Source organism: Asterias rubens, chromosome 18 (assembly GCF_902459465.1).
Source record: "Asterias rubens chromosome 18, eAstRub1.3, whole genome shotgun sequence".
Classification (NCBI taxonomy): Eukaryota; Metazoa; Echinodermata; class Asteroidea; order Forcipulatida; family Asteriidae; genus Asterias; species Asterias rubens.
This window is the reverse complement of record NC_047079.1, coordinates 11,043,397-11,152,132: the sequence shown is the minus strand read 5'-3', so window position 1 is coordinate 11,152,132 and position 108,736 is coordinate 11,043,397. Positions and strand designations below refer to the sequence as shown.

At 38.8% G+C, this 108,736-nt stretch overlaps 8 protein-coding genes and 1 non-coding gene across 12 annotated transcripts; 3 read left to right on the top strand and 6 right to left on the bottom strand.

Moving 5' to 3' along the window:
• Window positions 1-427: 427 nt before the first annotated feature.
• LOC117302770 (trichohyalin-like) lies at window positions 428-16,853 on the bottom strand. 3 transcript variants are annotated; one of them, XM_033786794.1, is made up of 13 exons: window positions 16,299-16,853; window positions 11,811-11,873; window positions 9,892-10,030; window positions 8,743-8,835; window positions 8,044-8,146; window positions 7,163-7,343; window positions 6,058-6,120; window positions 5,457-5,644; window positions 4,128-4,223; window positions 3,489-3,590; window positions 2,781-2,873; window positions 1,556-1,694; window positions 428-1,096 (listed from the first exon to the last, which is right to left on the bottom strand). In XM_033786794.1, exons 1-13 carry the CDS (start codon window positions 16,366-16,368, stop codon window positions 993-995), a joined length of 1,434 nt encoding a protein of 477 aa, XP_033642685.1. In that variant the 5' UTR covers window positions 16,369-16,853; the 3' UTR covers window positions 428-992. The 3 variants fall into 3 exon arrangements, with proteins under 3 accessions (XP_033642685.1, XP_033642686.1, XP_033642687.1); XM_033786795.1 differs by lacking the exon at window positions 6,058-6,120 and having other exon boundaries at window positions 16,299-16,852; XM_033786796.1 differs by lacking the exon at window positions 8,743-8,835 and having other exon boundaries at window positions 16,299-16,852.
• Window positions 16,854-18,131: 1,278 nt separating this feature from the next.
• Window positions 18,132-22,568, top strand: LOC117302666 (alpha-N-acetylneuraminide alpha-2,8-sialyltransferase-like). The gene is made up of 8 exons (XM_033786648.1): window positions 18,132-18,191; window positions 18,576-18,643; window positions 18,751-18,876; window positions 19,478-19,628; window positions 20,299-20,414; window positions 20,824-20,913; window positions 21,133-21,377; window positions 21,801-22,568. The coding sequence occupies exons 1-8, from the start codon at window positions 18,132-18,134 to the stop codon at window positions 22,019-22,021; spliced, it is 1,077 nt and encodes a 358-aa protein (XP_033642539.1). The 3' UTR covers window positions 22,022-22,568.
• LOC117302772 (serine--pyruvate aminotransferase-like) lies at window positions 20,425-52,304 on the bottom strand. 2 transcript variants are annotated; one of them, XM_033786798.1, is made up of 11 exons: window positions 52,075-52,304; window positions 50,487-50,679; window positions 49,924-49,988; window positions 49,528-49,628; window positions 48,836-48,906; window positions 47,580-47,664; window positions 45,960-46,055; window positions 44,755-45,003; window positions 43,865-43,910; window positions 42,963-43,105; window positions 20,425-20,442 (listed from the first exon to the last, which is right to left on the bottom strand). In XM_033786798.1, exons 1-10 carry the CDS (start codon window positions 52,255-52,257, stop codon window positions 42,986-42,988), a joined length of 1,209 nt encoding a protein of 402 aa, XP_033642689.1. In that variant the 5' UTR covers window positions 52,258-52,304; the 3' UTR covers window positions 20,425-20,442; window positions 42,963-42,985. The 2 variants fall into 2 exon arrangements, with proteins under 2 accessions (XP_033642689.1, XP_033642688.1); XM_033786797.1 differs by lacking the exon at window positions 20,425-20,442 and having other exon boundaries at window positions 42,836-43,105.
• On the bottom strand, window positions 24,523-37,881 carry LOC117302769 (E3 ubiquitin-protein ligase MIB2-like). The gene is made up of 15 exons (XM_033786793.1): window positions 37,365-37,881; window positions 35,643-35,741; window positions 34,930-35,101; window positions 33,710-33,816; window positions 32,771-32,962; window positions 32,347-32,468; window positions 31,735-31,879; window positions 30,688-30,854; window positions 30,322-30,473; window positions 29,412-29,577; window positions 28,572-28,726; window positions 27,180-27,306; window positions 26,594-26,800; window positions 25,483-25,679; window positions 24,523-25,292 (listed from the first exon to the last, which is right to left on the bottom strand). The coding sequence occupies exons 1-15, from the start codon at window positions 37,471-37,473 to the stop codon at window positions 25,244-25,246; spliced, it is 2,166 nt and encodes a 721-aa protein (XP_033642684.1). The 5' UTR covers window positions 37,474-37,881; the 3' UTR covers window positions 24,523-25,243.
• A 709-nt stretch (window positions 52,305-53,013) lies between the features above and the next one.
• On the top strand, window positions 53,014-76,616 carry LOC117302233 (phosphatidylinositol 4,5-bisphosphate 3-kinase catalytic subunit beta isoform-like). The gene is made up of 18 exons (XM_033786076.1): window positions 53,014-53,200; window positions 60,154-60,372; window positions 61,448-61,676; window positions 62,535-62,770; window positions 63,474-63,644; window positions 64,419-64,658; window positions 65,824-66,057; window positions 66,782-67,078; window positions 67,397-67,573; window positions 67,985-68,106; window positions 69,698-69,841; window positions 71,410-71,509; window positions 72,017-72,198; window positions 72,793-72,902; window positions 73,303-73,381; window positions 73,903-74,082; window positions 74,976-75,242; window positions 76,032-76,616. Exons 2-18 carry the CDS (start codon window positions 60,238-60,240, stop codon window positions 76,294-76,296), a joined length of 3,168 nt encoding a protein of 1,055 aa, XP_033641967.1. The 5' UTR covers window positions 53,014-53,200; window positions 60,154-60,237; the 3' UTR covers window positions 76,297-76,616.
• Trnas-gga lies at window positions 58,510-58,582 on the bottom strand. The gene has a single exon. It is a non-coding gene; the product is annotated as a tRNA-Ser (tRNA).
• Window positions 76,617-87,605: 10,989 nt separating the features above from the next.
• LOC117302082 (gastrin/cholecystokinin type B receptor-like) lies at window positions 87,606-89,165 on the top strand. Its single transcript, XM_033785879.1, has one exon. It carries the CDS (start codon window positions 87,707-87,709, stop codon window positions 88,991-88,993), a length of 1,287 nt encoding a protein of 428 aa, XP_033641770.1. The 5' UTR covers window positions 87,606-87,706; the 3' UTR covers window positions 88,994-89,165.
• Window positions 89,166-98,050: 8,885 nt separating this feature from the next.
• Window positions 98,051-100,704, bottom strand: LOC117302665 (spore wall protein 2-like). Its single transcript, XM_033786647.1, has 4 exons — window positions 100,530-100,704; window positions 99,659-99,823; window positions 99,128-99,352; window positions 98,051-98,637 (listed from the first exon to the last, which is right to left on the bottom strand). The coding sequence occupies exons 2-4, from the start codon at window positions 99,792-99,794 to the stop codon at window positions 98,051-98,053; spliced, it is 948 nt and encodes a 315-aa protein (XP_033642538.1). The 5' UTR covers window positions 99,795-99,823; window positions 100,530-100,704.
• Window positions 100,705-102,572: 1,868 nt separating this feature from the next.
• Window positions 102,573-105,795, bottom strand: LOC117302526. The gene is made up of 4 exons (XM_033786501.1): window positions 105,605-105,795; window positions 104,916-105,037; window positions 104,087-104,347; window positions 102,573-103,453 (listed from the first exon to the last, which is right to left on the bottom strand). The coding sequence occupies exons 2-4, from the start codon at window positions 105,010-105,012 to the stop codon at window positions 103,437-103,439; spliced, it is 375 nt and encodes a 124-aa protein (XP_033642392.1). The 5' UTR covers window positions 105,013-105,037; window positions 105,605-105,795; the 3' UTR covers window positions 102,573-103,436.
• Window positions 105,796-108,736: the final 2,941 nt, after the last annotated feature.

Genomic DNA, 108,736 nt, shown 5'->3' with positions numbered 1-108,736 from the left:
TGAGTATACAGTACTAACACACATCGGTGTATGGGTAAAAACCAAAATTAATATACATTAAAGAGAATTATGTACTCTTTCCAATGGTGTACAGTTTGTTAGGTATGTTTATATGCAAGGCAGTAAATGTTTTTAAAAAATGCAGTAGAGAATGTTTATAGTAATGCACAAAAATTACTGCTAAATGGGCTTAGGAAGGAAGATGAGACAAGTAGATAGGGGTTCAAGGTTGAACCTGTTATGCTTTCATGTTTACAAGATTGCTAAGCATGGAGAATTCTTGCTGAGCTTAAGCTTCGCATAAACAGCTAAACAGCCAAAATGCAATTTGACGTGCACTGACTCTGGGGTCGATTTCACAAAGAGCTAAGATTGATCGTTGTTGCAAATCAATCGTAGTTGCTTTTAGTAAAGTGTGATGTCACTGGTAATACTGACAATTTGTCTTGCGATAGATTTTATTGCTTTGTGAAATCAGCCCCTGGCTTCCCACTAACTTTTGTTGAGCAGATTTTGAAAATATAAATTCCTGCCGCGTTGAAGAGCTTGTCTATGCTGCAACACACTACAGCAAACTAATATATTTGAAAGTACATCTTTACATTTAATATTGCTTCAAATATCTAATAAAAAATTGCAAAGAATATAAGAATATTAATATAAATTTATCTACAAAATATAACTGAATAATAATATTGTCCTTTAAAGGGAATACATGGTCATTAGTGTTTTCTTATTTATTTTTTACAGTGAAGCAATTTTCATCGCCATCCTCTAGTTTCAATAAACCCATCGTACACAGTGTTAACGCTGGACCAAAATTTTGCTGTCCAAATGTGAGTGAAAAAAACAAGAATGTTTTTATGTCACAAATATTCCTACAAAACCAGTGTACTGTTTTAGATAATAGCAGATATATTTTTCTTGTCATTTGGGTGATAGCAGAGATATATGTATTTATAAGGAGCTATAATATTTTTTCTAGTCACTTATCATTTTTTCTTAAGCTTTGAGAAGAAGCTGCTCCTTTTCTTGCTGTTGTCTTTGGAATCTTTACGTCTCGTTCCTTGGACCGGAGCGAAGCTACCATCAGCATCTGTAATATACAAAGAAAGAAAATGAAAGCAACCGATCATGACACTTGTTTCCTTCAGCAAGGCGCTTACCCATAATTGCTTCCTAAAAAGTTTGGTGCCTTCTCTACCAGCCAGCAGCCGATTTCACGAAACTGTACGCATCTGCGTTAGTCCACTTGCGCAACGTTTATGGTCAATAAACCTTGAGCAAGTGGACTTGCGCAGTTGCGTAAATGTTCGTGAAATCGGCTGCAGGCTCCTAGTGGGTGATACCATGCCTTCATCCTTACGGACTGTGTAGGGGGTAACCCTGTTTCAGCCCCAGGAGTAGATGGCAAGTTGTCCCTGGTGACAGTTGATTTGGGTTTGTAGCCCTTATCGATTAAGCGTAGCTCTCACCTTGAAATGGCCATCCAATACATCCCCCTCCCCCCTTCGATCCCAACTCCCCCTCCCTCTCTTCCTGCCTATGAACTTACTCATTATTGGCTCCTCCGTCAGCGACGTCTTCTTAAGTAGTACAACATTCCCCGCGTCTCCTCTGAACGTCGGATCGAGACTCGCTGCAATATTCCCTGGTTGCCCGCTGGCACTGGTACGCCTATGTTGTGCTCCTTCCTGTATAAAAATAATAATAATAATAATAATAATAATAATAATCAAGACTTGTAATAATAATAATAATAATAATAACAGACCGTTTTTATATAGCGCTTTTCACACCCGAGGGGTGTCTCAAAGCGCCTCCGACATTATTACCCCTGGTCACTGGGCCTTAAATCATTCCTTGAACCATCTCAGCTCCCTGGGGAGTATACAGCCTGTGCGCAATAAATGCGCTGTTCGGCTAAACCAATCACAAGAACCATCTCTGCCCTCACAGGCGCATACACACACGCTGCTGGGCATTCAAGGCGCAGTAAAACCAAAAACAAAACAAAAGAAAACAGACACAGTGATGTAAGAAAAGTTTTGAGAAGAGATTTGAAATTTTGTGGTACAAAGACAAGATCTAAGACGAAGTGGTAGAGAGTTCCAGAAGTGTGGCGCAGCTGAATAAAGACCTGTAAAACCAGGAGTGTTTGAGACTTGGGTCCAATGTTTTGGAAGAAGTATGAGGTGACAAAAAAAACTATTCCCATAGACCCCTTAGGCAATGCTAAATGTTACACAGACGCTGAGGTCACGCCCACCGTTTCTATGCACACAGAACAGCTATCGCCCAATAGTGTACCTGTAGGCAGACCATCTATAGCTGCGCTGGGTAGGCCTCCCTGTCTCATCCACGGTTTTTATGCACACCGAACAGCTATCGCCCAATAGTGTGGCCTCACTAATGACTCTTTTGGGTCTTAGTGTGGGCGCTTTTTGACAGTGTGACCAAATATGCAAGGGGTCTTTTAGTTAGGGTACACACGTAGCTTGAACAATGATAGCATGGCTGGAATTTCATCTTTGAGGGGGCAAGGCCATTTCAATTTACAGAAGGCACTTCGACTGGCAACAGTAATAAGCAACGACGATCAAAGGTGTCTCTGCGTATTTTCTCGACTTCGACTATCATTCTCGGCATAATATATGTGGGAGACTTTTGAAAGGGCACCAAGGACAAGACCAGGGCAATGGAGGTTATTGCCTCTGTGGCTTTACAAGCCCTATGGATGAATGAATGAATGGCCCTAGGTCATCACTGTCGGTACTTACCCCTGCTGTGTAGTCCGTTAACTGTACATTATCAGAGAACTTGGCATCCACGGGTACAGCTACCTGGTTCTGACGACTGAGGAGGACCATGGGCTGAAAAACAGAGAAGGGGCACAACAGATACTCAGCAATACAGATGCCACACAATAATGATCGCTCACAGATAAATGGGTAAAATTTTACAATGCGGAAGTACAATAGATACATTTAATGCGTACTACAAAAATGTATGCGTACTACAATAGTAAACACATTGTATTTGCCACTTAATGGCCATTCGCAATTGGCGGAGATTTAAAACAATTTGCTTTATGAGATATCGTGTAACATGACAAGGCCATGGACGGCCACTTCAACCTGAGGGCTACACTGAACTGATTTGGGCTGTGGACCCACATCATCTGTCACCATTGCCACCTACTCCTGGGGCTGAAACAAGTTACCCCCTTCACAGTCCGTAAGGATGAAGGGCATGGGTATCATCCACTAGGAGCTCGGCTGGTAGAGCAGAATTCACCACTTTCCCAACTTTTAAGGACGCAATTGTGGTCAAGTGCCTTGCTCAAGGGCACAAGTGTGATGACCGGGATACAAACACACACTCTGCTGCTGACAACACCAGAGATTGGGTCCAGTGACGTAGCCCGTTTGGTCACGACACGCCAGACTTTTCCATGCCTGCACAACAAACAAAGCAGAAAATCTTACCTCTGGGTCGGCGATTTCATCGCGAACCTTCCCCATGTAATTGTCGTAATTTTTCTTCTTTGAAAACATGACCTCCTCATGTTGCATCTTGATTGCAATTTTCTATCATCGGAACAAAGACATACAAAGAAAAATAGAACATTTGTTTAACATCTTAGGCACAGGGACTTACAGTTTTCTTTTTGAGGAAACTAGATCGACAGCCTTTTCTCTTTTAGCATCACACAACCATAGCTGTAAGCCACCATCGATTAAGCCTGGTCGACTAGTGAAATTTACTACTCAACTAGTCGCGCCTTAAATAGTTGCGACGTCCACACTAGTCGCCACTCATTTTTAATTACCAGGATGCAATGTGCTGAAGGGATTGAAGGATTGTGCCACTGATGTCTGATTGTGTTTCGTAAGTAAATTATGTTTTTGAAAATAGTCGTGAATAGCATGATAGGTTCACCAAGCAGGAAGTTGCGACTATCTTTGTAGTAGACTTGTCTCCAAGATTAAATGAGTAGTTAAACAACGAAAGTTGTGGCTCGACTAAGCAATCAACAAATGCGAATACGGCATTAGTTACCAATAATGGCCCATGACACACTTAAATCTTTGTTTGTTTGGGATAATTTTTCGATGTTGACTGACCTGGTCATGAATAAGTTGCTGCCGTTGTTTCTCGCTGAGCTGAGGAGGAGCTCTTGATTTTTGAACTTCTTCTCTCTGCAACCTTCGAGCGAGCTCCTACCAAATATTCACAAACACAAATATAAGTTTGAAGAAATTTCAGTTGAATATAAACGTCAACCAATTTTTGATTACCAGAAGGAGGGAACCGGGCAAAATACTATTCCACATGTTTCACCTGTGACTGGTATTCTGCTTGTTTGTGCTGAACAAAGAAATATTCAGCAATATTTGCTGTTTAAGCAGCTCTACGAGTGAGGGCCTAAATTTTTCCTCTGCATTCATAATCATGGGAAGTTTTTTTAATAGGACAAAATACCATTATAAAAACAAAAGTAGCAAGAAATGACTTGACCAAGAAAAAGACATTTTCAAGAGATTGCTTAAGCCAATATTTTAAGAAAAAGAAATCATGGACGGGTGTAGATATTTGGAGAAGAATCAATGTAGTGTATCACCCAACACCATAGCAACTCCAGCAACATTTTAAGCTACGCTGATTTTTTTTTTATTACCTAAAATAGAAAATAGGGACGGGAATAGAGGTAGGAATATTCACACAAAACTACTGGCTGTTGCTAACACTAGGTATTTTTCAGATGTGGGAGGAAAACCCGAAAGCATTTGAAAAACCAAAGCACTGAAAACCCAATCCACATGCAAGGTTCTGGTCAGAGGTGGAATTCAAACCGTTTCGTTTGATTAATTTTATTTGCCAGCAAACATGAAAAAAACACATTTAAAAAATTGCAAATCCACAGATCTACACAAACAAGCAATACAATAGTTTTAAGAAGGGACAACCAGGGTCCACTGGGGCGAAAGGCAAGGAAGAGACCACTGAGTCAACCTGAACCCCAATTATACCTTTTGTTGTTGTTTATTCAATCTAGGTTGAACAGTTCGCTGAGAAGCAGTGTTAGGCAATAACAGAAACTCATTAAGTTTATAAACAACAATGCTCCAAATAAGTAAATCAAACTAAAAAGAGATCTAGTTAACACTTTGGGAAAACTCTCAAAGAAAAATTGCATAGGAATCTTGCCCTACAAATATTTGGAATCAAATTATTCAAAAGCCTCAGCTATGGCCTGAATGATAATTTTGATAATTTTGCCATACGCCGCGTCCACTGATGACACAGAGGGTGGCCGAGCTCAGCGTACTCCGGGCTCTACCTCTATGAACTGTGGCCATCTCAATGAACAGTGCCCTCTATAGTTGTTATCCAAATCACAGAGTTCAGAAGACTAATTATAAAAGTGTATGAGTTTCAAAGTGTTTTCAAACCTCATCATCTTGGATCTTGGCGATGATATCCGTCTCCTCGTCACTGTCGTCGTGAGCAATATTTGAGAACCCTTGCTGGCTGTGAGCCGACGAGCGTGACGCTTGTTTTGGTTGGTGTTTCCCTCCTCGAGAAGGCGCCTCCTGGCTGTCTGTAACCTTTAACCCCTTGACGTCTGGAACCATATAATCTGAAGAAAAGACAAAAGCAGCTCCAGTAACAATCGTTTCTTCTTGAGTGGCCATGCATTCCATTCAAGGTACAATACTAATGTCTAAGATGAAACAAAAATTTTGTTCCTAGTTCCTGAAACAAATATTTCTTCTAAAGTGGCTACTACTTCATTTAAAGGTATAGTGATAAAATAAAAATAAAACAATATGGAAACAAAGTTGTTGACTTCTTGTCAGCCCCTGTAAAAAGTGTTTCTTCTTAAGTGGCCACAAATTCCAATTTCCAAGGTACAGTGCTAAAATCTGAAGAAAACCAGATTTTGATTACTAGCCAGCCCCTCTAACAAAAAATTATACTTAAGTGGCCACATGTCTCACATTGAAGAAACACTGGGAGGGGGGGGGGCCCAAACTGTTTTACTGATCGTACCTTTTTGTCTGTGCTGGTCTCTATGATGTGAATCTTGTTTATGTCTGTTTCTATGGCGATACTCTGTTATCGTTAGCGAAGCGTTAAACACAGCAAGGAGAGAGAGAGTTCCACGGCAGCAATGGGGAAACAGAGCATGGTGGTTAGTGAGTTAGAATCAAAAATAGAAGTATATTTAGTTTCAAGTTATTGTAGCATAAGATTCTAAATGCACAAGCAATATTTTATAAAACTCCAGTATGGAAACAGGTTTAGATTAGCAAACATTATTGTTTTTTAAAACCTGGGCCTTATTTCATAGAGCTGCTTAACCAGAGTACCATGCTTAGCAACTTTCTGCTAAGCAAAAAATAAGCAGGATACCAGTCACAGAAACACAACATGATACTGTACTTTGGCTGGTAACCTTATTCTGGTGAGCATAATAGTGTTATGAATGTTTTTTTCTCCTTTTCTTTAGCAGCTCTTTGAAATTTAGCCTTGGCCCACAATGACACTTTACCGGTGAAGTCCTCAGGTTGACAAGAACGAAACAAAACATGGAGCTGGACTTTTGAAGGGTTTGGGTTGTTCGGGCTTTGATAGTTAAATAGTTAAGAAAGCTTATTTTTTAGTTAAAAAGTCAGGGGCAAAAGGTTCAACTTTGGTTATTAATTGAAGCAGAAGAAAGTGAGTACACTTCTGTCATCATCATCTTCAATTGCTGGAGGTGGCTAAAATTGAGCCAAGCCTCTGTTGTTAGACGACTCATAAAGTAAGTAGTGAGTGTTAGTGAGAAACAAGTGTGAGTAGTCAGTGAGTAATGAATACACTTACTATCATCATCTTCCTGAAGGCCATGAGGTGACTGAAATCAAGCCCAGGCTCATGTTAGACTACTCAGTTTGAGTAGATGAGTAGTGAGTAGATGAGTTGTGAGTTGGAACGAGTGTGAGTAGTTAGTGAGTAATGAGTAGACTTACTTTCATCATCTTCTTGAATGCCATGAGGTGACTGAAATCAATCAAGCCCAGGCTCTTGTTTAACTCCTCAGTTTGAGTAGATGAGTAGTGATTAGTGAGTGAGAAATGAGTGTGAGTAGTCAGTGAGTAATGAATACACTTACTATCATCATCTTCTTGAATGCCATGAGGTGACTGAGGAGTACTCTTATATCTCATCTGCTCTTCCTTAGCGAGTTGCCGCGCCAACCTCTCATCATCCTCTTCATACTCGATAGATTGTTGTCGTTTACTCAAAATCTGTCGTTTCTTCTCCTCATGAGCGTGGAGACGCATTGCAAGCTCCTGCGAGAACAAAAACTCATAGGGTTACTCAGTTGTCTGACTGCAAGTTCGAATCCAAATTGCGCTGTTCAGGGATTGTGTTACCTAGTGCCACAGTTGACCGATCCATTAGGCGCCGCCCACGACGCACGTGTGAGCAAGAACACGTGAGCCTCTACAATGCCTTTCTGCACCACTCTGCCGCGTGCGCCAAGCATACGCGCACGCATGTCCTTATGCGACCTTACTTGTCGGACCTTCGTTGCGTTGTGATTGGTCAATACGCAATGGGGCGGAGCTTAATGGATCGGTCTATTCACCACAATGAGCAGGTCGAAACACTGGGAGCAAGTTCAAGTGGACACATTTTGTCAACCCTGTATATACTACTGACCAGCAATGTATTATGCGCTGTGACGAACTCCACCGAACGACTCACCAAAACGACTCATTCAGAAGTCTAGTCAACCTTCTGCCTTTTTGCTATAGTGTCATTTGGTTCCCCTCTGTGCGTTACACATGTAAGAATTGAACATGCTGTTGGGACCAGTGAAGAAACCATGGGCTTGAGGCTGGCTACAAACGATCGACCACTGAAGTCAACCAATGGTCGACCAGCCTGGGTTCAAGTCAAAATAGTCAACACACTCAAACTTTCTCTAGGTTGCAATAGACATAACAAGTAAATTTGCAAAATGAAAACCAAGTAAAATATATTTACAGCATCAGTTTCTTCAAAGCTTTTCTGCTTCTGTGTTTTCTTCTTCTCATCTGCCATCATCTTCAAGTAGAGCTGTTTGGCCGCCTCCCGATCCGCCTCCTCACTGAAAGGTCAAAGGTTAGATGAGTTAAACGTCAAACAAGGTCAAAGCTTCCACTTCTTAAGACACTTTTGGGCAGCTCACAGGAAGTTACCAAAACCACTTAAGACAAAGGACAAAGCAAAGACAAGAATCCATGACAAAGTATCTTGCTCAAGGACATAAGCTTTACGTCCCATCTGAAGGACGGAGCAATTATTGTCAAGACCGGGACTGGAACCCACACTCTGCTGATCAGGAACACAAGAGCTTGAGTCTTGTGCTCTTATCCGCTTAGGGAGCCACGACGTGCATGGCCATTTGAAGAGAATAATAATAGTAAATAATATGAATATTTATAATGCGCTGGTATCCATCATCAAGATGCTCATGGCTCAAAACCGGAAAATTACTTTATGACATTCTTTAGTCAGCTGATATTAACTACTTGATGAGCTACCATCGTTTTTCTGACTCTTTTTTTGACTCTATCAAAATCACTGAATCCAACGTGAGGCTGGAAGCAAAATTAGTCTGGCCCCTTTCAATATAATGAGAAACCGCAGTCAATGACTGTTGGTGAATACAGGGAACCACACCAAAGATGTGGGGACTTATACTTTTCTTTTTGTCGGAGCTCCCGCAACTTTCGTTTCTCCTCCTCCATCATTTCTTGGAGGAGTTTCTTGGCCGCCTCCTCGTCTTCCAACTCTCTAGTGGGTGAAAAGGGAGGATGAGAATGGGTGGAGTCATGCAAATGAGGGGTCAGGGGTCATGTGTAAGGGGGTCAGGATATGCCAAGTGGACATAAGGCTGTGACAGAATATCCTTCTTGAGAGTTAGATTTTAATAATGTTTGGTACAATGACTTCATCACAAGTTCCCACTTCAATTGAGTTTCAGCCTATTGAAATCATGGCAGCCCTGATACTTCACGGAGGCATTTGAGACGCCTGCCTTCATGCCTCCGAGTCATAACCTTGGTGCCCTTGAAATCGCTCCAGTAGAAATGCACAGTTTCCTCATAGTGTGCCCCTTAGTTGTTACCAAGGAGAAAATGCCTTGGTGCCTTTGCCATTTCAAAAACGAGACAAACAGGCATGTCATCGTGATAGTTGCAATATCACATGATTCAGGGCAAGCGAAGGCAGACACCATACACACTTCTGAATGAAAGTGAATGGCTAAATGGTACCAGGGTTTGCTCATCTGGGGTTTGCTATACAAAAGCTTGTCTCGAACCACTCTTTATAGTCTGTGGAATTGTACTAGACGTTATTCAAATTAAACTCGCATTAACGGATGCGAGTGATCACCGCGTTAGTTACACGCTTAGCAAAAACTGCAGCAGCATGTTTCGTCAAATCGAACGCAGCTTAAAAATGGGTTTACTAAAAGTGCATGTTACAAATGTATGGAAACTTAAAGTGACCATGCAGGCTTAAAATAAATACAATCATGTAGATGGTGATAGATATTATTGTAATGCACACTACACCTTTAGATGAAGCATCAACTATGTGTGCATAATGGTTAAAAGGACTGTGTAAAAATGGTGTATTTGTCCAACAGTTGACATGTAAAATAAAACATGTAGACGGTGCTATTGACTATTCATGCAATACATGCCTTTTTAATGAAACATCAACTACTGTGTTCAATCATTAGATAATACAAACTCCACTTAAAAAATAAGGGTAGATGGTGATACACAGATTTGCCATGCGCCATGCTTTTATCAGATTGACATCAACTGTTTGTTTTCTTACATTTTTCTGTTCTTTTCAACAATCTCATGTTCCTCTTTGAAAGCGCTGATAGCCTCTTCGTCAGCCGCTGATTTGGCTGTCTTGATATCCGATCTGACTGTACGGCGTCTGCTGATGTTACCAGAGTAATGGTTGACATCTGTGAGAGAAAAGAACAGACTTGAGAAAAGACTAACACTGACACTAAAAAGGCCAACTCTTTCAGTGTTTGTGGGATTTGAGGCATTGGATTGCAAAGTATTAATGGTTTGCAGTAACACCATGAGTGTATTTGGGCAGAATAGGAAATAAAAGGGTTCGGGTGGTATGCAGCTTAGATGAAATGGGATTCCGAAGGATATGGGCTGTTAAGGGTGATAATGAAGCCTGTGGAGGATCGAAAAGGCATTCTACAAAATCTACAAATATTTTACAACCTGACCCATACATTGTGCCATGACGTGAATAGGTCTAGTTAGTACCTAAAAAGAAAATGAGGGTTTCAATTCAATATTCAAAAGTTTGTTTCACCACAGCTCAATTTTGTAATCAGAAAACACCATAGTTGTTTTTAATCAGCATACCACCATAACTAACACAAACCTGTAGTTAGTTAACGTTCATATCCACTTGTAGGCTCCAAAGCAGACATGCAACTCTGCCAAAAGTTACGACAACATGTGCAATGGAGTTTTTACGTACTCAACACGATCTGAAAATCGCTGTCCCATGTCCAACTTCAACCCCAGTGATTGTATTCCGATAATAGTTGTTCAGCGAAGTGTGACACACGCAGCACACAGCAGACACCTAAACCAAACTGCGAGCCAGTGCATAATTACAATACCCTTCTTTCAGCGTGTGGTGGGTTTTGAACAATTCCATGCAATGAAGCAGGAGTTTTTCACTGTAGTCTGAACCATTCGGAACTCAGTAATTCACTTTACTTGGGTGTGGGATTATTTTTTCAATGGAATTCAATGTTATGGTATTAGACAGTTTTTATAAAAAAAAATTATATTGAACATGGTGGACAAAGGCCTGACATTTCATGTGGGCATATAAGGCCCAGTAAACAAAGAAACATATCGTCTGGGTTTCTCAGAAAAAGGAAGGAGGAGGGGCTTTTTATTTTTTAATTTTTATTTTTTTCAAGATGGCCGCCCTACTTTTTAAAATGTAAAATAACCATTGTTTTTTTGTACTGCTCAAACACACAATACATTTATGAAACATTTTGGACAAGACATTCAGACAAGACATTCAGACTGTTTTAGCTGAGATTGTTCAAACAACCCTTTTTTCATTACACAAATAAATAAAATAAAAAAAGAATAAAAAAAAGAATGTGCATCAAAAAAAGAAAAAAAAAGGAGGCGCCCTCTAAAAAGGAAGCGGGCGGGGACGCTAAACATGTTTTGTTTTTTTACTCGGCCTAAGAAGAAAATAGCTTACTCCTTGGTTGTTGCCTTGATGCCCCATCAAAATATTCCAGTAGAAATTTAAACTTCCCGCGTACACACTGGTGCCCTTACTTCTGTGTACCAAGTATGCCATGGTTGCATAAGAAAATTATAAAGCCTGGCTGCATACACTAGAGTACAATACACACGCATCTGTACCTTTGCCTAAAAATGAAACCACGGGACCCTAAAAAGTAACAAGTGCAGTGACTCATGAACGAAGAAAGGAAAAAATGCCATTTTTACTTTTAGATGTGGGTGGAAAACCCCCCAATATGGAAAAACCCACTCAGTCAGGTAGGGACTGAAAACCCAATCCACATGCAAAGCTTCTGTCTGAGCTAACCTGAAACGCCCTTATGATGTAATAATATGTGTGGGAATATTTTCTTTTTTACATGGTGAATTTTAAACTCTGAGAACAACAAATTTATTGTAGAAAAAAAAAAAAAAAAAAAAACGGTTTGTTGTACTTACTTTCTTCTTCTTGAAGTCGATGAGCGAGGGCGCCATCTTCAATAACGCTCCATTCTTTCTTGACTGTACATGAAAATAAGTGGGAAAAAAAGAATGGCACAAATAGATGTTAACAACTTACTCAATCCTTCAAAACAAACTGCTCAAATTCTTCAGAAATTAACCAAAGTGAGTTTATGTGTGCGTACAATCCCTACTGCAGTACTGCCTCAATCCCCCAAGTGACCCAACGATTTTGTGATCTCTACTGCCTAAGCTTGGGCGATATCGATTTATTTTATTCACGATATATCGCCGACAATATATCGCGATATTCGATATAATTGCGACTAATGAAATTTGACATCATCAGTCTTCAAACTCCAAGTGAAAGCTGTAGAAGAGACAGTCATAGCTTAAGAGAGGTGTTCTAATGGCCTATTCTTCTGGTTTTACTCCAAACCTATGGGGTGCAAGATGTCTCAGCTAGCAAATACATCGCGATATTTAATCGATATTGCGATACATCGCGATATATCGATATTTCGATTAAAGCCAAATCCATCCGATATCGAAATCGTTTCCAAATTAATATATCGCGATATTCGATAATATCGCGATATCGCCCATGCTTACTACTGCCTCAACTCCTTAAAACAAACCAATAGAAATTTGTAGGTTGGTGCTGTATCGTCTCAATCCTTCAATAAAATAAAAATAATGTCAACGTTTTCCTGTAGTTAGTTTACACCTAGACGTAGTTTTGGTTTCAGTTCCTTTATTCAAAACAAACATGCACAACATAAGTATTAAAAAAATTACAGAATATAATAGGGCCTATGTACGCAATTCAAGTGTATAAAGCAAGATCACTACATATGTACAAGCAATCAACAAACACGGTGTACAGGTACAAACTGTAATGTATAGCATCCTCCTGAAGATGATGGTCGATTTCACAAAGAGTTAGGACACGTCCTAACTTAGGACTAGTCCTAGGAGATATACAAATTGCATGGATAGTCCTAAGTTAGGATGAGTAACTGGTCCTAACATGGGATAAGACTAGTCCTAACCCTTTGTGAAATCCACCCCAGAGCATACTGAGCGAAACGTTGAGTTGTCAACCAGTTCTTTTCAAAACCAAACACTAGTCTAAAGAGATTAACATGTACTCATTGGTGCTACCACAAACCTCACCCAATTGAAGTCTAGCTGTTCAAGACCACTTAACTTCACTTACTAGACTGGATTGTGGTGGAGGACCTGTTAATGCATTTTTGTAACCAGAGGGCACTTTTCTTGACAAATAAACAATGCCTTTTACTTTAGTTTCTAAAAAAAACAGAAAATGTTTGTATTCAAGACTTCCCAATCGTTTTCTATTATTTTGTAAAGTATTTAAGTGGAAAATGGACAATAACAATATCACAGTTTTGCAGAGCATGTTTTCTGCACTGTTAAGTGGCAGATGATGATTTTAACAACTGAGTACGCAACCCTCGTTTAACACAGAGCACTGCTATTTATGGAGAAGATCTGCTTATAAAGAATACAATGTAGATTCTGAAGTCCAGAATCTCATTCCCGCTTTGAGCTTCTTTGTTTTGTAACATCATTACTGATAAAGAATTTTTTTTGGCATCCTTGTTACATAAAAATGAAAGTGGACTATGGCATACTACGTGAACACTACATGTAGGTGTGTTTTATTTTGTCTATGCTGTACAAGGAAAATTGGTCACCGACTTTTAAGGCAGTGGACACTATTGGTAATTACTCAAAATAATTATTAGCATAAAACCTTACTTGGTGACGAGTAATGGGGAGAGGTTGATAGTATAAAACATTGTGAGAAACGGCTCCCTCTGAAGTGCCATAGTTTTTGAGAATGAAGTAATTTTCCACAAATTTGATTTAGAGACCTCAGATTTAGAACTTGAGGTCTCGAAATCAACCATCTAAACGCACACAACTTTGTGTGACAAGGGTGTTTTTTCTTTCATTATTATCTCGCAAGTCCGATGACCGATTGAGCTCAAATTTTCACAGGTTTGTTATTTTATGCATGTTGAGATACACCAACTGTGAAGACTAGTCTTTGACAATTACCAATAGTGTCCAGTGTCTTTAATACTCCAGGGACTATCATGTGTTTCCTTGGCCCTATTCAACAACAACCATACTATCATGTGACTGAACAGCCCCTGTTTACATCCTTGTCACAGTGTGCTGGTTTAATTCGACCTTGGTACAGAGACAAAAACCTGCACCAATAAAGTCCTTGTTGATTGTAGTTCTACTGTGGGGGATTTACACAATATGTGGGTAGCCTTCAAAGCTTTAGTCACTGTCAACATAGCACAGCATTACTTCATGGTTTAATTTTGAGTTCATAATGTAGGTTGATGAACAGAAAAATTGTTTGGTGAACGCAATTTTCTGTACAATACAATTATGCACCCACTTGTGTGTTGGTGCAACAAGAAAGAATATTATTTTATACTCGCATTCGGGCTGTTCACTGACAATCGATAAAATCAATTCAGACCATACGGTACACATGACATCTACTACATAGTATGTAGGTTATCACACACATAAGCGTGCAACCCAAAAAGGATATGAACATGATGTTTAATACATGTACAGCACTGTACATGTAATAGCCTACATTGGTACACATGTACATCTCATATTGGAAAATTGTGCAGTCAAAAGTCAAGTCTTTTTTACTAAGTTTCTCCAACACTGCTTAGCATATTTAAATATGCTTTAGCCTGTTAAAGGGAAGGTACACATTTGGTAATTACTTTATTCAAAACAAATATTATCATAAAAACTTACTTAACGAGTATTATGGAGAGCTGTTGAAAGTATAAAACAATGTGAGAAACGGCTCCCTCTGAAGTAGCTTCGATTTAGAGAAAGGGGTAATTTCTCACTCAAATAATAAGGACTTAATAAAATTCTAGCCAGAAGTATTTTATTCCTATCTGAAAGCACACACATTCGTTCAACAAGGGTGTTTTTTTCCCCCATCATTTTCTCGCAACTTCGATGACCAATTGAGTTCAAATTTTCACAGGCTTGTTATTTAATGCTTATGTTGGGATACACCAAGTGAGAAGACTGGTCTTTGACAATTACCAAATGCTTAATAACACTTTGGTAACAGTGTTACCAAAGTGTTACTCTGTACATGTAGGTGTGTGCTGTGTTTTCAGTTGTGCATACATCAGTCATCATGATGAGCTACATGTACATATATGGTTGAAATGTGACCCGGAAAAGTTTCCGTATGGCGCCACCACTTTTTCATTCGATATGAAATAATATAGTATCTAATTTACCTCAATGAGATATCACTTTTTGTAAAAATGAGTGAAAAAGTGGTGGCGCCATACGGAAAGTTATCCTGTGACCCTTTATTTTAAAACAAAATCCTCAATCATAATTCAAAGGAATGGAGCTTCTTGTTTTTGTGGTTTTCTTAAATATTTATATGAAATGTGAATTTTATTGAGTTTTCAGCGCTTTCTAATTTCTTCGTTATCGTTTCATGATCCCTAAAGACCCTAAAATGTCCTTAAAATTACAGTGTTTGTGCTCACACCCTATTGGCCAACAGAAGTGGTTGGTGATGTCACCGTGATCATTTTAATTTCGACGAACAATATATAAGACATACATAAAAACATAGGGGTGATTGGGGTAAAAGTAGTGCTGTGGGTTGGCAAATATTAGAAAACTGGCAAATCAAACAGCTTGTTTGACTTAGATACTGGTTAGAATAGGTTCCAATGCTGTGATTAAAGCTATCAACAACTCTGTGAGTGACGCCATGCTAGCTGGGAAATGCTGCCAAAGCCATGCGTGACAAAAACTTATGACTTATTTAATGAGAAGATAGAATTTACACAGGTATTTCAGGCATTTATTTAACTTTACTAGTTTAGCATGTCAAGGACTTTGGAAAAGTTTCCGTATGGCGCCACCACTTTTTCATTCGAAATAAAATAATATAGTATCTAATTTACCTGATTGATATATCCCTTTTTGTAAAAATGAGTGAAAAAGTGGTGGCGCCATACGGAAAGTTATCCAGGACTTTTAATCACTACCTATATTCATCAAGCTTGACATTGATACAAATTACATATTAGAACAATACTGAAATCATAATATTTACAGTCCCACCCCCCCCCCCCGCCCCCACCACCTAAATGAGGAGTCCAAACCCCAAACGAGGAGTCCAAACTCCAAAGTGAGGACCAAGAACTCCCGATTTAAGTCTTGAAGAAGCAGAGTTACAGTTACGTTAGTATTGTTGATTGACCTCCATAATTTGTATGATCATGATGTCCGGCTAGTCTGCTGTCCAGAGTTCTAGACATACAACTATGACATTTGAATCAATTTGTTTGTTGACTTGGTACTTGCAGTGACTTGTGGTGTGAGTAAAAGAAGTGTCGAAATTGAAAATACAGCACAATCCGATTCACTTACTTTCGGTAACGTTTCCTTTTACGTCAGCAGTGGCCACACCATTTTCTGCAATCCCAACCTTTGCCGCCATTGTGATGGGTTTCACCTACTCTGTCCTTCAAAGACTGAACGCCTAGAAAAGTGAACTGAAAGTACATCAGAACACCAAGGACAATATGCACACTTTCAGTGGTAACTGTAGTTTTGCATGGAAAAACCACACACACATACGCAAAGCATTACTCACTGTTTTTAGTTTTTTAACAAGTAGTTCGTGTTTACGGTGCCCCTGAAGGGAGCCCTCTGTTGTTTAATTAATTAAAACTAGCCGCGGTGTTTAGTCATGTGCTTATCGTCAATCCATCTTTCATCAAGTTTTATAATTCGGTGTCATCTACCATTGACAGTATCAATAAAAAGAAGACGTTTGAAGAAAATGGTGTTTGAAGAAAATGATGTTGAAATACGGCGGCTTTTATAAGGATTTTTTTTAGAAATGCTGCCTTCTGGCTCATGGTGTTCCTTTTTCAAGTATCAAATTAAATTGTATGTTCTTAAATGTAGAACATGCTGAATAAGTAACTTAAAAAAATAGTAAAAAAATAGTAAAATAAACATGCCAACCACATTCATAAACAAATTCACATGTAATATGTAACAATGAATAGATGAAGCTTTACAAATTATGATTTCATTCACCAAGATCTGAACATAAAATTTAAAGCAAACGAAGCTTACCAAAATAACGTGGTTCAGCAAAAATGGTAGTTAAAGAGACTGGACACTATTGGTAATTGTCAAAGAGCAGTCTTCACAGTTGGTGCATTTCAACATAATATGCATAAAATAACAAACCTGTGAAAATTTGAGCTCAATATTGGTCGTCGAAGTTGCGAGACATTGATGAAAGAAAAAACACCCTTGTCACACGAAGTTGTGTGCATTAAGATGGTTGATTTCGATACTTCAAATTCTAAATCTGAGGTCTCGAAATCAAATTTTGTGGAAAATTACTTCTTTCTCCAAAACTTTATGTCACTTCAGAGGGAGCCGTTTATCACAATGTTTTATACCATCAACCTCTCCCCATTACTTGTCACCAAGTAAGGTTTTATGCTAATAATCTTTTTGAGTAACTACCAATAGTGTCCACTGCCTTAAGACAAAATGGTAATTAAAATAATGTCACGTGCTGAGAGCGGCCCTCTCAGTGCATGGAAAACACATCAATTTTAAAAGAGCTAAATCATACTGAAAATGATATTCGTCATTGAAATCCCATGCATGTGGTAAGGTTTATACGGTCGTTGGTTCCGCCTTACACAATACAAATCAATCAATACGTTCGCCGATCGCACATCTGCTGACGTGTCCCCCCGATAAAAGACAATAAAAACTGCGATCGAACAGTGTTGAAAAGTGTCACAATTTCTGAACGCGCCGTTATAGAACACACATTATACACAGCTAGACAAAATATAACAACATTATGAAACACAATAGTATTCTGTTGGTTTTTCTCTCCGTATTTTGTATCGCTAGTTTGTTTTACGGATGGAGCCTTTGGCCCGCCGTAAGTTGGAAAAATACGAACCGTTACACGAGGTAAGTTTATCTGCCATGTTCGAACATTATCTGGCTCAAATTTCATGAAAAAAATCCCACAATAATTACTGCGTATAATGTGATCTGAGTGACAATAATACATAACCAGTCTGATTTTAAATGCAACCTCTTTCTGCCGAAGCAACAATTGTTTGTGCTTAGCTGATTTTTGTGCTGAATGAAGCAGCTCCATGAAATTGGGTCTAATTCTGAGTTATTTTGATTAAACCCATCAGCATCGAGTCGAAGATGACAGCGATTCTAAATATAACCAGGGAGCAACACACAACGCTCAAGCCACTGGCAAAGGTATTCTTCATCATTGTCTAAAAAATAGCTGCAGAACATCCATTATTAATGGTGGCCCTGAAGAGACATTACACATCGCAGATCGTTGCAAATCCTTTGCAAATACTTATCATAATAAAACACAAATAATAGATAATAATAACTAGATGTTACTAATGTACCAAAATATACTTCCAAAATTATTTGCGACACCGCAAGTTATCTTAATTGCAATTGCGATAATTATTGGGACATCTGTTTGTTTTATGCAGATATAATTTTGCGATGCCCCTCAGAGCCACAAGACGTCATATCCAAGTGTTTGGATTTAAGAAATATTCAATGAGTTTAGTTTGGGGACGATGACAATGAACAAATAATTTTCTCTGACTTCGTTTTACACAGACACGACTATTCACAACAGAGGGACCATCCACGAGAACCGTGACGAAAACATTTGAGGAATACGTTCGGTAAAAAACCCAATGATTTTCAACTAATTTAATGTTATTAAACCATGCAGAAGTTCACGTTAAACTTTTACATTTGCTAACTTTGACATTTCCCTCTTTATTCGCAGGCACTTTGTCAAGGAATACACCAACCCTTACCCGAGAGGAACCAAACATGAAAAAGTTTTCGAAATTGTTCGTGGTATCGCCAATCAGACATGGCGCCAAAGCGTAATCAACACAAATGCTTTTAGGTATGTTACGTAATAATTTCTCAAAAACCATGATAATAATGTCTAGTCTAATAAGAACCGGTGGTGCAACAACACGACGTTTCGATAAGTATGCTCCGATTGTCTTCATGAAAAAGTTTTTTTTTTGAGAAATTTGCCACGTAGGACCTACTTAAAGGCAGTGGACACTTTTGGTAACTCAAAATCTGTGTTAGCATAAAACATAACTTTGTAACGAGTAATGGGGAGCTGTTGACAGTATAAAACAATGTGAGAAACAGCTCCCTCTGAAGTAAAGTAGTTTTCGCGAAAGAAGTAGTTTTACACGAATTTGAGTTCGAGACCTCAGAATTAGGTTTGGAGGTATCGAAATCAAGCATCACAGTTGTCTCGCAACTTCGATGACTGGTTGAGCTCAAATTTTCACAGGTTTGTTATGTTATGCATAATATTGAGACACACCAAGTGAGACTAACAATTACCAATAGTGGTAAGAATAATTGACCCGGATTCAGTGTCAAAGTGACCCAGAAATGGGTCAAAATTGATAACTTAAAAATATAAGATTGTTAGTATTTTGTGTATAAAAAAATGTTATTTTCATTTTGGTTTTTATTTTAAGGCGAGACATACTGGGTGCAACGAGGTTCTTGGATTCAAGAAGACTTCTTTACCTTACAAAAAAAAACACTCAAGTTGGTGTCAATTTGACGTTTGATATGAACGGGGACCCTTGGAATGTATCACAAAACTTTTGGTATAATCTTTCTGAAGTAAGTGTCCATTTAATTCAGGGTATACTTTTTTCGTTAAGAAGCTCCAGTTGCTAAGATGCCATGTGCAGTCTGGTACTCTGACCTAAAATGACTTCTAAATATGGCTTCTAATGACAAGTCGTCGCAACTCTCTCCATAGACCTTTCTATTGCAACGTCACAACCTGAGTTGTTGCCAACCAATGTTAGAAAACTATACGGGAATGCCATTAATGCAAAGCAAAAAAACCAAACAAACAAACAGAATAACAAAGCAAATCATGTAATAATCAATTTCGTTTATAGGCTAATAGGTGCAGAAAATTATGTTGAATTTGGTAGCATTTATCTGTTAACACTCGGTCATCCATGCCAACCAGCGCAACAGGTATCAATGGGTGCGTTCGTTTATCTTTGACGGGCTCACCCCGGTCAGCCCACAGTGCCCTGCCTGCTAGTGGAGTGGGTCACTGGGGGGGGGGGGGGGGTGATCTGAGGTGCATGCCGTCACCACGAGAGGGCGAGTGTGATCGTTCGATTAGCTCTTGTCAGGGGCTCACCCGAGTGAGCACCGCGGGGTACACCCAGGGAAGCTTAACGAACGCACCCATAGTGTTACACGGCGCCCTACTGTGAAACTCTTAACAAAACATTGGCTATATATTTCTATCTTCTTTCCACATGTTTAGAGAACAGTATTTGAGAAACAGAAACGATTCAAACGATGCAGCATTGTAGGATCGAGTGGTGTGCTGGCTGGCTCCAAATGTGGACATACTATCGACGAAGCTGATTTCATTTTCAGGTAATGCAGTGTATGGTTCGATCATGATCTGAAAAGACAAAGGGCGCCACCAAGAGCTTGCTTCAAAGATAAAGGAAGTCTCCTGGCGTAGGCTTGATGGAACCTAAACCTCGGAGTCTAAACTTGGTCAAAGTTAAAAACATTTAATTTTCGCCCCGGGACACAATTTTTAGCCTTGTTTTTATTGTTACAATGTAGACTTTTGAAAACATTTCTATACAATTTGTTATCCATCCTGTCAAATGGCCTTCTACTGTTACAAGTAGGCCTGTAGCGTAGGGCCTACCCACTGGTCACTGTTATACCGTCAGTGTTATAGAGATCGCCGGGCCTACCACACGCCTACCTACTGATGCATCAATGCATTTTTTTTCCCTTCTTCACCAACTGATGACTGTAAACCAATCAGGTTCAACCTAGCCCAGGTCAAAGGTCACGAAGATGACGTAGGAACCAAGACCAACTTCACTACGCTCAATCCCTCATTTGTCATCAAACAGTAAGTCATAGTTATTTTATGAATTTGCTTTAAAGATTGATTGATATCCAACAAACAGTCAATTTATTGAAAATAAAAACAAACGACAAACCTGCTTTTATGAATTGTGATTTTTAAGTTTCCCGCCCTTTTCGCCCATTGCCTCGATGCTTCATTACGAGAAACAGTTAACATACAACGTTGAACTTTCCTCGTTCTTTCCCCTCACTCCCCGTCCAGTATGAACACTTTAGGAAAACCCGAAGACGTCACAACCTTCGAAACTTACCTCCGGCAATTCAACGGCAGCATGGTCTGGCTCCCTGCCTTCACTACGAGATCCTACTTCAAATTTAACCTGCGAATAGCGGATATCTTAACAGACTCTGGTATTGCAACGCCGATCTTTAACCACCCGGGACATTTCTCTGCTGTGAAATACTTATGGAGAAGGGCGAACTACGAACAAAATTGGCCCTCTACTGGTAAGAATTAAACAACTTTTATGACGGTAGCCATTATGGTAGCCTGAACATCTGACGTCACACTTCGAGGCTCTTGAATAACGCCAGAGACCTGCCTCTATAAACCCGCGTGTACTTTCACCTTTGACCTCATTCATTTCACGTAGAGATACATGTATGTAGTCAAATTATAATATTGCGGACTTTACAGCAATGGGCATAATGGAAAGCTCAATTCACTGCGCGTATCATTGTAGCCAATGGAATTACTGGATCTGACAGCAGGGAAGACATGGTCCCAGTCTACCATTATGGCAGTTTCTGTTCTTTGTTGTTTAGGCCTCTCCCTAATGACAACTGCAAAAAAGAAGATCTTTGGAATCATACAAGTATAAAGGACTCCCAAATAGTTAATCATTAACCATTTTATTATCGTTGTTTCAGGTTTGTATGTAGTCTCGTCGGCTTTCGGACTTTGTGACGAGATCCATCTCTTCGGCTTTTGGTATTTCCAGAAAACGCTTGAGGGCGCTAGTATACCTTATCATTACCACAATGACATCTCGTTCGGGCACAAACACTCCCGATTCAAGGAATTCAGCAACCTTGTACATCTCCACAAGAAGGGAATTCTCAAAATGAATTTTGGGAAATGTAAAAGTTGATATAAAATGGGAGAGAATAATGACACTGTTTTGGACAGTATCCAAAACTATATTGGATTTGCATGGTGAGGTATCAATTATATATATTTTTTGTTTGCGGTTACACCACGTGTGTAGCAAGCTACTTGCCAGGTAGTTTTTGTTTTTTAGTGAACTGTCTTGCTATAACTACTTAGGACAGTCCTTTTCAGAACCGAGAAGTCTCCCGAACAATCCGATAAATCTACTCCGCGGAAGTAGAATATTAGAAAGACTTATCTCTAAAGAACAAACTCTACCTGGCAAGTAGATACACACATCATGGTGTTACCGCAAACCAAATGTATATTGATCCCCCTCACCATGCAGTGCCTCAAATCATATTATGAGTAAAACTAATCAAAAATGTAAACCAAAAACCCTTTTCTGTAAATCATTGGGTGCGTTCGTTTAACTTCCCATGGTCGACCCCAGTAAGTTCGAATAGCTTTGACGGGGCTTACCCCGGTCAGCCCCAGTGCCCTGCTTGTGGAGTGGGTCACTTGGGGTGACATGAGGTCCATGCCGTCATCACGAGAGGGCGAGTGTGATGGTTCGATTAGCTCTTGTCAGGGGCTCACCCGAGTGAGCACCGTGGGGTAGACCTATATATGGAAGCTAAACGAACGCACCCAATATTGAAGTCATGACATTAGGGGTTGTTGATAAACGGCACAATCTTGTGTCCCTGTGATTGTGGACTTTCAATTGTGGGACACTTTATAAGGAGCATACCAGAATTTGGTTAATGCGACCAAAACAGTTGCTGACAGTGTAAGCACTTCATGATACCATAGCATCCATATAGGGTGCGTTCGTTTAGCTTCCCTGGGTCTACCCCGCGGTGCTCACTCGGGTGAGCCCCTGACAAGAGCTAAACGAACGACCACTCACCGCTCTCGTAGTGACGTCGTTTACCTGGGGCCAGCCCCCAAGTGACCCACTCCACAAGCAGGGCACTGGGGGCTGACCTTGGTGAGCCCCTGGAATGACGTCAAAAGCTATTCGAACGCACCATGGCAGACCGGGGATGACCCAGGGAAGCTAAACGAATGCACCCATAAACTAACAAACCTGTAGAAGTTCTAGATCGATTGGACAATAATATGGTAGGGATTGGTCTCCAACAGCGGTGGAATGAAAAGGTTTTGAACAAACAATGTGCTCCGGGAAACAACTTATGCTTGTTTTTATGAAACTTTATTTTGTACACAGGTTGAGTACATACTAGTATGGGTGCGTTCCTTTAGCTTCCCTGGGTCGACCCCGATGTGTGGTGTGTTTTTTTTCCAGGACGAACGTGGGTTATTATCTGCACACGTTCGTCCTGGAAAAAAACCCGCCACACACCGGGGTCGACCCGGGGAAGCTAAACGAACGCACCCATTATATCAACTAAAATGATAAGTCACGTGGGATAGACCTTTTCGAAAATACACACTGCGCAAGTGCTAACTGTTAAAGGAACACGTTGCCTTGGATCGGTCGAGTTGGTCTTCGAAAAGCGTTTGTAACCGTTTTTTATAAAAATGCATATGGTTGGAAAGATGTTGTAAAAGTAGAATACAATGATCCGCACAAGTTTGCCTCGAAATTGAGTGGTTTTCTCTTTACTGTGCAAACTAATACGGTCGGCCATTTATGGGAGTCAAAAATTTGACTCCCATAAATGGCCGACCGTGTTAGTCGACAAGGTAAAGGGAAAACCATGCAATTTAGAGGCATGTTTGTGTGGATCAGTGTATTCTACTTTTACAACATCTTTCTACCCAAATGCATTTTATAACAAACGGTTACAAACGCTTTTCAAAGACCAACTCGACCGATTGAAGGCAACGAGTTCCTTTAAATGCATGCCTGCAAGCTAGCGACCAAACTTGATCGCTAGCTAGACCAGCATGCACCTTATTCCACGCGTAACGCGTGATGGGTACCGAGTATCGAATAATGTCTATTGTGGTATTAAAATACTAAGTCACGATATTTCAGAAGTCTGGGTACTGTTCAAATGCTTACAACATTGCTGCGCATCTCATATAATGTTGGGTTTTTTAATATGGAAACAAAATTATAAGTAAATTTTAAATTGATCACAAACAAATAAATATTTAGAAACACGGTGGACTACTTAATAAGCACAATATTGATAAAATAATGTTTTTTTTTTGTTGCACACGTTGGATTGAAGCCTGCAAATAGCAATATTATATAGCCATACACATCTAAGTAGAAGTTAAGCCTAACCCTCATTATGTTTAGCCAATAATTATAACTGCTTAAGCACAATTTATACATATGGCTTTTCGGATGGTCCGGATTCTGGTATAAGCAAAGATTGTTCGAGTCACAAAAGTGCAAAAATATAGACCTACATAAGTCTTAAAATTTATTACACGTTTAAATTTATTAACTTTTATTGGTATGCATTTCTCATACCCAGATCCGAAGTTTGGGTAGAATTTGTATTGTTCTTTTGTTTCCTATTTCCGTATAAGATATAAACGTTTAATAAAGAAACTATACATTGTCTGTGTGTAAACTAAACTGTTTGACAATTATTGCAATTATCGAATTAAAGCGCATAGAATAATACAATTTTATTCTGACCTATTAATCTCAAAAGAAAAGGGGGGGGGGTGGAGGTGTCACCATCTTATTGAGTTTTTCAAAAAATGAACAGCCGTCTGTATAAGAGAATGGCGTACTTTCGTAGGCTCGTTTAAGTATAACGGCTGTTAACTGCCACCGCACAAATATAACGAGTACCATTTTATTGTTTTCACTAACACACTAGCCTCGCAAAGAAATTTTTACATGATAACTTCTTTCTTTCCTTCTTCATTCTTGTCACACCAGTGAGTATATCGACGAAAGAAAGATCACAAAGCAATACAAAATATCACAATTACAGCATAAAAGTTGAAAGCAATCATAATAAATGCAAACACATTTATCTCAAAGTGTTCAATTTTACCACATATTGTTTTGTAAATAAAATTTGTAAAGAGAAAAGTCATGATTTACTTTTAATTGTTAAATACATTGTATGTAGAGAACACATGATTACATTTTTGCAGGCAGGCTTAGTATAACTACAATGAGTTTTCATTTCTGTGAAATTGAATAATTGTGGTTACCTGTCTTAGTTCCAAGGTGCTTTTGTTCAGTCGGTCCAAATCGTAAAGGATTTGATTTTCCATCAAATCAGCTCACTTTGCATGCGTCATTTTTATTCTTGAACATCTTCATAGTCCTGTTAAAAACAACTATCTTTGTTAATATTAACTACGTAAAAGAACATGGATATTATTGATGGCTTTGACTCCAACATAACGTTTAAACTGGCTTTAGTTTTAAAATTTATAAATCTATCCCACTGTGGGTAGAATTTGCATTGAATTATTCAAAAAGGTGGAAACTTTGCACCCTTTCATCAGTTTTACCTTGTTTTCTGGTCCTGTTCCCTCAGCAAGTTCTTTATGGCAGGGTTAAGGGTGACGTCCATGACGTCACGCCCTCCATGGTCTTTGATGTGGATGTCTGCGCCATTTTTGATGAGATAGATTGCTATGGCAACGAGGTTTGATTTCTCATCTTTTGACTCCCCTGCTCCTCCTGATCTATTTATGAGCTCCATCAACTGTAAACAAACAAACAAACAAGCAAACAAACAAAATTAACTTGAAGCTAAATTACTTGGTGTAGAGATTGCATATTAAGTGCATAGTAATGGATGTGAATGTGAGAAAATGCAAAGAACCATGCACGGGTTCGACATCCAGACGCCTTAATGAGCCCTTATATTGCTAAATGACCACCATTTTGTATCACAAAACAGGTTGTCCCCCTCTTACAGTCCATGAGGCTGGTAGGGCATGGGTACCATCTAGGAGCCTGGTTGGTAGAGCACAAATGCACTACCTTTCCAACTGTTTACGAAGCAACTATGGTTTTGAAGTGCCTTGCTCAAGGGCACATGTGCCATGATGACTGCTGGGACTCATCCCAATGACCCAAACCCTCCGTAAACACTAGACTTGATTCAAGTCCTGTTCTCTCGCGTGCGAGAGGTCTCTAAGCATCGTGCAAACTGGCAAACATAACATGTAGCGGCACAGGTTTGTGGATGCCGGTGTCCCAGGGAATGGGAGAATTGGGGACGCTAGGTGGCAGCAGACTTACCAGGTAAATTTCCGTTGTTTACGTAGTTCTGAGCGTGCGCACATTACTGAGAACAATGGTTTTTAACTGGTAAGTCTGCTGCCACCAAGCGTCCCAAAAGTCTCCCATTCTGTCCGCCGGAGGATTGATTCTGTACCCATACGGGAAATTAACGTGGGCTGGAGGAGGATGATTCAAAATAGGGCGCTATCAGAAGAAGTTTGTACACAGTATACCATATGGGGGACCGAATCTCTGGGGGGACAGAAACTCCTGCCACACCGGCGCGGCCGCGCCAACGTTTTCTGACGTTAGGCGAGTGGACTGAAACGGACTCTCACGGAAATGGCACTTGAGTCAAGATACGTTAACACTGGCACAATCTTTAACTACCTGCCCGAGATCGCTTGTTCCCAAGATATCTTTCATGGATGCCTTGACCATGACAAGGTGTAGGCTGGTATCACCATCTTTGTCCTTTGCGTTGACATCTGCGCCATTATTCACCAGTGCCTCAATGCACTTGTTGTTAGACTTAGTTACTGCTAGGTGCAGTGCTGTCTGACCATTTACGTTTTTCAGCTCTTTGTTGCAGTCACCCTGGGGAAAAAAAATAAATAGAGAGTGATTGTACATTATATTGGAATACGTGTTTTGAGACATTGCATGACGAGGTGCTAGTATTTATTTGGTTTGCGGTAACACAATGTGTATGTCTATTTGCCAGGTAGAGTTCCAGAACTGCCGTCGATTTCACAAAGAGTTAGGAGTCGTCTTATCTCGAGTTAGGACGAGTAATTCGTCCTAACTTAGGATCAATCTTAAGGTCTGCATGCTACAGTGCAGGGTTGGGACTCGTCCTAAGTCCTAAGATTAGTCTTAAGTGAGGAAGAGTTTCGTGAAATAGACGGCTGTCTTGCTATATATTATTTTACTAAATTCTTAGTTACAGCATATCGACAAAAGAGGGCGCCATTACCCGTTTAACCAGTGTCGTGGTGATTTCTATGTGGTCGTTGAGGGCGGCTAGATGCAATGCAGTGAACCCGTCATCTTTCTGAAGATTAATCATACCAGGTGCTACTTCCAAGATCTTATCAACGGCACTGAAGTCGATGGAAAAACAAATTGAGAACGTGTTAGTGATATCACATTACATATACTCGCGCGTTAGTCATGGAATGAGGTGCATGCTGGTCTAGCTAATAAAGGGTGCGTTCGATTAGCTTTCCTGGCTGGGTCGACCCCGCGGTGCTCACTCGGGTGAGCCCCTGAAAAGAGCTAAACGAACGATCACACTCGCCCTCTCGTAGTGACGTCATGCATCTGAGGTCAGCCCCAAGTGACCCACTCCACAAGCAGGGCACTGGGGCTGACCCGGGTGAGCCCCTGGAATGACGTCAAAGCTATTTGAAAGCACCGGGGACAGACCGGTGTCGACCCAGGGAAGCTAATCGAACGCACCCTAAGTTGTTTCGCTTGAACAAGAATAGCGCTTTCGCAATGGGTAGTTTATGTTCCTTTGGGAACTTGCCTTGCTTTATAGTCTACTACACCACGGAGTAGAGTTTGTTGTGAATAATTCTGGAGACTTCTCAGTTCTGAAAAGAACTGCCTGCTTGTTAACTACTACCTCGTACACTGTAAACAAAAACGGGGAAATGTACGGCACTTTTACCTGGCACCCTAGCTGCCAAGTAAAGTGCCGTAAATTTTATCGTAGAAGTTTTGCAAACTACCCCTTTAAGGCATAATTCACAAAACTTCCACTGTAAAATTTACGGCACTTTACGTGGCAGCTATAGGGTGCCAGGTAAAGTGCCGTAAATTTCACGGACATTTTTTATTACAGTGTATGGGCGGAAGGTAAGAAATCAGCCAGGACTACGTTCGCTTTAAATAGTGGATCGCTTTAGAGAGTGAAATCACGAGGTAATTAAGAGCTTCCGATCTCAAAAACCAACTTGCATAAAAGCACTCTTTCAAAATAAAATGCTCAACATACTCTTTTTATGTAAAAGAGTGAAAAACATCACTCTTTACATTTCGAGTTGTCCCTCATAATATGGCTCTTTAAAAAGAGTGGTGGTTATGTCACTCTTTTTTCACTCCAGCACAGAGTGAAAAATCACTCAAAAAGATGCACACTCAAATCTAAAAGAGTGGAAGACCACTCGTAAAATAGTTGTCCCTCATATGGCTCTTCAAGAGCGCTTTTTCACTTTTTTTGCATTTAGAGAGACCACTCCTAGCTGGCATTTTGTAAATAGTGTCCAGACTGATAACGTGAAATTCTGATACCTCAGGCAAAGTTGATGAAATGGATAGAGCCGAAAACAAACAAATTAATCTTTGTTTGAAATACACGTACAAAGAATTTCCAATAATTGCTGCAAAGTGTAGGCTGTTGAATCCATTCTTGTTCAGCAACTTTAGATCTATCTTAGGGTGTCGTAGCAACATCGATGTTATCTGTTTGTCTTTCTTAATAAAAGCCACCATGAGTGGTGTGTTCCCATCGTTGTCCTGCAACATGAAGGACACGTAGATGGTGAATTAAAATGCATTCATTAGGGAGGTTTGGCTGCACGTTCCGCGTGAACGTGAACGTCAGAAAATTGTGTCGTTAAAAACTCACGTTTTTAGCATCGTGCGCGCAGACGTCATTAGTGAGCGTGCAATAAGCCCGAAGTGGCGACGTCACCCAGAAACAACACAATTGTTCGACGTTCACGTTCATGTATTTGCCGGCGTAACTTGCAGCTAAACTCCATTGGTTCATGGAATTTAACATTGGATGCAATAAGTTCTCAAAAAAGAATAGTTTTTACAAAAAACATTTTGCCAACTACAAAAATGCACTTTAGTAACACTATGTTAACTGGTAAAACTGACATGATTGCATTCGAATATGTTGCAAGCACTATAAAGTATGCTTATATATTATTTTACAAACTAGTAACTTTAAAATGTGACGAACCGTCGTTTGACAAAGAACACGACATAAGATAGTATTGTTTTTATTATAGAGAAATCAAATTCCTTGAAACTGTTTTATAATCATTGGGGAAAATTATTTTAAGTTAGAGAATATACCTTTAAGAGTAGATTCATTCGTGGCTACAATGTACTCGCCTTCGGCTCGTACATTCTATCCACGAATCTACACCTGCTCGTTCACTCTCCTTAACTTAACTAAATGAAGACATACCTTAATGTTGACATAGCACGTGCTTGGCTCGTGCTTGAGAAGCACTTCTGCGCATGTCGGGTGACCTTTGGCAGCAGCAAGATGTAGAGCAGTCAGACCTTTTTTATTGGATGCATTGATGTAACTTCCACTCAGTAAAAGGAAACTAACAATCTCTGGCTCTTTGCTGTTCAAAGACACAAATGCGAAAAAAAAATCGTGACAGTACAAATAAATGATTTGTTTTTGGGGAATTATGAAATTTCGATCAGCTCCCTTTTCAATATAAAAAACGCACCACTCCAACAAATTAAGTGTAATGGTGTCAAAAGATACGTTTTACCGACTATAAATAGTGAAAACAAGTCGGATTATTAAGGTGAGAGCTCTCTTTTAAAACTAGCCATAAGGCTATGTCACATTAGACAATGTGTTGAGATGCCACTTAATATTAAAGACACTGGACACTATTGGTAATTGTCAAAGACCAGTCTTCCGAATTGCTGTATCTCAACATATGCATAAAACAACAAACCTGTGAAAATTTGAGCTCAATCGGTCATCGAAGTTGCGAGTAATGAAAGAAAAATAACCTTGTCACACAAATTTGTGATGCTTGATTTCGAGACCTCAAGTTCTAAAACTGAGATCTCGAAATAAAATTCGTGGAAAATTACTTCTTTCTTGAAAACTATGTTAATTCAGAGAAGCCGTCTCTCACATTGTTTTATACTATCAACCTCTCCCCATTACTCCTTACCAAGTATAAGGTTTGATGCAATAAATATTTTGAGTAATTACCAATAGTGTCCACTGCCTTTAAACGTTATCAGGAACAAGAATGTACGGACAGAAAACTATAAAAAATACAGAAATGATGAAGACAACATTGGAGAATTATCTGTAAGAATGGTGACATAAAGAGTCCTACCCAATAACTGCGAACATTAATGCCGTGTCGCCATCGTCATCCTTTGACTCGAGGGGTGCCTTAGCGGTCACCAGAGCAATTACACTGTCAGTGTGTCCCCGATACGCGGCAACTTGCAACGGCGTTTGCTTCGCAGGGTTCTGGTACTTCATCTAAAAACATAAATAAATTATTCACAAAGTTTGCTTTGCTTCTTGGCATTTTGCCGGGTTTTGCCGGGTTTTGGTACTTAAGACACTGGACACCTTTGGTAATTGTCAAAGACCAGTCTTCTCACCTGGTGTATCTCAACAAACATGTGAAAATTTGAACTCAATTGGTCGTCGAAGTTGCGAAAAATATATTTTCAATGTCCAATATACTTACGGCACTTGGGTTGTTTTTGATAATTTCTTTCACTTTCTCTGTTTTCCCGTTTGCTGCTGCGTGAAAGAGAACAGCTCCACCGTTGGGTTCCGCGTCGTCCAGCAGGCCGCCCATCTCACCAAGCTGTGACTTCACTAACAACTCCAACAAACCGTCCAGGTCTTTGACTGACGGACAGAAAGCAAATAATGGTTAAAATCCCGCTTTTTTGTAATCTAGTCATTCAACTATTGGAGACTTTTAATAGAGTGGTTTCATTGGGTATAATCATGTCATTGCATAATCGTGCAGTGGACGTTATAGACTGGGCTTCTGTCTTTATCCGCAATGATAAAGACAGGCACCTGTTACTTAAATTCAGTGATTCCATTGGATACAATAATACCATTGCCCAAACAGTACACTTCTATCACGGCCGACATAGAATTTGACTACGTATCTATGTGGAACGAATGTTGGTAAAAGGTGAGGGCGGCCGGTCTCTGGCGAGTGGCGTTATTCACGAGCCTCGAAGTGTGACGTCAGATGTTCAGGCTATAAGTGGACGTATATTTTCTATGGGTGCGTTCGTTTAGCTTCCCATGGTCGACCACGGTCCTGCCCCCGGTGCGTTCGAATAGCTTTGACGTCATTCCAGGGGCGTACCTGGGTCAGCCCCAGTGCCCTGCTTGTGGAGTGGGTCACTTGGGGCTGGCCCAAGGTGCAGACGTCACCACGAGAGCGGTGGGTGATCGTTCGTTTAGCTCTAGTCAGGGGCTCACCCGAGTGAGCACCGCGGGGACGACACAGGGAAGCTAATCGGACGCACCCAGTTTCTGTGTTTAGATTGGACCGAGGTGACGTTTTGCAGCTGCAATTTCGGTCGTCTGCAGGTTAGTGGTGTGTAGAGCCTAGTAATGCTTTGTTGGGATCATTGTTGCATGCTCTATCCGTTCCTTTTCGAATTTCTCAGCGAGGGGTGCAAGTTGAACAAAGAAAACAAGTAGGGCGAGATATTGTCATTATAGCCTCTTTACATCAGTATCAAAAGATGATAACCAAAAATACCTTCTACATCTTCACTAGATTTAGAACATTTCCTCTCTTCCATTATAAGGCATTGGGGATTGATGAAGGATGGTGACCCTCCGAAATCAACTTTGATATCGCCGTCTTTGTCAACCAAAGTGACCTCGCCGACTTTCCCTCTGAACTAGGAGCAAGCAATATAACGAACAAAATAAATGGGTTAACACTCTTTGGCTTACAGACAGTCGAACATAATTGGTTAAAAATCGCTGCTTTTTCATACTCAAATTATCTTCCAAACGTTCTAAGCAAGACCTATAGTAATACAAATAACATTACACAACATAATGACCTTGAGAATGGGTTCATCATTGGGCGCACGTTCGATTAGCCTCCCCGGGTCGACCCCCGGCGGTGCTCACTCGGGTGTGCCCCTGACAAGAGCTAATCGAACGATCACACTCGCCCTCTCGTGGTGACGTCATGCACCTCGGGTCACCCCAAGTGAACCACTCCACAAGCGGGGCACTTGTTGACCCGGATGAGCCATGGAATGACGTCAAAGCTATCGATCGAACCAGGGGCAGACCGGGGTCGACCCAGGGAAGCAAAATCGAACCCACCAAATAGCATTTTTCAATATCGACTCACTTTAGCAGTTTCTTCTTTCCAGCCACAGCGTATGGTCTGCAATTCCTTTAGTTTATCGTAGTCCATGTCGATCAGACGAACTTTGTCTCCCGCTTCAACGTATGGGCGGACTCTGGTTCCATCTGCAAGTTGGAAACAAAAACACAATAATCACCGACAATGACAGTCAGAGGGAGAAGATACGGGAACACGGTGTTTTTTGTTGTCAGTCAGTCTGTTTTTAAAAGAAAAGAAAACATGTTTACGCATTATTATGACATTAGTCAGGCAGAATGTTCCGGTATCAAGTTATTTTAAAACGTAACCACTCATTATCACAAACATGGTCATCATGACGTCATCTTGCCATAGTAAAAAAATTGCGCACACGTCCACCAAACAAAGCTGATTGTGTTTTGTTATAAAAAAAATTTGTAAGATTTACCAAGGTTTGGGAGATGATCGATGTAGAAATCACCGCACGTCTCTCTCTCTGAACACCGTAGATCTATCTTACCATCCTTGCCACATCGGTACGAGTTCATGGATTTACTTGGCCATTGAACTTTGACCCAAGACCGGTAGGAGCCAGGGCTTTGGTCCAATTCACACACCACGCCTACAGTGCCTTCTCCACCTATACGAGTAAAATTATGGAGTCAGAATTGGACCCTCCTCAACAAATATTTACTCCTGTTCTTAATAGTATACTACAGTCAACTTCACATATTTTGAGAGTGATGAGGGCCCGGGTCACACTGCACTTCTGTCTAAAAGGATGATGTTTTGAAATCAACTTCTTCTGAACTTAGTCATATAGTTAATCACAGTTTCATAACAATAGTTTGCGTCGTCTAAAACACACAATCATCTCATCGTGTTAGCCAGCGGGCTTGGGGGTGTCTGAGTGTCTTTTGGACACGCTGTTTTAAAGGCAGTGGACACTATTGGTAATTACTCAAAATAATTATTGGCATGAAACCTTTCTTGGTGACGGGTAATGGGGAGAGGTTGATGGTATAAAACATGAGAAACAGCTCCCTCTGAAGTGCCATAGTTTTCGAGAAAGAAGTAATTTTCCATGTATTTGATTTCGAGACCTCAGATTTAGATCTTGAGGTCTCGAAATCAACCGTCTAAACGCACACAACTTCGTGTGACAGGGGTGTTTTTTCTTTCATTATTATCTCGCAAGTTCGATGACCGATTGAGCTCAAATTTTTCACAGGTTTGTTATTTGTGTATGCATATGTTGAGATACACCAACTGTGAAGGCTAGTCTTTGACAATACCAATAGTGTATACTGCCTTTATATATGGACACCCTGTTTTATATTCCATTTTACATCTTGTATTGAAAGTTTTGTGATTTCTTAATACTTACCATCTTGGTCTTTCCATTCCCAATCGGGCCCTCTCATCACTCGGGCACCCGGGAACATGCCCAAGGCTTTGCATTTAGTCGATTTCGATCGTGGGGGCACTTCGACACTGTGTGGGCAAAAGCAAAACAAGTTTAAAAAATAAACAAAATATTAATTACTTACAAACGAGAAAGATCATACGAATCCACCAGAGAGGACTATCCGTCAACGCTAAGTATGGGTGCGTTCGATTAGCTTCCCTGGGTCGACCCCGGTGTGTGGCGGTTTTTTTTTCCTGGACGAACGTGGGTAATTATCTGCACACGTTCGTCCTGGAAAAAAACCCCGCCACACACCGGGGTCGACCTGGGGAAGCTAATCGAACGCACCCACTATACCCTTAGCATTGTCCGCCATTGATGAGTTTAGACAATAGAAATAACATGCGCTCTTTGACGCGCCGCGGCACAACTCTTGAACATCTGACGTCACACTTCGAGGCTCGGGAATAACGTCAGAGAATGGCCTCTAGCCTAGATCAATCCCCGCCCATCTTCACCTTTCACCTAGATTCATAGGCAGACGACCGAAAGTGCAGCAGCCAAACGTAACCTCGGACCAATCAAACCCCCAGGTAGAGAAAGCTTACGTCACTGCACGTTTATCCAATGAAATCATTGTATCCAATGAAATCACTGGTTCTCAAAAGCAAGTACCTGTTTGTATCCTTGCGGATAAAGACAGGGGACCAGTCTACACAACTCTCAGCCAATGACAGGTCTTCATTTGACCCCCAATGAGGGCGCTGTTTGGGATTGTGACGTCACAGCAAGAGTCTATGGGTGCGTTCGTTTAGCTTCCCTGGGTCGACCCCGGTGTGTGGCTATTTTTTTTTTCACAGGACGAACGTGTGCAGATAAGTACCCACACTTGTCCTGAAAAAAAAACACCGCCACACACAGGGGTCGACCCAGGGAAGCTAAACGAACGCACCCTATATAAAGACCTTATCAGCAGTTACCGTTGGTTATTTTGATCGCCGATAACATCACGGACACCATTAGCGCACAACAACAACACGAACACTTAGAGGTCATTTTACATAGTTTCCTAAAAAGAAATCCTACACAGTTTGATTTACCCGTGTGAAAAAAAGGCCTATATTTACATGCACTTCTCAATGAAATTGAATTGTTTGTGCCGAAATCCACCGGGCAAACCTATCTTGCACATTGCTTACCCCTGGATGTGGTAAGCGTCAATCCTGGAGAAGCAATGGGTCAGATCGTGTTTATCTTCATTGTAACAAATATGACATAGGTCATAATCGTGACATTGTTTACACTTCCAGCGTATCCCAACAATGTTGTTTGAGTTGCAGACGTCACACATTACGCCTGGATGCTTTACACCTATTGAGGAACAACAATGACGTCACTATTACGGTTATCGGTCGAGAGTTCATTTTCTTAAATGCTTTCTCCAAGACGGACGATCAGAGCATACTGATCGAAACGTCGAGTTTAAACTTAAACGGTTCTTTTCAAAACCACCCCAACTCATTTAGAGAAAGTCATTACGTGTTACCGCAAACCTTTCCATATCATATTCCCACCAGGAGTTAAATTCTACTTTCAAAAAATGTTTTTTTTGTGGTTTTTTGGGGTAGGACACAAAACGCAATGTCCACATATTACAACAAACTAAGGCCGACACAGTTTGAAGATAATGGTCCCAGAAAGCTCCCCTTAAAATATTACTTGAGATGAGGTGTTTTGAGAAATGAGTAAAACAGTTCACGAAAAAATGTTCGTCACAGTCGACGCACATTGTTGTTGCATACACAGCGTATTAATTTTACCAGTACTGGTATTGACTTCTTTTAATATTGGATATGAACCTTTTGCACCAAACTAACAAAATGAATATGGGACATAATTAAAGTCTTCTTACCTACTTGCGCGTTGTCGAAAATTCTTAGATCGAACTTGGTACCGCCTGCTCGGTAATTTGCTGCCCTACCACTGTCCCAGCGCACCCATGCTCCGCTGGCTGCAAAGACATAAACAGGGATTTTAGAAAGTTTACACCTCAGGGGGAAATTTGTATAAGTTTCTATAACAAGAAATAGCTGAGGTAAGTAGCAGTTTTTCCAATATTAAGGATATGCCTTCAATGTTTTACCGGATGTTAACACAAACCAACAAGGTAACAAAGTAAAACAAACGTTGGAAATTATAGGGCCTATATATAAGTGGAAAAGATCATCTTATAAAAAGTCATGCAGCTGTGAGTATTACGGTTAAGTACAATGGGAGACTTTCTGGGACGATAGAGGGCAGCAGACTTACCGGGTAAATCCATTGTTCTCAGAATTATGCGCATGTTCAGAACTACGTAAACAATGGAAATTTACCCGGTATGTCTGCTGCCGCCTAGCGTTGGAAAGTCTCCTATTGAAAAGACTATGCCTACCCGGGGATTTCTCAAATAAAATCACTGTATAGCCTATATGAACTTATTAAACAATAATATAATTAAATGGAGCCCTACTATAAAATAAACAGACATGTTGCAGATGTAAATTAAAACTGAATGAACACATGAAGACATTAATTTGACACCAATTCCTCAACATTGCAGTTGTATAGTGATACGGTTTCATTGAGTCAAAGTCCCAAATGTAAACCGATGACGTAATGGTTTGTTTACTGCATTTTTATAGGTGCTTATAAAGGCAGTGGACACTATTGGTAATTTTCAAAGACTAGCCTTCACAGTTGGTGTATATCTCAATATATGCATAAAATAACAAACCTGTGAAAATTTGAGCTCAATCGGTCATCGAACTTGCGAGATAATAATGAAAGAAAAAAACACCCTTGTCAAATGAAGTTGTGCGCGTTAAGATGGTTGATTTCGAGACCTCAAGTTCTAAATCTGAGGTCTCGAAATCAAACTCGTGGAAAATTACCTCTTTCTCGAAAACTATGGCACTTCAAAGGGAGCCGTTTCTAACAATGATTTATACCATCAACCTCTTCCCATTACTCGTCACCAAGAAAAGTTTCCTTGCTAATAATTATTTTGAGGAATTACCAATAGTGTCCACTGCCTTTAATGGGTATAGCCCTACTGTTTTTCCGACAATGTTACGCAGACAAAGTATAGTTTCCCATCCTTCTGCAAAGTAATATACAAATTGTGACGCGTTCTGAGACCATTGCATGGTGGCTCTGCTAACCCCTGGAGCATTCACCTAGTTTATTGCTCCTGGCTTTTTAATACCGTAAGGAAACGAATCGGCGCTTACGGAAGCAGGAGAATTCCCCGCTTATACGACAAGCGTCATTTCACGGGTGGAGTGCGTTCTCCAGCATTCTTCGCTTACACACCCGACGCAGAAATTCTGTGCTTGCACTTAGCCCTGGTGGCCTCTGTCACGTTCGTACTGTATATGTGTACAGCACAGAGGAAGAGTCCTATATAGGGCTATGCTTGCACTGTAAGCGAAGAATGGCTTCCGTAAGCGCAGAATTCAGTGGTACACGGATCGAGTCATGCTTGGGCCCTGATATTGATGAAGGCAAATTTAATGACTAGGCAATATTAATTATGTACTCCTCCACTACTCGCGTGACGTAAAGTCCGTGGTAAATAATTATTCATACTCACTTCTTTCTTTCACCTGAGAAGGGACGACCGTTCCAACGCTGCCCTTCCCCCCATCCTGGTCGTCCCATCTCCAATCCCGGCCTCGAACAACTCGTAATCCTTTCAACATTTTAAAATTCCTCTTCTGTAAAAAAACTCTCCAGTAACCATGCAGTCTCACAAGAGCGTCACAGCTATGGAAACTTTGCAGCCTTGCGTTGTTTGGTGGTACCAATCGTCATTCGCAATTATCAGGCTACCAAATTGTCTGGAATTAGCTGGTTCTACACCATCTGCTCCATCGAAGCATCCATTCCACTTTCGTCGCTGTCTATCTGATGTAACAGCTACTACGCAGATAGCACCAGTCGCTCCGAAAACAACAAACTGATATCTGTTAAAATGATCCGCAAACAGTTTTTTTTCCCCAAACGCAAAAAGCTGCGCCGTGATCGTTTACACCATCAAAGTAATAATGTGATTGTTATGCTCCCGGGCTACACTACCTACAATCACAATATTATTATGGTTTACTGCAAACGAACACTAACCCCTCAACGGTTTCTCACTACCAGGCTATGGTTACCAATGTCAAAAAACAGCAACAATGGGCCTTTTCGAAACAAAGTTTGGGCTCATAGGCTTGGATTATGTCGGTTATTAAAACGTGTACATTTCTTTACGGGGCTTCAACTGGGTTGATGGAGCCATAACCAATGCCCAAATACAGAATCGTGGTTTCGCAAAGGCCAGTAGCTCATTTTAATATTGGAACTTCCCTGGATTTCGCAAGAAGAGGGGGGAATTCCCGCTGCTGATGAGAATGTATGGTGTGTTGTGTAAAACTAGTCATTCGTATACAAAACATACAGAAGGTTTATAGGTACATCACTGTCATTAAAACCACCTGGTTCACTCGGAGTGCGACACATAATGTGGTTGGTCTATTGTGTTAGAAAGGAGAGTCGCCATTTTGAGTAAACTACATTAATCACATAAAAAACCAAGAATTTGTACACAAAACTGAGGTGAACCCAAACAGAGTTGAATACAATTTGAATTGTACAATCACTTAAATAGGAACTTGTTTCCTGTTTGACCTGTTGGCACACACACACAACTTGTCATCCCATAGGAAGTATATGCTCGATTGTTGCCTTTGTTTCATTTTAAACTTCCGATGACGTCATAGGTTACAAGAAGGGAACTATAACTTAGACACTGGATACCAAAGCCACTGGATACGTTCGGTTATTGTCAAAGACCAGGGCCCAATTTCATAGAGCTGCTTAAGCAAAAATATTTGCTGCTTAAGCAAAAATATTTGCTTAAGCAAAAAAAAACCCTTGCTTTAGTAAAACCAGATTACAGGGCAAGACTCAACTCAATTGTTATGCCATGTAAACAACAGCTAAATACCAGTCAAAAGCAATGTATATGGAATGAAATTTCGGCCAGCAACATGTGTAAAATAAGCAAGCTATTGTAGTGCTTTAGCAAATTATTTGCTTAAGCAGCTCTATGAAATTGGCCCCAGTATTCTCACTTGGTGTATCCCAACATTTGCATAAAATAACAAATACGGTTACATTTTGATTCAAATGGTCATCGAAGTTGCAAGAGAATAGTGACAGAAAAACACCCTTGTTGCACTTTGTGTGCTTTCAGATGCCTAATTAATAATTATAAACCTCATTCTCAACGACTATGATGCTTCAGAGGGAGACGTTTCTCACAATGTTATATACTATCAACAGCTCTTCATTGCCTGTTACCAAGTAAGGTTTTATGCTAACAGTTATGCCGAGTAATTACCAATAGTGTCCACTGCCTTTAAGGCCCTTGGACCACTATACCCCATTCCCCCACATGAGATCGAAGTTATATCCTTGATTATCGATTATCGAGTTGCACACCAACTTTTTACAAGCTGTCTAAAACCATGTACATGAATATTGTTGGTTCACTCTAAAAACTAAAAAGTTGAATCCAACACTTGCATGAGTTCGGTGAGTGACTACACTTTGAAAGTGTTGAATCCAGCATTTAATGTTAAATCCAGCATTTTAAAGTATTCGGTCAACAACTTAAGTGCCAGTTTAACGTTTAAAAAGCTAATCCAATAATTCATATTAGGAATTTGTTTGAGAAATGTTGAAATAACACTTAAATTGTTGAATTAACCCTTTTTGCGTTGGATCAAAAATTTAAACTGCTAGATTTAACAAACCAAACGCTGGACCCAACACTTTCAAATTGTAGTCACTCGCCGAACTCATGCAAGTGTTGGATTCAACTATTTAGTTTTTAGAGTGTAAATGTCAGTCGACAGTCTGAGTATAACGGGTACACTTTCCAGCTGAATATAGAGATAAGATCGATTATCTTGTTGTCTCCAAAACGTGGCCTATCGTCAACTCAAGTTAATAATTTTCCAACATCAAGTTATTGGTATGCGTACATGTATTTTGTAACATTATAGGGATTTGCTTATTAACTATTCGCTTTGTTTGTTGACAGTCTGTTATGTTTGTTGATTTATCACTTTGTGCACACAATGTCGGGAGTACATTTTACTCGTTTGTACATTAGACTTTGTACATAGTATGCCATCTATATTGTTAAATACATTATTGGCGTATACTCGGCCGGATTTCCCCGGGTTCGGATGCCTTAACAATTTTTTCGTGGAAATACAACTACCTCACTCCACATAATTTATTCAGGAATATTTGCATAATTACAAGGAATATCACGTGACACGCTAATAGGTACCCAAATGCCATTGTAACTCTGTATAGAATATGCAAAACCTATGATAATGTGTGCAGCAAAAACAGCAAAATGTTGACCGTATTTATATTGTAGGCCTAAAAAGCGGCCATTTTGGAATTATTTGTGAAAATATAAAGCGTGTCTAAATCGGCCAAGTGTGACCCCTGATGGGCAACTTTGTTGTGTGAACACATACCCGATTCGCAATATTTTGGGAGTTGACATATTTCGAACAGAAATGATACATACTGGGTTGTAAACATCACAGCCTGCAAATGGGAAGTATAGCTTAGTACAGGGTTTGTAAAGGTTTTCCAGGTCAATTTCATCAAAAGTGTAAGGTATTCAAGTACACGTATTTTCCCCGATTCGATCAAAACAAAGGTGAAACTTTTTAGCTACAACATGCATTGCATTTAATTTAGTTTTCGTGGACGTGTTATTCCGTTCTTCTCATTAATTAAAGTTAATTCTAGACATTCATTTCATTTAAGATTTTCAAGACTACATTTTTCATTATTCTTCAATTTCATTTCAGTGGCGCGCCACGGATCATCTTTCCACCTAGACTGGTCCCCTGTCTTCATCCGCAAGGGTAAGCGATTTCATTGGAGAGACACCAGCGATTTAATTTGATACAATCATTTCATTGGATAAACGTGCAGTGACGTAAGCATTCTATTTACTGTGTTTTGATTGGTCCGAGGTGACGTTTGGCAGCTGCACTTGCGGTGTTTTGATTGGTCCGAGGTGACGTTTGGCAGCTGCACTTACGGTGTTTTGATTGGTCCGAGGTGACGTTTGGCAGCTGCACTTGCGGTGTTTTGATTGGTCAGAGGTGACGTTTGGCAGCTGCACTTGCGGTGTTTTGATTGGTCAGAGGTGACGTTTGGCAGCTGCACTTGCGGTGTTTTGATTGGTCCGAGGTGACGTTTGGCCGCTGCACTTGCGCTCGTCTGCATAATGAATGCAGGTGACAGGTGATTATGGACGAGGATTTACCAATAGTAATACGCTATGCACTCTCTGGCGTTATTCACAACATCGAAGTGTGACGTCATATGTTCAGGCTAGTTTTCACCTAGTTAGCTAGTTTTCTTTTTTTCGAAGACACTACATAATATACATGTTTTGTTTTTGTGCGGGCACCTGGGGGTTTTCCCTTATGGGCTTTCCGGTTTAAAGAAAACTTCAATCATTTATCATACTTACCAGTCTTCTCCAACATCCAAATCAGTTTCTTTAAAACAAAACTACTTTCAAGGCAGTGGACACTATTGGTAATTACTCAAAATAATGACTAGCATAAAACCTCACTTGGTAACGAGTAATGGGGAATCGTTGATAGTATAAATCATTGTGAGAAACGGCTCCGTCTGAAGTGTTGTAGTTTTCGAGAAAGAAGTAATTTTCCACGAATTTGATTTCGAGACCTCAAGTTTAGGACTTGAGGTCTCGAAATCAACCATCTAAACGCACACAACCTAGTGTGACATGGGTGTTTTTTCTTTCATTATTATCTCGCAACTTCGACGACCAATTGAGCTCAAACTTTCACAGGTTTGTTATTTTATGCATATGGTGACATACACCAAGTGAGAAAACTTGTCTTTGACAATTACCAATAGTGTCCAGTGTCTTTAATTGATGTTTATAGAGACGGTGAAACAAATTGGAACTCCGATTTACTCATTTTATTTGATAATTACAAAATAGATATTCAACTTTTATTGAAATATTGACAACATTATTCTTTATGGATTACCGAATACTGATCATAAAAAGCAACTTCGATGATAAGCGAGACCACCAGATAATGTTTGGACATAGTTTCGCATAAATTAAAACTGAATTCTAACATTAAAGGCAGTGGACACTATTGGTAATTACTCAAAATAATTATTAGCATAAAACCTTTCTTGGTGACGAGTAATGGGAGAGGCTGATGGTATAAAACATTGTGAGAAACGGCTCCCTCTGAAGTGCCATAGTTTTCGAGAAAGAAGTAATTTTCCACGAATTTGATTTCGAGACCTCAGATTTAGAACTTGAGGTCTCGAAAACAACCATCTAAACGCACACAACTTCGTGTGACAAGGGTATTTGTTTCTTTCTTTATTATCTCGCAAGTTCGATGACTGATTGAGCTCAAACTTTCACAGGTTAGTTATTTTATGCATATGTTGAGATACACCAACTGTGAAGGCTAGTCTTTGACAATTACCAATAGAGTCCACTGCCTTTAAGAAAAAATTCTTTTTTAAATGAAAGTTTAGAAGTAATAATTGTCCCCATGTTCAAATCTATAAGTCATAAACACAAGAAAACATGTTTATTGAATTGTTTGTCATAATTTCATTATTGTTTCTAATCTAATCTTTGTATAAATCTAGTTTCAAGTACACTTTTCAAGTATACAATTATAGGCTATGGTTCAAAAGCTAAGGCCATCTACCCAATTCATTAAATAGGCTATATAAAAATCTTTAATAATTAAAGGGATGCTGCAGTGAATTAAAATAAAACAGTTAATTTTGCTGTCATTTATTTCTGATATATGTATTGAACATCAATAAAATGTGTTTTGTTTATTCCCAAAATATCTGACTTGCGTAATTAGGGAATAAGTCATGCCCCCCCCCCCCTTTTGTGGGTTGTTACCGCCCCCCTACCATCGACGTCACAATTCTGTAATGTTCCTTTAAATGATTTTGGGGGTTAAACAAAGAATTGACTAGAGTGGAATCCGGCGCTCAACCAACTGAGATATAACCCTATGTTGGCGGCGTTAGATAAAATGATTATCAAAGTGGAAGAATTAGGATCTTTGGTAATTTTGTTTACCTCTTCCTTGTAAAGTATTGTGGCTACAGTTTGGATGATGGGATCGTCATTCCGCAGTGTTGAAGTGCTTCCTTAAAGGCATTCAAGAACTTGTCAACGTTGTATGGTCGGCAGTTGTGCCCCATCAGCCCAATCCTCCAGATCTGAAAAGAAAAAAAATAACGGATGGGACGTAAAGCCGTTGGTCCCATGTGTTGTGTAACGCATGTAAAAGAACCCAGTGCACTTATCGAAAAGAGAAGGGGTTCGCCGAGAAGAGAAGAGGTTCGCCGTAGCACCTTGTAAACCCTTATAAGGTGCTAAATAATTGGGTCTCAGAATTCATCACTGCAATAACCTATCTTTCTGAAAGTTTGTATACACTCAGCGCCTTGAGTACCTTGTTTGGTAGATATGTGCGCTACATAAGACTTCGATATATATCCATATATATAAACTAAAGACTGAACTTCGTCAGCTCAGTGCTATCAGATCGGTAATTGCAATTTTATACTCATAATGATCAAAAGGTAATAAAAAGAAAAAATTGCAAATAAATTTGACAAACAAAAATCCAAATAAAAAACAGTTGTTTGACTCAGTAAAGGAATGTTCCTTTTTGCCAAACAATGCTTTGCAGACCATTATTGATCAATAAACTCGATTTAGCAAAACATGCAGAAGCAATCCGATGAATTCTATACAAATTGAACTAATGTAATAGCGTGACAGTCTTGAGCAGACGACTTGTATTTGGGTGTAACTTTTATTTCTTACTTTCTTGAAAATGATACATTGGGATTCTTAAAATGGTACAATTAAGACGTGCCAGACTTGTAAGACCCTCCCTATGCCACCTGTAGCATTGGAGTCCATGGAAATTTAGGGGAACGTTAATTTTCTGAAAAAGAAGTTCACCCTACCTTTCCAGCCAAGGCGCCAAGTCCACCAGAGATCTCAATCTTATGTCTGTGATGAAAAAAAAAGAAGAATATATTATTGACCTTAGCTACACTGGACACTATTGGTAATTTTCTCTGTAATAGCGCCCCGAGCACTTTTGTGGATTTGTGCGCTCTATAAGTCCTCGTTATTATTATTACTATTACTCAAAATAATTGTTAGCATAAAAACATACTTGGTAACGAGTAATGGAGAGCTGTTGATAGTAATAAACATTTTGATGAATGGCTCACTCTCTGAAGTAACATAGTTTTTTGAAAAAGAAGTTCTTTCTCACTCAAATAATAAAAGACTTCAGCTAAAGCTTTTCACTATTCCCTTGCGAATTTGATGACCTATTGAGCCCAAATTTTCACAAGTTTGTTATTTAAAGCATATGTTGAGATACACCAAGTGAGAATCTGGTTCTTTGACATTTACCAATAGTGTCCAGTGTCTTAAAAGCACTAGTGTAAAGCGGATTGATATGGTTGTTGTGGAATGCGCTATCATGGTGGTTGTTGTGGAATGCACTATATAAGCTAAAGTAGTAGTCCCAGCCTACTTCTATACCATCCGCCCAGGTAATAGTTAATAAGCAGGACAGTTCTTTTCAGAACTGAGAAGTCTCCCGAACACCCGAACAATCTACTCCGGGGTAGTAGTATAAAGCAAGACAGTTCTCTAAGAACAAACTCTACCTTGCAAGTAGATACACACATGGTGTTAACGCAAACCAAATACATATTGATACCTTACCATGCAATGCCTCAAATCCTATATAAGACTTTGTTATTATTGTTAATTTGTATACACTGCTAACACACATTGGTGTAAGGGTGAAATCGAAATGAACATAATGTCTTATTACTTGTCCATCATATACATGGCAACCTCCTTCCATGGGACACCAACAGGTACCAATACCCCTGTTACAGTGGGTAGACGCACTGAGGGGTCCGTTACAAGCAGCTTCAGGCCGAGTTTGTCCAGTCCAGCATACAGCATCTTGGAGCATTCCTTGTGTCTCTTCCAGGAGTTCTCAAGACCTTCCTCAGCTAGCATCGCTAGGCCTTCTCGTAAAGCGTAGACAGAGTTGATCATGCCGGTGTGATGATACCTTAAAGGTGAAGACAGGTGAATGTTTCAATGGAGAGATCTTATCAATACAACTAATCAATAAAACTAATCTCATAATTAATAATCATTATGGTAAGGGTCAATTCCGATAATCTAATCAATTAATCCTTAAGAGGGCATCGCTAGGCCTTCTCTTAAAGCGTAGACAGAGTTGATCATGCCGGTGTGATGATACCTTAGAGGTGAATGTCTCAATTGAGAGATCTTATCAATACAACTTATTAATAAATCTTGAAAATTTGCATGAGGGATAAGGAATGTTCATTTTTGGTTTTTTGTTAAAAATATATAAACATATAACAAAATAATAATAATAAGCCTAATCTCTTTACTAATAATAATAATAATGGTTAGGGTTTAATCCAATAATCTCACAATCCTTCTCAAAAAAGTGTTGCTGGTTTGTGTTCTTCAAAATTAACGTGCTGGCTTATAGAATTAATAAATGTATTTATTTTTAATTAACGTGCCGCCAAGCGTATCAATATAAAATAATCAATGGCAATACATTAAACCCGTCAGGGAAATAAATAAATCACTTAAGCAATCAATCAATCAATCAATCAATCAATCAATCAATTATAATATATTCAAGTTGATAAATAAATCAATACAGTAAATGAAATGTTTCAAAAATAAATACATTTATTAATTCAATGCAATAAATTACTTAATCAATCAAGCAATTAGTCAATACATAAACATTTCAGGAAAGTTCTATATCCAAACTATTTGAAAATCAACAAATCAATCAATAGTCACATTTCACATTAATGAGTCAATCAATTATCACCATTCACCAATCAATAAAACAAACAAACAAATCAATCAGCAATCACCAATGAATTAAACAATAAATCAATCAGCAATCACCAATCAGTAAGTCAATCACAATTCTCCAATCAACCAATAAGTCAATGAATTGATTAAACTGACCTCCTGGGATTCTCATCACATCCCCAATAATTGCCCAACTCAGCCATATCCAGGTAGAACGAAGGAACTTTGGTCTTCCTACGAGCCATCTTCTCTCTAATCAAACAAATACAATCGACCAAAATTGGTAAGAAACAAAAATCGCGAAGATCACAGATTTACATAAAACTTACACGGTCTAATGATGATGACAGTAGAAAAAATCCCATGAAATATTTCTGTCTGAAATCTCATATTTAATGAGAAATAAATAATCTACTTTCGCGTTTGGAGTTTATCGCTCAATGAGCGTTTTATTCATTTTTGTTTTTTGCATCGATGCAATGCAAAATTTGTAATCGTTTTTTCACTATTCTCTCGTGACCCAGATGGCCGATCGATCTCAAACTTCTACAGGTTTGTCAGTTTATGAACATGGTGGATTACACTGCCAGCAGCTAATTTGCAAGCAAAACCAATTCTGTAATGTTCCTTTAAAGCTCAAATTTAATTCCGAAAACCTTTCCATAAACTTATTTCAATAACATGAATTCAACATGGGTGTACAGAGATTCTCTGGTTAAAGCCATTGGACCCTTCCGGTAAACAGTATTTTCCAAGGCCCACACTTCGTGTACCACAACTTCTATATAAAATAACAAACCTGTGGAAATTTAGGCTCAATCAGGTATTGGAGTCGGGAGAAAATAACGGGAAAACCCACCCTTGTTTCCGCACATTTCGCCGTGTCATGACATGTGTTTAAAATAAATCTGTAATTCTCGCTATCGAGAATTGATAGTGTTTTACTGTTTTATCAAAAAGTAAAGCATTTCATGGACTAATATTTCAAGAGAAGTCTTTCACCACTACCTTCTGTAAACCCTTTAAGATATTTGTAAATCTGTGAACTTTCTGTACCGAAAGTGTATAATGGCTTTAAAAGGGAGGCACAAGAGAAGAATGCCTAAATCTATACAGAATAAATCAAAGTATGTCATATTCACTACCTTATTGAGACCGCAAAAAGAAAAGGGAACACAAAAAGTCTCCATCTGGGAATACTAAAGACTGGGTTGCTCCAAAAGAAATGTTGTGTACAAAGTCTATAGGCGGTTCTTAAAGGCAGTGGACACTATTGGTAATTACTCAAAATAATTATTAGCATAAAACCTTACTTGGTAATGAGTATTTGGGAGAGGTTGGTAGTATAAAACATTGTGAGAAACGGCTCCCTCTGAAGTGGAGTACTTTTCGCGAAAGAAGTAATTTTCCACAAACTTGATTTCGAGACCTCTGATTTAGAATTTGAGGTCTCGAAATCAAGCATCTGAAAGCACACAACTTCGTGTGACAAGAGTATTTTTTTCTTTCATGGTTAACTCCCAACTTCGAAAACCGATTGAGCTCAAATTTTCACAGGTTTGTTATTTTATGCATATGTAGAGATAAACCAAGTGAGAAGACTTATCTTTGACAATTACCAATAGTGTCCAGTGGCTTTAACAACAGGGTCAAACGTAAGAACAAAAGATGCAAACAAACTGAATATTTGTACTTGTTTCTAACAATATATTCTGCTCGACTTCAGGAGAATGAAGACAATACTTATGGTAATCATTGTTTCGAGATGTCTCTTACCTGGCCCTCAGACTGAACGAGATGGGCGCGGTACCGGGCGGGGCACCAAGCACTTTCTGGGAACCGCTGTAGATAACATCAATACCTAGGAGACATTACAAGTTATATGGGGTGTCAAGATTACAGCACTTCTATTCAGAGCAGGGACCAATCTGTTTATTTTTTTTATTTTTTTTAATAGGTGTGGGCTACAATTATTTGTTTCCAGAGGCCATTGCCACCTACTCCTAGGGCTGAAACAGGGTTACCCCTTTCACAGTCCTTACGAATGTAGGCTTGGGTATCATCAGTCCGAAGCCTGGCCGGTAGAGCAGAAAGCACTACCTCCCAAATTTTATGTAGCAAGTGTCATGACCGGGATCCGAACCCACACCCTGCTGATCAAACACCAGTGCACAATCACAATGGTGGACTTTTGGCCACTAGGTGGCAGGGGTCGATTTCACAAAGAGTCCCACTGCAGGGATAACGAGAATGATAACGAGAACGACAACAATAACGACGCCAAGAGAACGCATTCTAATGGTTGATGAGCGTGTGCGTATTCTGCGTGGAGCAATTCAACCAATAGAACGCGTTCTCTTTGCGTCATGATCGTTATCATTCTCGTTATCGCTGCAGTGGGACTGATCCTTAAGGACTCGTCTTATCTCGAGTTAGGATGAGTAACTCGAGTTAGGACGAGTAACTCGTCCTAAACTTAGGATTAATCTTAAGGTCTGCATGCTACAGTGCAGGGTTGGGACTCATCCTAAGTCCTAAGATTAGTCTTAAGTTTTGTGAAATTGACGACAGCAGACTTACCAGGTTAAACCATTGACTTTGGTAGTTTGCGCATGCTCAGAACAATCTAAATGGAAATTTACCCGTTCAGTCTACTGCCAACCAGCATTCCAAAGTCTCTCATTTCTGTCTCAACCGCGCTTCATACTTCACGCAAAAGGGAACGTGAAGCAAATTACATTCACGAACAATCTTCTACGTGCTTCTTTCAAACTGTGACATTAGGAAATTCTCTTTGCTTTTGCGATTTGCATGAAGTATAAACCGGGCTGGATGCTGTTATAAAATTTTTCTTGTGTTCATACTTCACACAAAAGGGCATGTGAAGCAGTTTCGTATCGCAAACGATACGTAACGTTTTCCAACATAGACATAAGGAAATTTGCTTTGCTTTTGCGATTCGCGTTAAGTATCAATAGGGCTGGATGCTGTTATAAATTCTTTTATTGTGTTTGGTTGTACTAAGTTCTTACCCCAATCATCAACAAGTAACGGCACACCTCCCATTGATGCTACTGTGTCCACCAGTAAAAGACAGTTATACCTGATAATATAATAGAATAGGGGTGGGAGTCATCAGTTACTGAAATTTATTAATAATTTTTCCAGATTTCTAAGGGTTGGTGTCTATTCCAGAATGCTGCTGACAGATATACGGTTGGTACTCGCTGTCACCTGGATTGCGTTTTCTCGGTCATAACCTATAACTGTTTCGGTTGAACTTGCTATTGGTTGATCACTTGCCATTGAGTGAAATTTTGTTTGGTTAAAGCCATTATACACTTTCGGTACCAAAAAAAAAAATTTTTTTTTTAAAAAGATTTACAAATAATTTACAGGGTTTACAGAAGGTAATGGTGAAAGACTTCTCTTGAAATATTGTTCCATGAAATGCTTTACTTTTTGAGAAAACATTAAAACAATATCAATTCTCGTTAGCGAGAATTACGGATTTATTTGAAACACATGTCATGACACGGCGAAACACGCGGGAACAAGAGTGGGTTTTCCCGTTATTTTCTCCCGACTCCGATGACCGATTGAGCCTAATTTTTCACAGGTTTGTTATTTTATGTATAAGTTGTGATACACAAATTGTGGGACTTGGACAATACTGTTTACCGAAAGTGTATAATGGCTTTAAAGTATGAAGATTATGACCAACCTGTGACAAAGGTCTCCGACACCTTGGAGGGGCTGAAGTGCTGTACCGGAGGACTCTCCTTGAGTGATGAAGAAGACGGAAGGTCTGTACATCTTAAGACCCTGGTTGAAGAGGACGGAGAGGAATGATTAGGGGTTAGAGTTATTGCTTGTAAAAAGGTGCAAAAAATATATGTTAATGGTCTTTGACAATTATCAATAGTGTCCAGTGTCTTTACGTCCTAAGAGTAATCCTAAGTTAGGAAGTGTTTGGTGAAATCAACGGCTGGAGTTATAGATTTCAAGGACTGGAACTGAACCTCCTCGGCCATGACACCATACATAGGCTGGTTCAATAACTGAATCCTGGCAGCTGGAAGATTGAAAGTGACTTTAAAGAGATAATTCCTGCACTTACGTTTTCAATGTCAAGCAGTGAGAAGACTTGACCCATTGGCTTTTTAATGACTTTCACATTGGCTCCTAGAGTTGAAATAAAAGAAGAACAAAGTGATAATAATAAACTATGAATATAAGGAGAAGATGAGTGGTGAATGAGTAAATGAGTAAAACAATGTCATGAAAATACGTTTGTAAATGATTAAAATAATTTTCGTCTCATGAGACGAACATTATTTTCATGACATTGTTTTACTCATTTCTCAAAAACTACAGCACCTCAGCACGTACTATTTTCAGGGAAGCTTTCTACTATCATTATCTTCAAACTGTGTAAGTTTAGTGTAAATCTGTGGACATTGTGTTTTGTGTCCTACAAAAAGTACATAGACCCATTAAAAGAAATATATCTGGTTGGGTACATCAGTCACTCATGACATGAGTGATGTACCCAACCGAGTATATTTCTTTTATGCATGCTCCCCTGAGCCATTCATGCCATGACAGCAGCATCACATTACTGGCTCTCGACCAATAAAAATTCACAATCTATACCACGGTAAACCTGTGTCTCTTGTTTACCAAGTCTATCGGCCAGACCAGCGAGTCTTTGTCCCCATAATCCACTCTCAGCTACCAGGATTGTATCTCCTCTCTCTACGATGTTCATTGTCGCTGCCTCCATACCAGCATGTCCAGTCCCACTCACAGCTAACGTCAGTTCGTTCTTAGTTTGAAAGGCATATTGAATTCCTGCTTTCACGTCGTCCATTACCTGTTGACAAAATAAACACCATGCAACCACTCTGTTAAATTTTAGAAAATGGTAAAAATCTGAGTTTTAAAAGTACTATAGATTAGAGACAATTCTTTTCACAGATCCAGTTTTTGTGCGTTTTCTTTTTAAGGGGGGAACTTCGACAAGCAAAACATCTGGCTACAGTTACGCCTGGAACTATTATGAGTTTTGTTCCACTTACTTATCGCCTCTGAGTGATAGTATAGTATACTGATAGCGAAATGAACTCATATAGTTCTACGGACTGGTAGAAGGCCTAAGTTACAGAACAAAACGCTGAATCTCAATTTATTATTAATGGTGAAATTCTGAAGAAGTATAATAAAAAACTACTATCACTAATATATTTTGATTCAATACAACTTGTTTTATACAAAATTATACCTTTCCATTCCTTTTTCAGGGCCTATAAATAAATAAATAAGTATTTTAAAACCTCTTTGAACAAAGGCCAAGAGAGTAGAGACATTTATCTGTTTTACTGAGTGCTCACCGACCGCTTGCTTGTTCTTGGTGTGCCATTCAGCTAATGGCTAGGCGTGATTTGTTGTGGGGGAGCTTTCTTTGCCAGTCTGCCGAGTAAATAACCAACAAACGAACAGTAATTTTGTAGGGGGCGAGCTAGCTAGGAACGACATGTTGGCAAGTCTGACAGTTGTAGTAGTAGTAGTAGTAGTAGGATGAGCGAGATGACCACACATGCATTCCGAAATAAAGGAATAATTAAAGTCACCTGGAAATAGAATTTGTTTTCTTTCAAACATAAGAGTAAATGCTTATGAACAATAAAACAATTTTTTTAGTAATTGTTTGTCACGATTTATATGTTTAAAAAATATATAACGTTGTTTGGGGGGCTGACTCCGCCTACCCCTTTTGTGACGTCAATCGAGGCAGACTTTGCCTGCAATGCGTATAGTAAACACACGTGCAAATTACATGTACAAGTCGTGAGTTGGTACATTTCAAAAAGTGTTTTTCTGCATTCAGCAGCAATACACCTGGTCGGCATTGCCGAAAAAAAACAATTTTTTTGGGGGGGGGGGGAAATGTACAAACTCACGACTTAGTCCGTACATGAACTTTGCAATTGTGTTTACTCTACGCATTACAGGCAAAGTCTGCCTCGATTGACGTCACGAACAGCGCCCTCTCGGGTCGGGGTCTACTCTTAAATTTGTAAATAACATAAGAACTGATTTTTTAAAACCTTAGTTAACTGTTTATTCACATTCCACTCATCAAAACACATTTATTAGTGACAAAAGCTTTATTTTGAAAAAATACCACTTCCAGGTGACTTTAAGACGTGGCACGTCACGCATTGATGGTGTTGATGGTGATAAAACTTGATGATGTATGAAACTTTACCTTTAAAAACTCAGGGTGTAAATGTCCCACAACAGGCAGAGAACCGGCAGCAAGAACTCGGGGCGGGATATTGGACGGCCCCGGTCCCATTAGCAACTTCTGTGGGACATTAATGGGCTTGAGTAGCTCACTAGAAGGAGAAATGCGGAGCTTTAAAGTCGGTTCTCTCGGAAGATGCGCCATGTTTACAAACTTTTCACGAACGACGTTTTGGGTACGGCGGAGACGTCGGACGGTTCTACGTTACGGGTACCCGTCTAAAGAAATATTGACATTATGCTCAACAGAGGGCAGTATACATGATTACCGTAGAGAAGTTTTTTCCAGCGACATAAATGTCTGTTTTTTTCTCTCTCAAATCTTGAGTTAACATTAAAAAAAATTGTTTCTGTCCTCTGTCTATCTGACTACAAGTATAAGCATTTACTGATTTTACCCATGTCATTTTGCTCTACAATAGTTAGCTCAAAAGATATTATTTGAAAAGGGCGATTGTAATTACACTTCCAAGGTCATAAAAACAATAAATATTAGCGATATACAAATAAACAACTTGGGTCTGGGATTTTGGGAGGGGCCGGTTTCTGTGTGGCACCTCTTTCAAATGGGTGACTCTCAGCTTTTATTTTAATATGAAAGTATTTTTGGAGCACAAAATATTAATAGTAATAACTTGGTTTGTGTTTGTTATGAAAACATTGTTCAATCACGAAAACAAACTAATAAACTTTCAGATAAACTCAATTTGTTTCATTTTTATTTATGTACAAAGATAATGTGGGAACGAGCGAAAATCATAGTTTTAAAACCATTACTAAAACACCCTGGGAACGAGATTAAATAGCCAGGTACCCACAAAGTGAAAATAAATCATGTGTTTCGTGTATAGAGGCATCGGTTTCCATGCACAAGATTTAGATTTTTATTTTCACTTCCTTGTCCGCTAGCTCGAAGTCAACATCGGAAATTATCCCTCACCAAATGTTGTAATCTTTTCGGAAACCTTTTGCAAATGACAGTTTGAGAAGTGAGGTATGCGTATCATTGATTGTATTTCGAGCTACTCTTTGTGGTGAAATCAGCTGAAAGGATGGGATTCAAAGTCGATTACGGGCGAGCTGTTCAGGTAAAATTCTGAAAAAACATTTTCTGTTTGACTTTTCGACTTCATCGTGTGATGTAACTCATTGAACTTCAACTTGCTAACAAAAAAACATAAACAATGCTTTGTAAACAAATGTATCCCCCGTATTAACTGTGTGTGCAAAACAATTTGCATTGTTGATGTTCACTAGTATTAGTAACTGGAGATTGTTAGAAATGTGTGGTGTATTGAGGGATTTGAGAAAGTAAGGAAAGCAATGACAATATTCTGAAAGAGAAACTTAGCCCCACCCATAATCATGAACTGATTATCAACTTAGGAAATTTATTTGTGACCATTTCACTCCAGGCTCTGGTAAGTTCTGGTACATTGTCTGGTTCTGGTACATTGTTGCTTGCCGCTCGAGAGAACCTTGTAAACCTCGTAACTGCACAGGGCAACGGAGGCGATGAAATATCCGGGCCCAATTTCATAAAGCAAATTTCTTTGCTGTAAGCAAGAAATGAGCAGGGTACCAGTCAGTCACAGCAATGTTAACGTGCAGTATTTTAGCTGGTAATCTCTTCTTAGTAAGCAAGAGTTTTCTGTGCTTAGCATTAGTTTTATTGCTTACAGGCTTTATGAAAATTGGGCACTGGCCTGCTGCATATGTGTATTGTAGTTGTCATGAGGAAGTGCTCCTATCGGCCCATCAGAGGGATTTCCCCTTAAAATGTCTGTCTTTTGTTTGTCAATAAATTGTTGTTGTTGATCCTCACTGTAGTGTTTTACTTTAAAACCACTAGGGCCTAACACAGTCCCAAACTCGAAGCAAAGTACGCAGAAAACTGAAGTAAGAGCAAACTTTTTGTTTGTTTGGTACAACAGTCACACTATAGCATTACAATGTACATTTAATAACATTACAGAACTGTGCATTATAATTTTTATAAAAGAAATCGAGGGAATTTTCACTGAAATAATAAAGGTAAAAAGTGTCATTTACTAGTGGAACAGAGAACACACTGATAATCACAATCATAACAAATAATTAAATTCAAAATTTTGACAACATACATGTTGGCCTACATGTTCTTACAATGTAGAAACTCTCAACCAGGCTTGTGCATTCCTTCTTATTTATTATACTGTTATATAGGGAAAGAAATTTTTTCCAAGGGGCACTTCTATATTATAAGACAGCGGTACCCGCTGCCAAAACATAGGATTCGAACTGCCTCTAGCTGCCGGGCAACCTCGGTAGTCTAGTTGGTAAGACTTAGTTAGTAAGAATTGCAAGGGTCGTCGATTCGAATCCCACCCGAGTAACATGCCTGTGATATTTTTTCACAGGACTCTGGAAAGTACCGAGTATACAGTGCTATCACACATCGGTGTATGGGTAAAAAAAAAAATAATAATAATATTCTTTATCCCGATGCAAATTTAAAGGCAGTGGACACTATTGGTAATTACTTAAAATAATTATAAGCATAAAACCTTTCTTGATTACGAGTAATGGGGAGAGGTTGAAGATATAAAACATTGTGAGAAACGGCTCCCTCTGAAGTGCCACAGTTTTTGAGAAAGAAGTAATTTTCCATGAATTTGATTTCGAGACCTCAGATTTAGAACTTGAGGTCTCGAAATCAACCATCTAAACGCACACAAGTTTGTGTGACAAGGGTGTTTTCTTCTTTCATTGTTATTTCGCAACTTTGATGACCGATTGAGCTCAAATTTTCACAGGTTATTTCTTTTATGGATATGTTGAGATACACCAACTGTGAAGGCTAGTCTTTGACAATTACCAAAAGTGTCCACTGCCTTTAACATCTGTTATATATACTGTATAAGACAGGGTTACAAAATTTGTACTGTAAATATTCTTCAAAGGGCATCAAAGCCATTAAACTTGGGGCATGGAAGAGATTGCCTCAATCGCTGTGAAGTGTCAGACTTGCTCATGATGCTCCAGAAAATAATCCAAAATAATCCTACATTGTAATTGAAGCGAAACAAAAGATGAACAAAAAAATACAAATACGATCTTCACACTGACCAGTAACAACCGAAAAAATTGTGTTGGCCACAAGCAGGATTAATCTGATTTCATGGTCATGGTGACTGACTGAAGGATGTTGTATTCTGCTATTACTTTATCACTAGCGACTCGGAACAAACAGGAAATTGACAATTCCCTTTGGGTAGATAATGATGGTGAACGTTTAGTTGTCCATACGTTGGATTGTTGTACGAAGGACCAGGGATATTGCACGGGTCTTACTAGCCGGTGGCCAAATCAACATGTCTTTCTGTATGCTGGAGTCGAAAGTAGGTCATTCGCATGCATTTCTAACATTCTAATCTGGTGTTTTTTTATGGCCTCATAAATTTTCTTTATGGTTTGAGCATTAGGGCAGTGGATTGATTTTACTCAAAGCATTATTAGCATAAAACCTTACTTGGTAACGTCATGTTCCTCCATGTGAATGGGGAGCTGTTTCTATTTATAAAACAAATTTGATTTTGAGACCTCAGATTTAGAATTTGAGGTCTTGAAATCAAGCATGTGAAACATAGTGTCCAGTAGTGTCCAGTGTCTTTAAATAATTGGTTTGTAATCACTCTCAATGGAAGTACATGTAGTTGGATCTGGATAGGATAATGTAAAAAAAGTGCTTTATTTCCCACACTGATATAGCCTGTAATGTTATATAGCAGAAACGTTGACTAATTGGTAATTGTCAGAGACCAGTCTTCACAGTTGGTGTGTCTCAACATGCATAAAATAACAAACCTGTGAAAATTTGAGCTCAATCGGTGTTTAAAGTTGCGAGATATTAATGAAAGAAGAAAACACCCTTGTCACACGAAGTTGTGTGTGTTTAGATGGTTTTGATTTTGAGACCTCAAGTTCTAAATCTGAGGTCTCGAAATCAAATTCGTGAAAAATTACTTCTTTCTCGAAAACTATGGCACTTCAGAGGGAGCCGTTTCTCACAATGTTTTATACTCTCAACCTCTCCCCATTACTCATAATCAAGTAAGGTTTTATGCTAATTAGTATTTTGAGTAATTACCAATTTAGTGTCCATTAATTTTGGTAATGAAACAAGGATGCCTCGCGAACCTAATCACTGTAGCTCATAAGCCTGAGGAACCTGTTAACAAGGGAGCATTTCTTTTCACTACAATTTAGTTTGTTTACAGTGTGTGTTAAAAACAATAATTGAGTTGAGTAGTCCAACATGACCATTTTTTATTTGTACTTTATATTTGATTCAAGAAATTTCAGTGTTTATTGTAAACTATTTCCTACATGTCTGCTGATTCTGTCCTTTAAGTTAAATCAATGTCAGAATCATTTGTCCTTATTTTATTTGCAAAGCTCCCTGTGTGCATAAAAACACCCTGTAAATAAGACAAAAAGGAAAGCTGTTTTTAATACATGATGTAAAGTGTATCATGTACTCATTTGATGGGTTTTTCATTGCGTTGCCAAAAAATGGAAAAGAAGAAAAAAATGCACTTGGCGACATGCAGGGAACGATTTCATCTGGCAATTTTGCATAGCAAAACATTTTGACTGAAACAGATTTTGTGCACCATTAATGCCAATATTGAGCAGTAAATGATGATTTTTGAATAGCAACGACACATTTTGCGTTGCATTTTGCTCTGCTATACAAATAAAATCGTTCTCCGACATGTAATTTTTTTTCATCTCTGCTATGCACCCAGTGTTGTGTAAAGTTCACATGATGATAACCCTGGGAAAACCCCAAGAGATTTGGGTCATTCACAAGGTTTCCATCGTGTTCATGGTTTACCCTTGAGAAAATGTAATATGGAGGTTGTATTCATAAACAGTGTGAACATGTATGAATGAATTGACTGCTGTCTATTCATTAAACCATTTATAGTGACAACATGTGCCATTTCAATTAAAACCAGTCCAAAACAAGGCCAGACAAGAACAAAATTATGTTTCTTTGCAAAACATCATGACTATAGATACAATGAAGGTCTACATTGTAGAGTTCTTGGGCAGGATATGTTGATGGCAGTTGGATGACAAGTAAATTTATATTTATATTAAATACATGTATGATCAATTGCATTGTACGGTATCTGTTATGGATTGCACAGTATGGTGACGATGCATCTGATTGCTTTGAAAAGAATTTCAGGCCTATATGCTTCGTTTTTGAAAGGGCAAGGGCACCAAGGTATTTTCTCCTTGGTAAAAGGCACCCAATAAGGAAATTGTAAATATTTACTGTGGGCACCTACATGTACATAGGCAATGACGGGGCATGGAGGCAATCGCCTACGATGCCTCTGTGAAGTACATGTAGCAGGCCTGCTGTGTAGATGGCGGTTGGATGACACGTGAATTTACATAAAAATGTATTGATATTTGACAATGAGCAATGGGAGACTTTCTGGGACGATAGAGGGCAGCAGACTTACCGGGTAAATCCATTGTTCTCAGAATTATGCGCATGTTCAGAACTAAGTAAACAATGGAAATTTACCCGGTATGTCTGCTGCCACCTAGTGTTGGAAAGTCTCCTATTGCACTGTACAGATGTAGAATGGATCACCGTATGGTGTGTGTAGGATGCATCTAGTTGCTAATTGAAAAGAATCGTCAACAATTTGTGCTGAAGGAAGGTCTATTTGCATGACTGTGGGGTTGGGGTGTGTGGGCACAGTGCGGGGGCTGTTATTAGGCACTCATATTGCCATGATTGCAGTCCATTTAAAAATAATTGTAAAATATTGTTTACATCATATTCCATACTCTGAGAAATGAATTTCAAAATAGTGTGTATCGGGCAAAACAAATTTCACTCATTAAAGTCTGTCTGAAAATGAAGTTCTTTTGAGTGGTTTAATTTACTATTTGTAATGTGTGTGTAAATGTCAATATGGGGCTTCCCCAACCCATAGAGGAAGGCTCAACCCAACAAAATCTTCCTCAACACCATTAATGGTAATTTTGTCAAAATGTATAATTTCTTTATAGGGTGCCCTTTACCCAGGCTGCCTTCACCCCGAATGCCTTGGTGCCCTTGCCCGAACAGTCGTCGATTTCACCAAACTCTTCCTAACTAAGGATTAATCTTAGGACGAGTCTAAGCCTTGAACTGAAACAAGTAAACATTGAGGTTAAGTTACATACATACATACATACATGATGTATGTAGGACTAGTTATAATAGATGTTAAATTTGCATCGGGGATAAAGAATATTAATTTTGGTTTTTACCCATACACCGATGTGTGTTAGCACTGTATACTCAGTACTTTCCCGAGTCCTGTGAAAAAATATCACAGGCATGTTACTCGAGTGGGATTCGAACCCACGACCCTTGCAATTCCAGAGCAGTGTCTTACCAACTAGACCACCGAGGTCGCCCGGCAGCTGGAGGCAGTTCGGAGGCAGTAGGAGGCAGTTCTGGAGGCAGTAGGACTAGTTAGTTACGCGTCCTAAACTCGAGATACAGACGGATTAATCTTAGCATTTTGTATTCAGCTGTTGTTGAAAATTTGGTTGGTAATCCTGTTTTTATCAAGGCACTTGATGCTTAGCAGCTCTATGAAATGGGGCCCTGCTGTAATGTAAAACAACTGAGCCAACGATAGATCATGACATTATAGCCCACCGAGGCCTGGTTCTTGATAATTTACCTCGACTTCATCTCGGTGAAATTATCAAGAACCAGGCCTCGTTGGGATTAAACCACTAGTTGAAAACCTCTTCACCACACATTGATTCCCTTAATACAAAGTTGAGACAACCGAAACGTTAGTCATGGTACATCAGTGTTTTGTGATACGACTGCACTGTACGCTGAGAAAGAATGTACAAGAAATTTTTAATTAATTTATTCTATCTGCCTAAATTACAATGTAGACTGATATTTGAAAGCGTTCTCAATGATTGATTTGGTAGGCAACAAAAAAGAGATCAAGATTAATTGTAAAATTGAGGAGTTTAAGATTGTTTTAAAGCCATTGGACACTTTCGGTACATAGTATTGTCCAAAGGCCAACACTTCGTGTATCACAACTTATATATAAAATAACAAACCTGTGAAAATTTAGGCTCAATCAGTCATCGGAGTCGGGAGAAAACAACGGGAAAACCCACCCTTGTTTCCGCACGTTTCGCCGTGTCATGACTTGTGTTTACTATAAATCCGTAATTCTCGTTGTCGAGAATTGGTAATTGTTTCAATGTGTTCTCAAAAAGTAAAACATTTCATGGAATAATATTTCAAGAGAAGTCTTTTACCTTTACCTTCTGTAAACCCTGTAAGTTATTTGTAAATTTGTGAATTTTTTTTCTGTTCCGAAAGTGTATAATGGCTTTTAGGTAAGATTGATTATTTGGAGATAAGATTAGTTGTGAAGTTTTATAAAAACACCCCACCCCTAATTTTGAGTGTTGGCAAGAGGTTCCTGGTTTTTTAAAGCATACAATGTAGATTTCTTTGTGACCTACATTACATGTACAAGTATGCACAATACATCCTGGACTTGAACCAAGTTTCGCAAACTTTACTGCGTAGTTAGTTTATACTGCGTGTAATGCAGTCCTGTATGCTTTGAACTGCATGCATCCTGGACTTGAACCAAGTTTCGCAAACTTTACTGCGTAGTTAGTTTATACTGCGTGTAATGCAGTCCTGTATGCTTTGTTTTTGAAAGGGCAAGTGCAACAAGGCAATTAACCAGGGGGCATGGAGGCAATCGCCTCCATTGCCTACGTGATATATCAGGCCGGGTAACTACTTATGTCATGATCATGACTGTGTAGTATTTTAAGAGACTACTACACATCATGAAAATTGTTTGGTAGATCAGGAAATTGAGTGTAACGTTCATATGGCAAGCAGATCTTCCTCAAAGTACAAAGTCCCTTTCTTGGATTGGCTCGGTGAATTAAATCGTACATGTATACCATCTTTCTTCCACTCCAGGCCTAACATCATCGGTTCAAGTCTCCTTGTTGACAGTTTGAATCTTACCGGCACATTACCATAGCAACAACGCCAACAACCACGATGCCTCCCTCGGTTTATGACCTTTGGAGCGAAGAGGAGGTGACTACTGAGATTGAGATTACGTGTTTTCTACCGAACTCCATCGTTATTCCGCTGAAGTGTAAACGAGACGCAACCATCACATCAATCAAAAGGGTAAGTAAACTCAAATTTTTATTTTGGGTGAACAAAGTACACTTTGCTGGAGTGGGACCAGCACTCTACGAAATGATTAGTCTTGGTGAAAGACATTCTTGCTGAGTTAGTGAAAATTAGTGAAAAACGAGTTGGTCAACCTCTATGGTAGTAGGCCCCATTCACCCAATGCTACACACGTCATGACAATAGACCTTTGTCACGCTGTCACCATCTTGGTCATGTTCCCTGTTTCCATAACAGTAATGAATGCTAACATTCATTGCACAAACATGGCACCAGACTATTATTTCGTCCAGCCTCAGTTTGGTTACAATGAGTTAAAATGGAGTAAAATCAAGATGGCCACACTGCGATAAAGGTCTATTTACTGGAGTGGGACCGGCACTCTACGAAATGATTAGTCTTGGTGAAACACATTCTTGCTGAGTTAGTAAAAATTAAAAGTGTGTCTAATTAATGGAGTTATATATATATAAGAACTAGAGGGCGCACTGGTGATGCTTCTTGCACAAACGCGACGGGACCGCAACGAGACACGCGCGCGCCATTCCGTGCACGCGTTGAATATGAAACACACGTTGGAGTTTGTGTTTATTGAACGCTACGCGATGCTGTTTTGTCAACGTACAAAATGGCCGCACAAACACACGCTGTGCGATGCCTGTTTTGTCAACTTAGAAAATGGCCGCCTGCGCGCATGCCGGGGCGCGTATATAGGCTAGTGCGCCCTCTAGTTCTTATATATAACTCTACGGTCTAATTCCATCATGTAGGCTCCCCTGAGCAAATTTTTGGTGTGTAGAAAGGCCAGATTCGCAATACTTTGAGGTTACAAAAATTTTCGACCAGGGCCAAATTTCATTGAGCTACTTAAGCACAGAAAGTAGCTAAGCACAACAAAATTATGCTTACCAGAATAAGATTACCAGCCAAGTAACCATGTCACATGCACTGTTTATGATGGGTATCCCGCTCTTTTCTGCTGAGCAAGAAATTGTTAAGCAGTATTTTCTGCTTAAGCAGCTCAATGCAATTGGGCCCTGAAACGACGTTATCATTTTGCTGTTTCCAGGATCTATGGAAGCTCGCGGAGACTTACCCTCTTTACGGCAGCCTCCTCGACCTCAACTACTACATCTTCCAGTGTATCAACCAAAGTGCTGAGCAAGAGGAACTTCTGGATGGAAATCGAAAACTCTGTGACGTCAAGCCGTTCTGGCCCATGCTTAGGGTCATCCGTAAAGCAAGCGACGTTGAAGAGAAGGTGTTGAACTCCAAGATCGGGCTGCTCATTGGCAAAAGTAAGTTTTCCTGGAAGAGAATGACATTAATGGATGATATTGTTTGCTTGTTTGTTTGTTGGGGTGTTTCTTTGCTTGTTTGTTTGTTTAGATGATCTTCCAATAAGGGCATATAAACGCCAAGAAGCTGGGATCAGCCAATTTGTAATCCTGATCCGAGTTGTCAAGGTCGAGTGGTTTAAAGCAATGAACTCGAGCTCTGGTGTGGGTTGGAATCGCAGTCATGACAATTGTGTCCTTCAGCAAGATGCTTTACTATAATTGCTTTTCTTTACTTGGGGGGGGATAAATGGGTACCTCCTATTTAGAGGTTGATATTGTGTTTGAAATAGCCTTTGGAATACCATGGGAGCGCAGGGCTGTACACTCTCCAGGGAGCTGAGAAAGATTATAGGAATACTATTGGCCCAGTGACCAGGGCACTAATGTAAAGCGCTATATTACATGTATTATAAGAACTAGTTAATAATAATAATAGTAATAATAACTGTATTTATAACGCGCCTTTTGCCAAAGGATAAAGCGCCAGGTATTATTACTGCAAGGAGTGGGGCGAATTTTTGAGATATAAGACCTAATCCTTAAGCACCATGTAATGGTTTACAAGGTGCTATGGCGCAATATGCTGCCAATCCAGCCAGGAACACCAGGGCGAACCCTTTCTCTTTTGCGATAAGTGCACTGGGTTCTTTTACATGCGTTTACACAACACATGGGACCAACGGCTTAACGTCCCATCAGAAGGACGAAGCAATGGTTATGTGTCTTGCTTAAGGACACAAGTGTCACGGCTGGGGATTCGAACCCACACTCTGTGTTATTGTTGTTATTATTCATTAATTTTATTATTATCTACAGGTTTGCATGAATGGGACATGATGAAAAACCCAGAGGTGGATGATTTCCGTCGTAACAATCGACGGATGTGTATGACGATCCAAAGACAACGAGCCTCCTGGGAGTGGGAGAGAAAAGCCCTGTATCTCTATCCGCCTCAAGTCAGTGCCTCCAGCGAGTTGCCTGAACACATCTCCAAAATCTTCAAAAAGAACAACAGTGCGTTTTATGCTGATATTACCTTCGTCTCCAGTAAGGTGAGTGGATTATTTACATTGCTCTAGAATTGTAAGGGTCGTGGGTACGAATCCCACCCGAGTAACATGCCTGTGATATTTTTTCACAAGACTCGGGAAAGTACTGAGTATACAGTGCTAACACACATCGGTGTATGGGTAAAAACCAATTAATATTCTTTATCCCGGATGCAAATTTAACATCTCTTATTATCGCTGTGCAGTACCCGCTGCCAAAACATCTGATTCGAACTGCCTCTAGCTACCGGGCAACCTTGGTAGTCTAGTTGGTAAGACACTGCTCTAGAACTGCTCTTGAGCAACACACTATAATTGCTCCTCTTCACCCAGTGGTATAAATGGGCACCTGCGAGAGTAAAGGCAGTACTATGTATGAGTAGCCTAGGGAGCGCCAATGCACCCCGGGGCTGTATACTACCCAGGAACCTGAGAATGTTTAAAGGCAGTGGACACTATTGGTAATTACTCAAAATAACTATTAGCATGAAAAACCTTTCGTGGTGACGAGTAATGGGGAGAGGTTGATGGTATAAAACATTGTGAAAAACGACTCCCTCTGAAGTGCCATAGTTTTTGAGAAAGAAGTAATTTTCCACGAATTTGATTTTGAGACCTCAGATGTAGAACTTGAGGTCTCGAAATCAACCATCTAAACGCACACGATATTATTATTACACCCCTCTCTTATCCTAACATTCTCCAGGCCAAGCAGAAGTCTGTCCTCCCAGTTAGCTGTCATGATTACCCGTCCGATCTCATCAAGCGAGCCGTCAGGAAGGTCCATCAGCAAGGCATCGCTGAGGATCAGTATGTCATCAAAGTGAGAGGGCGAGAAGACTTCCTAATGGGCAACTATCCTCTTAGTCAATTTATTGTAAGGACATTGTATGATCTTATAACCCCTGACCCTCAGCTTTCTTGACCCCTAACCTCCTGACCCTCAGATTTCTTGACTAGGACTGTTCTCATCTATTTGAATTAACCTTTAGACTGTCGGAACTTGACATTGTAACCCACAACAATTACGGTAGCTGCTACCTGGACCCAATATCATAGAGCTGCTTAAAGGATTTGGGTACCTTTTCAAAATGTCCATAGATTTACATTAAACTTACAGGGTTTGAAGATAATGATAGTGGAAAGCTTCCCTTCAAATATTACTTACTGAGGTGCTGTAGTTTTTGAGAAATGAGTAAAACAATGTCATGAAAATACGTTTCTAAATGATTAAAAAAAAATTTGTCTCATGAGACGAAAATTATTTTCATGACATTGTTTTACTCATTTCCCAAAAGCTACAGCCCCTCAACACAGAATATTTTCAGGGAAGTTTTCTACTACCATTATCTTCAAACTGTGTACGTTTAGTGTAAATCTGTTGACATTGTGTTTTTTGTCTTACAAAAGTTAAATAGACCCTTTAAGCAGAAAATAGTGCTTAACAATTATTTGCTAAGCGGAAATGAGAAGAGTACCAGTCACAAATTGAACAAAAGAACATAATCTACCCAGCAAGTAAGTATACACATGGTGTTTAACCACAAACCAAATATACATTGATACCTCACCATGCAATGCCTCAAATCCCTTGTAACTTTCCAAAATAACTTTTTTATTATTTCTAAACCCCAATTTTTTGTTCTCACAGTACATCAGACAGTGTGTTAGTAAGGACATAAGACCCGAGTTGCTCCTTCTCCAGAAGTCCGAGATGAAAGTTGAGGAGATGTTCATCGATCCGATGCTCAACGCCCTCCTCCAGAAAGAGGAAGAGTCTCCAGTCATTCCGGCCAAGAAGGGGAAGACGCTGAGCTGGGACATCCACAAGGAGAAGATCAGGGTGACCTTTCATGGTGCTTTTAACGTCAACTTTGTTGAAAAAGCTGGGGTGAGTAAAACCTGGTTCATACTTAAGACACTGGACACCTTTGGTAATTGTCAAAGACCGGTCCTCTCACTTGGTGTATCTCAACATATGCATAAAACAACAAACCTGTGAAAATTTGAGCTCAATTGGTCGTCGAAGTTGTGAGATAATAATGAAAGAAAAAAACACAAGTTGTGTTTTTTCAGATGCTATATTTTGAGACCTCAAAATCTAATTCTGAGGTCTCAAAATCAAATTCGTGGAAAATTACCTCTTGCTCGAAAACTACGTTACTTCAGAGGGAGCCGTTTCTCACAATGTTTTGTACTATCAACAGCTCTCCATTACTTGTTACCAAGTAAGGTTTTATGCTGATAATTATTTTGAGTAATTACCAATAGTGTCCAGTGCCTTTTAGCGAATGCGAAGCCAATTTTGGACTCACATGGCTGTTTCCACAGCGAACTTTTTGCAGGAGTTTGACACATTTCAACTGTTTTATTTGTTGCTGTCTTTAGTCCAGTAGTCTCTCGTTTTAGTCCTCTCTTTGCGTCAGCCGTCCTGTGGTGGTCTGAGAATTGAACTTCTTCCAAGTCTCCCTCTTCAGCAGCGCTGTCGTCATTAGGTCATGCATGCTACTTTCTTTAAGTGCAAAAGTACTTTTCAGTCAAGCTACATTCAAAGTCAAGCTCTCATCAAAGGGGCAGTTTTCCTTGATCATTGCGCTATCAAGCAAAAACATTGCATTTATTTGGTGTTCCCAAAAACCTTGTATTTGTCAGGTGATCAACACTCAAGGGCAGAATTTCATAAAGCTTCTTAAGCAGAAAATATTGCTTAACAATTTTCTACTGAACAGAAATGAGCAGGATACCAGTCACAAACTGTACTTGTGTCATGGTAGTTGGCTGGTTAGCATATTTTTTGTTTGTGCTATAGCAGCTTTTTATGCTTAAAGCAGCACTACGGCCCTTTTCAAAACCACGGCTTAGCCTTTGGATTCGGCTTGAGACTCCGTCCTCTCGTCTGAAGCCATGAGCACGTACGCAAAGCACGCGCAAATTGTCAAAACAACCGAGGGGCTAAGCTAGCCTGAGATTAATCCAAAGACGAAGCCGTGGTTCGAAAAGGGCCTACGAAATGGGGTCCAGCTCTAGTTTCCACTATTATTTGTCTTTCCTCTTAGCTGCGTGTCCGTGCCGGGGTCTACCATGGCGGTGAAGAGCTCTGTGAGAAGTTTTTCTCCAAGGAGGCAGAAGCGCCGGACCCGGTGTGGAACGAAGAGTTCTGCGCCGATATTGAAGTCAGTAACTTACCCCGTATGGCCCGGCTCTGCATCCTCATCTGTTCTCTCAATAAGAAACTCGCAAAGAACCTGTCTGAGAAGGAGAAGGCGAAACGGCTTAAATATCAGAAGAAGGTATTGACAATTTGATTTCCTGAAATGTACTTTTTCTCTACGATTGCCTTTAGTGTTTACAAAACAACTTTCAGAAGTCAAAACAAACAAATAAACACTTCGCTATCAAAAACTTCATTTCCTAGTTTCATCAATCAGACTTTTATTTCTTCAAGATTACTTTTAGAGTTTACAAAGCAGAATGAGAAGTCAGAACACATAAACTTCTTTCATCAGAACTCTCAAGTATCCTAGTTTCAGCAATTGTACTTTAAAGGAACATTACAGAATTGGTAAGTAACATAAATCGTGAACATCACAGATTTACATAAAACTTATACGGTCTTATGATGATGATAGATGAAAACATCCCTTGAAATATTTCTGTCTGAAATGTTATATTTGATGAGAAATAAAGAATCTAACTGTGCGTTTGGAGTTTATCGCTCAGTGAGCGTTTTATTCATTTTTATTTTGGCATCGATGCAATGCAAAATTTGTAATTGGTTTTTCACTATTCTCTCGCGACCCAGATGGCCGATCAATCTCAAACTTCTACAGGTTTGTCAGTGTATGTATATGGTGGATTACATAAAGTGATTACACTGTCAGCAAATGTTTTGTTAGAAAAAAACAATTCTGTATAGTTCCTTTAATTTCTTCATGATTACTTTTATTTAAAAAAAAAATTAATTATTATTATTACTTTTTTGAAATTATTGAAATTTTATTTTTTATTTTGCAGGAACTGATACCCCTAGCGTGGGTCAACACAACGTTCTTCAACTACCAGAACAATCTCCAAGCGGGCCGGATCAAGTTCTACATGTGGCCTGCGTCAGAGGACGTTGATCTGAATCCCCTTGGGTGTGTGGGTTCGAATCCAAACCATGAAGATACAACGATGATCGAGGTTTCCTTCAGTACGTACAAGGCGGCACAAAGAGGGACCGTGTCCTATCCACCTTTCGATACGGTCTTGGAGAGGGCGGCCATGATTGCCAAGAAAGAAGAAAGGAATTTTACGCACGAGTCAATAAATGTACGTACATCCTATTACTAATAATTATGTGACTTTTGTTTACAATAAGTGTGACCTTGTACAACCTTGTCATACGATGTTGGGTGCTTTTTAGATGCCTGATTTCGAGACCTAAACTTCTAAATCTGAGGTCTCGAAATCAAATTCGTGGAAAATAACTTCTTTCTCGAAAACTACGTTACTTCAGAGGGAGCCGTTTCTTACAATGTTTTATACTATCAACCTCTTTTATGATAATACATGTAATTATTTTGAGTAATTACCGAAAGTGTCCACTGCCTTTTATATGTCATGTCATGGTTTTGTTTAATTTTTTAGGACCAAAAGCTGGAACAGCTTCGCAATATGGTGGAGAAGGAGCCTCTGGAACCTCTGAGTGAACAGGAAAATGAAGATCTCTGGGCGGCCAGGCAAGATTGTCGGGATCACATCCCGCATTCACTACCCCGCCTGCTGACGTGTGTACGATGGTCCGATAAGGACTGCGTCGCTCAGGTACAAAAAGATTTCATTTCAGTTATTCTTTCTCGTTGTGGAGCCAAGGACTCTCAAGAAACCCCATAGGCCATTTTGAGGTATGGCGGACACAATACTATAACATTATTAGGTTTGGGTAACTGATCATATTCACCACATCCGACATAGTTTACCTATCATTCAAAACAATGTTGATGAGATTGAATGGTCAGACAATAGGGATTACTGTCGGTGTACTGGTGTATGACCTCATATTGATGATATTTAATGGTCCTAGAGTAGGAGGGTAAACGGTTGTATCATAGGCTTGCACAGTTTCTCATTCAAACCACAGTGGGTGATATTGAAAAGTAAGACAGTTTTGAAGAATTTCTTGATAAATTGACTAGGGGTTTTAACATTTGAATGACTGATTATGTTTGAACATAGATGCAAGCTTTACTTCAGATCTGGCCTGAGTTGAAGCCCGAGGAAGCAATGGAACTATTGGACTACAGATACCCAGATTTGTCCGTCAGGAAGTTTGCTGTAGAATGCCTCAGCAACCTACAGTAAGTCGAAGACTATAACTTGTTTTTTTATCTTTACACCGATGCAAATGTCGTGGGTTCGAATCCCACCCGAGTGATTTGCCTGTCGTTTTTTTTTCCAGGGAGCTCTGGAAAGTACTGAGTATACCAGGCTCATTGCATGATTCAGTACTGTATACTCAGTACTTTCCTAAGTTCTGGGGGGGGGGGAAAAAAACAAGCAAATCACTCGTGTGGAATTTGAACAAAGGAGATTTGCATTACCCTGAGACTGATGTGTGTTTAGCACTATATACTCGATTCTTTCCCAAGTTCTGTGAAAATAAAAACGGGACCTTTGCATTGCTAGAGTAATATTTTAACCCTAACACCAATGTGTATTTAGCACTGTATACTAAGTTCTGTGAAATCAAATCCACAGGCAAATTACTTGGGTGGGATTCAAACCCCCGACCTCTGCTTGCTAGAGCAGATGTCTTGCCGCTAGACCACCGAGCTAGCCCGGTGGCTATGGGCAGTTTGAATCATATGTGTTTGCAGCGAGTGCCTCAACGATTTAATTGAAATTAATTTTGAATTTTGTTACCCATACACCGATGTCTTAAGCACTGTATACTCAGTACTTTCCAGAGTCCCGTGAAAAAATATCACAGGCGTATAACGCGGGTGGGATTGGAACCCAGCAAAATTAATATTCTTTATCCCCGACGCAAATGGAACATCTGTTATAGATTTAATAGATGTTTTAAACATCTAGTAAGTCAAAGATACCATTCATTTCCAATATTTTCTTGCAAGTGTTCCTTTTTTATGTATCTTGAAGATGGTCATACTGTACCCCTTTCCTTAATCCCTTTCCCCCTCTCTTTTTCTATAAATGGATATGTATTTGTTTGTACTTGTTTATGCCTCTGAAGAAGGTCCAGTTTGGATCGAAAGCTAAGGCCATCTACCCTACTCATATTATTTTTTTAATTACTGATTTTGTTTTTTTCCATTTTACCTGTTGAAATGTTGTTACTATAATGGCTTGTTAAGAAAAGTATTTATTGACTTTCATTTGTCATATGAGTTTTTACTGTCATGTATTTTGTATCACTGTATTTTGTGTAATTTTGTCTAATAATTTATTTTTTTTTTTGGTGATATTTACATACACCTCATTTGATTTGTTATTTCAATATAATTTTAATAGTGTTTCATTAATGATGTTTGTGTTTGTTTGAATCATGTTCTATTGTTTTTGTTTAAGTTTTAAAGCAATAATGTGTAGAATCGTAAACATAATATTTTGTTTGTAAACTAAGTCAATTTGATTAAATACTATCTTAGCCAGTGTTTTAAATGTTTTTCAAAACGATACGTAATGTGTTCATCAAAATTTGCATAACTACATCCTAATGTAATTTGTTTTGTTTAGAATACTTTGAAAGTAGGCTTAATTTATTTCTATTGTTTATAATACTTTTCTAACATTAATAATGGATACTTTTGAGTATACTTCTTAAAAACTTTCATACAAGGCAAAAAATATTCTATTATCCATTACATACTCTATTTAAAATTAAACATGGATAAATTTGAGCTAAACTTTTAAAACTTTGTTCCACAGCGATTCCCAACTTTCACAGTATCTCCTGCAACTCGTTCAAGCCCTGAAGTACGAAACACATCTTGACTGTGAGTTGGGACAGTTCCTACTCAGGAGGGCATTAGCCAATCAGAGGATAGGACACTTCTTGTTCTGGCATCTCAGGTGAGATATGTGTGCGTGTGGTAAAGTACAAGTGTCCTGATTGGCTGGTGTTGTGTAGTGTGAGGGCAGAGATGGTTCTTGTGATTGATTTAGCCGAGTAGCGCAAATTAATGTTGCACAGGCTGCATACTCCCCAGGGAGCTGAGATGGTTTAAGGAGTGATTTAAGGCCCAGTGACCAGGGGTAATAATGTCGAAAGCGCTTTGAGACACCCCTCGGGCGTGAAAAGCGCTATATAAAAACGGTCTATTATTATTATTATTATTAAAAAGCAAAACTACATGTAGGTGGATGAATTGATTTAGAAGTGTGTTAGCCAATCAGGTAATAGGTTTCTTACTGTTCTGAACACTAGGGTGAGATAATTATGTGTGGGGTATTATACAGTGTTTTTGATTGGATATAATAATTATATACATTTATTATTTGTTAGAATCTAAACATCGTGCGAATAGCAATTTAATGTTTGTGTTCTAGCCCATTAATGGTGTTTTTATTTACACATTTTTCTTGTGTATTGATTACATATTTATTAGCTTGTCAATATTCTGGTCAGATTTTGTAATGACTAATGTACTTTTAATGTGGTTTTTACTTGGGGCCCATTTTTTCTCAAGTAAGTTTTAGTGTTTATCCTTTTAATCTTTTGATACAAGTGATCTAGTACTTTTGTCTGTAGTGTATCTTTGTAAATAAGTATAACCTTTTTAAAAAAGAATTCTGAGGAATCTGTGATCCAGAATGCGCTATATGATAAATGCTGTTTTGTTATTATTATTATTATTATTATTATTATTATTATTATTATTATTATTATTATTATTATTATTATTATTATTATTATTATTATTATTATTATTATTATTATTATTATTATTATTATTATTATTATTATTATTATTATTATTATTATTATTATTATTATTTCATTTTATCACAGCATGCAAAAGAAAGATCTCATTTTCCTTTGTGCCGGTAACTCCTCGAGCCGGGCTACGTCCCGTAGCCTTAGATCTCAAGGGTCTTTCTCAGGATCCTCGCTGTTCCCAAAAGCGCTGCCTTCTGTAATAGATCTACCCTCACATTTGTCCCTATTTCATCTAGATGTTTCCCCAGTGCTTTGGGAATGGTGCCAAGTGCTCCAACCACCACGGGGACTACTGTTACCTTTACCTGCCAAATCTTACGAAGTTCCCTGGCCAGGTCCTGGTACTTCTCGATCTTTTCCATCTCCTTCGAAGCTATTATTATTATTATTATTATTATTATTATTATTATTATTATTATTATTATATTATTATTATTATTATTATTATTATTATTATTATTATTATTATTATTATTATTATTATTATTATTATTATTATTATTATTATTATTATTATTATTATTATTATTATTATTATTATTATTATTATTATTATTATTATTATTATTATTGTTATTGTTATTGTTATTATTATTATTATTATTATTATTATTATTATTATTATTATTATTATTATTATTATTATTATTATTATTATTATTATTATTATTATGAATTTAAATATTGACGTTGTACACAGGGCTGAGATGCACCAGGCAGCTGTAACGACAAGGTTTGGTTTAATGCTGGAGGCATACTGTCGAGGTAGCATTGCACACATGGCGGCTTTAATCAGACAGGTTGGTAATCGCTCTATTTCTTTTTAAAGACACTGGACACTATTGGTAATTGGCAAAGACCAGTCTTTTCACTTGGTGTATCTCAACATATGCACATTAAGTAACAAACCTGCGAAAAATTTGAGCTCAATCGGTCGTCGAAGTTGTGAGATAATAATGAAAGAAAAAACAACCTTGTCACACGAAGTTGTGTGCTGTCAGATGCTTGATTTTGAGACCCTCAAATTCTAATTTTGAGGTCTCGAAATCAAATTCGTGGAAAATTATTTCTTTCTCTAAAACTACGTCACTTCAGAGGGAGCCTGTTCTCACAATGTTTTATACTACCAACCTCTTCCCATTACTCGTCACCAAGTAAGGTTTTATGCTAATAATTATTTTGAGTAATTACCAATAGTGTCCACTGCATTTTTTAATCAAATGCCTCTGGGACTATCTCAACCGGTACCGGCCTACTGTTTTATTTTGTTTTTAAGTTATTCAAGTGTTTCTTTTGATGTTTTCCAGGTGGAAAGCCTGAACAAGATGCGGACAGTCAATGAGCTGATTAAGACCAAACACGCCAAATCGCAGACCAATTTTGACTTACTGACCAACATGAGAGAGATCTTAAACCAGGAGTCTTATCATGAAGCCATGTCTAACTTCCTATCACCTCTGTCTCCATCGTACAAACTCAAGGGACTACGGTAAGCAGATCATTTAGAATTAGTTTTATTTTGCGTTTTCTGATATTTATGTTGTCTCTACTTTAGTGAAGGCTATTTTGATAAAGCCATTCTCCTCGCTTCAGGTGTTTTAAACAAAATGTTAAAAACGATATTCACTGATGAATAAAAACATTTTTCATTTGTTATAAACTGGGTTGACTACAACCTGGGCCCAATCGTACATGGCCCTATGTCATAAAGCCAGTGCATATAAACTTGCTAAGCACAACAAATTTTGCTTAATAGAAACTGATTACTAGCTAAACATTTCTTAAAGTTAGCCTGTAAGCATAAAAACTTGCTAAGCACAAATGCATCTTGGTTACCAGCTAAAAAATTCGTAAAGTTTACAGTTGTTGCAACTGTAGCCTAACTCAATTTTTGCTTAGCAAAGAAATTTGCTAAGCATTGTTTTCTGTTTAATAGCTTCATGAAAAGTTGGGCTGTGTGTGGTTGAATGATTTCAAATGGTTGATCAACATGCTTGAAAATGTTACTTGGAGTGTAGAAGGGTACACTATTGCCTTGTACGAGCTCTCCTTCATGCTGATATTTTTCCCTCCATTTTTTCAGACTCAAGAAGTGTAAGTTCATTTCGTCCAAGATGCGCCCTCTATGGTTGGTTTTTGAAAACAATGATCCAATGGGAGACGACATCTATATCATCTTCAAGAATGGAGACGGTAAGTGAATAATAAAAGCGTCGAGTTGAAACCAACGGTTCTTTTCAGAACCACCCCAACTCATTTAGAGATTACCATTACATGGTGTTACAGCAAACCTTTCTATATATTGTATTTCCATCATGCAAAGTTTCAAATCCTACTTTATAGTAGTCATATTAGTGGCTTCTTATATAGCGCGCATATTCGTCACTCAGTGGCGCTCAACACGCTTTAACATACAGTCTTTTCCTGCAAGGTATGTGGGACTACGTTTGAATAATGAGACCTACTCCTTTTACCTAGCACCATGTAATGGTTTACAAGGTGCTGTGGCACAATATGCTACCAATCAAACCAGGAACACCAGGGCGGACCCCTTCTCTTTTAATTATTGCAGTATATTATTTTCTTGTCACAGATCTCCGCCAGGACATGTTGACGCTTCAAGTTATGCAAATCATGGACAATATCTGGCAAGAGGAAGGGCTTGACCTCAGGTCAGTTTCACTGGGGTCATGGGTCACATCTTAGGGTCAGAGGTCAGATTCTTGTTTCAGGGTCAGGAGCACTGCAGATATTAGGAGAAACTTACATTGCATAAACTGTTATACTTTTTATACACTACCAACTGGAACCTTCACCCAACTGGGAACCCTCACCTAACTGGGAATCCTCACCCAGTTGGGAATCATATTGTCCTCTTTTGTTATAGGTCCCCGGTTTGACTTAACACCTTCAATTGGGGATCTTGCACTACCCCAATCTTGTTTGTACTATATATTTTTTCTGGAAAAATGAGATTTGCTTTTTGATAAACGATCTGTATTTTACTTCAGGGACGTATCCTCCGGGGCCAGTGTTCAGATTTTTCGTTTAGAATCGGGTTAGAATATTGTTAGCAGTTTTTAGATCTCACAAAAGTGAGGAATTTTTTATTTTTTAGTTTAAGTTCTTCAGAAAAAAAATTGTTCTTGAGAATTGTTTTTAATTCTTCTACATTTACTTTTCCAATCCCTAGGTTGATTCCTTACAAGACCCTAGCGACAGGGAACAAAGTCGGAATGATCCAAGTCGTGACAGAGGCTGAAACAATCGCAAAGATACAAAAGGAACACATTGGTGCTACCAAATTCAGCGCAGCGTTCCGCAAGGGGGCGCTGTTTGAATGGCTGAAGAAACAAAACCCTACAGAGGCTCAGTAAGTTGTAATAACAATGAATAATAACAACAAAAGTGGCTTCTTAAAAAGCGCGCTCATCCGTCACTCAGTGACGCTCAAGGTGCGTCAGTATTTTCCTGCAAGGTATGTGGGACTATGTTTGAATTATGATATCTACATTGTACCCCTTTTATACATAGCACCATGTAATGGTTTACAAGGTGCCGCTGTGGTGCAATATGCTGCCGATCAAACCAGGAACAACAGGGGGAGCCCTTTCTCTTTTGGGTTCTTTACCAACGGCTTTACGTCCCATCGATAATACGAAGCATCATGGTTGAGTGTCTTGCTAAGGATAAAGGCGTCACGACTGGGACTCAAACCCACACTCTGCTTTGTAGAAACACCAGAGTCTAAATCCAGTGCTCTTAACCGCCAAGCTATAACATGCCATATCTTAAAAAAGTTTCCTTTCTGTCTGATATTCCGGATATTGATAACAGAAATATCGATATTGTTTTAAAGGCAGTGGACACGATTGGTAATTACTCAAAATAATTTTTATTATAAAAACTTACTTGGTAACGAGTAATGGGGAGAGGTTGATAGTATTAAACATTGTGAGAGACAGCTCCCTCTGAAGTAACGTAGTTTTCGAGAAAGAAGTAATTTTCCATGAATTTGATTTCGAGACCTCAAATTTAGAACTTGAGGTCTCGAAATCAAGCATCAGAAAGCACACAACTTCGTGTGACAAGGGTGTTTTTTTTCTTTCATTATTATCTCGCAACTTCGATTACCGATTGAGCTGAAATTTTCACAGGTTTGTTATTTATGCATATGTTGAAATACAGCAAGTGAGAAGACTGGTCTTTGACAATTACCAACAGTGTCCAGTGTCTTTCATATCGATGTTGTTCTTAATTGTGCAGATTCACACATGCCATTGAGGACTTCACGCTTTCCTGTGCTGGTTACTGTGTGGCTACATATGTGCTGGGCATCGGCGACAGACATAACGATAATATCATGATCAAGAAAACAGGCCAGCTTTTCCACATTGACTTTGGTCACTTCTTGGGAAACTACAAGCGTAAGTTTGGCTTCAAACGAGAGCGTGTCCCCTTCGTGCTGGTCCACGACTTTGTACACGTCATTACGCGCGGGAAAGGCAACAACACTACGACGGAGTTTGAAACGTAAGTGATGCAAAACCTCTCTGGATTCCTGCAATCCAAAATGTGTCAGTGTCATTTTGTTTGAACATAACAGTGTTTTATAAATTGAATCACCTCAACGCAGTAAACTTGACTTTGTTTATTCCAAAATTGGTGTGTTCTGAAAATGCTGTTTTCTCAAAGTAAATGGACTTTCATTTATGAATAAATATTTCTGGTGCGGTATGACATTTACAATCACAATTGACCTCTCAGACTAAATTAGCCAAATTTGTTATTGGCTGACATGTAATGAATACCAATCCTGTACTCTGATCTTGGCGATCGTGCTTTTCGGTCATAGCTACAACACTTTGGAACAAGCTACCCACCCACATTCAAGAGCAAGTTCGAGTGGGCACAATTAGTCGACCCGTGGTTGACTACTGACCAGCAACGTACATGCGCAGTGTCGCACCAACCCGAACGACTCATTTGGAAGTCCAGTCAACCTTCCGCCTTTTCGCTACATTGTCACTGGTTCCCTTCTGCGCTTTACACATGTCAGAATGGAACATGCTGTTGGGACCAGTAAAGAAACCCTGGGCTCGAGGCTGGTTCCAAATGGTCGACCACAGTAGTCAACCAATGGTCGACCAGCCTGGGTTCGAGTCAAAATAGTCAACCTTTAGTTAACCATTGTGCACACTCGAACTTGCTCAAAGCAGCACCTTCATTGAAAACTTTATCTGGTGTTAGCAATTAGAAACATCTGTATTTAGCACTTTATAAATGTTGTATATATTGTTATCATCTTGAAAAAAAAAACAGTTTCCGGAAGTGTTGCGAGGATGCGTTCATGATCTTACGCCAGCGTGGCAACCTCCTCATCAACCTCTTTGCCATGATGTTATCAAGCGGAATTCCCGAGCTGTCCGATGAGACAATCAAGTACCTACGAGACACCCTCGTCTTAGATCGCAGCGATGACGAGGCACTGAAACACTTCAAAGGGAAGTTCAACGAGGCACTTAAGAACAGCTGGAAGACGAGTATAGACTGGATGGCTCATATCATCGCACACGCTAGGGACTAGTTAGAATACTCGGCCCTTGAGTACCTCCGAGTACAATTTCATGAGTACATTTTTTAAGGAATAACATGAGTACAGAGCAAAATTAGTGCAAGAACATAGAGTTTAGACTAGTCCTATCTCCAGTTAGGACGAGTTACTCGTCCGAGTATAGCTTGGTGGCTCATATCATCGCACATGCTAGGGACTAGTTCGAATACTTGACCCTTGAGTACCTCCGAGTACATTTTCATGAGCACATTTTTATAAGGTCTGATACTTCACGGAGGCAACCGAAGGCGATTGCCTCGATGCCCCCTGGTCATTGCCTAGGTGCCCTTGAAATGCTCCTGTAGAAATTTACAATTTCCTCATAAGGAGAAAATGCCTTGGTGCCCTTGCCCTTTTAAACATGAAGCATACAGGCCTGGAATATATGTACATATATATTATACTATACTACTATGTATAAGAAGAATGACTCAAGAAGTAAGGAATATCATTGCACACGCTCGGGACTAGTTGCAATATACTCAGCCCTCAACTTCCGAGGACATTTTCCTGAGTATAAGGAATAACATGAGTACAGATCCAGAGTACAGATCTAGAGTACGTGTACAAATGTATGAGAAGTATAGTTTAAGAGTACTTAACTTTTAAGTTGTAGATGAGTACATATACATCTGAGGAAATGTACTATGAGTACAGGAAAGTATCAAGACATGCAGGAGTAAAATAACACAATACTACTGCTGAAAGTTGCAGTGGAGACTATTTGTACATTATATACCTGTATAGAATAAGTGTTTTGTATGAAGAGCTGTTTATAAGTACTGCGACTCTTAGACAGAGTTAGGTCAGCATTTATAGAAGTATTTCTGTCATATAAATTTGCAAATTTTGAAGAGAGACTTTTCCAAAGGCAAGCTGCAAAACAGCTTTGTGTTAACTGAAGTATGTGACATGCTGATGGTAAAGTCATCTGGACCTTTTGACAAATTTGTCAGTCATCGATCACACACTAAAGGAGAAGCAATTATATTTAAAGGCAGTGGACACTATTGGTAATTACTCAAAATAGTTATTAGCCTAAAAGCTTTCTTGGTGACGAGTAATGGGGAGAGGTTGGTGGTATAAAACATTGTGAAAAACGACTCCCTCTGAAGTGTTAAAAATGTCAAGAAAGAAGTAATTTTCCACAAATTTGATTTCGAGACCTCAGATTTAGAACTTGAAGTCTCGAAATCAACCATCTAAACGCACACAACTTCGTGTGACAAGGGTGTTTTTCTATCATTGTTGTCTCGCAAGTTCGATGACCAATTTGGCTCAAATTTTCGCAGGTTTGTTATTTTATGCATATGTTGAGATACACCAACTGTGAAGGCTAGTCTTTGACAACTACCAATAGTGTCCAGTGTCTTAAAAAAGCTGTATACATTGTGCACGTTTTGCTTCCATGTTGGGTTACCCCCCAAAACAAATTTCTTTGCAGTTTTGTCATTTGGTATTAATTTTTGTGAGGCTTTTCTAGTAAAAGCTGTACAAAATAAAGTCTTTGTTGAATGTAATAAAGTTAGAAATTGTATTTATATATTGTGTTATATTATTTCAATTCAATTGATAGAAAAGAGAACTATTGTTATTTTTGCAAATCTCAATCTGTACATTAGAGAGGTTTATTTTATTTTTTCTTTCTTTCTCGAAAACTTTCTCTCACAAGTAAATAATTATATGAATAAGTGATCAAAAACAGCTGGGAAAGTTGGTACCAAACATCATAAATTAAAAAAATCTTATATTTTACCTAAAGAGCAGTTTTTTTTGTCATGTCGCCAGACACACAAGGCCTGAAGGCCACTTCAAGGTGTGGGCTACAATTTTTTTTTTCCAGAGGCCGTTTCCACCTACTCCTAGGGCTGAAACAGGGTTACCCCTTTCACAGTCCATACGAATGTAGGCTTGGGTATCATCGGTCCGAAGCCTGGCCTGTAGAGCAGAAAGCACTACCTCCCCAATTTTACGTAGCAAGTGCCACGACCGGGATTCGAACCCACACTCTGCTGATCAAACACCAGAGCTTGAATCCGGTGCTCTTACCGCTCGACTATGACACGCCACAATGACAGGCCACACGTTTACAACAATAGAACATTAAGTACAATTTCATTTCTTATAATGTTAATTTGTAGATTATTATGTTCAATTCAATTAAATTCACACTTTTTTCCAAAAACAAATATCCACATATTATCACAGAACTAGAAAAAAATTGCGGGCAAGGCCCAAAATAAGCCAGGTAGCTTGTAGCGGCTTGCCTTTACTTAATAAAATACATAAAATGTTAACTATATTTTTGATGTAACTGTTCTTGCTGATAATTATGCACTTTATACTGTTTTCTATTATTTCGTAAATTCATATTTTTGCTATATGTGTGTTTTTGTGCATTTAGTTGACTTTTCCTGCGACAACACATGTTTCTGTGTGTTTATAACTGTTGCATTGAAGAATGGAGCTCTGTAGCAAACGTGCAATTGTGTTTTGGGGTAGGCCTACCTTTTGTATCTATTTCAAAACCACTAATAGTTCTTCAGATTAAAGGTTTAACATTCTTAATTCAAGGGCCTTTTCGAAACCTTGGCTTTAATCTCTGGCTCTGGCTTGGGCTTTGTCATCCACTTTGGAGCAGTGTGAGTTTTGCACAGTGTTTTCAACTTTAAACGGACCCGGAAGCCGAAGCCTGGGCCGAGGTTTGGACAAAGCCCATGTTTCACAGGACTGCTAAACCGCACACATTCACTAAAGACTTAAGACTTTTCCTCAGCAGAATCTGGACACAAGTGGAACTACAATGAATTGTGTATAGTATCTATACTGGTCCCCCACTTATTGTTGTTAACCAGATAACTTATGCTTATATATCCGATTTTGTACACATAACATAGGCTGAGGATGTGCGGCCATCTTGATTTTCTCCCATGCAACTCAATGGTATAATACCAAACGAAGGAGAAATAGTCTGGTTCCCGTTGTGTTAAATATTAGCATTGATAACTGTTACTGGGTACAGGTGATGACCAAATTGGTATGATATAAGGTTAGATGTTAAAGGTATTAGCGGGAAAACCCAGACAAGGTATTTATTCAAACAATAAAAAATCATGTAATCCATTAAATTTTACATTCGTACTAACTTTGGCTATTGGTTAACTTCAGACAATTATTTATCTTTATGACCAAAGCATATACACTGTACATAATAATTTTGCAATGGCTACAAAATAAGGATTTGAGGTAATTTTGCACGTGGAATATCCATTCGAAGCTTTAAATATCTAAAGGATTTGGGTACTTTTTGTAACATAGAACACAATGTCCACAGATTTACATTGAACTTACACAGTTTGAAGATAATGATAGTATGTGTTGTAGTTTTTGAGAAATGAGTAAAACAATGTCACTAAAAATAATGTTTGTCTCACTGAGATGAACATTATCGTGACTTGTTTTACTCATTTAAAAAAAAAAAAAAGCCTACATCACCTACGTAAGTAATATTGTAAGGAAAGCTTTCTACCATCATTCGCATTAACTGTGTAATTTGAATGTAAATCTGTGGACATTGTGTTTTGTGTCCTCCAAAAAGTACATAGACTTGTAGTAGTCTTTATTCTTTGACTTTATTTTAATGGTTCATTTTCGCAGCCGTGGTGCTGAAACTATGCGGTGCATAAGTACAATTTCTAGTCAGACAACGACGTTACGTATCTGGTTTAAAAGTACACTATTTATATGGAATAAAAATAATCTACTCGGTGAAAAAATTACTTCGGTTCTTTACTCGAATAAAACCTGTAAACAATCTTTTTTACTAGAAGACAGTATATGTGTAGATTAAGAGGCTGGTTGTCTTAATGCGAAACTTAGTTTTTGTACGAAAATAACTCGATTTATTTTATGATCACCAGGTATATGTTGTATTTTGATATGAGTTTTTTTCTGACTTAGTGTTTCTCAGCTCTTGTCATCGAAAATTTAAAATTTGAAATTTAAAATTGAAGTATAGAATCTTGCCGTCTGAAAGGTCCTCATTTTGAATAACATGCTTGGAAGTACAATTTAAAAATAACTGGGGCCAATTTCATAGAGCTGCTTAAGAAAATAAAAATGCTTAAGCACGAAAACAGCTTGCTTATTCTATACAGTGTTACTGGCAAAAATTTCATGTCGTACACATTGCTTGTGACTGGTATTTAGCTGTTGTTTCACTTTTAGCATAACAATTGAGTGGAGTCTTGGCCGGTAATCTGATTTTACTAAGCAAGGATTGTTTTGCTTAAGCACAATTTAGTGCTTAAGCAGCTCTATGAAATTGGGCCCTGGTGTGAGAACAACAGTGAATTGGTTGGTGTAAAACTCGACGTTTCGATCCGTTCTTTTGATCATCTTCAGTATTTATAGATTTATTTTCGTGAGTTTTAAAATCATCAAACCTTACGTTATAGCAATTCTAGAGAGTTTTTTTCCCTGGGTTTGTTGAGAAGCTACTGGTCAGGCTTAAATTCACTGGACACACTTGATAATTGTCAAAGACCACTCTCCTTATTTGGTGTATCTCAATATATATGCATAAAATAACAAACGTGAAAATCTGAGCTCAATCGGTCGTCGAAGTTGCGAGATAACAATGAAAGAAAAAACACCCTTGTCGCATAAGTTGTGTGCTTTCAGATGCCTTGAATTCGAGACCTAAGTTGAGGTCTCGAATTCAATTCAAATATTTTAGTAAGAAATTACTTCTTTCTCAAATACTACGTTACTTCAGAGGGAGCCGCTGCTCACAATGTTTTATACTATCAACGGGGTCCAATTTCATAGAGCTGCTAAGCACAAAAATTTGCTTAGCATGAAATTTCTTCCTCGATAAAGGTTTACCAACCAAATTTCCATATGATTTTCAGGATAAGCAAGGAACAGCTGAATACCAGTAACAAGCACTACATGTATATGCAACAAATGGAAATTTGGCTGGTAATCCTATTTTTACCTGGAAAGAATAAGGTCCGATGCCTTTAACTCCTTTCAAAACAGTCTTATTTTATTGTAGATGTTTATTTTGTTTCCAAGTGTACAGTGATTACTTTGAAGAGCTAAGTTAATAAATAAAATATTGAAAATTATGAATCTGAATCAATTTTGTGAATATCATTTCCAATCACAAAGCCTATAATACTAAATCAAGGTATTGGGTGTGTTCGTTTAGCTGCCCTGGGTCTACCCCGGTGTGTGGCGGTTTTTTTCCCAGGACGAACGTGGGTAATTATCTGCACACGTTCGTCCTGGAAAGAAAAACACGCCACACGACGGGGTCGACCCAGGGAAGCTAAACGAACGCACCCATAGACGATGTGACCTGTGACATCACATGTTTACAAAACAGCCACCAAGCCTAGACTTCCTACAGGCACGATTTGTACACAGCCTAACGGTAGAAAACATAAAAAAAATTATTTTATGGAGATTGCACTGTCTAATTCTTATCAACTTTTGATATGATGAAAGGGGTCACATCTCAAAACTTGACCAGCTTTTACTTTCATAACTCTTGGTTTTATGTGGAAATTATGACACAAAATTTCAACTTTCCCATAGGACCAGTGTAGTATCTTGCCTGCCAGAATACCCAAAGAATGTAAAGGGTCACACTTCTTGTAAAACAAAGTTCACATGGTCTATACATTTGGTAATAATATTGTCGAAGACCAGTATCTCCACTTGTTGTACTCCCGAACATGCATTAATAACAAAATCGTGCAAATTAGGGCTCAATTTGGTCATCGAAGTTCTAAGAAAATATACAAGAAAAAGGGCTGTTTGGTGAAAAATTACCTATTCGTCTAAAACTGTGCACATCAATATAAACGGTGCCGTTTCTGTCAATGTTTTATACTGTCAACAGCTCTCCAGTGCTCTCTACCGACTTATACATTTTAATAACCAAATGTATAACCTGCCTTCAAAATAACAGTTTCAAAATATTTGTAGTTACCAGTTTTGCTGATATGAAAACCCTTCTTGTTACATAACTATTCTGGTGCCTTTTATTAATTCAAAAGCCCTATTCCAAAACGACAGCACTTTAACTTGGGTCCCTTGCTTAATTTAAGCATGGTTGTAAAATGTTGCAATGTTCGACAATATTTTACAATGGAACTTGGACTGTAAACAAATTGTTTGTTCTTTCACATTGCGGTACAATTTTACAACAATGCTACAATTTAGCAAGGGACCCTTGCTAAATTACTCTCGTGTGAAAGGGGCTCAAGAGTACGCTGAACAAAATATACAAGAACACCGGTGCAACAGGTTCAATGTCATTATTTACGTGCGTTTTATTCTTACACTGATGTCTCAAATTCTGCAGCCCCTTTATAATTATTCTGCCTAATGGTAATCGTACTAGTCTGAAATGAGCCATTACTACCTTAATATTGATTAATTCATGTCGTCTTGCTTTATTACCCAGTGAATTTATTAGTCCATTAAACTAATGAAAGTACTATGCGCGCACGTCGGAAACGTTTCTGTAACACAGGCTTGAGCTTAGGCTCACGCATAGTCTTGGTGCAAGACGTTGTTATTTACCTTGACTCAAATCACGAACCATACGGCCTATGGTTTTACCATAGAAAATTTACCAACTCAACAAGAACGTCTTGCACCAAGACTAGCTCGCGCTGCATGAATAATCCAACTTAGGGTCCCATCCCAACCATGTTGAGTTTTACGCGCTGCGCACAACTCTTAGCCAATGATAGCTCTTCATTGCCTCAGTTAGGGGGCTCTTTTGGGATGTGACTTCATATGAAAGTGGTTTATAGACATTTTGTTAACGAACATAAACCCTCGCTTTGTATAGATGCCTAACCTAATGAATATGTTAAATGCAAAAAATGCCTTTTCAGCAAAACATTAAACAAATTGTTATAAAGTAAACGTTTACCTTGTTTTAAAGGTACTAATTAGTAATATGAGTTTTAATTTGATAAGAAACTGCTGTACTTTTTGGCAGTGAGGGTCACCCGTACTTTCGCTACCAGGGTTTGCAAAACTTTTGTCTGTGGCATAAAAACAAAATGGTATTATAACATAACACAGTTTGTGCGTCATTGCAGGTTTATGATTTATGTCAAATGAAACTATTGTATTTGCAAGAGCGGGCTGGACTTCACAAAGCACTTAAAGATACTTTAAAATATCAGTATCACCATAGTGATTTATATTGTGACATCACACTGTACTTATCCGATAAATCTACTCCGCGGTAGTAGAATAAAGAAAGACAGTTCTCTAAGAACAAACTCTACCTGGCAAGTAGATACACACATGGTGTTACCGCAAACCCAATATATATTGATACCTCACCATACAATGCCTCAAATCATATACACTGTACTTAGTCATTAAGAATAATACACAGCTAAGATCGGTCTTTTATTTGCAATCAGCACCAGTGCGAAGACAAGGGACCAATCTACTTTGTCTTCGGTCATTGGCTGCAGCGGCAATCAGCTGATAGCACTCGGAGGCAACGCATGCGATTGCCTCATGACCCTGGTTATTGCCTTGGCGCCCTTGAAATACTCCAGTAGAAATTTACAGTTTCCTCATAGGGTGTCTTTTTCCTAAGAGAAAATGCCTTGGTGCCCTTGCCCTTTCAAAAACGAAACATAACATGCCTTGGCAATGAATGTGACTTTTGGGTATCCCGGCTTTTAGCCACTGCTGGAAGCATATACGTCATCCCGCGGCTTCTCTCTTAGTGTGTACCGGTGTCACATGCAATTATGTCCTCTATGCAATACTATCCGGAGGACATTATTGCATATGCATATGCAATAATGTCCGCCGGACGATTGTGTATATGCAATCGTGTCCGCCCGGACGCTGCTGCATAATGCAATTGTGTCCGCCCGGACACATTTGCATATGCAGTTGTGTCCCCCCGTGCAACACCGTCCTTGAAATTAAACGCCCTTGGTCGACGGAACACGTTCGCCATTTTTTTTACAAGCTAAGTGTATGTCATGAATGACATGGGAAATGTTCGGCCGTTGGGTATTCGCTGCAATCATAAAATACGTGAATATTCATGCTGCATATTATACATGTATGTAGGTTCAGTGCATGCTCGCTCGCTTACGCGCGCGCATACATGTACAGTCATGTACATGTCCGCCGGACGGTTTTTGCATAGCCCCGGACACGATTGTATATGCAAAAGTGTCCGGAGCGGACAGTATTGCATGGCGGACTCAATTGCATCAGACACCGGTAAGCGTAATATCTAGATTCCATTTTTGTGAATGAAGACATTGTTTCGTACAAGCCTCGGTTTGGTTGGACCACAGATTATAACAAGTACTACGTCACCATGACGTAACCGAAGCGGCTTCATAATAAGCTTTAATAATCTGTATTGTTTTACTACTAAATCCTGTTCACGGTGTTCATTAGACCGGCTAACTCCCATAAACAAAAAGAGAATGAATAAATAATGACCATTAGTGGCAATTTTCAGCTTTCATAATGTCGCGTTAGTACAACTCCGTACTGCAGTGTAAAATGACTTTCCAGGGTTACTGGTATCCAATAGCAACCATTAATCTCTTGCTAAGGTGTAAGGAAAAATACCAAACAAGGGGCATTGGATCTGTGAAAATTTTGTCAGACCACATTATTTAAAGACACTGGAACTATTGGTAATTGTCAAAGACCAGACTTCTCACTTGGTGTATCTCAACATATGCATAAAATATCAAACCTGTGAAAATTTGATCTCGATTGGTCGTTGAAGTTGTGAGATATTATATTCAATTCAAACATTTAAGTTACAAATTACTTCTTCTCAAAATCTAAGTTACTTCAAGGGGAGCCGTTTCTCACAGTGTTGTTATCGATAGCCGTCCATTGATTGTAACAAGTACGTTTTTATGCTAACAATTATTTTGGGTAATTACCAATAGTGTCCAGTGCCTTTTAAAGTGATGCAGGGCCGCAATTTGTATGGTTGCCTAGAAACAACTCCTTCAGAAACCCATTGTGTTAGAAATAGTAAGCGTTTGATCCACGATACGTGTTGGAATTTCATATAAGGCAGTTATTGGGCTTTAAATTAACCCGTTCAGGAGTCACTATTATGTAATTAGGTCTGGTATCCCACTTCTCTATTGTAAACCGTATGGACGAGCGGATACACGGCCTCGCTTTGTTCACAGACTCATTAATAAAGACCTCAGCGAGTAATTTAGAAAAAAAGGCTCTTGATTCGCTCCTGCTTGTCTGCACAGAATTGACCCGAATTATGCGTCTATATGGGGCGGGTTTGGTCCATTTCAGGTCGGGCTGACCTGAAACATGGATTACCAATTGATTTTTAACTCGGGTACCATTGGGTCATTTTGACAGAGGTTCCAGTGACCCTGGAAAAGGGTAAAGCCTCACGGGACCCTGAACCGGGTCAAGTTTGACCCTGTAGTGTTTAGAGTGTGTGCTTATGGGCTCCATCAGCTATTTAGAAAACATGCGCTTGTCTTATGGAACTTCAGTCAGGTGGACGGAGCGCAACACAAAACCCAAACCCAAGTGACGGTTACGAAAGGGCCCTTTAGAAACCATGTAATTAGCTAATCATGGGGGTGGATTAAGTAGATTGGCTGAAACTGAGAATATGCCACATCATTCTGAATTGAGAAAACAAAATAACCGAAAATATAGAAGAAACAAACCCCTCGGTTTCAACTAGGGCAGGTATGATGAAATTGAACAATTAGCTTAATTTGAACAACCTCCGATGTTAGTTTATGGGCCCGTTTTACGGTTCCATTGTTGCGTTTCACAATGTGAAATTGCCGTCCGTTTGTTCCCGCACGCTCAACTACAAAGACACACCCGTCCTTGGGGGGGGGGGGGGGGGCTGGCGGCTAGCTACCAATGTTTCATCGAATACTGTAGACGATGGCCTTCCAGTTATTTCACGATCAAAACCAAACAAGCCACTATTCTATTAGACTTGTGGACAAGTCGTTAAATGTCTGTGGCGGTGATAGCGTTCCGAGTCTCCCCGCGATTCCCGCGGTATTCTACTACTGCTGTCACGACTACGGTCCCAGTTAATGGGGAGTAGAAGTCGTCAACCAGCTGTTCGCACGAGAGCAGTGATCTCGCCATAGCACCGCAACAACTCGATTATCTCACCGCGTGTGACCATTAACGACTTGTCCATAAGTCTACCATTCTATCGATGTCAGCACAAGGTAATTATACCCCGTGGTTATTTCTATGGAAACCAATTTTTTTTTTTTTTTTACATCTGCGCATCACACATTCATCGGTACAGTAATCATTGTGAGCGGCGGACAAGATAATACCCCCTCGTTGCTATGGTAACGCGTCCTCCCAATTTGCTTTGCGTTTAGGTGTCGACGAAGTGTGCGGAACGGTTCTTTAGAGTTGTACACCTCGGTTAACAAGAGCTCACATCCGATTTATGAAGAACTAACGACAGTAAACAAAACGACCGTGTTTCTTTGGACTTGGTGTACCGTGATAAGGTTCAAGAGCACCGGTGCAACAGGTTAAACTTTCCGGTCGTTGCACGGTGCACCGAATCGGTAAACTATTAGCAAGATGGCTTGTAATTACTGGCTATTGTGGACGCTGGTAATCTATTAATTAACGGGTTGACGGGACGACCATAAGGGGACTCGAGCTGAAACCTTGGCCGTGCGTTGGTTGTGAAGCAACGGCGAGAGCACTTCCGTTTTCTCGGTGGATATCTGTTACGGAGTTGTTGTCCAGGATAACTTGGCTCGTTTTGTTATACAATAAGGGACATTTCTTTAAAGGTAGGGCTTCGTAACAATTAAGTTTTAAACTATTAAAACAAACGGTAACGGTATTGCTATAACTATGTCATACTCTTTATAGAATGGAAAACTATTCCAGCCGACTTCAACGGTTTTGACGAGTGCATATTGTGTCACAAAAACTGGTTTGGTAATTAAATGGTGCCGATATTGGGCATGAAATAGTCGGATAGTGCCTGTCATCTTGCAAAGACAATGGAGATTAGCACCCTGTGACTATTTCAAAGTTTGTTCAATGAATTTCTGTTCAATGAAGAATTGACGCATTGCAGAGGTAAATGTTTGGACTGCCGAATTTGGGCATGAATCAGCCGTTTATTCTTTACTTTACTTCGAAATGATTCTTAAATCCGGGAACAATTCTATGCTTAGTTCATTAGAGTAGAGTTGTGCTCAGAGAAACTGCAAACACTTGTTTTAGAAACAGCAACTGATAATCAATGTACAAAATCGTGCCGTACGCATTTTGATACAGCAACGGTTGATGGGGACTATTTCAAACAATGGCTTTATACACGTGGTTTCTAGTTGGATTGCTTTGCATTGTCGCTATCATCGGAATACCAGGTAACATTCTGGTTATTGTAGTCTACTACTCCAAAACAAAGCGAAATGGGACCCGTGTGTTTATCTTAGCCCTAGCTGGAGTGGACTTCTTCATCTGTGCCCTTTCATCTTATCGATTTTATTTCTGGATTGAGGAGACTAGTTTCTCAGACGTCTTCGTCTGCCGACTGTTCACATGGACTGGCTTGGCTAGCGAGTTATCCTCCGCGTTCGTGACCACAGCAGTAGCCGTGGATCGCTACCTAGCCATATGCCGGCCGCATCTAGGATGGATGACGCACGCACGCGCGCAAAACTTGAGCTTAGCTGGTATAATTGCCTCTGCTTTCCTCACTTTACCCGCTTTTCTAATCTACGATGTTATTACTGAAACTGTAAATGGAGAGGTAACGACTCAATGCAAGACTATTAATGACGTTAAAGAGTGGGTATTCATAGCCTTGTTTCTAATCGTTATTGCCTTCGCTGGTATGATGACGCTATCGTTAATCATGTACTTGCTCATCTATAGAGAAGTCCGAAAGCGACTGAAAGTCAAGCCTGCTTTGGTGAAAGTTGCCCAAGTAGAGAACATCACTGAACAAGAACGACCTCCGCCAATGTCAAGTCTGCTCGAAGTGGCTGATAATATGGAATCCATTATAGGTATATCAATCAAACCACGACAGAGTAGGAATACTCGCCGACACAGCATTGGAGGAGTTGAAGGGATTGCAAGTAAACTTTGCCAGGCTCATCAGACCCGGGGTCAGCGCGCCGGATCGCCCGTGGCAAAGCGCATGAGTCTACGGGATCGGTTCGTAGCTGCGACAACATCCCGCGATAAGAGCTCCTCCCTGGTCAACAAACACTTGACTTTAACCGCTTTGGGGTCATCCAGCGAGGACACAGACAACCCTAAGACCAAACTGAACAACGGACAGAACGAAACCGTCGATCAACCCAAGATTAAGAAGAACAAGACAGGCAAGATGCTCCTTCTGGCTACCGTCGTCTTTGTAGTGACATGGTCGGCACGTTGGATAATGTGGATTATATCATACCTCTTGCATGCAGAGTGGACATATTTGGAACGAAATAATGAAGTCAGTTTTGCGTTTTTGATCCTCTTGCAGCATTTGTACTACACCACGCCCGCAGTCAACCCCGCTATTTATAGCTTTGTTAATAACAGATTCAGGGAGGATTGTGTGAAGGTTTTACGTAGAATGCGATGGAGGTAATCGGGATTTTATGATTTCTTGATAATCATTCCCAAGGAATACAGTTGTAACTTAAACTTTAATATTGAATTAGCACTAAAAAGATGCACATTACTTCCAAAACGTTAGTGCGCACGCGCTATGTGCAATTTACATATTTCATGGGAAGGGTCTATTGCCCTTCGCTCGTCCCCAGCGCATTGCCTTAACCAAAGGCGCTGGGATGGGCAAACGTAGTAACCACGCTCATTGGTCTATCTAGAAAATGCTCAATCCCATCATGCATCACACTCACATTGCACCATAGAAATACACTGCACGCGTGACGTACTTCCTGATCAAGAATCTGTGCAAGCTGATTAGCCCATCCCAGCGGTCCTGGATAGACCCGGGGCCAATTTCATAGAGCTGCTTAAGCAAACAATTTGCTTAAGCACGAAAATAGCTCGCTTATTTTACACATGTTACTGGCCAAAATGTCATGCCATATACATTGCTTATGACTAGTATTTAGCTGTTGTTTACTTAGCATAACAGTTGAGTGGAGTCTTGGCCGGTAATCTGATTTTACTAAGCAATGCATTTTTTGCTTAAGCAAAACTTTGTGCTTAAGCAGCTCTATGAAATTGGGCCCAGGCTGCTAGCTGGGGCCGAGCGAACAATTGCTTATCCTTTAAAAAAAAAAAAAAACATGTTTTCACGGGCGTTCATGTTGTGCTGTTCTAATAACGACATTTTGTTTGTCATAATCTAAACCATCAACAACGACAACAAAAATAGGGCTAAGAAAGAAAAAACAAAATCTAACAACTATGTTGTTGTTGAATTCCACGTTGATCTTGATATAACAAGCTAGTTCTCCAACATGTATCATCACAAATAAGTAGGATTTGAAACTTTGCATGGTGGAAATACGATATAGAAAGGTTTGCGGTAACACCATGTAATGACTATCTCTAATGAGTTGGGGTGGTTCTGAAAAGAACCGTTGGTTTCAACTCGACGTTTCGATCAGTATGCTCTGATCGTCTTCTGGAGAAAGCTGTATCATCACTACATCAGAACAAAATATGTAATATCTAATAATTTGTTATGGTAAAATGATAATTGAAACATGAAGCCTGTTTGAAATACGGTGGTAAGATGGTTGACGATGTGCAATGGTTTTTTATTCAATATTTAGGTTTTATAGTTTGTATATTTCTTTTGCACCACTCTTAATATAAAACCACTTTAATCCAGCGAGTGCTGCTAACATATCATCAAAGTAGTTATCATTCACCCAAACTGTAAAACACAGACTTCTTTTGCGATTTTAAAGGCACTGGACACAGTTGGTAATTCAAAGCAGTCTTCTCACTTGGCGTATCGCAACATAACGCACAATAACAAACCTGTGCAAATTGAACTCAATTGGTCGTCGAAGTTGCGAGATAAACAATGGAAGAAAAAACACCATTGTGCTTTCAAATGCTTGATTTCTGGACCTCAAAATCTGATTCTGAGGTCTCGAAATCAAATTAAAATATTTTAGTGGAAAATTACTTCGTTCTCGAAAACAACGTTACTTCAGAGCGAGCCGTTTCTCACAATGTTTTATATTATCAACAGCTCTCAATTGCTCGTTATACCAAGTAAGGTTTTATGCTAACTACCAATAGTGTCTAGTGCCTTTAATTCAGCGAGTGCTGCTAACCTATCATCAAAGTAGTTATTATTCACCCAAACTGTAATAAACACTACCTTTTTGGCGATTTTAACATGTAATTTACGACTTTCGATTAAGCTGCGAGCGCAGCGATCGTTGATTTACACTACTGCTCTGAGAGTGTTTAGACAAACGACTTGTTGGGTGAATAATTTATGACAGTTTGCTGACTAAAGTTTCCAAACCGAAAGGCGCCTCAGTTTAATTACATTTGACTTTGACGGTTTACGGTTTGGAAAGGTTGAATCCGCTTGTTGCATGTATAGTAAATTAGGCCTATAATATTAAAGGCACTGGAAACTATTGGTAACTCCTCGGTGGTATAAAAACTACTTGTTAACGAGCAACGGAGAGCTGTTGGCGGTATAACACATTGTGAGCAACGGCTCCCTCTGAAGTAACGTAATATTTGAAAAAGGGACAATTTCTCACTCAAATATTAAAATACTTCACAGGCATTAATATTGGACATCAGAAAGCACACATGTGCACCTGTGGTGTGTTTTCTTTCATTATTCTTTTGAAACTTCGATGGGGGCCAATAATTGAGGTCAACATTTCCACATAATTATTAATTTGTCATTTCATGCATAATGTTGTGATAGCACCAAATGGGAACACTGCTCTTTCAATTACCAAACATGTCCAGTGCCTTTAAGAAATACGTGGTTGTTTAGAGTAAACCACCGTTTTCTTCTGGCCTCCGCAGATGATTTATTCAGCACAAAGCGAAGCCAGACAGACAAAAACTCAGACAGGATTACATGTTACAATGGCCTAAAACCATACCTTTTCAGTGTATAAACGAACAACTTGCACTTACAGATTTATAACATAAGTGCAAAAGATGAACAGTCCAAATTTTAAATATAATAAGTTAGTATTTTTAATATAAATTTTATGGGATGATTTTATTGTCTTAAAGGTAATCAAAACCTTACTTGGTAACAATTAATGGGGAGAGGTTGATAACAAACCTGTGAAAATTTGAGCTCAACTGGTCGTCGAAGTTGCGAGATAATATTGAAAGAAAAAAACACTTGTCACACGAAGTTGTGTGCTTTCAGATGCTTGATTTCGAGACGTCAAATCCTAAATCTGAGATCTTGAAATCAAATTCATGGAAAATTACTTCTTTCTCGAAAACTTCGTCACTTCAGAGGGAGCCGTTTCTCACAATGTTTTATTCTACCAACCTCTTCCTATTACTCGTCACCAAGTAAGGTTTTTTACTAATAATTATTTTGAGTAATTACCAATAGTGTCCACTGCCTTTAAACCAGTATGTTAGCCTTATCATGACCCGGGGGTGCCCCTACCATATTTGTGTCCGTAAATGTTATAGTTTTAAAACTGTTTAACAATAAGTTAAACATGATTTATTGTCGTGATGAAGACACCATCTTTGTAAAATGGACTTTGTGTGTTGTACGTGGTTGTGCAAGACAATTAGCATGCTTTTCGATTTGTCACCTGTCAAAACTCGTTCAGAGAAAAAAAAAACTAATAAAAACACTTCTTGTGGGTGTCTTGTGGCAAAGAGAGGTGTCATACATCTTGAATATCGTTAATTCACTATTCACCATTCATGTGGGGATTAAGTTCTTATTAAAATCGTTGTCCACCTTTGACCCCGACCCTAAATTGTGAGATACGGAACCACAGGGGAGCCAATTGTCACTCAATCTATAAACAAAATGGCGCATTTAACATGAGGCACAGGACATTTTGCAGAAAAAAATCTTGCACAAATCTTTTTTTCTTAACACAGTAGTTACAAGTATTTCACTGTAATTCTCCCCCAAGTTCGCAGTTTTGCGAATATTATTGGCTCAATTATATTGAAAACACTTCTCGACAACCCCCTTATTTCACAATGAAACATTCCGATCGTTGTGCGTAATTACCAGTTGCATGCATGCCTTTTGCCAATAATGTTTTTAACTCGGGAGTCAATAATGTGACAATGGTTGGTTACGTGTGGCAAACTAGAAGGTTTTCCCAAGGATACGTTCAGTTATATGTTTGGATTACGAGAATTCACCATCTTATTTTCAGGGGCCAATTTCATAGAGCTGCTTAAGCAAAAAATTTGCTTAAGCACGAAAATAGCTCGCTTATTTTACACATGTTACCGGCCAAAATTTCCTGCCATATACATTGCTTATGACTAGTATTAAGCTGTTGTTTAATTAGCATTACAATTGAGTGGAGTCTTGGCTGGTAATCTGATTTTACTAAGCAATTTTGCTTATTTTAAGCAGCTCTATGAAATTGGGCCCTGGTATCAGAATAGCAGAAAAGCAGATTTAATGTGTTTTTAATATGAATTTGTCTTTCTTTTCATCTTTCCTGCTATCTGAAAATCAGACTAAATTTTTTCTTCTTTCCTGCTATCTGAAAATCAGACTGAACGTTTTGTGAAAATTGCATTTCATAACAAAATATATATATAATCTGCTTTTTCTGTTATTCTGATACCAGAAAAAGCAGATGGCCACTTTTCGTCCTCCATAGCTACTTTTGATTATCTGTTGACACTGTTAAAAAAGGGGTTTGTTTTATTAATAATTTGTGTCGTGGACAGGGGAGATTTAAATATTTTACCTATAAGGATTGGTGCACAATGTTTCTTATCCTTTAAGAAAAAAATATGTTTGTAAAAATAGAGCATTTTCAATGGTTGGTTTTGTTGTGGCAAACAAGAAGGTTTTCGATGTAAACTTTCAGTTACCTTTGATTCTCTATTGACTCTGTTGAAAAAAAAAACTTTTGTATTTGAAATAAATTGTGTGGACAGGGGAGACCGAATGGTTCTTATCCCACGAGCAAACAAAAAATTTAAACAAATAAAAATGATGATCTCGTCTCTCTTTTCGGCACACAGCAAACAAAAACACTAACAAAAGCGAAATCACACTGAAACAAAACCAGAATAAATCCATCGGCAGACAAACCCACAGAACGAATTATCTGAGTTTAAATTATTAACAAATAATAATTGTCTTCGAATTCAGTTTTTCGAAGCAGGGTTTTCTCTTGATTTCCCACGTGACTATTACTCCAGTGTTTCTGTCATCACCAAAAAGCAAGAAACAATACACGTCACCACAAAGCCACAAAGGCTTCGCATGCCCCAATGCTCGGCCATTGCCCTCATTATTCAGAGTAGGTTTTGTAATCAATGATTGAAAATACAGTAAATAATGCTCTTTTGATGGATTCAAGAATTATCTTTTCTTAATTTCCGAGCACTCTCTTCCATCTTAATCCATCTACAATCCTACCACATCAGACGGGGAAAAATCACGTTCGCTGTCCATCCTATTAGCTTCAACTCCACTATCCCCATCACTCATTGTGGACATTTCGTTTCCGAGAGTATAAAAAGCACACACACGCTCGTCAATTATTTTCTTATTATTCGGTGGTGGTTTTAATCGAAGTCATGTCTGTGCATTAAAGGCAGTGGACACTATTGGTAATTACTCAAAATAATTATTAGCATAAGACCTTTCTTGGTGACAAGTAATGGGGAGAGGTTGATGGTATAAAACATTGTGAGAAACGGCTCCCTCTGAAGTGCCATAGTTTTCGAGAAAGAAGTAATTTTCCACGAATTTGATTTCGAGACCTCAGATTTAGAACTTGAGGTCTCGAAATCAACCATCTAAACGTATACAACTTCGTGTGACAAGGGTGTTTTTTCTTTCAGTATTATCTCGCAACTTTGATGACCGATTGAGCTCAAATTTGCACAGGTTAGTTATTTTATGCATATGTTGAGATACACTAACTGTGAAGCCTAGTCTTTGACAATTACCAATAGTGTCCACTGCCTTTAAGTTGGGTATAAGGTGGGTAAAGCTAATTCTGAAGACACTAACAGAAATAATTGAACGTCGCGGTGTTTCAATGTACTCAGCTGGTTTATCAAAGTCTTATAAAAATTTCAAAAATGTCTCTGCAATCAAGTTGGCTAATAAGGTGGGTGGTAATCATGAAGACACTCACATAAATGATTGAAACGTCGCTGTGTTTCAATACGAGGTTATTGTCTTATTATGGTGTGGTGGTTCATAAAAATCTAAATTGCAAACATGTATCTGCACTAATGTTGGCTGATAATAATCCTGAAGACACTTACGTAAATAATCGAAACGTCGCGGTGTTTCACCAGCAGGTTATTATCTTATTATGCTGTGGCGGTTAATCAAAGTCTAGACTAGACTTTTGCTATAATTTAAAACATTATCCATCTTTAAACCTTTACAAGGCGAAACATTGCCAGTAGGATAGCTTTTCAATATATGGAATTATCCAAAACTTGTCTAATCAGTGCTCAATTTAAAAAACTAATTTCGTTCTGGATGAATGCGAGTTAGAAAATGCTAGTGTCTGTGACACGGACCCTATCTATTGATCGCTTATGAATACAAAAGGGGAAGGACAGCTTGCTCAATATTGGTCTTATAATTTCCCCTCGGTTGGGTCACATAGACTTGAATGGTTGCAAGAAATATTAACATCAAGGCAATTAATGGTGGTCGACTTAATTTCAATGATCATTGATATCAATTTTGATCAGTAGACTATTTCCCTAACGTTCACTTTCCAAGTACCCCGGTTCAAACCCATCCTTAGTGGGGGAGGGCGGTATCAACTGGATCATTGCTTGTCAATTTCGAGCCATTACTTGCAATTTAATTTGTTTTCACCTGTTTTTAGCTTCTTTAGGGGGCCACTTTGTACTTCGTGGCTCCCGGGGCTGAATATTTCAGCAATATCTTCGGTCGTTGGTCTATCAACCACATCATGAAGTTCGATGTAAATTAATAGAAATCACCGAAATTTGGCAGAGTGGTCTTTTGGGTACGTATTTGAAGTCATGGTGGGCAAGTAGTTAGCAGAAATCGGGCGTGAAATAAACGTTTTAAAATAATTATTCGCTTTATGCAAATCTTAAGTTTTACGTCACTTTACTTGTTTTTTAATTATGCGAGGTCAAAGGTGATTTTGGCAAGGATTGACGTACGTATAATGTAATACGTGTACATTGTATCAAATGATTTCACTCGTTCTCTTAAACCAATAATCTGTCTTTATCGTTATAAGACGTGGGACCAGTCTAGTTATCGCTAATTTACACGACCGTTAGAATTAAAGAGCGCCCTCAATCAGGTAGTTGCAGCAATGTATTGACATTGTAGAAACTTGTGGAATAAAGTTTGCTCTACCGTCTTGCTGCTGTGTTCTTCTTGTAAAATGCGGTTAATTTACGCTTCCCAGTTGCCCAGGATAGGCATATAGAACGCCTTTTTCATTGTACAAGCTGTACACGTAAATTCTCGCAAGTTATGTTTGGAACTGTCAACAACTTTGCAAGAAAAATTACAACATGTGATTGTGTGTTGTAAGCAGACGATAAATCTACCTCAGACAATACTCATGAAAACAGGAAACCAAAAGGTCGCTGTCCACCCTCGCTGATTGTCGTACCAAGGTAAGCCAGTTCAAAAAGGTTTTTGTTCAAGAATTATACACGTGGTATGTATGTACAACAGCTGCTGCCATTGTTATGTTTTTAGGCTGTAAATGGGGCTTTTGACTTGTAAGTTATGTTAAACACGAAACATGCGGGAACGTTTCGTATTTAATGTATGTCATGACGAAGTGAACTCAGGGTATACTTTGAGTCCGGAATGTTTGATAGAATACACTGTTGCTTCATTGTCCGCAATTTAAATTAAAACAGTTTTTACTATATCAGTACATGTGCTTGGCTTAATGTACAACATAACCTACAAACTTATCAGAGAAGAACTTATCGAGATACTACAGTGGTATGAACATGTTGTTCAAAACTTCATGTCACTCTCATGTGTGGTGGCGCCATGTTTGTTAACCACTAATTAATTAGTAATTTTAACATCGGGCATGGGCAGTCTGGGAACCCGACAAAGTGAGTCGTGAATCAACAAGTTGTGTTGTTCGTTAGCCCTTCTCTACAAACACTACTACTCCTTTGTCACATCACAGCTGAAGTGATGCTTACAACAACAAAACAATTTCGTGAACCTAGTTTTAAACTTTTCATGAGTTTTAGCATTTAGAAAAAGATGCATAACATTTCGTATTCACTATTTAGTAAAAAAAACTTCCGTGAAAAAGGTGTACAAAGACAAATCCAAACGATCTCAGAGTCGTTCATCAAAAAGTCATTCACAAGCCAAATTCTAACATTTTTGAAAACTTTGTAAAAAACTAAGAAATTTAACGTCTGCTCATTTTACATCGTACGACCTCCGGATAATAATAGGCGTGCACTTGTCTGTGCAAGACCGCGCGTGACAAATCCACTGAACTTCATTGGCTGCGAGAGACGCGTGCGCGTCGCAGGATCGACCAATGAAATTGGGTGAAATTGCAAAACAGGTGCAACTCAATATCTGTGCACATAAGATCAACCAATGAAATTGCGTGAAATTGCAAAACTATTTATATATTATGCACTTAAAAACAAGGGAAGTGAAACGCCTGGTTGTTGATTTACGTATAATTTGCGTGTAGTTTTGTAGACTTTATTTCGCGAATATTATTTGAACCTTTGAAACATTGAATATATTATTTCACGCAGAATAGTATTGACATATTTTATTTTAAAACATAATGTGACACTCTGATAAGAAATACTGTTAATATAACTTTGCCTTTTTTAATGAACACAATTCAAACTTTTATTAAAAGTCGACAATTTTAAGGAATGCAAATAATTAATATAAACAGGATAAGTATAGGCCTATAGTGAACGCACACATTGAACTTGCCCACGTCCACGGGCCCAATGTCAGATGCAGAAAAAGGGGCCAAGACCAACAAATTAAGTAGTAACCAGTCAAAACACTATTCCTCGTGCACCATCTTTGACTGGTATCATGCTTATTTTTGCTAAGCAGAAACGGTTAATCAATATTTGTTGTTTAAGCAGCTTTGTGGTTGGTCCATTGTGTTTATACCCATCTCGCCACAACTTTGAACAATCTCCTGGACGTCATTATGTGATTCCCGACTCTAAACACTTTCAAAAAATTATATTTGGAAACAATATTCTACTTTGTTTTGGATGTATAACATAATATTCTTTTTTTTTGTCAATGCTTATGATATTTCATGTTCTTGTAATTCTTTGTAAAATACTTATTCACTGTGTATGAAGCACTAAGTATAATGTTATTTAATATTTATTTATGTTATTTAGTGGTTTTGTTTTTCCAAAAGAAAGTTAATGGATAAATAAATTAAAATTAAAATTAATAATAATATGATAGGAGAGTTGTTAAGTATAAATGCATCATGCCCCACTGAGGTCTTTAACTGATAATATCTTCCTTGTTTTCAACCACCACTTTAATTTGTTTATCCTTTACTTGTTCTTCCCTGGCTTTCTTGGATCCCTTCTGCGGCACACCCTCGCCTTCCTTACCCGTCTCAGGCCCCTTCTGATTGTTGCCCTTACCCTGCCCACCATCTTCTTCCATGTCAACAATAACCTCCTTAACTTTCTCCTTCCCTTCCTCCTTATGATCCACCACCCCATCCCCAGCTCCCCCATCCCGCCCCTCCCCTTCTTGCAGTGTATCCTCCCCTTCTTCCCCCTCCCCTTCCACATCCTCCTCCTCTTCTACTTCTGCATCATCATCCCCTTCTACTTCAATATCTTCATACTCCTCTTCATAATATTCCCATTCACGGAGCTCCTCATCTTCAGTATAACCATACCCCCCATCTACCATCTCCTCGTCCCCTCTTTGTGAGTACCCATCCAGCTCGTGGATGACATCCCCGTTCTCGTATTGCTCTCGTGTGTATTCGGGATACGAGTATTTAGCCTCGGGTGCTTCGACATCCAGTCCGTAGTCTTCGTCGTAGTGGTCGGAAGCATCTACCGCACATTTGCCTGTATTTGTCCAGAAGAAAAAAACAGTGGATTATTCATCAATGAAAATGTTATATGGCTTTCTGGCTGTCATCCCAGAATTACAGATATTGACAAAATAGGGAGACCGCCAACATAGGGCTAGATAGCTAAGTTGGTAGAGCACCGGCACGTTAGTTAAGGAGGTCGTTGGTTCAAATCCCGATCAGGTGATTCTTTCAGCTTTTCAACCCCAAATAGATTAACTAACAAAATCATTGTTCCTTGAGGTTTATTATTTGAATGAGAAGAATTATAGAAGTGAAGAACAAAACAGAGTAAACTAGAAAAGAGAAAGAAGACACGGAAACTGGATTCGTTCCGTTCCCGCAGTTTTAAACTTTTTTGGGGGACGCTACGTGCGAACGTGGAAATGGACCTACTCTCGGAGCGCATACGAGTCAACGGATTTTAACCTTGTATATGCGGTACTAGCATTCAAAAGCTAACATAAATCTTTATTTTGACTTACCGTCTTTGCAATCATCTACTGTCTTCATGACATCATCGTGGGGTTTCCCCTTACACGGGCACCGCCCATTGCATACTTTAAAGATAGGCCTGTCGGGATTGTTACACGCGTCCTTACACAGGAAACACTCGTTGATGTGACTCGTGCCATCATTTGCACAAGCCATCTCGACCTTTGTTGGGCACCTGAATATACATGGGTTGGGGTCGACCAGATTTGGTATTTCTGGGAACAAGGAAAGAAAACATTAATTTCAAATAATTGCTCGTTTGTAATCTCTTAAAAAAAAAAATTATGGAGGACAACAATGAAAATACGCTTTTTCTAGTTTGTAATCCTTGACAACTCCTCAGATTCCTATGTCGTTTATGATTGTATTGTATTTAATTTACTATAATTATGTGTCCACTCGTTGTATTTTAAAGAACTCTAAAAAGATAGTCTAATAAATAAACAAACAAATCTTAAATGTGCACACTTAATGTAAACAAGAATAAGCAATAATGCATTAACAGCGTATATAGTACTTACTGATGGCATGGGTTCTTTCTTTGCAAGCCGGGAAAATCGAATCCACTGTATCTGCTGCCCCCAGCGTCAGAAAGAGGTACACGATGACGATGGGTGATATGATCACCCTAATGACGCCACAGCCACATCCTTCCATTATAGCCGATAATCGATCTGCTGATCAACCTTTCAATGATAAAATCGATAAAACAATTAATATTGGTAATTTGACACCACTCCATGATCGACACCTCCTTACTAATTGAAGTGGTGCCCAGCAGGGCAGTTTCATAGACTCGATGTGTAAAAGAAGGTATGCCTATAACAATTTCTGCTAAAAAGCAGAAATGAGCAGGGAACCATTCATAAATTGTACATGTGACATGGTCGTTTGGCCGGTAACCTTATTGAGGTAAGCGTAGTTTTATTGTGCTAAGCAGCTCTACGAAATTGGGCCAAAGTCAGTGTCATCCACTCGTCTCGTGAACTAGATAGTAGCTAAAAAGAAACCCCATTTGATTTAATATTAATGAGTAAACTTGTAAGTTGTGCAAATGATATTTAAATGAATTTTTGCTGAAGTTGACAGGGAGAACTTATTGTCCAAAATATTTTAAACGTTCAAATTGTTAAATACAAAATACATGTTTAACAAGTCAGTTTTTAACTTTTCATCGCACCAAACAGAACTCAAAAATCAAAGTTTACCCCTTCAAGGAAGCGAGCATTACACTTTAGCGTCATTGTCACAAAGCTATAGACTTAATTAATAGTTTGTCATAATGATTTTTCTCGACAACCGGAGAGTTAAAAAATAACTTTGATTCTTCAAACACACAAAGTCAGTTGTAGGCCTACTCCGTAATATTTGAAAAACAATCTACAAACTTACCCTTGTACGTCAGTTTTCAAAACAAAAGTTGATGAAAATCTTTCACGCTGTCTGATGAGTAAAAAATATATTCGAAGGTATGCCCGTAAAAAAAACAGGATCTCTGCAGCGCACAACACACAAATACCGCTTCGGCAAAATATGACCTCTATTTTCACTCAAATCTCAGTCAGTGTTTTGGTTATTTTGTTCTATCAATTATTATCACAATACCTTTTGATTTTAAGCCACGTATATGTAACGCGAATGACAAAGCCAAAGTGTATTACGTACACGTGGCTACGGTTCAGGGATGGTGGAGAGGGGGGGGGGGACCAGACCAACAGATGTGGTATTTTAAATCTGAGAGTATTCCTCTGTAATACTTTATTAAAGGGAACCAACTTTATTTACATCTCCATTCGTGTTTGTGTTGTTTCCATGTTCAAAATTTGTAGTGTTTGGAAGTCCATTGTAAGTTATTTAAAAAAAATGTTGTCACCAACCATGGCAAATACTTTAATTCCTTGTATTGTCGTCTGAAGAATTATTATTAACAAAATCATTTCCTTCTGTCAAGAAAGGGCAGAAATGTTGGGTACAGGTTTGATTATGTTGAAATAGCATTTCTCCAGACATTCTGCCATTTACTTCCATTAGTAATGCGCTGACAATGGCATTTTAATAATTCTCTGTTTTAAGAGGGGACTCTGTTTTAAGAGGGGACTGGTGTTCTGGCTTGTGGCAGAACTTGGGGTCATTATGTTTTGACGCATCTACTTTCTAAAACAAACAATTATCTGTGGCACAACTTAGCTCACCACAATAAAATAGAGCCTATAGTACGTTGTCGTTATAAAAGTATAATTAATCAGAACCATCGATCATTTCATTGGAGTGTCCCTTTAATAGATACAGACCAGTGAGAATCAATCGATCATTCACAATTCATTGCAAAATTAGAAAACAAGGGTAAATATAATGTGGAGACCTCTGATTGGTTGGTCTGAGAGAAAACAGGTGGCTCATTTGCATATTGCTCAGCGTGTGTGCGCACAGGTGTCCATGCTAGGGCATTGTCTGGGAAAACAATAGTGCGACAGGCGCGTCTAAGGCCGTGTCCGAAACGACGACTTCGGCTACAGCTACGGCTAGATCGCGCGCGTCTGCCTATTCTTCAACACTGGTAGACGCGCTGATCTAGACGTAGCTGTATAGTAGCCGAAGTCGTCGTTTCGGACACGGCCTAACAATTAGTTTGAGAAACAAAATCAAAAGGTTTTTTTTTGAGGGCGCTCTTTAATTCTAACGGTCGTCAAGTTTGGTGGGAACTTTAGACTGGCCCCCTGTTCTTATCCTTAACTGACGTCAAACTTCGTGGCCCGCGAATTACTATATCATGATATTCAGCCTTGAGCCTATAAAATGACGTCACACTGAAGATTTGCATAAGTGAATAACTATTTTAAAACGTTTATTACACGTCCGATTTCTGCAAACTACTTGCCCACCATGACTTCAACTACGTACCCAAAATACCCCCTTGCCAAATTTCTTAGTGGACTATTATTTCACAACAAATTTCATGATGCAAATGATAAACCAACCGCCGGAGACATTGCTGAAATGATTCAGCCCCGGGAGTCACGAAGCACAAAGTGACCCCCTAAAGAAGCTAAAGATAGATTAAAGACACTGGATAGTATTGAAAGTTACTCCAAAATAATTGTACGTACATAACGTCCTTGGTTATGAGTAAAGGAGATCTGTTTATAGTATAATAAACTATCAATGTAACTCTCAAATTCAGTGCTATATTGTGAGAAATTGCTCCTTCTGAAGTTAAGTACAATATTAGAAAGAGGTAATTTTCCCCTCAAATAATAAAACAAGGGACCTCAGCTTAAACATTTTTTAAACCGTCTGAAAGCACACAGAGTAAAACAAGGGTGTTTTTTGTTATTCTCTTGCAAACTCGATGACCAGTTCATCCCAAAATTTCACAGGTATGTTATTTTATGCATATTATGTTGGTATACACCAAGTAAGAAAACTGGTCTTTGTTGTTACCAAACGTATCCAGTGCCTTTAAAGACAAATGGTACAAAATGACAAGCAATGAATTATTATCAATTGAATACCGCCCTCTTGAAGCACATATGAGCTTTGATTGGTATCTCTCTGATAGAACAGGTGTCTCATTTGCATATTGCCCACTGTGTGTGCGCACAGGTGTTCACGCTGGGGCATTGTCTGGGAAAACAATAGCGACAGGCGGGGTTAACAATACAGTAGTTTGAGAGCAATAAGTATACGTTGGGAATATATTTTACTGCAACGGTATTAATTTATTTACATTTTTTCTTTTAACATGACATCAACACATGTTACTATGGTAAAAATTAATGAAGTGAAAACAATTGATAACAAATTGACCCTTAAATGTATCTGCCTGACTGGTAGTACACAAACACAGTTCCTGAAGCCATTTATTTGTGAACAAACATACCCCGAGTGTATGCCGTTGGCAAGGGCACCCCCATTTTATTTAATGTAATACATTATTCGATCATTGTTTCCCATCTCATTATCACTAGAAATTGGAGTATACAGAAATACACTAGAATAAAACGTCTTGTTCATCTACTGATTTTCCCGTGTTTAAATAGATTATGGGTAAATGTTGATAACAATGTTGATCAATGTTGAATAATAATAACAAAACAATAGCCCTTATGAAATTGTATTCTAAACTATTTACAGCACAACGGGAGTTCTTTGTTCTTTGTTATTAACTGCAAGCGGGCTGATTAATTGTGAATCATTTTTTTATGACTAGCTCGTTCTTATTCAGTTTAGTAGATTTGAAACTCCGTCCTGCTCTGAGTCGGCGAAATACTTTCAGTTTACGATGATTCAAATTTAACGTCATTTTGGGCATGTTTCTGCAATGACAAAAGAAAAACTAATCGTTTTATGGCGTTATAAATATTAGAACATTTTTACGAAGCTATAGAGGGTGTCTTTCAGCAGGTGCCATTTTCACATAATTTAGTTTTTACATAGTAATTGTTCGTTTGTTGTTTTGTATAATTAACCCCTTGAAAAAATGTAAAATGCAGCAACGGTCTGTCAATGGTCTATCCTTTTTTTGCAAACTGTCAGAACACATTAGGGCCTTTTCGAAGCTACAGCTAGGCTTATAGGCTGCATCATGGGCTCCTTCTGCACTTTCTGTAATGGGCTTTGATCAAAGCGGATCATAAAGTCCGGACCACCTAAACCATGGTTTCGAAACGGCTGCAGGAAATAATTATGAGTCCAATACATAGAGCAAAGGAAAATGTTGCTTAGCAGAAACAATTTACCAGCCAAAATACCATGTCATGTATATTGTTTGTAACTGGTTCCCTTTTGATTTTTACTTTAAATGGATGCAGGATTTTTTGTGTATTGACGTCATTGTGTATTGTTCTTGTTTTTTCTTATAAATCGCGATGGCGCAAAAACTGAAGCCACGGTTGTTTTATTATCCTTTAGTCATTAGACAGAGATAAATTATTTCAGTATATGCTTACCATCCATTAAGCAGAACCCACTTGCTGCAATCTTCGGAAGTTTGGGGTCTAAAACTTTGGGGTCTAGAACAGTCGTCGGGTTCTTCAGCGCCCCACAAGGACAAAACCCATCACACCGTTTAAACAACTTGTGATTGGTGCATGCTGCTTTGCACAGTGAACAGTCGTTGAGATATTCCTCCCCATCGCTGCCACAAACCGGTTTATATCGGCTGGAGCACAGAATGTTCGAACAATTATTTGTTCCCATTTTGGGAATTGCTAAAAGGGGAAACAAAATATGAACAAAAAGAAAATGTCATTCATAATTCTTCATCCAGGGACTTTGGGATAATATATTAATGCGTAAGCTTTTGAGAACAATGTATTATTATATCTGCCAAATGTTTTTCTTTGAGCAATTTCAAATGTTAAAGGTAGGCCTATTGTTGAGAAAACAGTACAAAAAACTGACTTGGTATCTTCATCTAGAACGTCGAATTCGTAAGGCTTTATGAGGTGACGCCGCGGGTACCAACCGTATCTCTGGGCGCATAATTTTAAACCAGGAAAATTTCGAATCTCCAAAAGTCGTCTCGTGGTGATCTTTGGAGATTAAAATTCTTATTTAATTGATTTATAATCCTAATTTTGATCGAGAGCACGTCAGATGAAATAGTTTCTCATGATGCTTACTACCAACTACCATATTGGCTTTCGGATCGAAATTTCAAAATATAATTTCAAGGTCATTACCCGAGAAGTTAAGTAACTGTTATAATAATAATAAACCTGATAAAATAGAATAAACCTGAAATAATTAAATAAACCTGATATTACTTGTTCTCACATTTGATGCCATTTCGGCAGCTTGGGTAGTATGGTGTCTCAGCCATGACACTTGAAAACACAACAAAGAACACGCAATGTATCAATGAAGCCTTCATGGTGTGATAGAGTGGGCTGGCTTTCCTGAATACAAAATAAAATAAAGTGTGCATACAGTCCATTATATGATTGCTAAATCAAACAAGGTATAGTTTAAGGTCACTTGTATTAAAAGCAGTGGACACTATTGGTAATTACTCAAAATAATTATTAGTATAAAACCTTTCTCGGTAACTAGTAATGGTGAGAGGTTGGTAGCATAAAACATGGTGAGAAACGGCTCCCTGTGAAGTAATGTAGTTTTCGAGAAAATAGTAGTTTTCCACGATTTTGATTTCGAGACCTCAAATTTAGAGTTTGAGGTCTCGAAATCAAGAATTTTGTTTCTTTCTTTCATTATTATCTCGCAACTTAATTCGATGACCGATTGAGCTCAAATTTTCACAGGTTTGTTATTTTATGCATATGTTGAGATACAACAACTGTGAAGGCTAGTCTTTGACAATTACCAATAGTGTCTAGTGTCTTTAACATTCCCCTAAACACCAATATCATTATTTTAATTATGGATTAATTTGGTTAAACATTATTTCTGAACACAAGTATATCGCAATATTTAAAACTGGGTACCACAAAAATACAATTACTCACCGATAACTGGATGACGTTTTCCGACCACAAAGCGGGGCATCAACTGCACACAAAGGCTCAAATAAACTCACATGGTTTGCTCAAATGTTTGTTTTACTTTCTATCGAAGAAATGTTGATTAAAAAACTGGGTTTTTGGGGGGTTAAAAAAAAACTCGTACTCTGATCGAAGCTTTGTAGGGAAAACAAATTATGCACAGTGTTCTGATAGGTTATGTACAGAACAATAGTCTGAATTTATTTTCTCTTACACGTGACCAAAAAATCAATCAATCAGTGTGCGGGCAAAAGCGTTGTCATTATTAGTAAGGTCATAATCGATCAATACCAGTTGAGAGCCCCCCCCCCTCCAACCCCGCCCGAATGACGCGGACAGAAATGACAACCACAAGTGGGCGCCATTACTGGAAATCGTTTTACTGTTTTGCCAACTTTCTAATAACGCGAATCAAAGTTCACTGTGTAGGCCAATTAAAATAAACTATCAAATAAAATGTGTTGTTATAACTGTAGTTTACCGAGGCTTAAAAGGGCCTGTGCGAAAAGAAAGACAGTCTATTATTAAAGTCAGATATGAAACTATGAATAAGCGAGTCATAATGCATAGGAGCTATTATAGCTCCTATGCATTTTAGCTCTATGGTCATAATGTCATAAGTTATTGAGTCCACAAGCATGACGAAAGACTTGTAACTAAGTCATACTTATTATATTTTCTTCTTCAACGCTTTCGTATCATTTTAGGTAATTGGGATGAAAGATAAATTAATGATAATATACAACAAAATGAGTTGCTTTTGGGTAGAATAGAACTCATACAACTCTAAAAACGTAGGCCTACACGTAGCCTAAATTTGCACACATGTACACGTGTCAAAATTAACAAAGAGCAATTATTAGTACCGGCAAGTTGATGCTCTTGACAAAATGTTTTAATTATAATGTAGATTTTGCTGGTAATGAATGCAAAGTAAAACTTGAAACATCCCGTTTATTAAATAATTAGCGAAATAACAGGACACAATCCAGCCGAGTCGAGTGTTCTGCCCTTGTAATTTTGAAGGTGAATTAACTCTCTGCTCTAATAAAGTATTAATTAGTTTTATAGAGCGAGTCGGAAAAAATGGAATACGAAAACCAAGATTTCATGTATATTCCCCCACAAAATTGAATCCCTTATTTGTATAATGGTTAATGAGGGATAAAGCAATCTGGCACCATTTTATAAAAGCTACTTCTACTATTGCGCCCAAGGACGAAGGATGATGATTGTGGTTAATTAAAGATTGGGAATCATTATAAGACACGAGCAAGGGTGTTGCAAAGACTGTCTTGATTGTGTGACGAGAGGGCGCTGTCGCAATTGATGACACACCGACGATGGCGCGCCAGAATTTGTTTTGGGAGGTTGGGGTGTGCGAGGAAGAACGAGGTACATGTAAAAAGGGTGCCTTTCATTGTAATCTTCGATTTTCAATACATGAATGAAGGGAGTGGGTCATGTTCCCCCGCAGTTTTTATTGGTAAAAGTTGCATGCATTAAATACAATTTGCGGTGACACCATGGGTGGGTATAATTTTTTTGTTTTTAATAGTTAGTGGCATGATGACGTTTCTACCCTAGCAGAAGGCTTTAAAAAGTAACAATCTTTTTAAATAAAAGTAGTGGCTTTCAGAGTACCAGTGGTTGTATGCCCTCAGCCCTTTTTTCAAGGCCTGGCTTCGCCACTCGCGTGCGTGGTCCCCCGTTCCAGTCGCTTGGGATCGCGGCTCTCCAAGCCATAAAGGCATTGACAAAAGGCTACGTATGTGTTGGCAGGGAAGGCTTTACGGATGACGAGTTTACGATTTTGGCCCAAAACGCAATAATTCAAACCCAACTATATGTACATGTACATTATCATGGTTTGACAAACTGGCTTAAATACCACATTTTAATTGCAGCAAATCGAAAATGCAAACTATTTTAAACATGTCAAGACTTTCAACCACAGAGGAAGGTTCCTTTCTATATGTTTAAACAACAAACAGGTTCTGACTTTAACACAAAGAAAACTGGGATTAATAATGCCCATAGTGCATGTCCATTGCATTGGTGCCCTTATGTTAACTTGTACACTTAAACCCTTTTGATTTTATATCAATAATTTTAAATTGCAAAGTGCCTTTGCAAAATAGGAGTTAGAATGTGTAATTAATGCCTACCACATATTCAGGGAAAGTCTAATCATATTATTAGATTAAATTTGATTAATAGTTATGTATTAATTATTTATAACAAATCATTTCATTAGGTGTTTATCTTTTAATAACTAACATTTTAACTTTTCAGACAAAGTAAGTATATGACATTTAAGATTAAATTTTGTAGTAAAGGTGTTATCTTTTCCCTGTCATTTTCAGCAAAGATTAGTTCAGTTTCATCATCACCACGCATTCAAATTCACTGAAACAAACAAGTTAAATCTCCAAACAAAAGAGAAATTAGTTTCTTAGAAAAATTTCATCAACAGAAGACCAAATAAAAACGGATAATTTATTATTTAGATGGATACTGTATAATTATTAGTAGAGTATCTGAGTTATTTACTAAGATTCTTCCTCGCTTTTACAAATTCCAAAGCCATGGTACATAGCTCAACTGGGCTCTGATAATAATATGGTGGTACAGTATGCCTGATCCAATGTAAAGCACTAAGTCCAGTACTCAATCTAACACCATAGGTAACTGACTCAACACCCAAACTATTGGACTCTGATTATGGTGGTATACCTGATCCCATGTAAAGCATTTTAAAAGTTAACCAGTGTAGTCTTCAGTCAAACAGAATCAATCAAACAAACACACATAAGATTTTGATGGTTGAGGGATGGCTAGCGTTTAATGAAATTAACAAAGGGAAAGTCTTGCCATCTTGTTCACGCATATTTAAATTGTTGGCCCATCCCTCCAAAATCAAGTAACCAATGAGTTAGATAGAATATTTGAGAGAAACTAAAGAAACACAAAGAAATTAAATGTAAATTTAACAATTACGGAACATCTTAACTTATTCAAAGTATTAGTAAACCATACAGTATGTAAACCCCGATAAAATCATACTAAATAAAAACAGAACAAAGCAATAATACA

Bases quoted from the DNA above. Each gene is read 5' to 3' on its own strand.
- LOC117302770 (XM_033786794.1), bottom strand. From the start codon at position 16,368: ATGGCGGCAAAGGTTGGGATTGCAGAAAATGGTGTGGCCACTGCTGAC. The intron at 7,344-8,043 runs GTAAATATATTT...TTGTTCTCGCAG, and splicing joins GCTTTGAAGAAACTGATGCT to GAGCTTGCAATGCGTCTCCA. The intron at 6,121-7,162 runs GTAAGTGTATTC...TAACGATAACAG, and splicing joins CATTCAAGAAGATGATGATA to AGTATCGCCATAGAAACAGA.
- LOC117302666 (XM_033786648.1), top strand. From the start codon at position 18,132: ATGACAGCGATTCTAAATATAACCAGGGAGCAACACACAACGCTCAAG. The intron at 19,629-20,298 runs GTAAGTGTCCAT...CCACATGTTTAG, and splicing joins TTTGGTATAATCTTTCTGAA to AGAACAGTATTTGAGAAACA. The intron at 20,914-21,132 runs GTAAGTCATAGT...CTCCCCGTCCAG, and splicing joins CCCTCATTTGTCATCAAACA to TATGAACACTTTAGGAAAAC.
- LOC117302769 (XM_033786793.1), bottom strand. From the start codon at position 37,473: ATGTTGAAAGGATTACGAGTTGTTCGAGGCCGGGATTGGAGATGGGAC. The intron at 30,474-30,687 runs GTAAGTATATTG...TTATGTTTTTAG, and splicing joins TCAAAAACAACCCAAGTGCC to ATGAAGTACCAGAACCCTGC. The intron at 25,680-26,593 runs GTAGTTAAAGAT...GTTTGTTTACAG, and splicing joins GAACAAGCGATCTCGGGCAG to TTGATGGAGCTCATAAATAG.
- LOC117302772 (XM_033786798.1), bottom strand. From the start codon at position 52,257: ATGGCGCATCTTCCGAGAGAACCGACTTTAAAGCTCCGCATTTCTCCT. The intron at 46,056-47,579 runs GTAAGAGACATC...TTGTTTGATTAG, and splicing joins TCGTTCAGTCTGAGGGCCAG to AGAGAAGATGGCTCGTAGGA. The intron at 43,911-44,754 runs GTAATAAGACAT...TTTTCATCACAG, and splicing joins GCCATGTATATGATGGACAA to ACATAAGATTGAGATCTCTG.
- LOC117302233 (XM_033786076.1), top strand. From the start codon at position 60,238: ATGCCTCCCTCGGTTTATGACCTTTGGAGCGAAGAGGAGGTGACTACT. The intron at 64,659-65,823 runs GTGAGTAAAACC...CTTTCCTCTTAG, and splicing joins ACTTTGTTGAAAAAGCTGGG to CTGCGTGTCCGTGCCGGGGT. The intron at 67,574-67,984 runs GTACAAAAAGAT...GTTTGAACATAG, and splicing joins ATAAGGACTGCGTCGCTCAG to ATGCAAGCTTTACTTCAGAT.
- LOC117302082 (XM_033785879.1), top strand. From the start codon at position 87,707: ATGGCTTTATACACGTGGTTTCTAGTTGGATTGCTTTGCATTGTCGCT.
- LOC117302665 (XM_033786647.1), bottom strand. From the start codon at position 99,794: ATGGAAGGATGTGGCTGTGGCGTCATTAGGGTGATCATATCACCCATC. The intron at 99,353-99,658 runs GTAAGTACTATA...CCTTGTTCCCAG, and splicing joins AGAAAGAACCCATGCCATCA to AAATACCAAATCTGGTCGAC. The intron at 98,638-99,127 runs GTAAGTCAAAAT...GGACAAATACAG, and splicing joins AGTAGATGATTGCAAAGACG to GCAAATGTGCGGTAGATGCT.
- LOC117302526 (XM_033786501.1), bottom strand. From the start codon at position 105,012: ATGAAGGCTTCATTGATACATTGCGTGTTCTTTGTTGTGTTTTCAAGT. The intron at 104,348-104,915 runs GTGAGAACAAGT...TTCCCCTTTTAG, and splicing joins CTGCCGAAATGGCATCAAAT to CAATTCCCAAAATGGGAACA.